The sequence below is a fragment of the Mirounga leonina genome, unplaced genomic scaffold (genome assembly GCF_011800145.1).
Source record: "Mirounga leonina isolate KUSES-001 unplaced genomic scaffold, KU_Mleo_1.0 Mir_115, whole genome shotgun sequence".
Classification (NCBI taxonomy): domain Eukaryota; kingdom Metazoa; phylum Chordata; class Mammalia; order Carnivora; family Phocidae; genus Mirounga; species Mirounga leonina.
Genome location: NW_023270268.1, coordinates 44730074 through 44854863, shown reverse-complemented (window position 1 = coordinate 44854863; position 124790 = coordinate 44730074). Strand labels below are relative to the sequence as shown.

Genomic DNA, 124790 nt, shown 5'->3' with positions numbered 1-124790 from the left:
CATTTTCACGACCTTTTAAAAGGCAATAAAGCTTAACAGGTTCAAGAGGACAATGCACCCAAATCAACAGAAGTGAAGAAAATACGGACAGCCACGACCAAGTTCATTAATGCCCAAGCAATGACAATTATGGGAAAACAGTGAACTCAGGATGCCATCAGTTTGTATGACTCATTCTGATTTCTCTGCATAATAAAATAGGAAAAAAGAAGAATATATGAAAGTATAATGATAGTATACTAAAAGAACAAGAACAATAGGAGGGCAAGGAAAGATATTGGGAATGAAACTATATAGCATAGCTTGCACTTATCTATTTGTTCATGATATATTTATTATTTATTACAGGTAAGGCACGCTTTGAGAAATTTCAGTGAACAGGCGGATCCACAGTTCCTGGCCTCCTGTAGCTTACAATTCAGCAGGGAGGCTGACGTTAGAAAAAATACGGTCAATCCTCAGAAATCTAGTCAGTCCTCAGAAAAAGTCAGTCCTAGTGGATTCTGTATTTGCAAATTTGCCTATGTATGGTCTGCTAGGGCCGGAACAAAGTACGACAGATGGGCGGTTTAAGTAGAAATTTATTTTCTCAGAGTTCTGGAGGCTACAAGTCCAAAATCAAAGTGCTGGAAAATTCCATTTCTGGCAAAGCCTCTCTTCCTTGCTTGCCGATGACCAATTTCTCATTATGTCTTCACATGACCTTTTCTCTATGCACCTGCAAATGTAGAGAGAGGGTGTCTCTTCCTCTTCTTATAAGGACACCAGTCCTATTGGGTTAAGGCCCCACCCTTATGATCTCATTTAATCTGAATTACCTCCTTAAAGGCCCTATCTGTAAATACAGTCACATTGGGAGTTTGGGCTTCAATAGATCAATTTTGGGAAGTCTCAATTTAGTCCATAACAGCCTACTTCCTAAAATCTATTTGTAACCCCTAAATCAATACTTGCCATGCTTTCGCGGTCATTGATAGACATATGCAGAGCATCACAAAATTTGTGTTGCGTGACACATACGTTCCCAGTTGCAGTCGAACAAGGTGACTGCTGCCTTCTTGGTTCAGTTCTCACACTCTAAATATCTTCTTCATGGTCTATAGGACTTTCAATGCTGTGTGTTCTTCAGTTACAAATTTTGAATCTCCATTAAAAACTCTCAATGCATCCAGGGACACTTTTAGATGAACATAGGTGGTTTGGGAAAATATCAGACTCTGGTAGAAAGTCATCCCAGAAGTTGGAAAATTAAGAAGCCTTCTCCATTCTTGGTTCCTATAAAGAAGCAAATTAAAGAAAGAAAGTTATAGAACAGTCTTTCTTAATTTTCATAATAATTACTTTTTTTTTTCCAGTTTGAAAACATTTTCTTATTAGAGAATTTGATCTCAATACTTAAAAGAGGAATTGAAACGACTTTTTTCCAGTTCCATTAATGGCTTGTGTTCTGATTTCCAACCACCAGGTGGAGACCAAACAAAACTAATTAAAGTATTCCCAGCGTCTTCTGGTTTATCCGGAATGAGAGTGATTCCGTAATGTAAATTAGGGGCACAGAGAATTTTTTCCTCTTGTGAGTGAGCCACTGATCTCTTAGGGAATAAAACCTCACAGATCAAAGACCACATGCAAATTCAAAATAAACAAAGCTTTTCGAGGAGAACCATCAGGTGTTCAGTCAATGACTTTCAAAATTAAAATTGGGAAACATGTAGAGTTTAAATCAGTTTAACAAAAGTAAACATATTTACATTTCTGGGCTACATTATGGCCAGTTGGAGGATGGGTGAGATGAAGTAGGAAAAAAAAAAAACCAGCAGAAGAAAAAGAGAAAGAGGAAGAAAGAGAGGAAGACACAGACAGGCTACACAGAGTAAAACACGGAGCAGTTGAAGGCTGAGTTGAAACACGGAATGGGAGCCCGACTGTGTCCGACTGTCTGTCTTGGGGCCAGCACCCTTTCAATCCTTCTCCTTGTCCCAGTGCACGGAGGTTCTCCGGGTCAGCAATCCCACAGAGCTCTTTCAAAGGCTGATGCACCTTTAAGCATCCCCTTTCTGAACTGGGAATCAGGTCTGCTTTTATTTGCAAACTTCAAAGTTTAATTTTAAAGTGAAGATTTTTTTTTTTCCCCACTGAACTTGTAAGATCTTCTCACCTCATGTAAAGAAATCGCTTCAGTTTTTAACTTCCCTCTTTGTAACTTTAGAAGTGTCTTTAGGGGCAAGATATTTACTATCCATAAGCAGTCAGGGAGCTTTTGGTCTTTTTTTTTTTTTTAAGTTACGGGTGTCTCATTCTATCCTATTTGAAAGTCATAATTCATTCTAGTGGCTACATAATTATTCTGAACCTTATTGCCAGTCACATCGATGGTCTGCGCATGTGTGTGAGAGCAGGAGTGGGTCACGTGCATGCTACCTAATTAGAGCCTTGTGAAGATGTTCTATGACAGGAACAAAGATAAAATTTCTCTTCTGGGAACATAGGGTAACAGCAGATCCTGCTTCCTGCCTTTTGAGGGATCCAAAAGTTTCAGTTGCTACAGCTCACCACAAAGAGGGGGAAATGGCCCAGTGTCTACAGCTTACTTCTCCTTGTTTACCAGGAACTGGACACAATAAAATTAGGAGCCAGAGCCCAGCTATGGGCAGAACTTCTTCGTGAGGGTCTCATTGTTCAGATGAAATGTAGCAAACTGTCTGGCACAGTTGTCATTGTAACACTAGAAAGTAGTGGGGATATTGGACCCAGTCTCATTGTTTCAGAAAAGCCCATCTCCTAGGTACAGTGAATCACCACCATTTATCATATTTGATGCTTCTGTGAAGTTACATCATATGGAAGTTGGTAGCCTTTTCAAAAAAAATGTGATGGTATTCATATTTCTTCCTATACCCCTTGGAGATTTTTAAAAATGGAGCAAAAAAAAAAAGCCAACACTGTCTTCTTATTTAACCAGCCTCTACTTACTTTTTAAGAACTTTAAACAAAAACAAATTTTTAAAAAAGATTTTATTTATTTATTTGACAGAGAGAGACACAGCGAGAGAGGGAACACAAGCAGGGGGAGTGGCAGCGGGAGAAGCAGGCTTCCCGCGGAGCAGGGAGCCTGATGTGGGGCTCCATCCCAGGACCCTGGGATCATGACCTGAGCCGAAGGCAGACACTTAACTGACCTAGCCACCCAGTGTCCCTAAACAAAAGCAAAATTGCCTCACTGGAAGCCAGCTGTGTGGCCTTGGAAGTTTCTGGGTGTCTGAGTCTCCAAGGTGGAGCAGTGTGCAAAGATGATATACTCAGGAGCCCGAAAAAGTGTTAGAACCTTTATTTACATTTTTTCCCATCTGAAATGTAAATAAATATATTAAGCTCTACTAATATTTTATATACGGATCACAAGAGTACAAGTATATAATTTATAAATGTACAAATTTGGGAAGTGCATGCTCAAAAATGTTTTACTTTTAATGCACATGATCAAAAAAGTGTGATTACTGATTTAGACATTTCGAAGATTGGGTTAGATTTAGTTTGTTTTTTTTTTTTTAAATTGCTGGTTGCAACCTGTTGCTGGGATGTGCAATTAATTCAGTGGATTTCTAAAGAATGAAATAAAATAGAAAATACCAGAGTGTATTGCTCATAGCAAGAATAGCAAGCACTGAGTATTGTTCTGTGAAACTTTTCAGATGAACCCATGTGAGAATGGGATCCAATGTAAAATCTTTTTTCTGTTGTGGCTTGTGGTTAAAAAGGTAGGAAGCAACTGGACTTGAGTGGTTCTTAAAGCGTCATCCCCTGGACCAGCAGCAGCATCATATGGGAACCTATTAGAAAGGCAAATTCTTCGGGGCGCCTGGGTGGCTCAGTCGTTAAGCGTCTGCCTTCGGCTCAGGTCATGATCCCAGGGTCCTGGGATCGAGCCCCGCATCGGGCTCCCTGCTCCGCGGGAAGCCTGCTTCTCCCTCTCCCACTCCCCCTGCTTGTGTTCCCTCTCTCACTGTGTCTCTCTCTCTGTCAGATAAATAAATAAAATCTTTAAAAAAAAAAAAAGAAAGGCAAATTCTTCAATCCCACCTCAGATTGTATCAGAAAGTGGGAATGGAACCCAGCAATTGTGGTTTAATGAATGCTCCGGGTGATTCTGAGGTTCTAAGGTTCAGAGCCACCGGCCTGGAGCATCTCTAGGACATGTCTGGTTACAAAAGTTTAAGACTCAGATATTCATTTAACCAAGGCAATGTTTGTCACATGCCAAGCAGGTCTGGGATGGGGCCTTGGAATCTTATTTTTAACAAATGTCTCTGGGATGCTTGTGATCAGATGAGTTTGGGTGACCCTTTACCAAGAAATGTGGAGAAGAGAGTGTCTGCAGAACCTATTTTCCAGAGCAGAAGCAGTGTTTTAGAGAAGTCAAGTCTAAAGCGGGGAAATAAGCCATTCAAACCAGAACCCTAATAGCTAAGAATTATCTAAACATTTCTAAACTGAATGAAATGACTTTTCTTCCATGTTGAGTGAGCAGAAACGGAGATTCTCTTCTGAAAAGCTTGCTCTGGAGTTCTGTGAAATTTTGGCTCCAGCACACAGTGGATGTAACGAAGTGCTCATGCAACGAGCCTTGCTTTCCTACGATATGTATCCTCGGGGAGGCGGGCAGCTCCTGGACTCAAGAGTTTGGGGTAGATGTCGCAGGAGATGGTCTCAAATTCCTACATAGCTGAATCAGGCAAACTTTCAAATACATTGGTGGGGTAGAGACCCCACTTTTAAAAGTAACTATCACAATCGACTTAGTTTTGCCACTGCTAAAACTACATTCACTGTTGGTTGTAATTAAAAATAAAGTCTTTATAAGTTAGAAAAATAATGTCTGTACATTATGAATATATTCTATACACATGTGTATAAAAAATCTGAAAATTCTCTGACACCCCCTTTCATTCTCAGCCCCCAACCCCCAAGTAACAATTTGGAGGCTATTTTCTGACTTTTTACTGTACATACATATAGTCTTTAAAAAACAAAATTAATATTGATGTCATTCTATAGTTTTTCAGGAGACAATTGATCATGAATATTTTCCTGTGTCTTTCCATATCTAGCCAAATCTTTTGAACACCAGCATATTTTAAATGTTGAATTTAACATATACCAAACTTATTTGGCCTCAGAACACTTTTAAACTTAGAATGTATTTTGACTGAATACCCACAAGAACTCAAGGCAGATAACATGTGCTTGGATTAAAGGAGGCAGCTAAACAATGTCTCCTGAACACATTAATACTGCAAGAAATGATATAAATTTAGTTTACTGCATTAAAAAAGTTTTTAACAGGAAGAATAATAAGAGTGGAAAAAAGTGAAATCATTGCATTTTACAAAGAACAAAGCATACTGAGATTAAATAAAATGTTTTCATTTTATATGTTGTTATAAAATATGACATAAAACCAAACTTAAAAATAGCATTTTGGGGTTAATTTTTTTTTTTAAAGATTTTATTTATTTATTTGACAGAGAGACACAGCGAGAGAGGGAACACAAGCAGGGGGAGTGGGAGAGGGAGAAGCAGACTCCCCGCAGAGCAGGGAGCCCGATGCGATGCGGGGCTCGATCCCAGGACCCTGGGATCATGACCTGAGCCGAAGGCAGACGCTTAACAACTGAGCCACCCAGGCACCCCTTGGGGTTATTTTAAGACATAGCTTAATAGCAGCAATACTGTTTTGGGGTAAAAATCTTATATGTGGTAAAATATCACATATGTTGTCTCCAACACAATATTTTTAAAAATCCCATTTTTAAATAGAAGAACATTGTAACCAAGGAAAGAAATGCATAAACAGTACAAACATTTTACAGTCTCTGTATTCTTGATTTAGATGCTCTAAAAATCTTTCATTATCTCATGTTCAATAGCTCTCTGCTGAGTTTTCTAGAAACTGATGGTTTGGGCGCCTGGGTGGCTCAGTTGGTTAAGCGACTGCCTTCGGCTCAGGTCATGATCCTGGAGTCCCGGGATCGAGTCCCGCATTGGGCTCCCTGCTCAGCGGGGGGTCTGCTTCTCCCTCTGACCCTCCTCCCTCTCATGCTCTCTTTCTCTATCTCATTCTCTCTCAAATAAATAAATAAAATCTTAAAAAAAAAAAACCTGATGGTTTAAAAACTTCATTTTTATGTTGACCTATTCAAATATTTTGCTCTTTTAACTTGCGCAAAGCTTTTGAACCACAAGATTGTTTTTTCATTGGAAACTTTCTTCTTTCAGCCTTCAGTCCATGAGGAACAATTCTGTATGTTATAAGTGCTTAATATTAACATCAAATAATCACCTCAAATGAGCATGGCAACTGTGAGATAAAACACCAGGGAGGGAGCAGAGCAGTTGTCTCTCATGCGGGAGAGAACATGCAAAGAGATGGTTGGATGGACGTAAGAGCTTCACAGGCATGCACTTACCACTGTAGGCTGAAAGAAGAAAGTTTCTAATGAAAAACTCTGAGGTTCAAAGCGGTAAAGTGACTTGTGCAAGGTCCCTAAAATTCAAATTTGTATTTATGTGATGTCGAAGCCTGTGCATTATCCACCATGGCGGGATTCCTTCTGCTTCAGTCATTTACCCACCATTAACATTTTCATTGCGTGTATGACAGCTTTATTTCTTGGTTAAGATATATTTTTATTGACTCACTTTTTTGGTGTGTTTTACATAAGCATATTTTAAAAGGAGATTTTATATTAGTAATCTTCAAAGTGGTGAATGAAGACTTTACAAATGGAACCAAGCAAAGATGGTTTTAAGGCAATTAATTTTCAGATCCTCAATGTCCATAGTTGGAAGGGTTTTTTTTAAAGATTTATTTATTTATTTGAGCGGGGGAGTGGCAGGGGGAGAAAATCTTCAAGCAGACTCCCCGCTGAACATGGAGCCAGGGGCTCGATCTCATGACCCTGAGATCATGACCCATGAGATCATGACCTGAGCTGAAACCAAGAGTCAGATACTTAACCAAATGAGTCACCAGGCTCCACTTCTATAGGTATTCTTTACTAATACAAGTCTACCTGGGGACACGTTCCCCGCTTCTCTTCTCTCCCTGTCCTATTCTTACTGTGAGGCCTTGCTCTGGGGGATAAAAGTCTCTGGGGTCTAAACAGCTTAGGTATTGTTTGGGTAACAAGTCCTTTCGTAAGGTAGGAATTGCTCAATTTTTATTTCAGCAAAATTGAAGAAAGACCTAATTGAAATTTCAACATGTTGATCACTAAAAATAATATCTAAGGAGAAATCACTATGTGGATTTTGAGATAGAGCTCAGATGAATTCAAGGATCGATGCTGCCATAACAAAACTCCCATTCCCATCTACTTATGTCAACTAGGTTTTTCAGAGCTGACATCTAAAAAAATGAAAAATAAAAATGAAATTAATTCTATCTTTTTAAATTTTTTTATAAAGACTTCATTCATTTATTTGAGAGAGAGACAAAGAGAGTGAGAGAAAGTGAGAGAGAGAGAGAATACGAGCAGGGTGAAGGGCAGAGGGAGAAGCAGACTCCCCGCTGAACAGGGAGCCCGATGTGGGACTCGATCCCAGGACCCCGGAATCATGACCTGAGCTGAAGGCAGACAATTAACTGACTGAGCCACCCAGGTGCCCCCCAAATGAAATTAATTCTAATATCTGTCTCATTCAACAAGTAAATAATATTCATCCATGGATATATTAATTAACTTAAAATTATCAGCAAGTTCTCTTATTAAGATATGTGTTTCCAGTAGAGCTTTTAAGTTTAAAATTTATCATGATTTTTAATATTTTCTGTGTTTTTTTGATTAATTGTATACTGACATAATGATATACTAATAACTTAATTGAAAAAAATTTTAACACATAGAACTTTATGGTCATGGGTAATAAAAATTGTTTTAGTCTGTTCAGGCTGCTATAACAAAAATACCTTAGACTAGATGGCTTACAAACAACAGAAATTTATTTCTCACAGTTCTAGAGGCTAGGAAGTCCAAGATCAAGGTGCAGGCAGATTCAGAGCCTGGTGAAGACCCACTTCCTGGTTCATAGATGGCCATCTTCTTACTGTGTCCTTACATGGTGGAAGGGATGAGAGATCTCTCTGAAATCTTTCTTATAAGACTATGAATCGCATTCATGAAGGTTCCAGTCTTATGACCTAATCACTTCCCAAACACTGAATACCATCACCCTGTAGTTAGGATTACAACATATGAATTTGAGGAGGGGGGGTCCACATTCAGTCTATAGCAGAAATGTATTTTGATTCTTTTTTTTTTTTTAAAGATTTTATTTATTTATTTGAAAGAAAGAGAATAAGAGACAGCAAGTGAGGGAAGAGGGTCAGGGGGAGAAGCAGACGCCCCGCTGAGCAGGGAGCCCGATGTGGGACTCGATCCCGGGACTCCAGGATCATGACCTGAGCCGAAGGCAGTCGCCCAACCAACTGAGCCACCCAGGCGCCCCTATTTTGATTCTTATAAGCATATTTTCATTGCAGTAAGTAGGGTTATAAAGACTTTCAGGCTTAATAATATATGACATGGAGTCAGGGTCTCTTAACCGCAATACATTATGGGGCAGTTAATTCTCTGTTGGCTGTTTTGGGGCTTGCTTTCCTGTGTTCTTAAGAATAATTAGCAGCATTCCTGTCCTCTACCAACTAGACACCAGTAGCATATCCCCCAACTCCCCAAGTTATGACAACCAAAAATGTGTCTAGATATTGCCAAAAGTTCTTTGTGGCACAGAATCACCAGCGGTTAAAAACCACTGCATTAGGTTATAATTTTGTGGGGGGAGTGAAATGGAAAATAGAAATTAAAGAGGAAAGGAATCATGTGCAATTTCTGCCTCTTAAAGGAGAGCTTGTTCATCTTTAGTTAATAATGGATATCTAGTCACAATGAGATTTAGATTCTACTGCTCTATACACCATATCAATGGAAAACCAATTTTCCTTGCTGTTACGGATTAAACTGTGATCCCCCAAAAAAGATATATTGAAGTTCTAACCCCTGTTTCCTCAGAATATGATATTATTTAGAAATAGAGTCATTACAGGGATAATCAAGTTAAAATGGTTATTAGGATGGGTCCTAATCTAGTCTCATGGCATCCTTATAGAAAGGGAAAATTTGGACACAGACACAGATGTTCAAAAAGGAAGACAATATGAAGATGGCCATGTGGTGTGGGAAGCAGAGACTGGGCTGATGGTAAACCAGGGAATGTCAAGGATTGCTGGTCACCACAGGAAGCTAAAAGAGGCAAGGAAGAATTCTACACGGAGTCCCAGGTGGAGCATGGCCCTGCCAACACCTTGATTTTGGATTGCTAGCCTCCCAAACTGTAAGGCGGTAATTTCTTCTGATCGCCCAGTTTGTGGTTCCTTGTTATGGCAGCCCTTATAAACTAATAGAGTTGCCATAAGAATAAAACCATAAAAACAAATACATTAAAAACAAGACTGCTCTTAAATGTTATTAAATTCCAGCTAGATGCTTAGGAGTCTACTAAAGACAGGCCTGGGCCTGTCTTTATCTCTTTATGAAAAGGGAAGAATAGCCAGTGTTACCACCATGTTCATAGCAGGATTATTTGCAATAGACAAAAGGTGGAAGTAACCAGAGTAACCGGATGATGGATGTATCCCCATTGGATCCACTGATGGATGAATGGATCAACGAAATATGGTATACACATACAATGGAATACTATTCATACTTAAGAAGAAGTTCTGACACATGCTATCACATGAATGAACTTTGAGGGCATTATGCTAAGTGAAATAAGCCAGCCACAAAAGGACAAATACTGTATGATTCCACTTACATGAGGTACTTAGGGTAGTCAGATTCATGGAGACAGAAAGTGGAGTGGTGGTTGCCAGGGGTAGGAGGAGGGAAGAATGGGGAGTTACTGTTCAATGGCTACAGAGTTTTAGTTTTTCAAGATGAAAGGAGTTCTGTGGATGGATGGTGGTAAAGGTAGCAAGCAATGTGAATGTAAATTATGCCGTACACTTAAAAATGGTTAACATGGTGTGTGGGGGGGCGCCTGGGTTGCCTTTGGATTTCCTCCAGAGGCTCAGCTGATTAAGCATCAGACTCTTGATCTCAGCTCAGTTCTCTCTCTCTCTCTCTTTTTTTTTTAAGATTTTATTTATTTATTTGACAGAGAGAGACACAGCGAAAGAGGGAACACAAGCAGGGGGAGTGGGAGAGGGAGAAGCAGGCTTCCCGCTGAGCAGGGAGCCTAATGTGGGGCTCGATCCCAGGACCCAGGGATCATGACCTGAGCCGAAGGCAGACAGACACTTAACTGACTGAGCCACCCAGGTACCCCCTCAGCTCAGTTCTTAATCTCAGGGTCATGAGTTCAAGCCCTGTGTTGGGCTCCATGCTGAGTGTGGAGCCTACTTAAAAAAAAAAAAAAAGTTAACATGGCAAATTTTATATTGTGTATTTTACCACAATTAAAAAGAGAGAAAAAAAGAATAGCCAATGTTAAAAGAGATGTATGTTGAAGGCCTAGTAACACAAAATTGAGGTGACCTAATCATGCAGATTAGAAGTTAACTGAAATTTGGATAACTTTCTATGTGAGTCAGTATTATCTTTTTGCTGGATAAATGTCTACACAGTACCTAGTTTCCCACAGGGTAGGAAACGCTACCCTACTTCATGTGGTAACTACCCCCGAAAAGGGTTTAAGCCACAGAGAGCCAACGGCCTGGGCTTGGACCTAGGTCCTTTGACTCTTAGTATAGTACATTTCCTTTTTTTTTTTTTTTTTCTTTTTTAAAATTTGAGTATAGTTGACATGCATGTTACATTAATTTCAAGTGTACAACATAGTGATTCAACAAGTCTATATATTACGCTGTGCTCACCGCAAGTGTAGCTCCCATCTGTCCCCACACAACACTATTACAGACCATTGGCTATATTCCCTATGCTGGACCTTTCATCCCCGTGAGTTTTTATCCAGTACACCTTCCCTGTAACACAAAAGAACTTCTATTTGGGAATAATCACACCTGGACCTCAGGTATTGGATCAGAGAACAAACTGTGAGCCCAGTAGCCCTCTGTGAGGTTGGTGGTTGGCAGTGAAGCATCCTAGAGGGAAGGTTAGAGGAAGGAACTCTTGGATATTCAGTGTCCAGGGAGAAGTCAGGGAGCTTTGAAGCAAAACTAAAGTGCCGAGGAGAGAGACAGCGACCAGAAAAAGTAAATACAGCTTCTATGGTTTCATTGTGATATAATTGAGGAGAACAGTGAAGATCCATGCTGGAAAATTGCAGCAGGCCTCTTGGAAAAATGAAGTTATTTGGTAGTTATCTATATTATTCCTGTTTTGTTGGATCATTCTGGGGTGCCTTGCAGCTTGGGTAGTTATTAAATGATAGCTGGAGACAGATGCTTAGAGGCATTTAATCTAGAATTAGAAGCAAGGAAGACTGGGGATGATTTTGTTAAGTGTGAACAGGAGTAGCAGAATATGTTCAGACCAAATATTATTTGAAACACTAATTTTATGCCTGAATTTGGAAGACACATTTTAAATGTGGGTTTGAAATTAGTTTGGGCATTGTCTTTAAGCAGGGATTGCATAAATTATTTGAAAGCTGGGCCTCACTAAAAATGCATCAAGTAACAATCAGATCCTGCGTGTCTGCTAATGTGATAAAGCAGGAGGCGTAGGACACCATCTAGGAAGCTTCTTGCCAATGATGTAGAGCTTGAATCTAAGCTAGCCCCTAGAGGTAACTTCACTTTACAGGAGACATGGCAGAGAGGAGAGAAGGAAAGATTAAATAATAACACTTGAGCTAAGATCTGCTTTAAAATACTTCAGCAAGGAGGGGCGCCTGGGTGGCTCAGTCGGTTAAGCGACTGCCTTCGGCTCAGGTCATGATCCTGGAGTCCCGGGATCGAGTCCCTGGATCGAGTCCCGCATCGAGTCCCGCATCGGGCTCCCTGCTCGGCAGGGAGTCTGCTTCTCCCTCTGACCCTCCTCCCTCTCGTGCTCTCTGTCTCTCATTCTCTCTGTCTCAAATAAATAAATAAAATCTTTAAAAATAAATAAATAAATAAATAAAATAAAATAAAATAAAATAAAATACTTCAGCAAGGAAACAAAAGTAAAAGGAATGTGCATTCATTTCCTGGGGCTACCGTAACAAATCGCCACAAAATGGGTGGCTTCAGACAACAGAAATGGATCGTCTTTCAGTTTTGGAGGCCGAGAATCCAAGCAAGATATTGGTAGGGCTGGATTTCCTCCCAAGACTCCAGGGCAGTCTTGTCTCCTCCAGCTTCCACCGACTCCAGGTATTCCTGGACTTGTGGCTCTATCACCCCAAGCGCTGCCTCAGTGGTTATATTGGCTCCTCCCCTCCTGTGTTGAGATTTCCTCTGTCTCTTTCTTACAAGGCTACATGTGATTGCATTTAGAGTCCACCTGGGTAATTCAGGATACGCCCCTCCTCTCAATATCCTTAACTTTTTAGAAGGTGACATAGCGTCACCAGGGAAGAATTCCTCAGAAGCCAAGAAACGCAGAGTAGCACAAGTGCATACTTCCGTAGTTGTAAAACGAAAACAAAAAGTCCCCGGAGACAACATTCTGGTTTTACCTTTTGTGAGGCTTAGTTCTCCACTTTTTTACAGTAAAATGACTTCAGAGCCACAACTCAGCCATCCTCTTTTCCTAATCACATGGTGTGAAGGCAAAGGACTCAAGAAATGTTGGCTAATGACATTCTTATTCTGAAGAAATTCTCATGCAGAGGAAATTCTCATGCAGTCGGACAAAGATATATGGATAAACAGTCTTGGTTATAGGAAAAAAACCAAGTGCCAGTTGTCCATTAATAGGGAAATGTTATGGTATGGCTTATTATACGATACTATGCAACCATTTAAATGAATAAAGATGATCTCTGTGGTGTTATAAAAGGATGTCCATTGATTATTGTAGATTTGTAGAAAGCAAGTTGAAGAAGAATATGTTTAGTATGATCCCACTTACGTTAAACCCCCCCCCACACACATAATGTGTGATGTGCGTATATCTGAATTATATGCAGCTCAGCTGCAGAGTTAGTAGAGGTTAACTCTACAGAGCAGAGTTGAGAATGAATAGGTAGGGGAGGTTTTGCCTCTTAAAAAAAAATAAACTTCTTTATTAGAACTTTTCAATGATCATGTGGTCTTAAGGGAATATACATTTCTTTTTTTTTAATTTTTAAATTATTATTTTTATTATAAACTATTATTATTACTGTTATTATTATTTTAAAGTAGGCTCCATGCCCACCGTGGAGTCCAAAGAGGGACTTGAACTCACAATCCTGAGATCAAGACCTGAGCTGAGATCAAGAGTCAGTCGTTTAACCAACTGAGCCACCCAGGTGCCCTGGGAATACACATTTCTAACAAATAAACAAATAGCACCTCTGCCCTGCACTGAGGCTGCAGAAATCAGAGACATCAGTGAGCTGATTGCAGTGTGATTGGTATTCTCTGGATGGTGACTTACCTTTCTTCATTCCAAGGAGGATATATTGTCACATATTGTTCTCATTTTGCTCATTCCGTATGGCCATCTTTTGAATCACAGAGCTGCCTCAATGAAATAAAATAGATGAATCAATGAATAGGAATGATTTGTGTACAGCTTCAACATAATTTGTTCCAGAAAAGGAATTATTTTTTTCTTGTGATCTCTAACCCATTTGAGTACAACAGGGAGAAAAACATGGGATATGGCATCCCACAGTCTGGAATCTCGTTCTACCACTAACCAGATCTGAGATCTTTGGAAGGTTACAAGCTCTCAGGATTCTCCAAACCCGTTTCCCTATCTGTGAAATGAGCAAAATACTTGCTTTTCCAAACCTTACGATGAGATAGCTGTGAGGAAGAGATTAAAGGGGAAAAAAGATTTTGGAGGTAACCTGAATTATCATAGGTGCTATTTCCAGGACTTAAAAATCACCCAGTTTTTTCCTAGACCTTTTGGTCAAAAAGTGATGCTTAGAAGAGAAAGAGAGCATGGCCTCAATCAGATGGCCAGAAAGAGATAAAAAGGAAAGCGAGAACAAACGTTTATTGCATGCATATGTTGGGCCAGTTCCCAGTTAAGTGATGTACATATTTAATCTTGTTTAATCCTCACAACAAACCTATGATCTGGTTATCTCAACCTGCATTTGCAGATCAGAAAACTCAAAAACAAAGAATATGTCACATAAATGTGAACCCTCATTCATTCATCCACCCAGCCCTCCATCCATTTAATAATAGTACTAGGTACCAGGAATACAACTGAATAAAAAAGGAGGAGTCTCTGCTCTCACCGAACTACCTTTGAGGGAGACCCGGTTTGAAGGTTCCCAGCTATCAAAGGGCAAAAGGGGGATTCTCACTTAGTTTTACATCGCTCAGCTTCTGGCTCTAAGCATTGGCAACCTTCTGTGCCATGTTCTTAGTTCATTTTAAGTCCCATGTGTTGGTCCCAGAACCCTGATGCCCTTTCTTCTTCTCCGACAGTCTCGATGTTGTGCCAACATTTTTTAATATTCAGGGGCAGAAGCTTGTGTTAACCAGTTTTTTTTTTTCCTCCCCAAGTGTGATTATCTGAGCAGAGGAAACTTCCAGGAAAGCTGCAAGCCCGAATGAGTCAGCTGTCATCACGGCCATTACCTAATGCGGAGAGGGGATGGGCTCGGGAAGCTGACGTCGGTGAAAGAGCAGAGACGCACAGGTTTGGAACTCGAGGTCCGGGAAGCAAGGGGCTGGCTCCGTTTCAGCAGCCAGTGCTAAGTCTTCCCTTGTTCATTCTTTCTGGAGCACGGGACCAGGTAGCCTTCAAGAGTCCCACTTCTTTTTATTTTCCTTTTTAAAGATGTATTTATTTATTTGAGAGAGAGAGAGAGAGAAAGCGAGAGAGCGGGAGGGGGCAAAGGGGCAGATCGAGAGACTAGCCAAGCCGACTCCCTCTGAGCTGGAAGCCAGATGCTAGGCCGGAGCAGGGGGGCGTGGGGGCATGAGATCAGGACCTGAGCCAAATCCAAGCGTAGGATGCTCAACTGACTGAGCCACCCAGGCGCCCCAAGAGTCCCATTTAAAAAGAGGCTGATATTCCTGAGAAGGAGCTTCTTTTTGATCTTAGTGAGTGCTTCACAAGGACAGTCAACTGGGGACAGGATAGGATGGAGCAGGAAAGGGGAGAAGCGAGGGAGAGAACTAGGGCCTGTGAAAGGTGGATGAGAGGAGTGGTTTCTAGGAGGGCCCTACAGACCTAGGTTCTTGAGTCAACCACCGAGGTTCTTAAGCTGATGCCCCAACACTGAAACCGCTTCTTGTGTCCAGGGCAGCCATAAAAATGAAACTGATTCTCATGGAGAGTCAAGATAAGGTTAACAAAGGCAATATGACAAAGGGTACTAGTGTTGCTGATCTTTATTGCATTGCTTAGAAGTAATGCTGCATAAGCTAAATATCCTTCATCCCATGCTGTGTTTCTTAGGAAACCTCCTGACTTGTAAGGTATCCATGTGGTAGAAAGCAAGCACACAAAAGTCCACTGCTCATTTGTGTACTTCTTCGTTCTGTGGATTCTCAGGGCACTCTGCCCTAATTTTCCTGTCTGCTGATGGTGCCTCCAAGCCAGCCTCCACTCTGCCCAGATGTGGACTTCCTACCTGCATTCTCTCAAGGTACTCTTGACTCAGAAGTTACACCCAGACTCAGCCGTAAACAGACGAGTCTTTTTTTTTTTTTAAGATTTTATTTATTTATTTGACAGAGAGAGAGAGACACAGCGACAGAGGAAACACAAGCAGGGGGAGTGGGAGAGAGAGAAGCAGGCTTCCCGCTGAGCAGGGGGCCCGATGCGGGGTTCAATCCCAGGACCCTGGGATCATGACCCGAGCCAAAGGCAGACGCTTAATGACTGAGCCACCCAGTTACCCTCAGATGAGTCTTTAGGTTGCCATTTCCCATCTCCCAACTTGTTGGGGTTATCATTTCCTGGCTTCTCCCTACCAACACCTGAAATATAGCATCCTAAATCAACTCCCTTCATCCTCTCTTCCCTCTTCTCAGAATAAATATCAGAGTGAGTCTTCCTTAGTCACTCCTTATTTATTTATTTATTTATTTATTTATTTATTTATTTATTTATTTATTATTATCTTTTAAAGATTTACTTATTTATTTGAGAGAGCGAGAATGAGAGTACATGAGAGGGGGGAGGGTCAGAGGGAGAAGCAGGCTCCCTGCCGAGCAGGGAGCCCGATGCGGGACTCGATCCCGGGACTCCAGGATCATGACCTGAGCTGAAGGCAGTTGCTTAACCAACTGAGCCACCCAGCCGCCCTCCTTATTTATTTTTATTCCTTTGTAGGTATGCAACTCATTATTTTGAAAACTGAGAAATAAAAGGAAAGAATTAAGTCCCTATCTTCCTTATATGAACCGTACCTCAGGGTAACTGAATAGCTGATTAGGGCGAGTTTCTCTTTAGAGAAGTAATTTCACTTTATGAGTGAGAAGGAATGATAGAATTAACAGCCTACTGTTCTAGGCAGTGATTATTAATTGCTGCCCAAATCACAAAATAGGGACAAACAGACATTATAGGATGGAAGTATACATCATCACTTATTAATGAATCTGGATAAAATATGAACCTGAATCTGATTAAGCTTGTAGATCTAATTAGCTATTCTAACTCTAGGGGACAGATGATTCTACCAGAATGCAATCAGGAAAAATCAAACTTTGGAAAAGCTACAGGACAAACAACACTAATTTTTAAAGAATTTCAAGGGAAACAGAGGGGAGTAGGGAATCTATAGATTAAAAGAGACTTCAGAGGCATGCCAGCCAGTTGCACTGTAGGGACCTTATTTTGATCTGAATTCCAACAAATTCACTATAAAAAAATTTAAGACAACCAGGGAAATGTAGACATAAACTAGATTTTTAATAATATTGAGGAATTATTGTTAATTTTAAGTGGGATAATAGTAATATGTTTTTTTTTTTAAAAAGAATTCTTATCTTTTAGAATTATGTGCTGAAATATAATAGGAATGGAGGAAATGTTAGGAGATCTATTTTGAATTTCTTTCAAAATAATTCAGAGGATAGTGAGGAAAATTGGTGCAAGTGTAAATAATACAAGATTGCTCATGAGTGGATAATTGTTTAAGCTGGGTGGTAGGTACAAAGGAGTTCATTATACTGTTTACTTTTGTATATGACTAAAAATTTCCACAGCAAAATGATAAAAAATTTAGAAGACAAACCACTGGAAGAATGGACATGGAATGTATAACTTCCCAAAGATCAGAGGGGTAAAATACGAATAAGAAAACAATCAATTGAACAAAAGCCAGGAAAAGGGAGAAAAGGGGGGGTGGGAACTAGATAGCATTCTAAGGAGAAAACACAAAATAAGATGGTAGAAATACAGCCAAATATGCTTGTAATGATACATGAAAATGGTTTAATCTATTAAAGACAAATTGGAAATTCAGCTCTCTCTCTCATATATACATGTATATTTTTTAACAAGAGAAACCCCTAAAAAAATGAAAAGAAGGGAAATGAACAGGTAGAAAACTATCTGCTAGACTAAACAAATGATAATAAACCGAAATTAGGTAAAACTGTTCAATATGATAAGGACTGAAACTTCCTGGATGGAATTAGCAACACAGTGCTCATTGGTGACCCTGTGAAAATGGTTCTGGGGCCCAGTGGGAGTTCCTCCCATGTCAGACTGCGTGCAACAAGCAGTGAGTGCAAGAGGAGGAAGTGGAAAGGCGGAATAGGTAACAGAAAAAGCAAGTGGAGAGAGCACACTCCCAGTTAGGCGGAGAGGGTTACTTATTTATCATGTGTTTACATATTAAGCCTGTATAAACACTGATGCGATGAAGTCCCAGGAGACGGGGAAGGAGAAGAAATGAAAGAGAGGGAGAGGGGAGGGGAGGAGGCTGAAAACAATGAGACCCAGAGCACCAGGGAGGACATTAGCAGAAGACAAGAAGAAAACACCTTCTATTTTATTTTATTTCTAATTTATTAATTTGTCATTACACAAACAATACATGAATGCATACTCAAAAACATCGAATATTACAGTTAAAGCTAATGCACTCCACCAAACTACTGTTAACAGTTTGGTTAGTATCCTTCCAGACCTTCTCTGTACATTTTTATAATATACAAGTAGGTACTTAAGAAGTACACTATACAGTATTTATTTGTGTGTGTGTATATATGCGTCTTAAAATCAATGGTATCATATGTATTGCATGTATTAGCCTTTATTTTCCTCCAAACTTTCAAAAAACTTATTGTATCTTCGAGATCTTTCCATGTCAGTATGTGTATGAATCTTATTCTTTTTCATTGATGCCCAGTGTTGTATATTGTTCCATCCTCTTGATGGGTATTTTGTTTTTTCCAATTTTATTCTATTACAAAGGTACAGTTGTACAAGCCACCCTGTGAACACAAGTATGAAAAGTGTGTTTCATTAAAAACTGGAAATGTTGGGTGACAGGGCATGTGAATTTTAAATTTTAATGGATATCATTCGACTGCCTTTAAAGGTAGCTATGCCAATTTATACATTTACTAGCAATGTAGGATTCCTGTTTTTCCAGACCCTTGCAGCCTTGTGATTTACATATATTTTAAGTATTTGCCAATTGGATTTGAGATAGTTTCTTATTTTTTAACGTGCATTTCCTTTATTTTGCTGAGGTTGGGCATCTCTTCATAATCTTGTAAAACTTTTTGCTTACCTGCATTTTCACAGGGAGGTTTCTAAGGGATATGTAACCAAAAAGCATAAGACTTACTGCTCGTCTAGCTGGAATTAATTTTTGTGAGCTAGAGATCTAAATTCTTTTTCCCAAATGGTTATGTCATCCCAATACTATTTATTAATAATCCATTCTTCCCTTACTGATTTGAAATGTTACTTTTATCCTTTACTGAATAATAGTTTCTGGATTCTCAGCTCTATCAGATTTATTTTTGGCATCAGGCACCTGAGTTATTCTTAACTTGGTTCATTGAATGGTAGCTGATTTTGTCAGCCAAGATAATGAGTGTGTTGCTTATGAGACAATAGATAATAATATAACTCATGACACACAAATTCTATTCTAGTTAAGTTTGATTTAAATCAGTTCCATTATCTACAAACTTAGAGTATTAAAAAAATGTGTAAACTTCTTTTAGGGGACAACTCACAGGCTCAATGTAGAGATAGGAAGCTTTTCACCAAGTCCCCTCTTTCTAAAAGTGTTGTTTGATGTAAAAGCTTTTTGGTGATTTAAAGTTGTTTCCTGGCAATGTCAAAGGGTTTCATGTGGCATGGCAGTATTACTGTTGATTTACACGAACCTTCCATTCAACAGATTATATGAGGTCCACAAACTAAGACATATACTTCGAATAAACAATGGCACTTCAGTTTTCTTTTACATTGGATGATAGCTCCTGGAGTGCACAAATCGTGTTCCACTTATCTTTCTATCCCCAAACATCTAGTACAGGGTGCAGCACCTGAATTGAAATAGAATTGAAGTGCATTTCAACAATGTTTCATAAAACCCAAACTTCTCAAAAACAAAACCTTGAGGGGATTTACAAAGTTACACGTATTTATTTTTTTCTGTCCATCAGACACCTGATTAAATTATATATTATATATTTTAGTAGAAACACTAGAGTAAGACACTGACCTGATATTATTTCATGCCAAGTGTGGGAAAAAATATTCCCTTGCTGTCCATGACGTCCTCAGGTATGATCTATCTATAGATGCGTTGCTTGCCTGTGAAATGATGATAAGAACTGTGATCTGGAAAACAGTTGGATTGCAGTGGGCAAGAATACTTTACAGTTGTTATATAGAAAGATGAAAAGGTAAAAACTTTTTTTTTGGCGGGGGGAGTAGAAGTGTGGCATTTGCCTTGTTTTAAAATTCAGTTATTTTTATGATCTAAGCACACCTTTTCCTTCCCTCTTTCAAAGGGATAACTTTGGCTTCTGTGGGCAGTGTTAGTCCATAAATTTAGATGCTCTGTTTTATAGCTCAATCCATGACATCAGATCATGGGAAAATTCTCAAAATTGCCTAATCTATCAGTTTCCCTGGTTAGGAAAAGAAAAAATAAAGCTAACTCACTAAGTATGTTGAACAAATTTTATGACCAAGTAGACTGTGTCAGTGCAAAATACCGACTTCATACTTTCCTGTTACCAATCCTGAAAGACTGTCTCACTTTTATTTATGATGATTGTTTTTTTATTTTAAAAAAAGAGGTCTATGACCTTAACTTGCTTTGTATAGTGCCCCACTTAGCAATTTTCACCTGTGAACATAGCATGTTATACCAATTGTAGCCCACTAAGGAAATCATTAAATAGCACTTGGACAGTAATATTCTCCACTGACAAAGGAATACATACATTCAAAGGACAGATCTTGCTATAGAAATTCTGCGACTTGGTATAGAAATACATGTAACAGGGATGCATCCTAGAATGCTGAAAGGGGGTAAATAGGGAGCAAATATCCGTCACTACACAATAAATCATTAGTATTGCTAGAAAATAGAAACATGAGTTACTAGGTTTGAGGCAGGAGGAGGTGGGAGAAAAGGTTGTTTTGCTTAGGCAGCGGACTTACGGGGAAGAAAGAAGCCTTCCTGAATTGAACTGTGTCAAAGAATGAAGAAAAGTTGAAGCCAGCAAAACCTATTTTGACTTGGGTTTCAGTATCTGCAATGGGGCCAGAACCCGTATTGTTCTTTTTGGGGAGGGATAGCCCTGAAAGACAGGCTTTGGACTCATGCTTCTGGGCCACTCTAATCCTAGTCACCATAAAAGAACTAAATTTGGTTGACCTATAGGGCTGAATTTATAGAGGCATAAATGTGATAGCCAGGGCTCCTCCATTCCCCTTACCCTTTTTTTAAATTCGTGAAATTCCTCTAAACAAAGACTTCCATTTCGTAGAGGTATATGCCTATTGGAAGGAAAAGTTTTGACTAAAACATTTTAAGACTTGGGGTTCTCAGATCTTTCTTTGGAAGCGGAAAAAATAGGCACCTGATGTTGGGAATGGTGTAGAAAGATCCAAGAAAAACTTCCTAATGAGCATTACAAATCTGCCTATTTATCATTTTGTAATTTTGCTTATTCATTTCTGGATTATTCTCTCCTAAATTATTTCTCCACTTCCAGTTTCAGCTCACCAATCTACTGCCCATCATTGATAACTAGAATGATTTATTTTTCTAAAATGCTTATCTGATTACAATCCCACTGCCTAAAATCATTCAATAAATTATTTTTGCTCTAGATGCCAACCTACTAAGGTGGATGAGTCAGCCTGCATGTCCGTCTCCTGGGAAACAATTCTGTGACTATCCAAAGAGCTTTGTTTATGCTGTCCTCTAAGCTTTTGAGCACTTTTTTCTTATCAGGTGTCACCTCTTTGAGGGAACCTTCCTTGACTGTTTTTATTATTGCATTGTACATGTTGGTTTGTGTTTGACCTCAAACTGTGAATCTTTAGAGCTGGGCTTTGTCCTCTTAACAAAATTATTGAAGAGAATTGAGTCATGTCACAAAGTGCCTGCCACTGAGCCTTTTTTTAAAATAAAAAAAAACTCGTGACTTAAAAATTTATTCCCCCCAAATCAACTGATACTTTATTTCTGGTTCTACAGAGATAAATTCCCATGAAGAACAGGTATTTTTGTTACTCTAATTCTAAGGACTTCCCCTCGCTCTTTTTAAAAAGGTCTAGGAGTGACTAGAGTTTGGAACTTGGAGAAACATCCCAATCTCCGACCTGTGACAATTCTTTGTGAATAAAAGCAGTTATGATTACCCATCTCTGGGGACTTGATGGTAAAGCATTGTCTTAATATTTCTACTTAACTCAGAATGTAACAGAATTGGAAATACCCAGTTATTTTCAACATACAGCTAAAGTAACTGCATACTTAGTATCTCATAATCCTTTTTTGGGAGGGGGCATAGCAAGCTGTAAAATCACATCATTAACTACCAAAAATAAATTTTCTTTGGGGAAAGTTAGGTTTGTATTGCAGACACATTGCCATTATCAGAAACAAAATCTTCACTTGTGAAATTTTCACTTGTGATTTTCTGGTTGGCTAAAGTAAACCAACAGAAAACTTATGTGGCACCTTGGTCTATGGGCATTACACTGAGAAAATTATAGATGGCATTCCTGTAAGACTGTGCCCCCAAATTGGCATCTCAATAAATATTTCAATTATGTGGAGAAAGAGACCTTAAATCTCCTGAGGTCAAACTGATATTTACTTACGTTCCTAAACAAACTAATCACTTGGGAGAATGTCTGATATTGTTCCCAAAACAGTGAATCTGATTCTGAAAAACAATAAGCTTTCCCACCTTTAAGTCTGTCCCTGACTTTGGAGTGGGGGCATGCCTCAGGAGAGTAGGTTTGGATGTAAAGGCTTCCTTTCACAGCTGTTTTCAGGAGTAGATACTGGGGAGGGGGATCCACCGGGAAGAGGGAGGGGAGATGGGAGAGCAAAGGACAAGCACTACTGTAATTTTGTATTTTTTGAACACTGCACCATGAGTTATCGTCTTGTATTATTAAACTGAAAAGTTTATTAATATTTAAGGCTCTTGATACATATTGCCAAATTACTTTCTAGAAGTACATAAGAAAGCTTGCCTTTTCTACATTAGGTCCTGCTATTTAAAAGACAAATGACAATTTGTTAAATATTAATTTGCATTTCTTAGGTTACTAGAAGCTGAAACTTGAGAAACTGCCATTTCTTCTGTGAACTACCCATATTTTCTGTCCTGGTGGTTTTTTAAAAATGTAGAAGTAGTAATAATTGCTTTTAATTACCATTTAAAATTAATGTATCAATCATTTCCTTTCTGATTACTTTGTATTTATAAAGTGTTTTTCTATCCCAAGACCCAAAATTTGTATTTTCACAAAAATCTCAACCTTTCCTAATACTAGTTTTTCTTTGCCTGTATAGTATAAAATATCACACTGTTTGCATTTGAGGGGCATACCCGGTGAGCCTTCTGGTTAGCATTCCAACATGGAAGTTTCATTTTCTAACTCATCTGTGGGTGACTCTACTTAAAATCTCACTCCACACCTATAGGACTGCTTCTTCAAGCACATGTCATTAGTTCCTTAGTTACTTCTAATGTTATTCGTTAACATTAAAATTGTTTATATTCAATATACCGGCACAACTGGAATATAAAATATTTGGTGATCCCACATACACTCCCAATTTTATGCATTTAGTTTGTGGCTAAATCTAATGAAGTTTCAATTTTAAATAGATAAAGAACACTTATTTATCCTCTTTTAACAACATGGAGAGCTAACTATTGGTTCTCATTAACTCCTGATCAGCTAGCTGGCTATAGACACAAAGCATGTTAATTTTCTACAGGCACCTTTCTGAATTCAAGTAAAGTTTTGGTAGACAAGGATTTTACTTAAATGTCACTGACATAATATGAATCTTGAGTACAAATATTGCTCACCATTCTTGCATTCTTCAAATTATTTTACTTTGAAAATTTAAGAACTATCATTAAGTCATTAATAACACAGGTTTTCATTTAAGGAATATCTGAACTGTGAAAATACATATCTAATCAAATTAAATTTTGAACACATATAGAGCCAAATATTTCAACAAAACTGCAGTTTAATTTCAGAAAATGTGTTAAAATATATATTTATACATCAATTTCTGACATACACTTAATGTGTTAGTATACACAAAATGATGCTTTCTCTTGAAACTGTATTTATGAAATGTACATTTTAATTTAAATACTCAGTATACACTGCACTTAATCTGCATGTTGCATTTATTAAATACATTAAAATCTGCAATGTAACAAAACGTTTTCTGCATACGAAATTCAAAACACCATTTTAAATGAACAAAAGATGGCTCACTTCATTTTTTTTTTTTTTTTTTTTTACAACTAGTGTATATAGTACACTAGCTCAGCTCCACCATACTACCTGTTCGTTCTTTTTTATTTGACATTGTTCACAGACTAGTACATATTACAATAAGAGTGCTGGATAAAAACATGAGGTACGAAAGTGGTTCAAAGATTATAGGTCATGCAGATCATGCTAGACAGCAAAGAAAATTGTGACCGAGAAAACACTAAATAAAAATACATAAAGAATGTGCATTATAAAAAAACCTCCATTACACAGCTTTGCTTCTTTGGTTACAAAGTAGGTTGAACAATTTCACAGCTTTTTATTCCCACCCGAAAAAAGAAAGTCATACGAAATGTCAAAAAGCAGAGGAATCGTGGCAATTTCTCTATTAGAAAGTAGAAACAAATGAACAAAGTTTTCTTCATCAAAATAGCCCAATTATTTATTATATCACAATAACTGGTGACTACCTGTACAGCTGCACTATGTTCTTCATACTTACACTATACAAAATTTACATTCAAGCTGGGTCTTTACTACTGAAAATAAATACCGAAGGTAAATTGCCATTAGTGTTAGAAATATGCCAGGATTCTTTTGTTCAATTATTGCCTAAACGTTTCTATTAAATGCAATCCTGTCTTTCAAATCCTTTACTGATACTTATAATTATTCAAAAAAATTAAGAAAGTTCTGTGACATTGTTCATGTACATTATGAAAATAGCAGCCCTGTAATAAATAAAACACAAATAAATGAAAACTTACGTAGGCCAATGTTACTGATATTGAAAGAAAAGTGGCTCTTTAGATGAACGGTTATTTATAATGTGATAGGAAGGCTCAGGGTAAATCCACGGATCATAGGAAAAACGGGAGAGCCACCAAAGCTCTTAAAAGACCCCACTCATGCGCACCAGGTAAAATGCAGACTTTGCTTGCTTTAATAAACCCCATCTATTATTCTCCTTGTGTACTGATGACATGAAACTGGACATCAACAATGCTGCATGACATCTCAAAGGGAGGAAAAGCTCCTGCAGAATGATTGTCTAATACTGAAAAGGCCAAACACACAACCGAAGCATGGCTACTTGCTTTCGTATAAAGTGGAAAGAATACCAGTGGCACACAAGGATAGATTGCTTTCAGTTTTTTTTCTTAATGAGGCAAGAAAGCTTTATGCTGAGGAGACATTCGGCTGCTGTGGAGGTTGCGTTGGCTGCGGAGGCTGTGCTACCACTGCTTGCTGTTGAGAAGTGCTACCAGGATTGGCCTGTTGGGCTGGGAGTTGGGATAACTGATCATTGTTTGAAAGAGATTTTAACAGTGCATTTTCTCGTTCAAGTAAAGAGTTTCTTTCAACTAATTCTTTTATTTGTTCCTTTAGAACTTCCACTTCTTCTCTTACTGCATACATCAAATGGCTTTTCACCAGATCCTGTGAAAAACAAAATTAGCAATGTCAAAAAGACTGAAAGAGAAAGGTGTTGCTATTTGGTTCTGGCCTACCTGGTGCCTTATTAAATACGAGGCATTTTAATGTTAGTTTTCCTGCTCTTGCTTTTACGGTTTCTACTGTATCTTGACTGGCCCTAAGGGAGGTTAAGGGTGAAAAAAAACCCAGTTTCCACCTAGGCAGCAAGCCCAGGATTTCTTTTCAAAGTTTGGAGTGATTTCCAAAAATATTAGGTTCCTTATATTGTCAATTACAAGCTCAGAATTTAAAAAAAAGTTTAAAATCACACGCTTAGAGGTTAGACCAAGAGAACAAAGGATATTAAACTGATATTAAACTAGTTATAGCATTTCTTGAAGAGAGAAAGTGACCTACAATTTCCAACTCTAAAACCCTAAAGAAAAATAGTTTGTGACTAATGGTCCTTATATAGTTTTAATAAGCCTTAATCAAAATATTTTATATAATACGAACAGAATATCTCTAAGGGAACAAAAAACTGACAGTAATAGCAGAAATCAGAAAAAGATTCAACAAGTTCTATTTATTAGAGTGACTAAAACAGCATTTATAAAAACGAAGGCTTCCAGCTAAAGTTCTCATTTTAATACTCTTTGCCTATAAACTATTTTTGATGCTGAAATACTTGAAGGCACATAATGCATTCTGATTATGTATGCCCCTCAAAATGGCCCTGATTTATCAATGATAATGCATGAAATGTGAGATGTCCAAATGGGGGGAAATATTAACTCCACTGATATTTCCAGACTAAAAATTCTCTATATTCTAGCATCTTCAACTAAATCTGATTATCAAAAAATATACGTTGGTTATCTTGTTTTAAATTAGGTGTTTGTTTTTTTAGAATTGATAAAAACCAAATGCTTCCTACAACCAACAACCTATGAAATGAGAGAACTATAAACTTTTACTTACCATTGCTTGTTCTATTTTGTTGTCAATGGCTACACCACCTCCCCCAGATGCACTGGAAAAAATTAGAGTATTTCATTAAATTATTCTAAAAACGGAACCTTCTTTCTAACTCTTAAAATAAAAACATTTGTTTTACCAAAACCAAAAATAGTAACTTAAAATAGCTTATTAAGTCTATTCTCATAATTTCAGTATACTCAAAGCTCTTATTTTGAAAATGAGGGATCTCAGTAAATAGAAGACTTCCAAAAATCCTTTGTAGTGCCAACATTTCTAATTTCCCTATGACACACATATGCTACTTTAAAAGCAACTCCCAATTCTATTCAGGAGCTCTTAACTCCGTGAACTTTTAAAAAGATACCTTTTGAATGAGCAGTACACTCTCTCCATCTTTTAAACTTCTTCATTTACCAATTACATATTCTAATTGACGTTCATGTGGAAATTCTAGTGGTCACTTATTGCATTAAAATTCAGATGATGACTTTCCTCTATAGGTTTTACTTCTGGTTTAAAAATTTCTAGAACCAGCTTCTAAAGGGCCTTTGGGCAAATGATACTAGTAGGGTTGGTTAACGCCAATCTCAACATTCTGGCAAATCTTCATACTTTCATTGTAGGTTACTAGCTGGCAAAAATCACCTACAAAGGTATGTTGTTTAGACCAGTTTTTCCTGGAAATATTTGGAAGTAGTCTAGCTAGTAAGGATATCCCAAGTTCAACAATCACCTTAGCATTTGTATGATAATAACAGAAGGTTCAATAATTGTCCTCTTAAAAACAGTAAGAATAGTGAATATCTATATCCTTTTCTTGGCATTTTTGTAAATTTTGAAGAACAGTTATTAGATTTTCTTGTAAAGACAAACCTGATAATTTTAATCTATTTTATCAATACAAAAAGAGGTCTTTAAATAATTGATATCAAACTTTGCAAAATACTCTTCATAAAGTATATTCTATCTAAGAAAATTTAGGTGCTAAAAAAAAAAAGAAAAAAGAAAATTTAGGTGCTAATATATTTGAAGGCTATTCTGTTTTAGATGATGTGGGCCCTCAGACTGCTATATATTGAGGAGCAGGAATATCCTGTCTTAGGTGGTGGTGCCTTTTACACTGTAATCTAAGTAGATCTGGTTATAATCCTGGTTCTGCTACTCACTACCTGTGTGACCATCAGCACATCAAGTATTTAATTTCCCTAGACCGGTTTCCTCATGTGTAAAATGAAGGGGTCGGGTCAATGCCTCAGTGGACTTCCTACTTCTAAATCCTTGCATCAATACACAGAAGACGCAAACTTGTTTATCTGAGCATTAGTCACATTAATTACAGCATACACCTTTACTTCTTGCTGCTGCTATTGCTAAGATGAAAACAGATTTTATATACCTAATAACTAGAAAGGATATATAGATCATTAATAAATACTTATATATGTTAGGCTTTAAATGCTTGTAGAGCTGTGCAAAACAAAGTATGGCTATATGTAACTATAAACTATAGAACAACTATATAAACCGTAAGGCTTTGGTGTAAAGTTCAGTTCAGACACCACGTGGATATGTTCACCAAATACCGGCTGCAATTTGCAAAAAAGACAGTGCCAGGCATTGAGATTAGTTTGACCATCCTAGATTATACTCTCAATATTTTTTATTTCTATGCCAATAAGGAAAAAGTGAATTAGTTTTAGTCATTTCTTGATGTAAATACATTCAATTCTTTTAAAATATTTTAAATAGAACACCTTAAATGCTAACACCAGTTTTATATATTAACAAGCAACCAAAACAAAAAATAAACCCCTAACCCTTAACAAGGAAATTACTTTTTTTTATGATTAAAATAATATTGGTAAGTTTCCAAACCATTCCCCTTAGGCTAAGGACCAGTAATTAGCATCCTATTCTTTGTTGATATAATAAACTCTAATCCTGACTCAGACCTCTTTTACAGCAATGAAGGAATAGGTTTGCAAAGTATAAATGGATCATACTGAAGATCTGTGTCTCTTAAAAAGTATTAATAACCCAATTTTGTTAAGCATTTTACTTAAACAATTAAATCAGATTCAATTACTATCACTACAGCGATTTCTGGCTATTTTGAAGGCTGTTTTTTATATAACCTATGGCAGTGGTTCTCAAACTTTAGCATGCACCAGTCATCTAGAGGTCTAAAAACAGATGGCTGGGTTTCGCCTCAGTTTCTGATTTAGAAGGTCTGGGGTGGGGCCCAGGAATTTGCATTTCTAACACGTTTCCTGGTGATGCTGATTCTGCCACCTGACAGACCATACTTTGAGAACCAATGGCTTACAAAGATGAAAGCTCTAAGAGAAAGAATAAAAAAACTTAATCCTATTTTAAAAACTTCTTAACCCCGAATACAAAACTTTTTACCCTTCATGACTTTGACCCCTGGCTTCTATGGTCTCCTTTCTTCTCACACTCCATCTGGCCTATTGTGTTATTACATTATTGTGTGTCTTACACATTGACTATTTACAGTCTGTGAAACCTAGATTCTCTCAGGTTTCCATGGCTTTGCAGAACTGCTCCCTCAGCTGCAAATGCTCATGGTTCCAATTCATCTGGCTATCTTTTACTTGTTCCTTAAGATGCTCCAATGCCACGTCTCCTGTAATGCTTTCTGATTTCCTAAGGTAGAACCAGTTATTCCATCTCTCCTGTGGTTCACAAACTTTTCATACTGCATAACCAGAAAAGCAGAATAGCAAATTCCAGCTCCTCCATATACTCACTGTGTGAATTCTGGAAAACTATTCAGCCTTTCTAGACCTCAGGTTTCTCATCTAAAATAAGGGTTATATACCTCAATTCATAAAACTCCTGTGAGGATTAAAGGAGTTTAAATACTACTACATCTGTAACTCTATCAGACTGAGTTCCTTGAGAGAGGTTCCTCATCTCCACCCACTGTGAAGAAGTGAACACAGTGCTTGGTGCATAAGAGCTCAAAAGCGAATTGAAAGAGTCTGAAAGAGTCAATATGACAGCCATTAGATTTGAAACAATTACTGGTTTATATTAGAAGGCCATTAAAATATTTTGAGTTTGAATAAATTCATAGTTCTCAAAGTATGGTTACTGGACCAGCAGTAGCAGCATCACCTGGGAACTTGTTAGAAATGGAAATATTTGGGTCCACCCCAGACCTACTAAATTACATATTCTTGAGGTGGGATCCTGGAAATCTATTTTAATAACTCCTCCAGGTGACTGATAGAAACTGAAGATTGAGAAACTGATTTATAATAAGGATATCAATATGGTAGTCTTAAATAAGCAAATAAGAGGGTATTCTATTTCAGGATCCTTGAACATGGTTTAAGAATATTATTTCAAAGAGGGTAAGAAGTTGTCTTCTATTGTGTTCAAAGTCAACACAGTGGTTTGGGCTTCACACTCTTAAAAATGAGAACGATCAACCGAAGCAGAATGAAAAATTTTCCTTTATTTGCTTCCTTGACCTAATGTTAAAGTTTTATGCCTTGTTTTCTTTTTTATTATTGTATTCACCACCCTATAACTTGATGGTTAACTTAAGTTCCTAAGACTTTGTAACTATTCTGGTAAACTGTAAGTGCTATATAAAGGCAAGGGATAATTTGTAAAAAGAAACATTGTTTGATATAGGTCAATCTTTTAGCATAAAAACATACCATGATTAGTATTTACTAGATTAATTAAGAATTGTGGTTATGGAGGAAATGGACAGAAATATAGAACTGTAGGGGAAAAAGACAACAAGCATATAGCTACAGTATTTTTATAAGAATTTTTATATGAATTTTTTTTTTACTAGAATTACAGCCTCCCAAAGAAGGAAATGAGCTTGAATTTAGTGTTTTTTCTTTTTTAAAGATTTTATTTATTTATTTGACAGAGAGAGCAACAGAGCAGAAGCAGGAGGGAAGTAGGAGAGGGAGAAGTAGGCTCCGCGCCGAGCAGGGAGCCCGATACAGGGCTTGGTCCCAGCACCCTGAGATCATGACCTGAGCTGAAGGCAGACGCTTAACCATCTGAGCCACGGAGGTGCCCCTAGTGTTTTTTCTTATTATTTTATTTATTTTTAAGTAATCTCTACACCCATTGTAGGGCTCGAACTCACAACCCTGAAATCAAGAGTCACACACCCACTGACTGAGCCAGCCAGGCATCCCTGAATTTAGTGTCTAAATAAAGTCAGATCGCATAAATCTTTTGCCTTTTACAATCACATTCACAGGAAAAATAAAACCCAATGTATCAACAAGGTACAGTAAAATAGCTTGGCTTTCAATGCTGTTCATTTTAAAATTCATACCAGGTGGCTCCCCACACCATAGTTTTTCTTCCCAGACCTCCTTCCTCTTATCTCAATAGATCACTTGGCAACCTCACTGAGAAGAGGCCAGACATGAACCTCTGGCTTCACAAATTCCCTACATTTTCATCTTTCTTAAAAGGCTGTTTCATTCATGCTCTCAGCTCAACGACTTTGTACAAAACATCTCCAGTCTCTCCTCTCTAAAAATTAAAATCCATGAAGGTGAGGTTAGGCTAACTTGATCTCACTTAAAAAAAAAAAAAACAAAAAAAAACACCTCTTTATGAGAAATCAACTTAAAATTTTATCTTCATTAATGTGGACAGAGACACCATGGCTACTTGTTTAAAATAAAAATAGAGCAAATTTCTTCTCTTACATTTTTACTACTTTGTCTTTCTTCTGTTCTCCCCTCAACACAAATGCTAATTAACAAAGCAACGAGGTAGAGGAAAAGAACACTTAAATGATTGCCCACTTTTGCAGGTACACATTACTTAGCAAGTCCTTACTGCAAGCTTGAGAAACAATCTCATCTTACAGTTGAGGAAACTGAAGCCAAGTAACTGACTCAACGCACAATGCTAGAGACAGAACTGAAACCTAGACTTAATGTCAAAACACATGCTTTTTCTACCTTAACAGTAAAACTGTGTGGAAGCAATAAGCAACTATCTATAACAACCTAAGAGAAATGCAGACTTATGTATGTTATGAAGAGTGCTTTAACTATGTACCAAATGTCATTTGTGAAACCATAAGCATGGATCCAAAATTAAATTATGTGCACAATATGTCATTTATCTTATCTAGCACATTCTTAGAAGAGGTTCAACTCTGAGAACAAGGGAGGTAACTTCTTGGAAAAGGCTCTGTGATCTTCAGACAGCCAGTATAGTATAGTTTACCTATTTGCTAAGAACTAAAATGTTCTTTTTTTTTTAAAGATTTTATTTATTTATTTGAGAGAGAGAATGAGATGGAGCATGAGAGGGGGGAGGGTCAGAGGGAGAGGCAGACTCCCCGCTGAGCAGGGAGCCCGATGCGGGACTCGATCCCGGGACTCCAGGATCATGACCTGAGCCGAAGGCAGTCGCTTAACCAACTGAGCCACCCAGGCGCCCCAAGAACTAAAATGTTCTTTTGGTCTGTTAATAAGCTGAAGATATTTTAAAATTATATGTATCTATATGCAGAGTATTTAAAAAATTACCTTCTTTTTGCTAAAAGACCCTTGTAACTTTCTGTGTTGAGTCACAATCACAATTAAAAATCCACTACAGGAATTCCCCAAATTATAAAATCAAATCTTTTATAATAACTTTGATTGAGCTGGCAAATATGATATACTTATGTTCAAGCCCCCTTACCCAAACAAGGTAAAAATGATTCTTCATAAACTCACAAGTGGAAGCTACAATCTTTCCAAAAGAAGAAGCTACAATCTTTCTTAGAGGCCAGTCTTCAGGAATCACATACTGTTTCTAGTAAATAATGTACAACCTTCATTCCCCCCCTCCCCTGCCAATAAACTCTAAAATAACATAATTATTACTAAAATGGATTAATCCTAACTTAGGTAACATTTGGCCTCTTTTCTTTTTTATTTTTTTTAAAGATTTACTTACTCACTTTAAATAGAGCTGGGCGGGGGAGAGATATCAAGCAGACTCCATGCCTGGGGCAGAGCCCAACATGGGGCTTGATCCCACAACCCTGGAATCATGACCTGAGCCAAAATCAAGAGCTGGATACTCAACCAACTGAGCCACCCAGACGCCCCTACATTTGGCCTTTTTTCTAAGAAATACATATTTTGTTTTTTAGAAAGAAATTATTAAGTTGCTAATAGCAAAAAAAATAAATCTAATGAATGTACAGCTCAGCAAGCCTATAAAAGTTAAACAGAAAAAAATACATCACTCTTCTGTAAGAGGAATTTAAAAAATATTTACAGCTTAACATTTAAGTGCAAATAACAGCCCTCCTTCTAAAAAAGAGCCAAAATAGATACAATTCAGGTAAACTTACTTCTATGGCCAAATGCAGACTTCTGTGTTTAGCAATAAAACTATCAAAGTTAACAGTAAATTAAGCTAAGAACTAAAAATTTTATGTATTCTAATTACTGACCATAAGTTCTCTAGGTAAAAACAAAAAGTCTGTTTAATTTCATGATTAAATTCATAAAAAGGCCCATGAAGATTTTTATTAATAACACAAAATAAGTGATTTTTGTGAATGATAAAAGCTATTATTCATGATAAATAAGCAGGTAAAATTGGCTACTCACATAACTAAATGTTATTATTTTCTCAAATAACCAGTCTCACAATGGTGCAAAAAACAAAACAAAACAAAACAAACTTTTAACCAAGGAACAATTAAAAACCCAGTTAAATATTTACACAAAGATTGATATTTGCTTTTAGCATCTACAGAAACCAATTATATCCTTAGCATATTTTACATTCATCTAATTAATTTAAGGTAAAAATCCTGGCCAGAAATGAATATTTAAAGAGTAAAAAAGGATACATGCTATGGATTATACCAATGTCAATTTCCTGGCTTTAGACCTTTCGCTACAGCCATGTAAGATGTTACCATTGCAGGAAGGGGGCAGGGGACAGGACACACACAACTGGGTGAAGGGGTACATGAGGCCTCCCTATACTTTTTTCTTTACAACTTCTTATGAATCAATAATTATTTCAAAATAAAAGTTAAACAAGATACATGCACGTGGTAAAAAATAAATACAAAGAGTATACATAAAAAGGTATACAATTAATACAAAGTCCCTCTCCTACCTCAGACCCCTTTTGTCCAGATCAACCATATCATCTGTATTAATGGCCTTTTAAAAAGTCCACTTAGGAAGAATGTCTGTAATACTTTGGAGAAACTTAACTAGATGCCTCAAAATATAGAAAAATAAAGAACTCCTTCAATAATTTCACTAAAATACAAAGTACTTCTAGAAATCTATTAAGACTAGAACTCCAATTAGAAAAATGGGTAGATTTCACATGGATAATCCACAAGACATGAAAAAAACCCAGGCTCTCATTCATAATAAAAATACAGATTAAAACTATAACATAATACCATTTCCCTAAACAGACTGTCAAACATACTAAAATTTAATACGCTGTTAGTGAGGCTGTGGGAAATGGGCTTTCTCATACGGTGCGGATTTAAGTTGTACACTGGTATAACCGTTACACAGAGCAATTTGGTTATATCACAGTTTTACACATACATACATTCTCACTCACTCTTATTTATTTACTATTTGAGTCGGCAATCCTACATGTGGGAATTTATCCTATATTTTCTACATACATGGGATAGAATATATTTACAATGCTACTCATTATAGCACTGTTTAAAACAGCAAGATTTCTAATAATCAACATGGAACTGATTAAATAAATCATGGTATAGCCATTTATTCAATTGAATACTACCCATCTATAAAAGACGACCCTACAAAGATGCTTTTCTGTGTACTGAGATGGGAACAATGTACCCTGGAGATCTTTAAAAGTGAAGGTGCAGATGTCTGTACATTACCACTGTATGAGGGTGATATAGATACAGTATTTGCTTGCATATGCACAAAGAAACTGGAAGAATACACACATACAAACTAAGAAAGTGGTTATCTGTCTGGGAAGGCAGGCAGATGGGGGACAGAGATGGAATACTTTCATTGCACTTTGGAGAATACTGAGAAACAAAACAAAAAACAAAAAAACCAACCACATTCCAAAATGAAAATGACTCACGGAAGAGTTATTACCCTGTACAGTGTGAACTTAAGACATGAACAAATAGCAGACAGGAAACAGAGAAGAAAAAAAGGAGGGAAGAGGAGCCAACAACTTCATTTTCCTCAGGAACTACTTCATTCTAGAAGATCAGTACTTTGTTTAACATTCAAAACAACAATATAAGTGATATTTGTGATTTGTAAAATTTATTTCTTCGGCTTAGGGTGAATGATAATCACTTAAAAAGTATCATATAAATAATGTTTATAACTCTTAATATAGCTATTTCTGTTCAAAATGATTCTGGTAAGAAAAAATAAAAGTCTGTGATAAACATCTTTGATATACTAATATTAACTTTACCTTCTTTTTCTAGATCACTTTACATTTAGATATCTTTACATTTCCAAGTGAGGGTATCTTGAGGGAGTTATTTTAGTATTAGGCAGTAAAATTCTGATCGTTTTTTCCTCATAGAGTCACTGTAAGGAAACAATTTAAAAACTAGCCAAACTAAAATTCTTTCTATCAAAACACTCAAGATGGAAGATGTAAAAATTCAGTCTTGAAAAACTGGAGAATAATACAAAAGTGAAATATGCACAGCAATTTTACCATTACAATCCAAATATTCCAAATAAACTAAAAAAGTTTAGTATTCTTATTTCAAGTTAAATACTTAAATGTAAAAAAAATCGTATCTACTTAAAGGCAGATGAGCTTATGCACTAGCTAGTTATTTTTTATTAGACTAACATTAGGCAAGGTTTGACAGGATGAAAAAGTTATTTTCTTCCTTTGAGTCAGGACTGAAATAAGAAAGGGTATGAGAAAGGGGTAGGAGGAGAGCGGCATTTTCCTGAATGTTGGAGTGCTTACATTTAGAGCAGGCTCTCTTGAAAGAGCCTGCATTGTACTACTTACCCAGCAGCAATAGGTAATTTGATGATAGGATAATTCATTACTGATTGAAATGAAGATGTATATCAAGGGGCTTAAGCCCAAATTACAATTTGACACTACAGTCCTTATTACTTTAATTTACTTCCTGGAGACTGGGAAAACAGTATATGATTGACAATTATCTAGACTGAGATGTATACTAGCACCTAAGAGTAAAAAGGGGGAGACAGCTTAGAAAGGATTTCAAATGTTGCCAACTGATGTCTAGCTCAGAATACCTTACAAAATTAATGTAACTATACTGAAAGGGAATAAAGTGGATGTAATCCTATATATTCATTCTAGATATTCTAAAACCATTCTTTTGGTCTGCTGGAATCGAAGCTGATGGTTAACCAACTGCTGAAAACATTAGAATTAACAAATTAAGTATACCTTAATCTAGCAAAAGGTTTATGTTTTCAACCATCTTTCATAGAAAGGTGAAAAATTTAAATAGAAAAAGAGAGAAGAACTCAATAAAAATTCTTAATATGAACGAAGACATTAAAAACACAGAAGAGTTCAAATTACCTCAGCTATGTTAAGAAAAGGATAAAGATTAACAAAGGCCTTCCAGGGAAGGGACTATGTTTAACAGTCATTTTGTAGTAAAGATCAATTCTCCTTTAAAAGGTTAATAACAGCATTCCTTCCTTTTGATTATGAAGAAATAATAGCACTTTCATCACCTAAGGAAATTTTCATGGTGTAAGTGTATGAAAATGAACAAAACTAGAGAAAGAACATGATAGAAAAGAATGTCAAGGGAAATCAAAACAAAAACTTAACACTCTTAAGATATGCATTTCATTTCAGAGACCAACAACAAGCATTGAATTAACTTCACTCAGCGGTGGGCCTATTATAAAAACAACCTTTTTACATAGCTAAATCCACCTAACATGTCTCTCTCTCTCTCTTTTTTTTAATCCACCTAACATTTCTAAAAGTAATTCAGAATTCTTTAGCAATGACATAAAAATGGGTCAAAGGAAAAAAAAAATCAGAACTAGCTTACTAATTTATTTCTAATGCCAACATTACATTATTCCCTCCCATTCCAAATGCCTGCTCAACTTTTAAACTGGATATCCTAAACTCCTTGAGACTGTGTAGTTTATTCTCACTCTCTTTGCTCATACTGTTTCTCATTCTCTAAATATTTCTGTGGAAATTCTACCATTCTTTCATAGGTTTCAACTCAATTATTTTCTGTAAAGGCTAGTTTTCCGACCCTTCCAGAAGTAGTATAGTAAGTCATGCCCCACACTACCCTTATAGCTCTAACCACGTTATCTATCATAGGCTGTGTTTTAATAGCTGCATCCTACCAGACAAAACTCTATGTGCTATACAAAATCTATCAAGGGGCCAGCAGCCACCTACTAAAGGATGCTGTAAAAGCCTGGATTCACAAATTGTATAGTTGGAATTTGAGTCCTAAATATATCACTTAATATATTTGCCTCTGGGGCTTCTTTCTCCAGCTATAACGTAAGCTAGCCATACTACATCACCTCCAAAGCCATTTCCCAAGCCTAATGGCAAAACTGACTTTTCCCAAAGCAGTCCTTGGTATCTTATGGACATGGGTAATGCTAGCATTTTAACTAAACTCAAAACAAATTAATTGGAGAAATAGTTCTTAATCTCATTCCTCATTTTCAGTCAAACTAAACTTGCCCTATCTTCTTCCTGCCTAATATCTAATTGATACATCTAGGTAATCCAAATTTGCCTCTAATTTCCTACATAGCCAAATCTCAGTAACATTTATCTTTCTATGACACTAATTAAAAAAATGGTAATTTCTCATCTGTCTCCTCTGCACAATGCCCAACACTCAATGAACACTGGCTGGAAGAGTACGAAGTTAGATGATGTCCATCAGTGGGAAGATCACTAGATACGGAAATAGCAGATACATGTTGCAGCTTGGCCTCACCTCAGATTTGCTGTTTCCTGAGGCAAATTACTGTCACTGGGCTTTTTCCTTCATCATTTAGTTTCAAAGGCTTTTATGGAACTTAGTGTAAGCCTTGAATGTGGGCTTTTTTGGGGCATGTACGTGTGGTGGGGATGGGGATTGGTGAGAAGGAAAGAGAACACTCGATACGGGTCTTAAAAAAAAAACAAAAAGAATTACCTAAGCAACCAAGGAGTGGGGAGATTATCAGGACATTGCAAAATGCTTGGTCACAGGCATTAAAGCAAGGAAAAATGAAATTGTTTTTACAATTGAAGCGGAGAATCTATGAGAGATGGGGGTGGGGGGTGACAAAAGAAAAGGGACTCACCTATAACAAAGAAAATATCAAGGATGGCTGGAGTTTTTTTTAGCTTGGAGTAATTAGGAGTGGGGAGATGGTTATGTGTCACAGGAAGGCCGCTAGATTTTAGGGGGCAGGGAACGAGTGGAAGAGGAACCTAAGTAAAGGTGAGAAAATGAGAAATTTAAGTTTCACTTGGGACTGTTGAATTCTGAGACATCTGGGATATAGATTCTAGTGGAGAAATATAGAAAGAAGGTTGCTGGAAATAGGTATTTAGAACTCGAGTAATCTCTGGCCTAGAAGTCTAGATTTGAGAGCTGCTGGAATGTGGTCGGTAAAACAAAACTGTGAGAGATGAGCTTGCTTAAGTAGGAAGAAGACAAATGAACACTAACTACTGAAGAGTTAACAAAAGATGGGGGCTCAGGAAGAAACTACCCTTCTTGGGAAAGCTAATTATTTCTTTCATGGAATGGCCTCACATTTGCTTCTTCTATCTCCAGCATTATGTATACTATTTTTTTCAACTTAACAGTTCTTGAAAAAATCCTTTCAATCCCATTTCCACAATGAGGCCTAACCAAATGAATGAATATGACACAATCCCCTTGAATACCAAATGCCAAATACCAGTGCAGAGCAGAGACAATTTTATTCATCTGAAGGTTATCTTTTCACTTATGCCCAATTCCTAAAGGTACAGAGATGTTATTCATAATAGCTTTATTTAAAAAAACATACGTAGTTGCATGGACAAAGTAAAATTGTATCAGGCTAGCCCTTAGGATTATCTGACCAAGACCCAGCTTCTGTTTCTAGGTGATTAACTAGTCTTTGTTACCTTATGTCTCCTCCAATCTGTCCCCAAAATCCAGGGGTAGTAAGGAAGTAAATATAAAGAAGGTTACCAAGGAACTGTTTCAAAAGAGGGATAAACCCAGAAGAATAAAAGTATCACAAGGTTTTTAAAGAGACAGTTGCTTCATTCTGGCTTAGACTAAAGGAACAGTCAAAATGAAGAGAATATCTTATCAGGGAAAAACTCTGTTCTATTTTACTTTTAATAAGTCAGTACATGTTTTGCAATTGGGGTTCTTCGAAAATTTGGATTGGCTTGGGTTTGAGCAAAAAATTGCTCATCTTCAACAAATATAAAGTATTGTTCTATTTTGGCATATAAAATATATACCCAGATGAGTTAAAGTTGTCTAGGTTATCAAGTTTACTACCACTTGCTTAAATCTCTTTTGCTCTCTACTTCATTCTGGGGCAAGACATCTTACCTCTTAAGAGTTGCTTAAGCAAAAGACTAAATTCTAAAAGAATAATAAAGTGGTTTCCCAGGCTTCAGGGGCGCCTCGGTGACTTAGTCGGTTAAGTGTCTGACTCTTGATTTTGGCTCAGGGCATGATCTCAGGGTCCTGAGATTGAGCCTGGAGCCCATGCTGGGCGTGGAACCTGCTTTTCTCTCTCTCCCTCCTCCCCTTCCTTCTAGCTCAAGCTATCTGGAAAATAAAGAAATAAATACATAAAAAGAGCACAGGCTTCAGAATTAGACAAGCTTGTTTTAAATCCCAACTCCACTACTTACTAGTGGGATGATCATAGCAAGCTAACATACTAAAACCAGAGTCCTTGTCTGTAAAATGGGACCACAGTTGTACCTACCCTAAAGGACTGCTGTGATGATTATGAGATTTTTTACAATCGTAAACACTAAAAATAATAATCAGTTCTTTTTATTGTTTGGATCAATTTGGACTGACACTGTGTAAGGCTTGCTATCCCAGTGTTTCTTAGATTGCAAATGAAGCAGTGAGGTACAAATAAAAATCAATTATGATTAGTATTAAGAAACAGTCTTTGTATTTACATCTTACTCAAAGAATGAAATAATCCTAGTTATGCCTTAAATTTACTTGATTACTTTGTACTCAATTAGTCAAATGTTAAGGCAGTCACAAAATATATGCTAATAAAAATTGTTTGACTTGAGATTTAAACTTACATCAATATTTATTAAGCACAGTATTCCTGTGGATTGAACATTAATGACTGTAAAAAGTCTTAATGTACTGAGGGAAATTTTTCCAAAGGCCACTGACATGTTACTGAATTTATTTCAACATAAAAATTTCAAAAAAAGTGTTTAACATCTCCCATGCCTTCCTTTAGTGTTATATGAAATTTCAACAATTAAATATTACTAAAAACAAATCAAGAGTGGGACAAGTACTGCTTTGCTTCTACACTATGTATTATTCTAGTTGAGAATCACTGCTTTAGAATTACTTAAAAGGAGATTCTGGTATAGATAATGCAAAAAATTATAAAGTAGAACTACTATAAAATCTAAAGGGTTATAAAAGATTTTTTCACTCAAGCAGAACTATACTCAAATAGGTATATTTTCAGTTGTAAAGTTTTTAACAGCTAACAACTTTTTCTCATATCATTGTAGATCCAAGTCCTTGAATTCTTCTAGGTAATAACAATACTGTAACATAGATTGGGTAAATGACAGAACTTTACAATCATTTGTAGAGCTCAATTTGTATAAAATTATCTATGATGAATTCCAGACTTACAACATGACCTGAAATTTGTTAATCACCTTAGATTCCGGAGCTAAGACTGTCATCTGAAATGGAATGCTTCACCTACACTCTTTGCTCTCTTCCTTTCTTGATTCTTCCATAAATAATTGTTTTTGTTGTGTCTATTTAATGTTCTTCACCCTTGAGTTGAACCGCAAAGGGAGGAACTGTGTCCATCCAGAGGGTCTACTAATCATAACACTTTGCACAGAACTGATATTAAACATTTAATTGAAGAAAAAGATAGAATAAAATATTATTTAATGTTATCTAATTATATTTTGTAAATTAGCATAAGCTTATGTTATGTTATGTGGGGCTGGCTAATCATGCCAGGAGAAAGAAATTAAGAAATTAACCAGCTTTTTAAATATTAGAAACTAATGAAAAGAGTATCCCTTGAACATAGTAAAAATGGGCAGGCCTCCTGAGAAATTTTTTTTCTCCTTGACAAAGATAGCTTAAACAAAAAGCCAATAAATCTTTTCTTGTGATACTCTTGCATCTGGTTTCTACTCACTGAAGAAGAAAGTGTAGTAGTTTCTATATAACTGGCAACTGAAGTAAGTCAGTAGAAAAACAAAGTTTGAGGAACAGAATAGCTAGAGTTCCATGGACTTTCAGGTTACTTCTGACAAAATTATGCCAGTGAAACTTAGCAGTTTCATATACAGATCATGGGAATGATGAAACTCATAGAAGACCTTGTAGAAAATGAAATGGACTTTAAAAACTCTTATCTTTTGGATAGAAACCTTGACAAAGATCTTTTTACATTAGAATCTTGGATTTAGGGAAAATAATTTTGTGAACCTAGTAGAAAGGCTTAATTGTATAATCATACATCATAAATACCTATCTGTGGGTTCTCTCAATTGCCCAGTATCATTCTCTGTAGACAATTAGAATCGAATCTAAAGAGAAGAAGTGAAAAAAAACCAAAAGCTATCCTGAAGGTGGAAAGAAGAGGCCAAAGGCTTAGTAGTTTAGTCAGGTACACTTCTATCGCCATGCCTTTAAGCATGTCTCATAGACAAGTGAAGTTCTAAGTGAACTAGATCTAGGAATCTGAAGAAATTCAGATGTATAGTACTTTACTCTTTTTACACATTGCTGGATCAGAGCAGTATACAGGAGTCCTGTGAAATCCTTGCATCATCACTAGAATCAATAATTATGAAGTGGAAAAACATCCTTGTGATCTCTAAGATACTAAGCAATATCTCCTTATCCATTTTTGAAAAAGAACTTTAGAACTACATTTATATTAACACTAATGACTTTTGGCCACAAACTGGAACCCATATTCTTGATTATGGCAGCTATGAAAACACCGAACTAGAGAATGTTCTTAGTTCAATGTTGACAGAATATTTTTACATGAACCTAATCTCTTTACTAAATGCTTTCAGTGATGGTAATCATCTGATTTTCTGCTCCACATTTTAGATTCTCTGTGTACATCAAGAATTTATAAAAGGTTTAACAGGAAATGTAAAAAGAAAGAAGACCAGGATGCTAAGATAAACATCACTGGAGGTGTTCATAGGATAGACAACTGAGAAGGTATGTCATCGATGTAGACAAAATGAGACAAATGGTTGGAATAACGACCACTAAATTCCCTTCCAACTCAGATGTATAATTCTAGACTCAGAAGATAAACTCACAGGTGGTATCAAATAAAAAGGCTTTGGCTCTGGAGTCATACCCAGGTTTGAATCCCAATTCTATCACTTTTATAATATAACTTCACACAAATTACTTATCCTCTCCAAAGGATAATAATAGGACCAGACAAGAGTATTCAGTGAGATAATGCATTAGTGTCTGGCACATATTAAACATTTAATATATAAACTATATAATCTGTATTAGGAAGGTATAGTGGTCAAAATCTAAATATCATGAAATACACAGGGAACATTAACTTAGGAGTGACATGATGTGGTTTCTATATTTGATTCTTGCCTCTAACTGTATATGTTAATTTCCAACATTCTTTCCAGTTACTAAATCTTATGATGCCACATTCTGGGGGATTTTACTGTATTTAAACATTTATCAGATGCTGATTATGTGGACACATCACTGAATAAACCATACACTAGAATTTATGAATATACAGTTGAGTTAGAGGTGTGATAAATGCTAAGACAAGGAAAGATTTTAGAGGGTGTTTTGGGGAAATATCATCAAGATCAAGGGTCAGGAAAGAATGTTTAGTAAAGGAAGAGCCACAGGTGGGTGGAGAATCTAAAAGGACAGAAGCCTACACACAAATGTTCTAAGTAAAAGGAACAGCACCTACAGTTAGCCATGTTAGACAACTCAAATAATGAAGACCAGTTAGAAGGTTTTTGCATTTCCACGTAAGAAAGGACTGTGCCCTGAATGGGGATGAAAGAGATGGATAGGCTTAAGAAAAAAACTCACGGAAGTAGACATGGCAGTACCTCGCAATTAACCTGCTATGAGAGATCACAGAAGTTTGAGTGTTAAGGAGAGATGACTAGGTAACAAGTTTGAGCACCTAGAGCATACAGATGGCTTCCTACAGCATACAGATGACACTCAGAACCATCTACATATTCTTAGCATGACGAAGAATGTGAGAAGAGGGTCTCAACAGCATCCTGAGGACACCAGTAATACTTAAAAGAACAAACAGAAAGGAAAGGCCTGCCAGGGGACTGAGAAGAAATGAGAGGTAGAAGGAAAAACTGGAAGGGATGGTATCCTAGGTATCAAAATTATCAGTCCAAAATTTGAAACCTATGACATGTCAGTATCAGCTTTGTACAAATCAGAAAAATATTTGGAACACTAGAAACTATTTAAAAGCTACTTAACTGTGATTGTAATTGTTAATATCCATGCATATGTACTCAAAATCTGGAAGGGAACATAAAAACACTGAGATCGTCACTGGGTTAAAAACTTGGTTTAGGTGTAATTGTTTATTCTATTTCCCAAACATACCAAAGTTTTAATTTTGAAAAGGCAAATATGTTACTATTAAGGAAGCTGGGGTACAAATGTCTTATCTAAAAAAAGATTTTTAAGATAGTATTTTCATGTTCTGATGACCTATCAAGTTGTTGTACACTTGTACACCATGGTCTTAAAGAAATTAAGTTTATGCTTGATAGGCAGACTATTTCAACTAAACTGAAGAGTAAATAAATTCTTACAGTTTTACTTGTTTTTGTTTTAAGCAGTACTACTATTGTGGATTTAACTTTAAGTCCTATTGAGACACAGGAACTTTATTATAAACACATAAAAATAAGAAAAGGTTTTACACAAAGTAGGTACTCAGTTAAAAAAATCCATATATCTAAAATATAAATTCTGTGGCATACACGTTTTAAAAGTAAACATAGAAAAGGTATCTTTATAGAATTATTCACAATTAAGGACAAATGGGAAACTGACACAGCACTCAGTAGGAGGTTTTACATGTGATTCATTCCCCTACCCCAAGAAACATCGGCAGCTCAAAGCAGATTTTTAAACTGCTTCCCCCGAATGTCTGCTATTTATAAATCCTAAATATTAAAGGGTGAGTTCCTTAACGGTTACACTTGGCACAATAGTATTCTAGTAAGTACTATAACTTTTCTAACACATATATATTTGCTTATAATCACAAACATTAAATTTGAATAGAAGGTATTTCCTAATGCAATAAATACTTAATTTTAAATTATAAGCAATTTACCAAATTTATTTTTTTGACAGATGCTTTAAAAGATGGTTTTATAATAAAGAATGGCCCATTGCTACTTAAGTTCAAAGGTAATCAAATTTATGTATTCACATCTTCACGCAATATAAAATTCTCCCTTATCCTTTAAGTTCCCCAGGGGTACTCTAGGCATACCAGCATACAACTGAGAGCCATGGTTGCAGTTAGAAAGCTAGATCTGAATCCTAGCTCCATCACTAAATGGCTATGTGACCTGAGCAAGTTATCTAATCTCTCTAAGCTTTCAATTTCCTTCCCTGTAAACTGAAGGTACTAATATCTATATAATACAGCCGTTGTGAAAATTATAAATAACATGCCCCAAATACATAGCATAGTGCGTGGCACACTAGGTAGCCACTGGGTAGCAGAAATAAAACTACTCTGTGCAGAAATCCAATCAACATTTGAGCACAGAGACTGACAGTATGAAATCCCTAAGCTAAAAGTGGGTAAGCTCTGATTTGTTCCATCAGTTTAACGATCAATTATAATAAATTAGCCTTGGATAAAATTCAGTAAGAGTTACATAATCAGTGTACTCATTAAAAATTTCTTTCCTACGTCATGTAGTTGGGTATATAACAAGGCTTGTCTCTTAGATACATTCATTAGCAATGTTATTCAACTCCTTTTGAAAATCTGACAAATGCTCTGAACCTTTCACCAAAAACTGAACATACATTAAGTTCCATCCAGTATTTCACAGGGTTCATGATCCCCTGAGGTCCACCCATCCACTGACTACTAAAGATGGGTATCTTACACTAAAGAAATTAGAAATTATTTTCCTAATTACCCAAATTATGTGGAATTATTGTGGTAAATGAAAAAATTAAGTTTATAGGATCCAAGACAACTGTTACTAGTTTGTTGTATTTCCTTCCAAACTACTAATGATTGCAATTACTGTTTTATGAAACTTAAGTTTATAGAATATGATCAAAGTCATGGAATACCATATGAGAAACAATTCAGAGTATCATTCAAAAGACAGGATGTATGTGTGTAAGGGAGAGACTGACTACCCCAGAGAGTTAAGGATAAAGTTAGAAATAGATATGGTAGCCTATTTGATAATTTCAAATAATTTTTGATCCACTTACAGGATAGGTACACCGTACTTTAATGAAAATATTAATTCTACAACTGTATGACCTTGGACATATAACTTAACCCAAGTTCCTTTTTCTTCATCTGCAAAATATGATGATTTTCAGATTGAAGATTAAGATCTCATCCCAGTCTAAACTGTATTATTCTGAGTCCTCTACAAAATACAGCTGTGTAAAACAAAGCAAAATAAGAAGCTATATAAAACAAGTTTTAAAATTTTTGTTTTCCATGCAGAATACAATGCTAAAAGGAAATCTTTTATTTTCCAAAAAAAGTATACTATTGACTTCTAGTATATGATTTTCATTTGATACTGGTTCTCAAGATAAGAATTGAGAAAATTTTCCTGGCTTTATTTTTACAGACATCTAGAAGAAAAATAAAATCCCAAAAGCGAATAAGGTAATTTAAACTATATTTTATGAAGAAAATGGATGTAAAGTTTTTTTTTTTTTAAATAAAAGCTTAATGTATTAGTTCTCAAATATCGCCTGTGATAATAACTAGAAAGTATTTGGGGCTCTTAACTACAGTGTAAGCATCTATATTAGATGCCATAGCAATATTTAAATAATGTTTACATAATACAGGATGTCACTTGATTTTTTAAACTGATTATTAAACACCACTGCAAAGATACGGCCTTCAGCCTCATGAAATTTTGAAAGGATTACATACTCCCAAGTATTTAAAATTCCAAGTTTGAACTTATATTTAATACTATACTCTTAGTTATACAATGTGCTCATTCTGTTCATAAATATTCATCTCAATACAATAACATCAGGTATAATACATAAAATCTAATCCATTAAGTCTTACCAATTTATGACCTGATGAGACACTCTTGTGGACAACATTCAGTCCTTAGAAGCTAGAATAACCCTCCAACCATGTGAGGGCATCACAACTTTTAAACTTTCGGCTTTCGATCATTATTATGTCACATTCCTCCTCCGATGCTGAATTCTAAAAAAAATTCTAGCAAAGAGTTTAAGTAAATAAGTGTTTTAATCAAATAGCCTTTAAAAATCTTTTATAGCAAAGTTTTATGTTTTACCATGATTACACAACTGATATTTTGTACTTAAGTATTTTTTTAATGTAAAATAATTTCATATTTAATCTGGATACTTCAAACTGTAAATTTCAACATGGACTTCCAGGCCATCAGGAATACTTGTTAGTAGAGAGTCAAGGAGAAATGGAACCAATTAAAGGTTTAAGATCATGATCCAGAAATTATGATTTAACACCGTAACTTGCTACAGACAGTTTTGTAGTCCTATAGAATGGCACTTGAGTCTATTATCTGGTTCACATCCATATGAATTTCTAGACTTCTAACACAGGTGGATGGATCAGTAATAATCCATACCGATCATTTAAATGCTCAAGACAGCATTCAATTTTTATGCCTAAATCCTAGTCTGTCTCTACCATCCCCCAATTTTAAATTAAACAACATGATGGAAAAAATAAAATTTTATTATGCATTTTATATAACAGACATAACAATGTATCCTGTTCAGAAGTGGTCCTACAGCTCATCTGTGTACAGGCAAAGAACAAAATTAGGGGTAGGAATATATTAAAGAATAATCTTACATTTATTAAATTTTTACAAGAAAGCTTTCAATTGGGCATCTATTTTAATTGTTGAAGGGTAATATTAGTAACATTTTCTGTGCAGTATGAATACTCATTTCTATTTTTAATTGTCAGTAATCCACAGAAAAGGCAACCCACATATTTATGTGCATATTTTTGCCTAAATTAACCCCCTAAATAAAACGGCATAATGGGGCAAGGTTAGGGGGTGGGGGAAGGAAGCCATCACTGAGGAAGATCAATATATGCAAAGCTATAGAAAACTCAAAGACAGCATTGTAAGGAAACTCTGCAGCCATCTCCAGAAATATCTGACCCAAATATAGGGGTTGGAGTTCTGCTGTTACAGATTTTAAATTTTAATGGAATTTTTCTATTACACATGGTCTTTAAAGTCTCCCACACAATCTGAAGATCAGGATTTTTTCCAATTTACAAATATAATCTTTCCAAATGTAATCTCACAACACATTTGACTTCAATAAAATCATACAACTTTACTATCTTTTGTTAAAGCATCGCCTTATAATGTAATCACCTGGTGAAGGCAAAAACCCATATTGAAGAGGAAAAATATAGTAGTTTAAAGTTGTGGTCATTTCATCAACATATTACCAAAACATTTTTATAGCAAGTTCTTATGTAACTCTTGTCTCCTATCAACCAAAATACTACCATAATTAAAAAAAAAATTATTTGGATTATTTACTCTCTCATGGGACAAGTCCCGTGAGAAGATATAATACCCAGCCAAAAGTAGCAAAGTATATACTTCCTGAAATACATGTATCTGAAATGCTGGTAATTTGGCTTGTCTGTGAAGGCTTTGATGGACTGGCCATTTGAAGGGCAGACTACCTGACCCTCCGTTAAAGGGCCTGTCAACAATAAGCAATGTTATGACAAATGCCTGGAAAGCCTCTGGAATACAGAATTAAAACCAGTCATATAAAGCAAATTTAGTTATTTTTCTATGACGTTTATAGAGAAAAATTTTAAAGGTTGTGTGCATTATACAACTACATGGTAAATTAAAGACTTAAGAGCTGTATTACATTTAAAAATACAAAACTTCCATTATCAGATTTTTCTCCATCATGCATTTTCAAAATTAGTTGCTACCAAGTACAGGGGTTACCTTTGAAGGGTTTCAATGACTAAATTCCAACATGTAGGAAATCCTTATTAAAAATTTGAAATAAAATTGGGTAACTGAAGTGTTTGTAGATGAACACAGTTAGGATTAATTAAATATTCTTAAAAATTTAATTTAAAATTAGAATTATCCTCAAAATGAGTATTTAGAAACTTATTCTAATAGCAATCATGAATCTCCAATCTCTGGCAAGACTGCTATCAAAAACAAATCCTGAACATTTCCCATATTTATCATTTCATTCTTTTTTAATTTGTGAGGAAGAAAAATCCCACTTAACTGAGAGTGAGCTACGTATGGTATAGTCTAGCAAAAACTAGGCTTAAGTTTACCATTATTTAGCTAATTTTATGGCAAATTTATACTGATAGAACAAAGAGAGCACAGGGGCAAGAAGGTGGATGATCTGCAATTTCCAAGTCATCTGAAAACTGATACGGGAAATCAAACAAACCTACAAGAGTTCCAAGGAACTTGCTATTTGAATAAATGTGCTTAGCTTTGTTTGATAAAAAATTTCACTTTCAAGTGTAAACCACCTTCTTCAAAAAGTTCACTAATTTTGAGAAATCCTAGACATGATAAATCAACACTTGCTTCCCTAAACATCAGAAATGCTTATTTTTTAAATGGAGAAAAAGGGGAAATGGGGCCACCCTGTATGCTCCCAATAAATTATGTATAGTCTTTCCATAGATTACGTATTGGGGAAATGAGGCTAGGAATATATCAAAGATAAACTTATGAAAAAAAATTAGTCCAAACATATCTAATAGAGTAAGAACACTGCAAAGACAGTGTGTTCTAAGAAATTCATATATAAAAAGACATACACAATTATAGGAAACCTCATGTATCTGTGGATGAGCCAAGATATAATTTGATTAGCTATGTTAAAAACTAAGTATGAGAAATATAAGAAAAGGTGTTTAGCATGCTATGCATCACATCAAATGTAACTATTAGTGGAAGAAATCCAAAATATATGGCTTAAAATATTTCATTCATACAGCTTTGGAAATTACCCCTAACAAGGTAGGTTATTGGTGTTTTAATAGGTCATGTTCGTTCACAAATGACTTATAATCCTCATTCTTTCAAAAGGAGTAGAAACAGCATATAGAGGATTAAGAGGATTAAAAGAAATAGAAATGGGGGTTGGAACAGAAGATAAAAATGGAAAAAACAGAGTAGGTGGAAGCCAGTTATATATTATTCAACTACATATGTGATAAGGAATGACAGGCTTTGTTAATAGAAAGCTGGATATCTGACTGGGAGCTTTTACTAATAACAGCTAACATTAGGAAATATTACCTACTCTTAAAATTTAAGATAGCATCACATATTATGCTTTTAAGAGCTATTATCACCTTTCTTGAAACAAAGTATGTATGACCATTCCAGACCTACATTTAGCAACATTTTCTGAACTAAGTTAGCAGTATCTAAAATAGAAACAGATGCCGCAAATAAACTTTCTGAGGATCAATAGTTAACAGTCACCGTGAACAGAAGGAGTGGGGATTAGTCACACAATACAACTCTTTTCTCTCCTTATTACCCTTCAAACAGTGTGTAGACCTAGGGAAAGAATAGCTTCTTTATCTTGACATGATTTTTGGCTTCCAAGACACAAGTTACATATCCCACTATTTCTGGGCCAAATACCACAATTAAAAACTGGAAAAAAAAAATACAATGAGCACCTTCTGAACCTTTTAGTATTTACAGCCAACATCTTCAAACTTCGAAAACAACCAGGAAACAAAATGGAACAAAAATGCTATTTCTTAAAGATACATATCAATGAATATATATTCTAAATTACTAACACCTGTTTAAATTTATTTCTGTCAAATATGAAAAATGTTTTAGAAGTAGTCAACTGAAACCTAAACAAAGAAGCTAATTTTGGGTAAGCTAATGCATTTGAATACTTTATATCATGATCACAAAAATCTAATATATATCTTGATTTGGTGATTTAGAATATTAGTACAAGTGCGCACATGTACAAATAGAGAATGCCAAATAGAATATAGTCAGTCATTTCTCTCATCTATGTACCAACCCAAATTAATTAAACAAAAATATAAAATAATTCCACTTAATATTTTTCTTCCCATAAGACTGCCAAACTATCTGCAGGTTTAAATACACTGAAAGAAGTGTGAGTTTAAATTTTTTAATTGTTGAAGACTAGAAGGAAAATAAAACAGATGTTATGTTTGTTCTGGTTCAACAACTTCAGGCTATATATTTAAATATCCTTCTCATCTGAACAAGTTCAGTAGAGTTTTCTTTTTAAAAAGCTTTTCTACAGGGCGCCTGGGTGGCTCAGTTGGTTAAGCGACTGCCTTCGGCTCAGGTCATGATCCTGGAGTCCCGGGATCGAGTCCTGCATCGGTCTCCCTGCTCGGCAGGGAGTCTGCTTCTCCCTCTGACCCTCCTCCTTCTCATGCTCTCTGTCTCTCTCTCTGTCTCAAATAAATAAATAAATAAAATCTTTAAAAAAAAAAAAAAAAAAGCTTTTCTACAGAGTTATAGATTCTGCAGAAAAAAATAAATTGGATTTAGCAAATTAGTTTACACACTAATTCACACATACAAGTTTCTGTTCTAGTCAAAGGTTTGGTTTACTTAAAACTATTCTGGTGAAAAGTAAAAATAAATTAACAACAACAACAAGACCTTACCAATTATTTTCACCTATTTCAACTGTTCCTTTCAAATTTCACCCTGAAAATAATTACCATGACTTTTCAGAGTAGGGCTGTGATGACTTATGTTAAATGACTAACCAAAGAAGGTGGTAAACACATGAGCAGAAGCATATAATAATGGATCAGTTCTGAAGTCTGGTTATATGATGAAAATAATGTCAGCATGTCAGGTGTTCCATTTCAGCTAGCCATAGCAAAGCTAAGAGAAGAGAAGAAATGCTCAGGATCCACTGAAACACCACATCAAACAATGAGATGCAGATCTACGGTTAAAACTCTGGCAGTAGACAATCAACCTTAGAGAACTATCAGAATAAAACTAGGAGGATACAACAGAATATAAAGGATAACAATTACATAATTTGTAAACCCAAGAGGTGACTAAAAAGGTCTTCAAATTACACTACTTTTTCCAATTCCAGATAATTAGAATCCCAACTTAATACATATATATAAAAATCACGATACAGACAAAAATTGGTACATGAATACACTTCAATTTCTGTTCTGAGACACACGCACATTAATATCCACCTGGTCTCCCTCTCTTGCCATCACCACCCCCCCCCCAAAACTCTGAGAAATAAAAGACATCCTCTTGTAACATTTTTCCAGTCTCAGTAGTTGTTTCAGCTGAATTTTAGGCATCTGGCCTATCTCCCCTCCCCACCCCTTATAATAAAGCCTTTAAGTCTACTCTAATTTAAACTTTCAACAGTCCTACAGAAGACTAATACGAGAAAAGTATTTATTTATGTAAGACAGAAGGGAAAAAGACAGGTGTTTGATAATTAAATGTAATCTGTGATCTTGTATTGGCTCTTGGATCAGGTAAAAAATGGTCATGAAAGACATTATTGGGACAACTGCAAAATCTGAATATGAACTGTATATTACATATAAACAGTGTATCAAACCTGAATTTGCTAATTAAACTGCTGTTACATAACAGAATCTGCTTAGGCAACATATGCTAGAAGTATTTTTGGGTCAAATGGACAGAATATCTGCAACTTTCTCTTAAATGGTTCCTAAATAGTATGTTAGGATAATAAAGCAAGTATGACAAAATGTTAATGTTCAATCTCAGTAAGATTCTTGGTGCTTTTTATTATTCTTGTAATTTTTCTGTAAATTTTAAATTGTTTCAAAGTAGAGATTCAAACATTTTCCCTTCTTTTTGGTTAGTAAATAATATTCTCAGAATCTTCTAGTCTCTAAGATCACTTATCCTCTTCAGAGCTTCTCCTGTTCTCTAGAAGTGGGTAGTGTTTCCCAAGGGCCTGGCTTGACCCTCTTACCCTATTCTGCTGACTCTTGGCAACCTCAGCCTTTCCTAAAGCTCAAACCCTAAAATAATAATAATGAAACAAATAAATGGTCTTCAATCTCTTCTAGCCTTAGCTTCTCTAACAAGCTGTGTGTCTGCAGCTCCAGTTGTACCTTGAGTATTTCTACCTTGACTTTCCACCAGCTCACTCATCCAAAAGTAGCTAAAACCAGAATCTCATTATTGTTTTCACTTTCCCAAACCAATTCTTTCACTAATACTTCCTAATGGTACCACCATTCCCTCAATTAGGTTTGAGACTTTGGAGTCAAATTTGACTGCTTCCCTATCATACCCCTTGAGTTATAACATCGTGTAATTCCTGCCTTCTGATAACTATTCTTTCCTTATCTCCATTGCCTCATTCAGGCCTTCATTACCTTTCTATTATCTCTGGTCTCTGTCCAATCCAATATCTCTTCTCTGTTGTCTTCAAATGATTTGTGCACCAAATTTAACCATCCTTTACCACAGATGCTCTGTACTTCCATAGTGGCTCACTGTATTCCTCAAACTGGAATTCTCCCTTTCCCTCAGGTCTTTAACTCTGACCAAATTCTACCCACCTTTCAGGTTCCCACTCAAAAAGTCACTTTCTAAAGAAGCTTTGACCAATACCTCCAGCTGTACTTGAGAGACATAAAATGTTTGAATTTTAAATGACAGTTATCACTTTCAGTCATGTGATGATGTTCTTACCTTTTTCCATATCAAGACCCAGTTCACTGGTTTCCCTACTGTGACCACCACTTAATTGCCTCTGATATGGCATTCTTTCCTAAGAGTTTGCTGGTCTTCCATTCCTTAAGCAAATATATAGCTCTTTGAGGTTTTCTTTTAAGTAGACTCCATGCCCAACATTAACTCACAACCCTGAGATCAAGAACTGAGCTGAGACTGAGTCAGACACTTAACCTACTAAGCCACCCAAGCACCCCTCTTGCAGGTTTTCTGATAATCATGGCCAATAATCACAAAACAGAAGGAACTCAATTCCAATGCTTTCCTTACCTCTTCTTTCCCATTTAGAACCGGAGGGAATAAAACTCTACAGAATAGGGATTTTAAAAGCAATTAGCTTTACACCTCATTCAAGGTCAACATTCTTGACAGAGTCAGGAAGAGAGTTATTAATTGTATTAATATGTAGTGATGGAAAGACAATTTTGCAGGGATGCATCTACTTGCAGAAAGTAAGCTCAAACCTCTCTTCAAACACCCCCCTGGCTATCTAGGTAGAGTATAAAGAAAGTAGTTTCTAGTTACCTTTGTATTTAGAGTAACTATCCTATAGAAATGGACTACAATAGGTCTGTAACCATTTTTTCCTGTTTTTTTCCAGTTATAAAAAGATTGCCTAAAATTACATTAGCTTTTGTGACAGGCCTGTCACCTGCTAATCAATATCAGAAAACGCAGGCAACTAATACATCTAGGTATTTTTTACTCTACCTTTTTAACCGAGAAATTTCAACTTTCCTGAATTAACATACAAATTCTGTCAATTTCTCAATTTCTTCACATGCTTCAGACTGTTAAATTTATAAATGCTATCATCCAATAATAGCTAAAACTTCCTGTTTTAATGTCTGAACATTTTATAAGCATGTCCTTAAGGTTTTTATATAAATCTGAGATCCAGTCCTAAAAGGTGACAGGTCACTAAAACTTTGTCCTCTAATTTCATGTCTTTGATTATCTTCTATTGGGTATCTGTAACTGAAGTCAGTCAAAATGTAATCACATAATAAATTATGTAAGTACTAAGTACAAATTATTAGAGAATATATTTGGGGTGCTTACAAAATAGTTCAGGTTCATATCCTCAAGGTACTCCTAATAAGTAGAGAACATCTCCTAATAAGGAGAGAATATTTGACTAGTAACAGTCTCCAACAAGTAACTCACTATGGTGATTCTACAAAATTATGTACTGTTGACCCTTCAACAACATGGGTTTGAACTGCATGGGTACAGATAAAGATTTTATTTATCTATGTTTATTGATGTACAGTTGACAAGTTATTTAGTTTCATGTGTACAACAAAGTCAACATAGTGATTAACATACATGAATTTTTTACAGTACTATAAATGTATTTTCTGTGATTTTCATAACATTTTATTTTCTCTAGCTTAATTTGTAAGAAAACAATATATAATACATATAACATATAAACTATGTGTTAACTGATATCAGTAAAGCTTCCAGTCAACAGTAGGCTATAGGCAGTTAAGTTTTTGGGGAGTCAAAAGTTGTACTTGGATTTTCAACTTCGCGCAGGGGCGGGGGCCAGTGCCCTCAACCCCCGCATTGTTCGAGTCAACTGTAGTTCAGATCTACAACTGTGCGGAGTCATATAGATGAATCTCAAACATTGGGTGAAAGAAGACAGACACAAAATAAGGAGCTTAAAATATTTTGTGTCTTGATCTGGGTCCTGGTTACACAGGTGTGTTCAGTTTAAGCTGTACATTTACAAATGGTGTACCTTTCTGATACAAATTATACTTAAAAAAATGTCTTATCACTGAGCATTCAAAAACTAGATTAGCCAAGTTCTGCAACCTGAGTTTTACCATCTGGGTTAGCAAGTACTGGTGGGTGTTAATGATGTACCCAAGCTTCTTGGAGGATGAATAAAACAAAACAAATTATCTCATATAAGCAGCTTATTTCTGATTTACTCCTAACTTCAAAAATGAAATCTCATAGGATCAATGATAGGAAATACTGAATACCTGTCTTCTAACACAAAATACTTGATTTAAACAAGAACTTTTTAAAATCCAATAATTTTTAAACTAGATATAAATAAATATAAGTGAATAATCACTATAAAAGACAAAACAAGGGGCGCCTGGGTGGCTCAGTCATTAAGCATCTGCCTTCGGCTCAGGTCATGATCCCAGCGTCCTGGGATCGAGCCCCACATCAGGCTCCCTGCTTTGCGGGAAGCCTGCTTCTCCCTCTCCCCAGCTTGTGTTCCCTCTCTCGCTATGTCTCTGTCAAGTAAATAAAATGTTTAAAAAAAAAAAAAAAGACAAAACAATTTAAGTGAAATCAGGTATCTAATAAAAAGACCATCAACTTGGACATTCATTTTAATAACCCAGGTGCACTACTACTTTCCTTATTCATTTCTCTTTAAATACTGGTGCTATCATAAGGAAGGACAAGCCAACTCATGCGGATAGTGTACCTAGCCAACTGTACTCTCATTTGTTAACTACATTTATGCATTTTCTTCATTAAGGCAGAAATAGTGCATGTATAGTTCATCAATGAAGTTTACATCCTGACAAGCTACCTGATTTCTTCCTTTAGTCTACCTGAGCAAAAGTTTCTTCCTCCCTAGTGCTCCTTTACCTTACTGACCTAATATATACTAGAAGGTAAATTTGTTTGCTATAAATTCTTACCCTCAGCTTTTTTGCAGACAAAGGACTCCCAACAAGAGCCTGTTCCCCAGTTATCAGTAAAATAAGTTTCTAAACTAATTTTGTCAATGTAACAAAGCAATGCCAAAAATTAAGTTCAGAACTGTTCTTTAAAAAAGTAGAAAGTCAAAGTTTAAAGTTACTATTCGGAAATGCCAATAGGCTAGAATATCACTAAGTATCACTATCACTATAGTAAGATAATCTCCAGAAAGCTAATTACTGAAACTACATTATTCATTTTAATAAAGAGTGAATGCAAATATTCTGCACTTCCTAAGAAAGGGCTGTATTATTTTTGAGCTGTCAGTATCAATTGTCCTTGTATTTGGCAATGGTTTCAGCTTGATTCCCTTAGTACTCTGCAAATGACAAATGGGGAAGAAGTCTGTAGATATTTGCCAACTGAGGTCATACAGTTAGAACTAATAAAGCTAGCCTACTGCTCTTATCAATTGAAACAATTTTTTTTTTTTAAGTTTTATTTAAGTAATCTCTACACCCAACATGGGGCTTAAACTCATGACCCCGAGATCAAGAGCCACATGCTCCACCAACTGAGCTAGCCAGGCACCCCTCAATTAAAAATTTAATAAGCTAATTGCAAAGTTAAAAGGAAGCCACTAGCACTGGGTTGGACCTGTCACTTTGGTACCAAAGGGCCAAAGGCTTGACAATAGCTTAAACTTTAATGCAATAACTGAATAAAGCATTGGCTATCAATGGAAAGAGAGAATTTCTAAATACAGGCAGAGGCAAATAGGTGAAAAGCTTCTCAATTTGCTAATTCTAATTTAAATAGAGAAGGAAACAAAGGGGCCATTAGGGAACTCTGAGTCAATGTAGGAAAGGTATATTAATTACTTATATTTTGATTAAAAGATACTCCGCTAAAAGAATCCTGGGGAAAAAAAAAAAAAAAGATTCCAGTCTTTCAAGTAAGGCAAAATCAAGGATCTTCAGCTATTTAGGGCAGGTTTAATGAAAACTGGACAGGGCTTAAAAGCTGTCTCTACTGAAAATGAATTCCAAGATTTCAAAACAAGAGCATGAACTATGGTATCTGTCAATACTAAAAAGCAATTTTATACCTCAAACTAAGTAGATAATGTAAGGGATTTACATCTCCTTAAACTCCTGAATGGTTCTGCTTAATAGAACCATCCCTGCAAAATACTTATTTGCCAAATTAGTAAAATTGTTTTAAAAATCTGTAATTTATAACAAAAAAATGAACAAGGCAATTTGGTGAAATCTAACATAAACATGGTCAGGAGAAGTTATATTTAATATCTTTTAAAGCTTAACACACATAAATCTTCAACCCTGTCTGCAATGAAAAAGAATGTATAATCCCATAATACTTTATTTGCTAATACACCTACTAAAAAGTCTGTAGATATTTGCCAACTGAGGTCATACAGTTAGAACTAATAAAGCTAGCCTACTGCTCTTATCAACTGAAACAATTTTTTTTAAGTTTTATTTAAGTAATCTCTACACCCAACATGGGGCTTAAACTCATGACCCCGAGATCAAGAGCCACATTGCTCCACCAACTGAGCTAGGCAGGCACCCCTCAATTAAAAATTTAATAAGCTAATTGCAAAGTTAAAAGGAAGCCACTAGCACTGGGTTGGACCTGTCACTTTGGTACCAAAGGGCCAACTTACAGTGAAGAATGGCTGACCTAGAATATAAATTCTGATTATAGATTGGCATTCACATACTATTAACACGCTATTAACTTCTTTGACTCTGGACGACAGGCTTCAAGGAGAAGAGCAAATACTTTCAACCCATGAGAAACTACAGATACAGCAACTTGCCTCATTTCTGATACCTTAAATATTTCTGTATCTAAAAAGGAAAACAGATAAATATTTAGCTGTAACAACAAATAATGAGTAGGCAACTTCTACGGTTGTTTTATAATGAAACAAAAGAAAACTTTTAATATTAAGTCAAAATTATAAAAAATAAAGCTCACACCTTTTCTACATTGTTCTGATGAAAATAATAGCTCTCGTTTATATTGATATCATGGTAGCTTACAATATTTAGCTATTTGAAATAAATTACCATACAACTAAAACTATTCTTGTTACATTTCTAAACAGAATGTTATTTTTCCTTTTTCTAATGGAAGTATAAAGTACAACCGAAAGTACTCACCACTCACCCTGGCTACATCGGATAAGCCATATGAATGACTGAGCATTCATGCTTGTTTCATGTCACAATTTACATTTATGTCTTAATTTACATTGATACAGCCGTACAATTTCAAAATTGAAATTATAATCACTGTCCTATAAATTTTAGAACTTCTTGTTCTACAAGAAACTATTTTAAAACATTTTCAGTTAAGGAACATATCACTGAAAAGATACTTTGTTAGAAAATCTCTTTAAGTGACACACAAACAAATCAACCCTAAGAATTAAAAGACTGTTACCATTTGTAGGTAATGTAAACCATGTCTTAACATGACATGTACATGCACTTAGCAATACTCTTTTCTAATGAAAGAGATGGAGTAAAGTCCATGAGTAGTATCCAAACTATGCCAGAGGACACAAATACGTTGCCAGGCAGAGTTAAAAGAATCTAACAAAGCTTTGTGTGAATTTTTAAACAGCATTTGAGCTTGTTCTAGTCATTAAACACAGAATGATGGAGCGCTAATAAATATTCACCAAAATAACTGAACAGAGCATATACTACTTAAAATGTGTGTTAAGCAGAAAGATAAACCAAATTATCTTTTGCTATAAATGAACTCTTAAGACTTCGTTCTATATTTTAAAAAGTTAAAAACAAAATTTATGTAACATTTCTATGAGAAAAACTGTTTTAGGAGTTTACAAAACAATAATGCAGGCAGGTCTAGGGAATCTAACAAACAAGCTTGATGTTAAAGTTTCTCAACAATATAAAACAATGACTACTACACTTTGATACCTTGGTCTTGTCCCTTTTCCAATTTCTTAGTATGAAGTAACATTTTGCTTTGAGTTACTAAGGCGTTCACAGAGAAATCGTATAAAATAGGACAAAAGTAAACTAACTGTTTTTTATTTTACAGAATAATTTTTACATTAAAATATACAAGGGTAAGTGGATATTTCATATAATAAAATTCAAGAGAAATATATAAGTCCTTCAAAAAAGTAAATATACTTAAAAGTGAAGTAAAAAATAAAGTATGTTTATATTCTATTTAAAATACAGATTGCTCTTTTGGTTTATTTTGCTGCTTTGTCCCATGCTAGATACCACATGATTTCCCCCCCCTAAAATGACATAAAAAGTTTAGGTTTAATGATAAGAAACCAGTACAGTGCAAAGCAATTCATGCATACACTTTCGCATGTATGCATTCCATATGTAAGTATTCATACCTATCCCAGAGGTTCTTTGATTCCTGAAACGTGTTCAAATGGAACGCTTGGTAGAAAGCAGTTGAAGGATTCCTGTGAGATCCAAGAATCAAATGGAAATGAGGTTGAGGAAGTACAGTAAAATCACTACTTTTCAAAAAAAGATGGAAGATTTTAGATTTTTAATATAGTGTAATGGCTTTAGTAAAAAGGAAAACAACACTACATAAGCTTGCTTAAAAACATTTTGAAAGAAATTAAAAAACTGGATGAAATCCAGCAGACTTGACAACAATTCAGGATCACAGTTCTAAAAGAAAGGGATAATACAGATAAAATAGCATCCAATTATGTGTGTGCGCATAAGTTTAGACATATATGTGACCAGTTCATAGCCTAATCAACACTACTCTATATCAGATGCCTTTGTAAGTCTCTAAACATTTAGCAGTTTAGCAAAGCTGTTCCCAGGTACAGTACTCATGTAAAATAAATTAAGCTACACCTTCATAATATAAAAATTCTTCACAGGATCTATTTGACAGAGTTTGATGATGAACAATTGAGTCCTTTTCTGGGTTGGACTTGACATGGTTTCTACTTTCATAATCCATTTATTTATGTGTGGTTTCTCTGGATTAGGGCAAAACATGGTGCAGCAATTATATGGCAGCTTTCTGATTTCTTGCATTAGTATAGTGCCCCTTTAAGGGGTAAGAGCTCCCACACCTTAATTACCATCTATTTCTACCATTCCCTGGACACACATTCCCTAGGGCTATAACCACAGAATCTTAACTGATGGGCTCATCCTGGCGAGCTCCCAGCATGCACTATTCACCTCACATCTCTGGAGTGGTTTCTTAGGGGACTACTTAAACTTATGACAACTCTGCTAATAGCTCCCCCGAATATTCCTGTAGTTTCCCCAACCCCAACCTGTACATTAGGGAGTTAACAAAAACTTGTCGTATCACCTCTAAAATTCTTGACCCACGCTGTAGCAGAGTAACAGCAAGCTATATACATATTACATACCAGGCACTATTCTGAGTGTTTTACATTTATTAACGCAATTCTACAACAACCCTAAGAGGTAGGTGTTATTATTATTATTCCTATCTCACCAATAAGGAAATGGGTCAGAGAGAAGTAATTTGCCTGATGTCACAGAGCTAGTAGGTAACAATCTGGTCCTAGAGTTTATGCTTTTAAACTACTATGCTAAACATATAGTGGAGTTCAATTTTAACCTCTCTAGGTCTCTGTATCAGTTAAATGGTGATATTATGATCTAGCCTTGCAGAGTGGTTAAGGAACTGAGACTATATATAAAGCTCTTTATATATATATAGTCTATGGTCAATAAATAATAGCTATTATTTTATCACCAAAATGAAGTTCAAATACAACATGGCAATTCTGAGACCCTCACAAGCACCTTAAGAGTCCCTACCATATTATTAGTACAATAAGAAAACTATTTCCAAATTCTACTGGAATAGCAATCAAATATCAATGATCAACAAGCAAAACAAATACTCAACAGAATTCCATGATCTCAAAATTCAGATTAAGACTCATTGTCTTAACCTACTGAATTTTTTAAAAATACAAAAGGCATTTTCTATTTTAACCACTAGGGTACCTCTTACATGATCCAAAATTAGGAAAGGCAGACAGACACTAGATGCCAGAGTGTCACCAAAGCAACTATTTGATTAATTGGCATCTTCAGTATACGTACTTCTCTTTGCTCTACCTACTTTAACTCCTTTCTATGCTTTTAACCCTTTCTCTATTTTTCTCTAGACTAGGTCCAAGGTAATCAAATATATTGATTAGACCTGCTAATATCAAGGATTAAGAGGCTGCTAACTACTGTTTATTTAACAGCTTGTATCCTCTCAAGATATATTTGGCAGGCCCTTTTTTTCACTGTACTTGGAAATCAGTCTATCAATTTAAATGAAAGTCAACTGAACCAACTGAAGAAAATCAATTGGCTTTTTTTTTTTTTTAAAACCAGGCTTACCCAGGACCATATGGGGACAAGTTTGCTATTCACACAGGTTTGGAGACCTTGGATTTAAAACAGTGACTCAAAAAGGAAAGTAGTAAATATGAGAGAACAACAAAGAGTAAACCTGGAGGTTATTCTGCAAGTCTGGAATTTAAAATTCATTAAAGAGTTACAATATATTTATAAGGATGACATTCTTTAAAAAAACTTCAGATCCTCTGACTTTGGAAAAATACATACATACATATTTAATTTGAATCAAATTCATATGCCAAATAAATTGGGTTTTAAATGAAATCATATGACTTTAAGTTATGAGATCCTAGCATTTTCATAGCACAGACTCTAAAAATGAAATGTTTCTCATAAGTCAAATGTAGAAGTGAAAAAAGAACATATCTGCAGTTAGTTGTGTATCTTGGGGCAAAAAAGGAACCTATGAAATAAAATACTATAAATGGACCTAAAGTCTTCAGAATATGTCAGAACAAATACACTTAGGTTGCAAAAGCTGGCAGTGAATCACTTTCTACACACATTCAAAATGAAGAAGCCATATGGAGTAATACAATCTATGTACTCTGGAAAAATTTAAATAGTCTAGATTCCACGGATAAACATTTAGACAGGCTTATAAAATATGACATTTTTGGTTTCTCGAATACTTCAGCAGGGATGTCTTCCATAAACTTGAGGGATTTTTAGCAAATAGCAACAATTAGCCTCAAAACATTGATTAACAGGTATAGATTAAAGAAGTCTGTAAAACCTAGCTGATCAAGAACTTCAAAAGAGCCATTTGTAAATACTGAAGGGCTTGATCATCAAAGACTTCTGTTTTGGAATGGCATAAAATTGAGGAAATTAATAGCCCAAGGAAAACACCGTTAATTGAGATCATTTCAAGGTTATATAGTGTATGTAATCTGAAGGCACCAAGTCGCAACTGACATCATTAAAAATTTATTAGAAAGAAGTACTGAATTTTATGCAACTTTGGTCACAAATTCTCTTCTGCCCAAGAAATAAAATTTTGAAACCAGTTTTCTAATAACGTATTTGATGTCAATGTTAACTACTAATCTAAATATAAAGCCAACAAAGCACTTCTTAGGGAGACTGAAGTGTGGTTTATTCTGAATTTTATGAAAATGCTGTTTTCCCATTTGTGGACATTTTTCTTTTTATTAAGGAGGGCACATGTTGTGGACATTTTTCAAAACCAATGAACAAAACATATCCTCTTCCTCCTGACTTTATATACTAAATAACCCGTCCTATTAATTTCTAAGTACATGAAAGTAGTACATCACAGAGTGACTCAAATGTGACATACACTGACCTGCTTTGGTAAGATACTATCTTTGTAGGGTAACTGTAACAGAGAGGAAAAACATACATATACTACACCTCAAAACTAAGCTATGAAAATCGTTGAAGCTTAAAGGATGAGGTACATGAGCCTTGAACTCAGCAAATACTTTCTTCCCTTATGTCAAAACTCAATTTTAGCAATCTCTAAATAGAAACCAGGGAAACACAATAAGCAGAGGCACAAGGGCCATCTCCAACATTATTATCTAAGGATTTAAAATGATTAAAAATATCCTTTAGGTAAAGGGTTACAACACAACAGATCAGTAGCTACAGTAGCTTTTCCTTCCTCCTGTCTTATAGTCAGCAAATTAATAAAACAAAACTAACTCTGGAAATATCCAAGAGCACTGGCTTTGGAGTCAGAAGGCCTAAGTCTGAATATATATTATGTTACTCAGTAACTATGTGATTCAAATCCTCAAAGCCTCAGTTTCCTTAATCCATAAAAAGGGGAGGAACACTTCCTTACAGTTGCCAAAAAGCTCAAATTATGCATACATAAAGCCTCACAAAATTAAGCTTGGTTTGTTGTTTAATATAGGATTACAGTTTCCAAATCATGCTATATAAAAATCAACTTTTAGTAGAGTATCTTAACATACACCAAATATTTCATCATTATTAAGATAATATTGAGGCAAACAGAATATTTAACTTAGAGCGAGGTATATACCAAGCTATTTAGTACATTCCATTGGATAAGAATTCTGACTTCTGGGACTCAGAGCTCCCCCAGGATTTCCTTATTATACAACTTTATCGCAAGATTTTAATTAAAAATACAATAATCACTGAAAAGGGTACTGAAATGGTTCCAAGATACACACTACTTTAACAATAAAAGCTTCAAGAAACACCTTTAACAGCAATCAGAAACTTCTGATAAAAAAAAAAAATCTCAATTTCTCACCATGACATTTAAGCCCTTCACTCTGGTTCCTGTCAAATTAATCACATCATTTCCCAAATCTGACATCTCATTCTTCCACAGTTACACAAACTGCCATTCTCCTCTACTCAGAAAATCATCCCTTTCTCTTAACGGTGACCCCTTTTAAGATTCAGACCAAGAGTTAGCTTCAAAAGAATGCACAAGTAATAATGGGTTGATGCTGAGGACAGAAATTGGGTGGCTGGAGGATAGAGGTACAGAGAGGCTTTCAGCTTATACTCATATATTTAGAACTGTATAAACGTATTACCTATGCAGTTAATAAATTAATTTTAAACAGAAATCAGTCCATTTCCTCCCCATACCAAAACTGACCTTATGTCCTAAGCTGTTCCAATTAGTACCTTATTATTTTACTCCATCACAGTCTATAATGTATATGAAAGTATATATTTGATAATTATTTTCATATAATCTGAGATCTTGGGAGGGTAGGATAGTCTTTTTTCTGTATTCCAGAACTTACTATTCAGAGAACACAAAGAAAGTTGAATGACTGACATACTGTCACTTTAAATGTTTTTCTTGGGTATTCAACCTACTTGATGAGTATCTGGCAAGCTTCGTTTTTGTTTTGTTTTGTTTTTTTGTCACATGATAGTCTGGTGGCAGGAAGGTTTAAGTTGGCAGCTCTCTTATGAAACATGTCTAAATGTATCGAGTCATACACAGGGAACCTTAAAAATCTGACCAAGTCTCAAATTCTAACATTAAAATGAGGAAAACTGAGATAAGTTAAAAGACTTAACTAAAGAAATTAAGTGGTAGAAAAGCCAGGATTAGAACCCAACTGCTATATGTTTTACAACATCATGACTTTTCTGGCCTATAACAATGTCTCCCTTTCTCTTATTACATCCATATACCATGTAATTACACTTTCAGATCAAAACTGAAGACTCTTGGTATGATTTATAGCATGATAAGGTGTGATCTGGGAGAAGAGTTTGTGGACAATGAAATACTAACATTTCTGTAATGTATGCTTGCCATACATACTATATTATATATGGACTGTTTACAAATTATTTGCATACCTCATTTAATCCTCTCAAACTTTCCAACACAGGTATTATCCCCATTTTTCATATGGGGAAACAAGGGGCTTATAAGGCTAAATAACCACCTGAAGGTCAAATGCCTCAAGTATGCAGCACAGTTGGGATTTCAGCCCAGGCATATCCAACTCCACTGTCTGTAATGGTCATTCATATAATATGCTAATACATAATTAAGCACTCTACTGATTTTATTTGACCAAGAGCCTCCCTCTCCTTTTTTGTTTTTGTTTTGTTTTCAAAAGCTAGGTAGACCAAATAGGAAGCAGGGACAGGTTTCAGATTAACTTACAAAACTAGTTAGTAAAACTTAATTCTAATTCTCCTTTAGAAACTAGTTGGTTTTAAACTTTGCTTTGGGTATCTTTCATTCACAGATTAAACAATTTTCTTGTTTAATAATGAAGAGGGATTGCCTAACACATTAAAAATAACATTTAAAATACACCAGCATTATTTACAATAATTGACACATTAATTACAGTTTCTCTTCTATATATTAATATTCTTCATCAAATTTTAGTGAAAGCTTATGAGGAAAGGAGGCTTTAAGTAATTTAACATTCGGACTTCACTTATTTGTCTTGCTTACTCCAATTAGCAAGGCACTAATAGTCCATGTCCTAGGTAAACACTATTAAAATTATTACTCAGTGATCTGCAGAATTTTCACATAACCATCACATATAAATGTATAACTTAATGAGAGTTCATTCTTTTTAACAAATGTTAGTTCAGTACAAAGAAATAAAACTAAATACTGAAATCTAATTTTGGGCTTTAAATGTGAGAGGTAAGCAATCCAGAGAAGCATGCATGAAATTTAATTCACCTGATTTAAAAGCAGAAATTATGAATATACTTTTTAGAGATAAAAGCAGATTAATATATTCTTAACATTATCAGCCAAATTTGAAATGTATACATTAAAATATATTATGAAAGTCACGTAATGATGTACAGGAATGATATGAATTGGTTACTGTTCTTAAATCTTTACGGAGGGGTTTTTGCCCTATGCCATGCCAGATTAAGAATGTCACAAATATTGAGTCATTTGGTATGTTCAAGAATTGCTGTGGGACAGGCCCAAATTATACCAATGATTCAGGTATGCACATTCTTTGTGGATAATTTTATTATACCATATAAAAGAGCAGCCTCAAATCACAAGTCCACTTGGTTTAGTATAAAGAACTAAGTTAAGAGATTTATTCCAATTCAGGAATTTTGCTACACATATCCCTTAAATACTGTTAACTATTAAGGTTTTTTAAATCAGAAATCTGTTCTTCCCATTAGTAAGAAATTACTTAGGGAACATCATCATTCAGGCTACATTTAACCAGACAAATCTGTTTTTATAAACCCTCTCTTCCTCATACTTAAAGAATATTTAAAGAGTAATGCAATTAAGAAATAAACAGTATCTGTTCAAAAAGGAAATACATACTGGTCTAAAACAATTATTTAAAAAAGGAATTAGATGCCTTTTCTTCACTACTAACAAGTATTCCTATTCCTTCTGAAACCATATTTCATGTCATTTCACTGTATGTTTTCTGTCTTGGTTACCTGCCATCACCCTCTACCTCCTCCCGCCCCAACTTCTGCTATTTTAGGTAAGAAAAGTCAAGATCTTTTTATACTCCCCTAACAATCATTCCTCAATAAAGAGACTAATTTTGGTTTCTTTACCATCTGATTGTTGGGGGTGCTCTTTGTTACTAGAACACTAAAGCCCATGACTACTTCCAATCTCTTCTGGTGCACAGAAGGACTAAACTCTATTCCAAATTAGCAAGTACCAGATCCATGAATCCACTATCACATTTTACTATTTCCAAATTAGTGCTATCAGAATTCTCAAAGAACAGATTAACATTACACTTATTCTCAGGAAGTAGAAAACATATACACCACAGTATCAGTACTATAAAAAAATGACTTCTCATAAAAGCAATTTAGTTCAAGATACCCTACTTCCCCTACAAGGAAAAGATAGTGTTACTAACATAGTATGTGTCTTACCCACACACATATAAGCTCTTATGTTTACTAAAGGTTACCAATGTTCAGCCTATAGAATTTAGTTCATACAAAATTTTGAACAATATATATGGCACTGCTAAAAAAAAGAAAAAAAAGGCGCCATACTCCCTACTGATACACTTTTGGACCATCCATCTTTTGGAAATCTATGATAATTTCCTTTACTTAGAGCCATGTTCATGACTAAAGTATATTTTAGTAATCAGCCTGGCACTCTGATGAATCCATCAATTATCAGTTTTTATACTAAATAATAATGTCATTCATACACAGGATTTCACACTTTGATTATAAAATCCTTGGTAAGAGTACATAGGATAATATGTAGTGTGTGATTTAAACGTCAACTGTAAAGCTGGAAGGGCAAAATTACCTCCACAATTCAGTATCGATAAAGAAACATAAGCTCCCAAGAAATACAGATTCAACTAAGGAGCTTTCATTTGTAAAGACTAAATGCAGTGAGACTTTTAGAGCTCTAATAAGTATCTATAGATTTTACAATAAAGGTAAGAGTGACAGTTCTATCTCTTAATATACATTTACATAATCTTCTCACTTAACCATCAAGTTAAAAAAACCTGCCCAAGTATGTGTGTGTATATTTGAGAGAGAGATATATATATACACATATATACATATTTGTACAAACAAAATTTGTGTATTTATAGCACATACCAGGATACACCACTTTAACATTCACAATTTGTAATACTTAACCAGTAGTCATTAGCAAACTACACAAATAAAACCATTAACAAGATACAAAGATATTTGCCACTAAGGGATCCTTACAATCAGGTTTTCAACAATCTTTTGGTTGTAGCTGACAGTTCACAATTGCAGCCATTCATAAGAGTTCCTGGAATGTGGCCTACAGAGTTCACACTGGTCAGCTATCTGTGGAAAACGATCTGTACTGTGTTCCCTTTCCAAAAGGGCCAGTAATATTTTGCACCTCTCCCCATTTACCAGAAAGGAGTCTGTTAAGTGTGTCGTAATTTAAACACATTTTTAAACTTTCAGTATAAAAGTGGCTTTTTATGAACTATATTTTCAACCATTATTATATCTCCAGTTTACACAAAATCCGTTTGAAGAATCATCGACTAATAAGCCTTTCCACTGAGAAAGGCTAGAATATATAAACTTTATGGCAATTAATAATATAGAGTCAACAGGCAGTGTTAACTGAACTTTAAAACATTTTCTTGCTTTCTATATATAACCGTCAGCCCTTTTAAAGGTATATTATTAAAATGTATTTATAGGTCTTCTTTCAAAATAAGTAAGTCTCAGAATGAAGCTTTGTAAAAGGTAATGGAGCCAAACCACAGATAGGGTTTTTAATATATCAAACTAAAGAACCTCAATCATTTTTGTTAATCTTCCATTTTCCTTCCTTTTCTCAAAGAACTAGACTATGTTTACTAACATATTAACTTTAAAAAAAGCAAACTGTTTACAAATTTTTAGGATCTGAAATTTTCAGGATCTGAAATTTTCAACCTATTCACAAAGTTAAAGTCATAATTACTCAAAACCTCTCACTCCAGTGTTTTATTTTGCATTTGAATGACTGCAACTAAAATTGTATGCAGATTTTAATTTAAGAAGGCAACCCCAAATCACCATATAAAAAGTATGATTTTTGTTGGTACAGTTTCCTCAAAAATAGTCATCTTAGTAATTTAAACATATGCCTAGAAAAACTGTGTTATTTAATTTCAAGCATACAATTTAAAATGCCCTCTTTCACAAAGGCTTTCCATTAAAAACAAAAACAAAACAAAACACTATTTCTACTTAATGGATTTATTCCTTCACCAGGTATGTTGGTCCAGTGACAAAATAGTCAAATGTGTAAGATTACATCTTGAAAACTAGCATGTTAAATTAAAAACCAATGAAAGACTATAACAAAAATTAGAAATGCACACTGGTAAGTAATGCAGATTTTAGAAGACTGGGTGGGGGAGGGAAGGACCATATTTAATATAGGACTGCACACACATCAAAACCCCTGTACTGGATTAACTATTGCCAACTGATAAGAACAGATGCGGTAGTATCTGTAGCTCATTAACCTTCCGAAATAAATTCTTAAAATTATTAACCTTTTAATAAAGAGGATAAATAATTTTATCTTTGAGGTCGTACCCTAAAGAATACATCCCAGAGTTTCCATTTGTCAATGGATCTGTCTGCTCCATGCCACATCATTATATTTAAGTTCTGGGGAATGTAACTGCCTATTTTGTAAACTGAAAGAGCTGTGAAGAGGAGAGAAAAATACATTCTTCATTCATAGATGTGCATGTGTTTTACAAGGAGGTGGGTGTGGTTTGGGGAACCACTCATCATTTCTTGAAATATGGAGGCAATATACAACAGGAACAGAGAGGCAAGCAAATGGTTATTTACCAACCCATCAGAAAAAATTGGCTTCTGGCAGCTAGAAAAGGGAAGATACCTGTTGCCTCTTACAAAAGATGAATAAACAAACAATCTGCATTTCAGGTGTGCCCCATGTGTGAAAAGTGAAATATGGGAGATGTAAAGAGGGATTTTTCTGAATGGCTTGTGGAATCAGTTTCTTTACTTGGTAGTCCCATCCATATAAAATTTCTCAATGACTAGCTAGCTGAGCTCACTTATGGACACGTGGTATTCTCTAAGAGTTCTCAAATGGAAGAAAGACTCCCAACAAGCAAGTCACCTACAAAAAAATATGAACTTTGAATTACAAAAAGCAGAGGAGATGATTTCAGTGAGCATTTTTCAAACCAACATAAGTATATAACAAAAATACAAGGCTAATTAGAAATGAAAAGTTAAGAAAAGAATGTGAAGGAACTCAGAAGAAACAGAAAAAACCTTCAACAGATCTCATGGTTCTACATACCAATTATTCCAGAAATCCATAAAATTATCTTTTAACACATCTAAAATTAACCTCGCTCAAAACAAAAAACCCAGCAAATAAATGCCTAACTGTAAAGTACCTGAAACTTTCTAATTTTTAAATGTAATTTTAAAGCTTTGTAACAAGTTGGTTTTTAAAAATTTGCAACATGTCAAATTTTCCTGTGACATTTCCTGAAAACCACTTAAAAATCCTCACTGAACCATAACCAAACATCAACTTTTGTAGAATTGGTAATGGCAATACACCAATTTTCACTTAAACCATTAAAAAAGCATCCCTTAAATAGAGGGAGCCAATTGTTGACAACTGTTAACATTTTTACTATAAAATTACTCTAATTTCAAGAACTGTAGCTTTTACTACTGTCAAAGAGTCTTACTTCATACCTCCCTTTCCATAGTTAAAAAATTACTGATGGAAGATAACATCTTTCCAATACACTTTTTTACTTCAAAAAAAAAAAAAAAAAAAAAAGGATCTTAACGAAGTCACTGGGAAGCCTCCTGACCTTCCATGTTCTTTTATTTAAAAGGCTGGAGGACGATATGATCTTCAAAGCCAGACTTGACATTTCACCATTCTCTCTCCAGCCTTTGCAGATACACTGGAGGAGATTCCTTACATGGATCTTTCCCTACTGTAGAGGACCTCTGGTTTTCCAGAATGGGAAACTTCTGATTTTACGTCTTAGTCTCCAAACTCACACTGACAAAACTCTCTGCCCTAAGGGTTCAAGTGCGATTGTTACCTAAGAAAAGGACAATCTTCTGGGGCCTAATCTACTAGTTACCACCTGTAAATCGAGAGAATTAAGCTTAAATCCACCTTTTTTGAATGAACAAATGTTGTGTCCTTATCCAATTCAGTGCTTTTAAATGACTGTGACAAGACCAATTCTCTCATTACACCTTTATATTAGCAATCTAAACGAATGCATTTTTAAGAACTGACAAATCAATCTTACTAAACACAAACTAAACTTACTAAACACAAGCTAAGTCTAAAAACGGTAAGGGCCTCAAAGTGAAAAAAGAACTCTTAGGTTGCATTCTAAACTACAATGTTTGGTCAAGCACTCCTATCAAATATTTTAAGTAAGATTTCCATACCTGTCTTCATCACCATCAACAGGAATAGCTATGCTGAATACAGAGGTGGCGAGACTGTTCATAGGTGTTAACTGAAGGGGGTTTGCCAGGGCATCTGCAACAGGAGGCTTCACAACAGGCTTATTTTCAGCAATGAGAGAAAGTGGTGGTTGAGGTAGGGGTTCTGATTTTCTTCTAGTATCGTCAACATGCCCGACTAAAGGTTGGGTCTGAGTCTGAAACTGGCTTAGGTCAGACTGTGGTAGACTTGTTGGTGCACTGGGTGTGCCTTGCGCTAAGGGCAGCCCAACATGCTGGATTATGCTGCTGCTCCTGCTGACTGGCGTATGGCTGCTCAGCTGCTGCGACTGGACCAGAGGCGCGGGTACATTTGGCATCGTAACAGAGGTGGTAGACACACTAGGCACGCTTGGAGCGGGCACGGCTGCAGGCACGTTTGGAACTCCGGGCAGCACGGCGTGGGGGCCGCCAGGCACGGCTGACGGCGCACCACTGCCACCCATCTGCGGCGGAGGCACGGACTGGGGCTGCCCGGTCCCAGGGGGGACCAGGCCCGGCGGCACGGCGCATCCCACAGCAGCCAAGGGCACTCCGGCCGGCTGACCAGGCGCGGCCTGTCCGCCTGGCGCGGGTCCCGGCCCCGGGGCCACGGCTTCACTGGGCAAGGAAGACACGCCCATTATCTGCGCACCCACCGAGGCGGCATTCGGGCCGGTGCCCACTGGAAGGCTGGCAGCCGTGGCGAGGCTCGCTCCGGCGCCGGTGGACGAGGGCTGCGCGGGGCTTGGCGGCTGCAGGCCGGCCACGTGCTGCTGTAGGTACTCACTCTGACCCGCGGGCTGGACTGGCAGCAAATGCCCAGGCGGTAGCTGAGGGTACGCGAACGGCTGGGGCGGCTGCGTCGTAGGAGCGCCGACGGCGGGGCCCGGCTGCTGCGGCAGGGGCACGCCGGGCTGCGTCAGGGTTACATTCGTCAGCGGCAGCCCCTGTCCATTGGGCCCCTGCGGGAGGACGCCGGGGCCGGTTCCCTGGGGCTGGCTTGGCTGCGGGGCTGCCATCATTTGCTGAGGCCCGGCCGCGGCTCCCGGGAACGGCGGCACTGGAGCCGCGCTTTGAACCACAGCCCCACCTACGGGCGGCGGTGGCTGTGGCTGCCCAACGCCAAAACTCTGCGGCTGGGCCGGGGCGGGCTGGCTCATTTTCTCCGACGGGGGTAGCTGTGACACAGCAGTCAAGGAACTGTCAGTTCCCGAGTCGGGCCCGTGCGCCCCCTGCATGGAGGCCACCACCACCACCACCGACCCTCCGGTGGCGCCCAGGCCGCTGTCCCGCTCCGCAGTCTGGTCAAAAGTATTGCTGTGCCTAATGCAATCCCCAGACCTGGTCAGGACGCTGCTGTCTGAATCCCGCTCATAGTATTCCATACACGTCCATCGGCCGCGGCGGTAGGGCTCCCCGCTCCCGTGGTCCAGCTTGATCACGCGAAAACGGGAACTACAAGTGGTGGGGGGCTGTGATGGGGCTGCGGTCCCTGGCCCGGCAGACGAGCCCGTGACCGGGGGGGCGCCGGGTGCCCCCGAAGAGGGGGCCGAGGTGGCGGCCGCCGCCAGGGTACTGGCCAGCGCCCCAGCCACGCTCCGGGCCGAAAGGGCTCCTCCTCCGTTGGCGGGAGCAGCCGCCGCGGCCGCCAGCTGCCCGTCCAGGACGAGGTTTGGAGAGACGGTCCCGGGAGTCTCTGCATCCCCAACATTGTTGAGTGTCTCTTCGGAGGAGCTGCGCTCGCAGACCTCCTCAGGGCCATAATCCGTGGCCCGAGAAACGTCGAATATTTCGGAGGAGACGTCCTCTGTACGTGACTCGTCCGGGTCGTCCAGGCTCTCAGTGTCCTCGGTGATGCTAGTGGCCACCTGAGCCGTGGTGACACTAGTGATCTGGAAGCAGCTCTTCTTCTTGGCCGGCATCTTGGACATGGTGAGGAAGGCTGGAGGGCAGAGAGGCACGCCGGCTCCTCTGCGATCTTGCCGGAAACCAGGAAAGGCAGAGCAGGGGCCCCCAAAGACAAAGTCCGAGTCCGCGCTGGGGTCTGAGGCCCGCCGCTGTTAAGAGTCACTGGCTGATCCGGACGCTGGCCGCTCTGTGAGACATCCTCCTCCCCGTTTCCTTCTGGGTCGATCTCTACGGCTCTGCCCCCGTCGCACTCGCGCGGCGGCTCCTCCTTCCTTTTCGCCTCCCGCAGCCGCGGCGCCTCAATTCAATCCCCTCAGCGGCGGCGCGAGCGCGAGCGCGATCCCAGGGGCGGGCCGCCTGCTTCCTCCTCCCGTCTCCGGGGCCGCCGTGGTCAGTCTAGCTCGGCGCTCGGCGCGGTCAGCAGGCCTTGGCTGGGGGTGGGAGTGGGAGGGCGAAGGGGAGGAGGAGGAGGTGGCGGCGGCGGCGGCGGCGGCGGCGTGAGGGGCGGTGCTGCCCCGCTCGGGCTCCTCAGGCCAGTGCCGGCGTCAGCTCTGGGCTCTCGGACGCTGAGGGAAGAAGGGGAAGGAGTGGCGAGTCTGGCGCCGGGGATTCCTGATTCAGCCAGGAGCCGCGGGCTGGGGCTGGCTGAAGGTCCCGCGGGCGGGCGGCGGAGCTTCGGCGCGGGCGGGCGGCCCCCTCCCCGGCTTTAGCCGGAGCTCAGCCCCAGGGACATGTCGACTGTCTCTGGCGGAAACCCGCTCCGGGGGAGGGGAAAGCCGGCTCGGTCCTCCCCTTACAGGGGGAGCCTCCCCGCGGGCGGCGGCGGCGGTCTCGGCCTCCCCTCGCGGCTCCTGAGAAGAGTGAGGGGCGGCGGCGGCGGCGGCGGCGGTGGCGGCAGCCGCCTGGCTGGCCGGCGAGCGGAAGCGCTCCGGCTGTGTGAGGTAGCGGTGGTAGCTTTTTCGGCTCCTCCTCGGTGCGCCCGGTTCGCAGACCCTGGAGAAACTGAAATTCAAACTGCTGAAGCGGCGGCTGCAGCTCCCTCCCCTCGGCCAAGATGGGGCTGAAATGGCCGCGCCAGGGATGCTGGGAGGAGCAGCGGCCCCGCTGCCGCCGCCGCTGTCGACTAAAATGCCGCCGCTGCCGCAGCCACCGCCAGCGCCGCAGCCGCCGCCGTTCCGTGACGCACCGGCGTCGTGACGTCACCGCCCCGCCCCCTCCGGTTTCCTGCAGTTTCGCGTGGAGGCTGCGGGGTGGGGGGGAGACGGTGGGCGGGACTAAAGGTTAAAAAAGGGGGGCGGTTTTTTTATTTAAAATTTTTTAAATTTAAAATTTACGCTGTAGGTCTTTAAGAGTTGGAGAGCTGAAGACTCTTAAATTCCAACCCTAGAGAAGCTTACAACCGCGCCAACCGGTTTTGTTCCGAGACGCTGGAAGACTGGATGGAGGTCATGTGCTGTGTCTAATGTTTAGCAAAATCTTAGAGAAACAAGGGCGATAGAAATGGGGGTTAGGGAGAGTTAGGATAAAGAGGGAGACCAATGGAGGAAGCGAATCACTTAAAAAAAGTCTTCTGAAAATAAATGTTGACCACTGTAGTCAGAGGAGTGAAATATTGAGAGAAATGCGGATGATTAACCAAGAATAGCAAGCCAGATTGAGTCAGAAAACTGATCTTTCAGCCAGAAATTCTGTCTCCAACAATGGCATCAGGAGATGGTTACTTGCCCAGGGTGAGGTCAGTTTAAAAAAAGATTAGAGGTTACCAACATATCCCTCATTTTCCTGAATTTGCTGTGATTTCAGCATCGAAGAGTTCATTTAACCTCTTGAGACTGTTTTTACTTTCAGCACGAAATCAGCTTATGGGCTCCATAAATGTAGAACCTACTGCGTTAGTTATAGTTCTTTCTTTTGTTTATTCTAAAACTCCTAGTTGGAGCCAGAGTGTTACGTGGTTTGAATTGGGCCATGAACAACCAGAACAAGTCAGAAAGCACCCTTTCCTCTCCCAGTACAGAGAGCAGCTATAAAGTACTGGAGATTTTATCATCTTTTTGCTACTTTCTGGCAAAAGAAAGTGGTAAGGCCATTCTCTTAAACAGTTAAAAAAAAAGTGGGGAAGGTGGCTCTTGAACTTTGACACACTAATACATCATGTATGTAAAATCCAAGAAATCTTGAGGGGAAATCAAGATTTCATATCACAGCTTTAGCAGTCATATCATTATGACTTACATAAATCAGTTAATCATTATACTCAGTTCTCTAATCTTTGAAGAGTAGAAATACTTTTTATGACAAAGGATGTTTTGATAATGACAGTTTACTGAAAATTTTTAGGTCCTTAGTTGTAAATAACATACAGACACATGTCTTTTAACCTTAGTAGAAACCATGTTCTCCAAACCCAAGTAAACGAGGTCAGGATGTGAAATAAGACCACATAATAACATCCCTGTTTCTTAAGAAGATGGGAGAGAGTAAAGGAACAAAGTGTAACATTATGCTGCTATTGTGGCAGAGATAGCTAAAGGAATGTTTCATTTCTAAATCTGTGATTTTGGTAATTGTTAGAGATATTTTCCATTAATAAGTTAGATCAACTGGTTAAATCCAATATCAACTTACGAAAGCTTAATTTAACTTTGATTTACCATATTGTTAAAAATGGTGATCAATTTTGGAAAAATAGGTATAAGATGCCTGCTTGCCTCATTACATTATCTTATTACATAAACTTCTTGATTACTTGTTATGATGATCTTAAATCACACAAAGGAAAAATCTAAAGTAATCTGTAAGATGATTTCTCCTTAAAGAACACATTAAGGATTTATTATGAAATGAAAGTAATGATAAAGATAATTTAGAAGAGATCAGTAAGTGGGCTATATTTTTGGTAAGAATGGGGTTAAAGATGTTAAAAGACATCTTAGCCTAAAATAAGATGTATAAAGTTAAAATGTTTTGTTTATATTTATAAGGATTTCTGTGTGAATAAAATAGTTCTCTTGAAAGTAAGTTTTCCAGAAGTCTTAAAGGCCCTAGCTTCTCTTATACATTTGCTCCTTAGAAATGTAAAGAATTTATTGCATAAAACTGCTATGAAGAAATGATAAAAATTCTGGTTGTTACAAATAGGTTTGAAACCATTTTACAGAGGAAAAAAATCATAGAACTGTCATCAGACTACACAACTATGTAATTCATGGTTGGCCCACAAAGGATTAAAAGCCTCCACATAACTAATTAAAATGATAGGAAATAAGATGTACCAGTCAGTATATACGCTCTGAGTGTGTGTGGAAAGTTGACAATAAGTAACATGGTAGCCTAACTCACTGGAACTGGAGAGATCTCTGGAGTCCCAAACCTCAAGACCAAGGGTCTTAATGCAAGTATCCTGGCTCCATGCTTACACCCAAAATCCACATGTGGAAACTGTGGGAATCCTTGATTACTGCTCCAGAGCACCCAACTTGACTGTCCTACATCTGGTACTTCCCTCAAAGACTTATTTTAAAGCCATGTATGGGAGGTATGTTTAGGAAGAACAATGCAGGGGGAAAGAAAAAACAATTGCAGCAACTTAGAAACTAAGGACGGTTTCCACTGATGACCAAGAAAACCAAAACCAAACCAAACCAAACACACAACTACTATAGCAGGATTTCATCTTTTCAGAGTATCATACTCCAAATTCTACTAGGTTATTATCTAACCATATCAGTACCAGATGGTAAATTGTTTCATAGTCACAAGATCCTGGAATGTGAACTGTAGATACTCAAGAAAACCTTTTTTATTTTCTCAGCAAGTATATAATACATTTAAGATAGTAATAGCATATTATCTAAATACTCTGGGGTAGAGAAAAGAAAACCATATTTTCAGGAGAACTTAAGCAACTACCTACCTAAGAGAAGTAGTCCTTTAGCATTAATACTATCAGTTAGTGACATTTATTGAGCCCTCCCTGTGTGCATTAAGAATTGAACAGCCTGTATCCTAGCCAACAACTTTTTCTGGGATTTAGAAATAGCTTATGTTTACTTTCTATATTTTTATCACCGAATTGTTAGAAAAATACAAAATGGAGGACTAGTTTTCAGATTCCAAAAAGCATTTGCTAGAAATAAATATCAGCTGTCTAAACAAGTAGCACTTGATTTTCCTGGGGTTCCATTTCTGGAACCATATCTTACTAATAACCTCTTGCAGTTGAGGCCATTGTGTAATATTATCTGAAAAGTAAAAAACAAACAAAACAACAACAACAACAAAAAAACTGTAATGAAAGAAGACTAAGCCTAGTGAAATTCCATAAATACTTTTATGAAAGAAAACATCTGATTGAGATGCATAATCTTTTCATCACTTGAGAGCGAATGAAGTGTGTAAAATTTTCACATTTAAGAAAAGTTCTATTAGTCTTCTAAAGTTTGATATACTATGAAACAACAGTGTCTTTTTTAATAGTGAAGATTCCCTTGAGTCCCAAAGATCTTTGAAGTTCAGGCAAAATATAGCAACCTGATGGAAGATAATGGTGCATTTTGAACTAATAATAAATATAATGTCCTATTAAAGCCTGTTTTCTTCTATTATGACACTTAATTTAGAATCTAAAATATTATGTGGTTCTGAAATCTAGCTTAATACTGCAATGTAGGGCAACTTCAATAGAAAATCTATTAGTAATTATATTACATATATATATATATATATATATATATACACACACACACACACACACACACACATACACGTTATTTGTGACCAGTTGGGATAAAATTAAATAAACCTGCATTGCCTAATTGGAGAAAACTTGAGATCAAGAGTAAGCTTCAGTTTTGTTGTAAATTTGTTTTGTGACTGTTGACAAGTCTATTAATCCCTCAGTTTCCCATCACTGAAAAGAAGCAACATTGTGGTGACAAGATGTTAAACTACCAATCCCACTGAGAGAGTAGAAAGAAAAAGATAACACATATGGCAGTGTTTTGGTGTCTTTGTAAGAAGAGATGGCAACTAATGTGATACTATTGGTAGTACTATTTTCAATGTCATTTGTTAATTAAAAAGAAAGTTACTTGGGGCGCCTGGCTGGCTTAGTGCTACTCTTGATCTCAAGGTAGTAAGTTTGAGCCCCACGATGGATGTAGAGATTACTTCAAAAATAAAATAAAATAGGGGTGCCTGGTGACTCACTTGGTTAAGTGTCTGACTCTTGGTTTTGGCTCAGTTCATGATCTCATGGGTCATGAGATGGAGCCCCTGGAGTCCTGCTCTGCCCTCAGCAGGGATCTGCTTGAGGAGTCTCTTCCTCTGCCCCTCCCCCAACTTGCATGTACCTTTTTTCTCTCTCTCTCTGTCTCTGTCTCTCTTGCTCTCTCAAATAAATAAATTAATTAAATAAAAATCTTTTAAAAAGTACTAGGTATACATGATTTTATGAAGAAGCCATATTCTGTCATAGATGAGCTATTTAAAGACATTTAATGGGATATCCTTTGGTAAGGTGAATAATCACCATCTATTCTGCCTTTCTTGTATATGTGAATTTGGTGTAAGCACAGTGTAATTATGTATCGCTTCAAGTGGTAGTATACCTGTAATTTTAAGTTGTAACTTTAACACTCACAAAAGAGCATGGAAAGACATTGCCAATTTCTAGACTTCTAGGTTATAGTTTGTTCTGTATGTTACTATTATTGGCTTATGAAGTTCCAAAAAAAAGTGTTTGAGTGTAGAAACTTGTATAAACTGGATTTAGACATGAAGGATGGTCTAAGTGTTGACTGATAATCTGATGGTCATTCTGACCTGGCTGATTGGACTAATTTTAATTCATAGGAACCAATGGTGGAAAGGCACATATATAATCTTGACTACTTTGTATTAGCAGTTATATTTTAATTCCAAAATAACTAGCACTTCAGTTATTGGAAACAAAGCACTTTTAGCATTTAACTTTAGAATACTTGAAATCCTACTTTGCAGCATTCATACTCATTAAAAGCTCAATCCATGATCCATGTTTGCCCAAGAATTTGGGTGTTACTTAAAATGGTCATGTAATGAGCTGCTTCTCTGCAAATTAATTTTCACTCCTCTCCCCCATCTGTAACCTGGGATCTTTGGAGAAGAAGGAGGCTAGTAAGAAATAAGGAAATAGGGGGAAAATTCAAAATCAAGGTGAAATGCTAACCATATGGCCTTTGCAGTTTGGCCATCAAATATCTGATGAATAATCGTAACAGTATTACCATGATACCCATTTTGTGACATTTACCTCTTTTTTAACTAAATTGGCTAGATACAAATAATATTTTCATCTTCAAATATTTAGAATATTTTTTCCATCTTCACCCCATATCTTCCAGATTTTGATACTAATCTTTTTTTTTGCATATTGCATGTGTTTATTCAATAGCTGATTTATTTCTAGATTTTTAGTTTATAAATATTTCATTCATATTTGCTTTATAGGTTCTCCATCAATACAGTGGTTCTACCCTTTAAGGAAAAAAGATCAACCCTTTCACAAAAATGCATATTTTAAAGAAAGATAAATTATGTGATAATGATTCATTCATATTTTCCACGTATTCTCCACTGAATTTCTTTAAGCTTAACTATGGTGTTTAAAATAATTTTGCTTAGGGCGCCTGGGTGGCTCAGTCATTAGGGGTCTGCCTTCGGCTCAGGTCATGATCCCAGGGTCCTGGGATCGAGTCCCACATCGGGCTCCCTCCTCGAGGGGAAGCCTGCTTCTTCCTCTTCCACTCCCGCTGCTTGTGTTCCTGCTCTCGCTATCTCTGTCTCTGTCAAATAAATAAAATCTTAAAAAAAAAATAATTTTGCTTATTAATATTTCATTTGCAGTATTTTATTTTGATAAAAGAAAAAAATTCTCCTAGTAAAATCAAGCTTATATTTTGAACAAACAGCTCCAAATATCTCCTTGTTCATTCATCTAACATATATTTAGAAGACTACTATTTGCTGGCCTCTTTGCTATACTTGAGGAACAGTTATAAGCTAGACAAGAAAAGTAAAGTCTTTGTTCAACTGGGTCTTATATTTTAGTACAAGGAACAGACGCCAAAGAAATAAATGAATAATGTGGTAATTTCAAAGATACATGTATTAAGAAGTAACAAAACCACAATGGAAGGTGAGCGCAAGGGCACCTTAGGTGTCTGGCAGGTGGGCTCGTTTTCAATAGCCAGCATTTAAGAGAGGTGGTACAGGACACTGGCCCTGTGGTGGAAACCAGTGTGTTGTGGGGAGGGCACTGCGGGCATCTGAGAAGTAGGCAGGCACCAGATCTTATGGACCTTGTTGACCAAGTGATGGGAAGCCACAGGAGGGTTACAAGCAGGTGATTAACATGATCTGATTTGCATTTAAAAAGAAACCGCTCTGTTTTCTTAACCTCACATAGTTTAGAATATGTTGTGTATTATGTTCAGAAAGATCTATTAAAAATAGTCAAAGTTTCTTTTTATATGGCCATAATTATTTGTGTTATACCAAAATGGTAGAAATATTTAACAATCTCTATGACATTTTTTATAGAGAGATTTAACAACTTCGTAGCACAACTCATTAAATAGCTATAAGAGGAAGTCTTTTTCTCAGTAAAACCTTAACTAACTTAAAGTCAGTGATTTTGATTACTCAAGAACTTGAAATGCCCCACTTAAAAAAAAGAAAAGAAAACCCAACTCTGAACAACAGCAAAAAAGAAAACATTTTGTTTAAAGGTAATTATTAGGTAAGTGTGATAGAACCACCTGACAAGGAGAACTTCTAACAAGTAGAGCTAATTTTAGGGAGGCTCAGGGCTGAGCCTCATTTTTTCAATGAGATAAAAATATACATAGATAAATCTAGGAATGATGTGAAACATTCAGTTAGTCATAAAAGAGCTACAAAGAAGGGACCTTTATGGAAAATGTAGGAGGCACGGCCACGCATTTCCGTATTGGTGGATTGCCTTTTCTTTCTTTCTTGTCAGGTACAGTTGAACAGTGGATGATTTTCACTGTTCCATGGGCTATTTCTTTATTAGTAAGAGAATGCTAGAGTAGCATTTTTTAATGAGGTTACACTCTGGTGCATTAGTGGTGACAGCTGGCCTGGCCACTTTCCTTACTCCTTGCTTGATCTTCTCCCAATTCCCGTATGTGTATGAATGTTAAGTTTATTCTTACCATGGTGAATTCCAAAGCAGGCCAACATGTCTGAGAGCTTCAGCAGAGATAGATGTATAGGCCATTATTTTCTCTGAAGCACACAAAGTTATTTTCCTGGTGAAACGTGGGAGAAGAAACACCTAGATGTTTTGTGCTACCGGCCCCAACGTAAATATGAATGGGCTGGTATAAATTCCAAACAAAAAGGAAAAGAAAGCTTGCTTATCTTATCTAATACTTTTGAAATATATTGTTTATTATTTGATGGAATTTGATGTTTGTATAATTATAAAGCATCAAGACTAAAAAGAGAAAATGGTAGTATGCCAAGGTTGTTCAAATTCTTTAAAAGGGGTACACGTGTTCCTGTGTTGCATTTTTGTTAAATATCATTCCAAAATTCTTAAATGATGTTATAGTCATGAAGCTTACAACTATTGATCGTATTACTTTATGATAGTACCTTGTTATGGGTAGGAAAATATTACTTTATACAAACTTTAGAGCCCACCCAATTAATGAACTTTACCGGTAGTTGACTTCTATTTTCAAAAGATCAAAGCATTTTAAAGAGGAACATTTGTTACCATTTGATGACTTTTTAAAAAATGATAAATATGGTAAAATATTGAGTTAAAAAACATTAAACAAAATTGTATCTCATCTTTGAAAGAAAATTACATGTATGCACAGGAAAAGAATTTGGGGGAAAGTACATCAAAATTTAAATAGTGGCTATCTCTGGCTGATGAGGTTATTGACCTTTTTTGCTTGATTTTTAAAAAGATTTTCCAAATTTTCTACAGTAATCACATACAATCTTTATCTGAATGTATTACTTTTATACTAAAAATGTACCCCCACACACCACCTAAACCAAATGTAACTTTATAAAAGTGTAGTGACAGACGAGACAACAATTTTAGTCACGTGATAAATAACACTTCATAATTGCTATCTAAAAATAAACTGCCCCTCAGGAATAGTATATATTTGAATCCCATCAAAAGATAACATTAGGAACCATTAGAACAGGTCATGACCTCTCCGGGTCTCATATTCTTTATCTGTAAAATAAGGAGGTTGACTGAAAGGATGACCATTTTTGGTTCTAATATTTTATGAATCTAGACTCCCCAAGGACAAGTTTGGAGTCTTGGTGTTGCATGCAACAGCCAACAAAATGTTTTTGCTTCAGTGTTGGTAACACTCGAATATGCTAATCATTGCCTGATTCCCCAAGGTCACTGTCTGCCTCAGGACCTTTGCATTTCCTGTACCTTCTGCTTATTCCCTGGGAGATTTGCATGTTTACTTCCCTCACCTCCTTCAAGTCTTTCCTCAAATGTTCCCTTCTCGGTGAGGCCTACCCTGACTACACTATTTAAAACTGTAAGCCTCTCCCATTCCCATCCTCTTTCCTCTTTTATTTTTCACTGTAGCACTTATTACCTTTTAATACATTGTCATTTCCTTATTTTGTTTGTTGTCTATCTTCCCACACTAAAATGGCTTGCTCCTAGGAGGGCAAGGGCTTCATCTGTCTTGTTCATTCTTTTTTTTTTTTTTTAAGATTTATTTATTTTGGTAGGGGGAGGGGCAGAGGGAGAGAATCTTAAGCAGACTTCCCACCTGAAGTGGGGCTCAATCCCATGACCCTGAGATCATGACCCCAGTGGAAACCAGAGTCAGACGCCTAACCGACTAAGCCAACCAGGCACCTCTCTTGTTCATTCTTGCGTTTTTAAGGTCTGTAATAGAGCCTGGCACATATTCGATTCTTAATAAATATTGTATAAATGAATTTTCCATTTTTACAACATCCTACATTTTCATTCAGCATTATGAAAGTAAGGCAATAAATATGTTGAAAATCATGGAAGATTGGCACAGTGGGAAATTCCCTGCAAAAAAATAGGTACTTCTATAATCATCTATCTTTAAGAGGAAATAAAAAAAACACCTCATTTTAATTATTAGACAAACTTTTACATCTTTATTGAATCAATTTTGATATTTGTAGAAAGTTGAGAAAATATGCAAACTGTACATCAGATCATATGCAGAAGTCCTTGAGGATACAGCATCTTTAATATTTCATAGAAAGCACAGATTGAAATTTTGATCACGAATACACATTCCTTTGACACTAGCCATTCTTTTTTTTTTTAATATTTATTTATTTATTTATTTATTTATTTGAGAGAGAGGATGAGAGGAGAGAGAGAGCACATGAGAGGGGGGAGGGTCAGAGGGAGAAGCAGACACTCCGCCGAGCAGGGAGCCCGATGCGGAACTCGATCCAGGGACTCCAGGATCATGACCTGAGCTGAAGGCAGTCGCTTAACCAACTGAGCCACCCAGGCGCCCTGACACTAGCCATTCTTAATCATATTAATTTAAGGCCCATTGAAATGTTTTCAGTATTTGGTATAATAGTCTAGTTTAAATAACATTTCCTTTTATAGGAAAATTTAATAAATAGATCTACTCTATGGGTAAAAAGTTCTTCCCATATAGTTTTTTATTTTTATTTTTTTTAAAGATTTTATTGATTTATTTGTGAGAGAGAGAGTGAGCACACAAGCAGGGGGAGCAGGAGGAAGAGGGAGAAACAGGCTCCTCACTGAGCAAGTAGCCTCATGCAGGACTCAATCCCAGGACCCGGGGATCATGACCTGAGCCAAAGGCAGATGCTTAACCAACTGAGCCACCCAGGCATCCCTCATAGTTTTTTAAATGTAGGTCTATAGATAGGTCACGATGGTGACAAACTATTGGAAAGAAGGCTCTATTTTTAATTTAGAGAGTCTAAATGCTATGTGTTAATGAATACCTAGGCTAAAAAAAATGTCTTTTATAGACTCCTTAGGCTTTGTTTTCTTCATCTGTTTAGTTTGGCTGCTCTCATTTACATACTTGTTCTCATTAGGGTTTGAATTTCAGAGCTGGCCTCACTCTGCAATGGGAACAAATGTCTTGCCATGTGATACTAACTTTCCATTACATCCTGAATTATTTGCAGTCCCAGAGGCAAAGAATTTATGGTTGGTACATGAGAGATGGAACCATCACATAAAAGAAGCCAAATTTGAAAACATATTTTTTTCTTAGTACCAATATAGTTTCAAGATAATGAGAACTTAGAATAATCAGCAAATGACCAAAAATGAATCATTGTTAAAACACTGTTTTTGGGGCATAAAAAAGCTAATGTTTCTAGTTGGTTGATAATTTTCATAGCAACCATGGTATTTGGCACGTCCTAAACACCTTTCATTAGAAGCCTTCAGACCCCTTTGAAGCAGCTCATTATACTCTGAAACAGTTCTGAGAATAAGGAAAACTAATACACAAGTTTTGCTGGTATTCTGTAGCTGTGTAGAGGGCATCATGTAGCAAGTACTTAGAATGCATTACGAGATTTCTCAATAATTCTCCAGCCAAGCAGGAAATTGAGTAGATGCAGCAAGAGAGATTTGAAGTATTGAAAGTCAATCCAAGTTAGAGTTTGGTCAGAATTCCAGACTTAATTGTTTTATTCTTTAAAGAATAAATAAATGAATCTTGGAGGCTATTTCAATAGCAGGGTTACTATTAATATCCATAAAAATAACATGGCATCATATTTTCAAGGAGTTCTGTATACTTCCCAGCTTCTTCTTACTCTTCACTATGCTCTATGAGATTTTTTTGGTGGCAAGTTTTATTTTAGTTTTGGCCAGAAAGTCAAGAAAAGAGAGTATTAAGAATAGTAGTCAATAAATGTAAGAACTCGGGCGCCTGGGTGGCTCAGTTGGTTGAGCGACTGCCTTCGGCTCAGGTCGTGATCCTGGAGTCCCGGGATCGAGTCCCGCATCGGGCTCCCTGCTCTGCAGGGAGTCTGCTTCTCCCTCTGACCCTCCTCCCTCTCATGCTCTCTGTCTCTCATTCTCTCTGTCTCAAATAAATAAATAAAATCTTTTAAAAATAAATAAATAAATAAATAAATAAATAAATAAATGTAAGAACTCACCACAGATCTATTCGTATTTCTGATCATACCTTGAATTTGCATCGTACTTTATGGTTGTCAAACTTTTACCATGTGTCATATCATTTGATTGTTATAACCCTATGTCTGTGTGACCTTGGGCAGTCATTCAGCCATGGCTGTGGTTCCCATTAGGTCAGCTGAGTTTAACAGATGCCTTCTACTAAGCCTAAGAAATGCTTCAGAATTAATAACAAAATAGTTCAACACATTATGAACCCTTTAAAAGAAAGGTATTATTATAAATATATTATATCCATCTAACTTGGGAAACTGATATTTAGAGAGACCAAGTGAGTTGGCCCTAAGTATTTAACCATGTTAGTCCCAGGAAACACATGGATTAAAATGTTTATAGCTTAGAATAAAAATGGCATGAGATTTTATCACAGAGAGCAAAATATTGTCTCGAGTAGAGAATAGTACTTTCTAAAAAATATAAAGAAATATTCATTCTGAACCATGAACTCACTAATTTTACTTAAATGCATTAAGCTGAATATGATTTCATCAGTTGTTGATCAGCATTCAGGCTACATAAGACAGCTGATGATAAAACACAATTTTTTGAAAAGACACCCAATTTGGCAGTTATTAATCCCATAATTATTATGAATTATATGAACTGAAAGGAGAAATAGGTAATATTTTTGGTAAAAATGTTTTCCAAATACATACAAATATATACATATCAGAATAGTATTTCATAAGCAATAGTTAAGGTGGTCAGCTGCTATAGCTTTGTCATATAGCTTACATATTAGAATAAAACCTCCTTAGGAACGTTGGCTATTCTATGAGATGTCTCAATATGCATCAAATGATATTCTTTAGCTTCTAAAGTATTGTTTGTTAAAAATATATTATCGCCCAAATCTGCATGATTGAAAGATTATTTGTATTTATTAAACATTGCTAACATTAGGAAATGATCATTTTTAATTATTTTATTTTGAAATTTTTTATAATGGAAAATTCCAAATATATAGAAAAGTAGAACGATATAACAAATGACAATACATGCATATCCAACAGGGTTCCTAGAAAATGGAGAAAAAGTGAGCAGCAGAGAGAGAACAGAAAAGAATTAGTTCTTAGTGTGTGCCAGGCAGTGTGGTAGCTATTTAAATGTGTCTTCATTTAATCTCTATAGCAACTCTATGGGATAAACATTAGCATCTCCATTTAAGAGATGAAGAAATTAAGCCTCAGAGAGATTGAGGACTTCCTCAAGAGTTTAGAATCAGAACTGTATATGAACTGGGTCTGCATGCTCTTCAGTTCCATGTTCTCTCAATTTATGAGCCAGCAGATTAGATGTTTCCAAACTTGTGAAGACAAACTACTTTCTGGGTTTTTGTCTTGTTTTGTGATCTCGTGATGGTGGAAGGAGAGGCCAAGAGAAAGGCTGAACCTGTTGTGGATGAATTTGAGGAGAAGAGCTGCCAGTGAGGTTCTTGAGTGGGAAGGAAGTGGGCAGGAGGTGGTTGCTTGTGATGTGAAAGAAGTGATGGAGCAGTGTAGTTAATTAGACTGGTGGGTTGGGAACACTGCTGTGGTTAGGGAAGGCTCTCTGTGGGACTTTCTATTTACTTATATTAAGGAGTAGAGTTTTTATAAGACGAGATAAAGAATTTTATTTTTCTATTCTTAAAAAACAGCAACAACAACAACTGGAGGTGTTGGTCTGCCATTCTATTGGAGTGAAAATGCATCTTTAGCTGGAATGTGCGTGTAACTGTCTTGGAATTAGACTCTCCAAGGTCAGACTATCTCCACACAGCAGACAAGCAAATGCCCGGGATACCAGGCAATGTTTTCAGCAGGCTGCTGCTGCTTCCTGTCCCAGAGAAGAGGAGACGTTGGTTCTCCTCCCAGCTCTGGAACTGGCAAATCATCTCACCTCTCTGGGCCTCTGTTTTCCCTCCCCTGAAAAATAAGGAAGCTGAAGTGGACAATTCCTAGACCCCCTTCCAGCCCTTCTGCTCTGTGGTTTCATGAGAACAGAAATCACAGCTATTCCTTAGGCCCTCTGGGGGGGAGTAAAACCAAAACATGGTAAAACCTTCTGTCTGCTATACAAATTTTAGTGTCCAAAGATTTAAAGTCCATTTATCCCAGAGATTTGCCAGGAAGCAGGTCAGTTGATATTTTCATACACTTATATGAATGTATTTTAGCATTGTTAGAAAATTTTTCTGTAGGCTGAAACTTTGTGGGGAGTTAATTCCATTTTTTTTTTTTTTGACATCTCATTTTGAAATTCAAAGTAATTGACTTGTTTTGGGTGTCCTGTTTAGGTGCTTTCCAAATCTCAAATAATTTTGTCAAACACTCCAAAAATTATACTCTGCCCTCAGAAATTATTTTAAGGACAATTGTTTATTATATGAAATGGGATAGATGAAAACCTAAATGTTATAATATTTCAGTTATTCAAACATCCACACCTTAGCAAGGAATGCATGCTAAGTGGAGCCATCTTACTATAATATGACTTTGTGCTTTTCTACTGCATAAGGTTCATTTGTTCATGAATGGGTAGATGATCTTGGTGAGAAAATGAAAAAACTTTTACATGTGTGAAAATATAGACTCATCTTCTTTTGGAGTTGTTGCTTGCTCAGCACACATATGTTGACTTCCTGCTTACTAGACAAGCACTACTTGTTGAGGTTACACAGATGAGTAAGATATGCTGCCTTCCCCTGGAAAATCAAGGCTAGTAGAAGATGCTTGTAGTTTGCACAGAAAAAAAGAACTTATAAAGTTTTTCTACTATATTACCTCGTTGGAACTCATGAGGGGGTATTATTATTTTCTTTATTTTACTCACAGGGAAACCGAGTCTCATAAAGGTTAAGTTACTGTAATGGTCAACTTGTTATTACTTGCTCAGTATCTGTTGTCCTATTTCACAAGGCCTGGGACCGTGTCTATCCTTTTCACTCTGTTGCCCCAGTGCCCAGCACAGTACCTGGAACCTAATAGGTGCTCAATACATATTTGGCGTATTAGTAAATATTAGATTATTGGTACATCCAGCAAATATTAGATCACAGAATGGCATTAGTAGTGTTAGTCTTCTCCCTCTTCAAGCAAGCGTTTTTTCACTGTGCCTTGCTGACTCTTTAATTATATCTGTTTAGTATTAACAGAATGAATGCTTGAGGTCTGGAAAAAGAATTATGTACTACCTAATTTTATAAATGAGGAAAGAGATTGCCTTTGGAAAGCAGAAGCTAAACACCCTTGCAAAGCACCACGATAAATACCCCAGAACTCAGACTTTGAAACTCAACCATCAAAGAACTCTTTCCTTCATAAAGAAACAATTATGTCACATGGACCAAGATTTCCAATTGTGTAATAGCTTGAAATAATTTTGAATTAGTCATTAAAAGAGACGGCAGCAAGTTTGAGAGTCTAGAAGAACTTGTGTGCTGTATTAGTAATGTGGCTGATATTTGTGAAGCTCAGCTTATGGCGGATACTAAGATACAGGGCTATTAGCACTTTAGAATATAAGAATGGAATTCAAAATGACCTTGGCAAAACTGAGGGTTGTTAATCCTAAATAGGAACACATGTAGGCAGGAAAGACAAATGTACAGTAACTGTAATATGCAACTGTGGCAGAAAGGAATTTAGAGTTCCAAATTCGGTAATCACAAAGTAATTCCTGTATTGCATTCTTCAGTCTGTTACTAGAATACTCTGGCCAGTTGTGGGTCTACCTGTTTAAGAGATTTGTAACAAATCATATGAGATTCAGAGGATATAGAAAAGAGTTGAAGGTTGGGGATTTGGGAATGGGAAAACATAGAAAATAAGTCGAATTTCAGTCACGTAAGACCTCAAAAATTTTTACCTCTCATACACCCATGCTCAAAAACTACTTTGGGACGTGTTGCACCAAAATGAGGGAATGAAGCACGACAGAGGAAGGCAATGGAGACACGATACAGGCCAATGAGGCCCCAGCAGACAGGGAAGCGGAAGCCTGGTGGCAAATGTGTCCCTGGTGTCCAGGGCCATCCATCTGGTCAATGCACATTACAAGGCTCAAGGAGAGACTTCTTTAAGAAGATGAAGTTAAAATAATCTTGATGTGTTTGAACATTTTAAGAAAAAGGTTAAATAATTGTTGGAGAGTTTGGAGTTAAATTAGTGATAATACATAGAATACTTGACCAAACAAACAGAAAGGAACCTCAGGGAGACAAAAGTCTGAGCCAAAAAGAATAGGAGAAATATAGTTTATATGGTAGAGCTTAGCTATAAAGAACATTTATATACTTACTATAATATGAACACTAAGTATTAATTGAACCAAAATTGTGATCTAATGATAATGAGCGCATGAAGAGGTGAGAAGGGGATCTGGGCCTGATGGGGAGGGAGAGGGAGCTGAAAGGACGCTGTGTCCTTATCATCCACAGCGAGGAGTCCTGTTAATCCAATTAACAATATAAACTAATATAGTATACTTAGAATTGTGGGAGTTAGCATGAAAAACATCAATCAACCAATTAATCAAACAAAACACATAGCTAAAAATGTTGTAAATGGTTCTTTTGGAGTGGGGAGAAAGGTGCTGGGGGAGGTATGAAGGAGTGCTATTTTTCACAATAGACCATTTAATTGCATTCTTTTTTTTAAAGATTTATTTTATTTATTTGAGAGAGAGAGAGAAGGAAAACACGAGCCGGGGAAGGGGCAAAAGGGGGAGGGAGTGGGAGAGAGTCCTCAAGCAGAGTCCCCACTGAGCAAGGAGCCCGAGGTAGGGCTGGATCCCAGGACCCAGGGCCATGAGATCATGACCTGAGCCAAAATCAAAGAGCTGGACGCTCGACTGACTGAGCCACCCAGCCATCCCTAATTTGCGTTCTTTAAACTGTGTGCAAATTATTTAACTACCTAAAAATGTATTTAAGAGGTGACCTAATAATATCCAAACATGGAGAAATTTGTCTTTTCAGGATAACTGCTTGTTGTATTTGTGAAGTCAAGATTTTGCTTAATGCTGTGTTCTGGTAAGGGCTGTTCTATAGGAGTTTCTAAACAGATGAGGCATTTCCTTTCCTGGAGCTGTGTGGTACTAATAGTCCACACTCGCCAGCCTGGCCTGGCTTGGCTTATATACAGTTATGGATTAAGGCCCCAGTCCATTGCCCTGGCTCATCTCCTGGGTTCTTTATAATTCTGTGGGCCTCTGGCAGAGGTGTGGTGTAAAGGACAGAGCACTGGCTTTGTAGACACACAGACCTGAGGTCAAACTCCAGCTCAATCATATGCTATTCATGTGACCTCAGAAAAGTTACCTAATCTCTCTGAACCACGATTTCATCATCTGTAAAATGGGGCAGTGCAAAACTTACCTCATAGTGGTGCTGAGGGATTAAATGCAATTATAAAGCACTTGGAAGATTCTCGAAAAATATCCATTCCCTCTCCTCTGACATAGTAATCTCACAAGTTCAGAGAAGTAATGATTTGAATCATATTGTGACGGTGTCTGTTTAACTTGAATACAATCGGGTGGAAAATTTAAAGTATGTATTTAAATATATGCTTGTTTTTATCTTTTACATGAGACAAAACAACCAGTTCTTCCATCCCAGATGGATATGCTTTAAAAATAATCGATTTATTCAAATTAGATAGCTATTTTGATGTCTTGTAGACATAATTTGAGTGTTTATGTGTTACATGTGGTCTAGTAGCATGAAAAGACTCCAGAAATGCTCAAGGCCTGTATTTGATGGAAGAGTCAAAACATGCCCCATCCAACCAGTCTCCCAAATTGCTACATAACCCCTTGAGACCCTGTGAATCATAGTTTATAAACAACTATTCATGGATCCAGGTATTCCCCCTACGGTATTATTTATGTGAGGCTGCTAAAGAGCAATTTTTTTTTTTTTTTTTTTTGGCCTTGCTAAGTATTAACTCTAGTGCCTGGCTCACAAAGACAAAGGGATGTGAGGGTGGAGAAGAATCCACTTAAGAAGAGCTTAAGAGACCCCTTGCAGAGAAAAGATGGCAAAAAAGAAAAAAAAAAGTGTCAGCCTTTGAGTAAAAATCTTCCTAAGGAATAAGAACATGTGGTTCTAGGGTCCTCCATAATCCAGATGCCAAGAATAAATGATCCTGGTTGATGAAGAGCAACCTGCCCCTCACTCAACTTTGTAATTCTGCCCCAAATGGATTTCCAGATGAAAAGATTAAAAAACAAAACAAAACCAAACCAAACCTCCCTATGTTGCTGCCTCTCAAATCTGCACAGATATTGACAGTTCAGTGCCTATTTTCCACATTGAATTTCTGTCATTTGATAAAAATATTTTCATCTTATATATTTTTTTAAAAATGCAACCAGTAACCATTCTTATTTTTCCAGAATTGGCTCAGGTTAAAATAGATTTCTCCCCTTTGATCTAGGTGAAAGAACATTGAGTTCCTCCTTTGTGTTATTCCATTTTCTCTACCTCAAACAGGAACAAAAATCCTTTCCATCATTCATCAATTGAATTAGTCAGTTCCTTGAATTGAGCACCTGATAACTGGCTGGGAGGCGCTCATTTTCTATTTAGGGATGATGGTGGAGGGAGAAGAACCTAGATTTGGAAATAGACAGTGATGATAAGATGACAATAACAATATGTACAAAGGTTAAGATAGCATTAAAGCTAGTAAGGCCAACCATGGGGTTTTCTGGAAAGGCTTCCACAGATGAGGTGAAGTTTTGGCTTGGTCTCGAAGGCCTTGTGAGAACTTGCCAGTCAGGCAAAGGGAAATTGAGGACATTTGTGAAGGATAGCAAAGGAATGGTGAATGGTCAAGGAATAGAGTTTAGAACCAAATGGTATTTTGGGGAATGGCATGAAGCTCCATGTGGCTAGGGTAAATATGGGAAGGTGGTAGGAGGTGAGAAGCAGGAAGTAGGTAACAAAAGTGACAGGCTCCAAGATGCATTGTCAAGAGAACACTTGGAGAACACGGGGAGGATGGGCTGGAGTAGGCGAAACACTGGCTAAGAGTCATTCTGGTGAGGGATATGGAGTTCCTGAGCTATGGCAATAAGTACATCAAGCAGGAGATAATAAGTCATCAGAAGTCACTGAAAAATGTAAGGTACTATGTAAAATCATAAAAAGATACTAATTCCTGGTATTATGATCTGTCCTAACTTGGAGTGTGTTGTGACAGTCCATCCCCAGTGGCCAATCTAATGTACAATGTCATCTAGAGTAGGTATGTGCTACCATCACCGTCCCCTCGTGACTTCCCAGAATTCATTATGAAGGCTATTTGCAGAGCAAGCTCCTTTTAGTCTCTTTAAAACATCATAAAATAAACGTAGATTGCCCGTTTCATTTTCTTCAAGTACCCTGCAGAAGACAATTAACTTCGCTTCTAGCACAAAAGATAGCGTCAGTATAACTTTTGTGGAATTGGTAGAATAGTGAAATCTAAGGATGTGACCAAAGATGCCTGCGATTTTATAGGCTTTTTCATTCTGATGAATGAATTGATGGCTTTGCCACAGCATTTTTAGCATTCTAGGCTTGTGATAAAATGGAATCCAGTTCAAGTTTCTTTCAACCTTCATTTTAAGGAGCTGTGTGGCATTTGTGATTAGATATGTAAACATTTGTCAATATACATGTTTGGATTGGACAATGATTTAACATTCTGACCAAATACCTATGCTAAATCCATCAATAAGACAGCTGAGGAAAGAATTTCTGGAAGAATTTTTACTGTTCTTCAGTGTTCCTCGGCCAGGAAGTCACAGGAAATAATGTATTGTGGTGCATATTTCCCTGCAGGATTTGGTGTGTTGTTCATTGTGCAGCATTGTGCTTTCCAGATGCCTTGTACTTTTTTCACGTTTTTGTGCTTGCTTTTCCCTTCAGGATAATTTGATGAAGTCAGTTCCTCAGAGAGAGAAAATGTCTTTTTTATTTTTTTAAGGTCAGGCACTTTCCACTCCCCACCCCCCACAACAATTGAGAGATAAACTTGATTAAACAAAAGACTGAAGTAGCCAAAATTAATTATTTTGACATACAAAGTAAACATGATTGCAATATGAAATAGTCATTAGATAATTTGAATAATCTAATCAGATAAGTGTTTCTGATTAAACGAAAATAAAGTCTGTCAAAATTGGAGCAGTTGAAGAGGTAGTAAATTAGAACCTGGAATATGAAAATGAAAACCACCCTCTTCTGAGAGAACCTCACTATTATTTCATTACATATGGTTTTTACTTTCAAGTTTGTGCTTTTCTTCGCACTTACCTTTACCCTGTCTTTATTGGAGAGTGAAACATTTTCCCTACTCTTATGTGGGAAAGTAGTATAATGCTTTTAAGTCAGAACTGATATTCTTAAGTTAAGCAACTGTTTTTGTTTTTTAAAGATTTTATTTATTTATTTATGTGAGAGAGAATGAGAGAGAGCACATGAGAGGGGGGAGGGTCAGAGGGAGAAGCAGACTCCCCGCCGAGCAGGGAGCCCGATGCGGGTCTCGATCCCGGGACTCCAGGATCATGACCTGAGCTGAAGGCAGTCATTTAACCAATTGAGCCACCCAGGCGCCCTTGTTTGTTTTTTTTAAACACCTATACCACTGGTTTTTCAACCCTGTCTGCATATTAGAATCACCTGGGAAATTAAAAAAAAAAAAACCAACTCACAGACTCCACCCCCAGAATTACTGATTCAGTTGGTATGGGGTAGGGCCTGGGTGTTCACATTTCTCAAAACCTCCTAAGCTGACTCTAAAGTACAGTCGAGATGAGACCAATGACCTCCACTGTTCTTTGTCCAAGTGTCCCCAGGCTCATTTTCAACCTGCCAAACTTGACTCCCTATCCCCACTTAAAGACTGCTCTTGGGATAACTGAGGCAATTAAGAGCAGTAGTTTCCAAGGGAGGGGACCACGATGATTTATTAGGGTGCAGGGGAAAAATGACAAGTTCTATCTCTATTTTTAAATCTCATCCTCTAATGATAGCTGTTTTTAAAATACTTTATGCTGCACATACTGTATTAGCACAATAGACTTTTTTTTCTTTCAGGTGGGGATGCACTATCAAAAAAGTTCACAACCGTTGAGGTAGGCTGAACAGAAAACGTCCTTTTCCCCATCACTTAGGTTCCATAATTCTTTGCTGTCATCAAGAGTAGCTCAAATGTTTTTGTGGTCAACTGATTGATGTAATCATTTGTTTGTTTGTTTATTTATTTATGATTTTTTTCCAGTAATCTCTGTACCCAACATGGGGCTCAAACCCACAACCCTGAGATTAAGAGTTGTGTACTCCACTGACTGAGCGAGCCAGGCCACCCCACTGCAGTCTTTTAGAGCTGTGTATGGAGTCTGACAAGGTGTTCTCCACCTCACAGCTGGCCCCTTCTCTTAGTAAAGTTTTCCCTAGCCCTTAGCTGTTCTAAAATGCACAAGCCCTTTTGGGTACAGCAATAGAAGGAGAGGCTTTAGCATAGAAATGACTGCAAAATAGCCCCTGATATTAAGAAATTGTTTTCAAGGTATAATAATGATATTGTGATTATTTAAAAAGAATAAAAAACATTTATCTTTTAGAGATACATGCTATATTTATGGATGAAATGAAACAGTACCTGGAATGTGCTTTAAACTAATATGAGAGTATTTTTAACCACAAAAATAAAAAAAAAAAACGAATATGAGAATGAGGGAAATAGATGGAGTTTGGCACAGTTGGCTGTGATTTGACCATTACTGATTTGGAGTAATTGGGTATATGAAGGCCCTTATTATAGTCTGCTTACTTTTTTGTATGTTTAACTTTCTGTGATAGAAAGTTTTAAAAACCTGTTTGGATCATTTATGGTTCATTTATTTAAAGAGAAAATCCTCAGCCCAATTATAAGAGCATCCCAAACTACCACTATTGGGCCTGCACAATTTCAGATGGGGGTTTCCAATTGTGTTCTACAGTGAATCCCACTCCTTCTGGGCTGTCTTCCTCCTCCCTCTCTATCCTTACGCTCTTTCCTCCCACCACCCCCAGCCATGCCTGTCTCTCAACCTGCTATCCCTTTCGACAGTGAGTAGCTCCTCTTCTGTCTTTTCTCCTTCATCTGCCTTCATGGTTTTCTATCAAATCATTTTAGTTTCTGCTTCACCCCAAAACCCCCTCAGACAGCAAATAGTCAAACCTAGTCGGTGCTCTCGGTCCATTTCACCTGGTTTTGCCAAGCAGGCTGAGCCAAGCACAATCCTCCTTCGCTGTGCTTCTGTTCTTGGGGGACTGGTGTTCTAGCAGGGTGAGAAAAGCAGCTTCCCCTGCTTCTTTGGGGGCTGATTCTTGATCTCGTAGCTCTGGCCTGGGGTCTTATCCTGTGTGTTCTGCGTCCTTGGGCATCATATCACAATCCTGCCTGTGGGGATTTCAGATATTTGCTGATTGGGAGGAGGTGACCTTTCTGCTCCCTTCTGCTGGGCCCAGTGGAAACCACCCCCCCTTCCTTGTCCTCATGAAACAGAAAGTCTTGATGCAGGTTTCAGAGTTTCTGTCGGGGGAATTTCTAGGATGCCTATTAATCTTCCTGAGTTTTTGTACTCTTTTTAAATATGAATTGCTCTGAAAGTCCCTAAAGCATTTATCTTCATAATTGTAACTCATCCCTGATATTTTGAGAATTTCAGGGTTTTCAAATAACTTGGATGTATGCAATCTCACTTGAACAATCATTTCTTTTTCTTTTATAATGCACACAGCACCTGCTTTGCACATTCCATGATGATAGGTGAGGAGGACCACTCTCAGCCACTTGGATGCAAGCTCCATTCCCCTGCTGGATCTTGCTTCCCCCACCCCCAACCACACACAACTTCCTGGTCCCCCACCCCTCGCCTGGCTATTAGATATTGCATCACCACCTCCCTTTCCCCTACTGTTCTGTGACCTACCACGTGAAAAGTAGTGCTCAGTGTGAACAAGCTGGCATCACAGTGTTGGCAGCTGCATTCAACTTGACCTATAGCTGGGCCTGTGTTGGGAAACTGAGGGGGAGGGGCGGGAGCCAGGAGAAGGGAGAAGAAACGGAGAATTGTTCACTTTCTCTTCTCTCTCTGCACTTCCAATTTTAGAGTGGGGCCTCCACTTCAGCTTGCAGTTCAAGGACACTAGGAGAGTTAAGCTTAGGACCTTCCAGCCTTACTTGCAGCCCCAGGACTGAGACCAAATAGGGGAAGGGGGGAGAAAGAGAAGACGCCAATGCAAGGCGGTCCTCCCATTGGCAGTTCTCGGGAGAAGGGGGGAAGGTGGGAGAGAGGTGAGAGAAGACCCGGCCAAGAGGGAGAGGAGGAGAAAATATTTACGGGTTCATTTGTTTCTTATGTTAGAAGAAAGCTGGATTATCATGTGCCCTGTTTAACTAAAATGCATTTCACTAGACTTCTGAAGAAGTATTTAAAATGTCCAAATGGTAGGTGAGTTATTGACATGCTAGGATTTGGGGGGCAAAATGAGGCAATTTTTCAGATACTTCGTAAAGCAAGAAGTTCAGAACATTGAAGAGACATTCATTTGTTGATGCATTTTCTAAGTTTCCTTCACAGCTCCTCAATAATATTCCATATAATATGTATTTCATACCAGGTTGATGTTTTCACTCAATTTTCCAGGCCATTGGAGGTAATTGCTTAAAACTCTTTCTTTTCCCTCTACAGACAAAGCCTATGTGTTGATAAGATTGGTTTATTCTTTTTGTGTAAATCCTGGCAGGAGCATATAGATAACATTTATCCTTTTTATGTAATTTGGCCACATAAGGAAATCCAAGAAATCCAGAAAAAGTACAAAAAAACCCCAAAACATAAAGGGTTGAAAGCTCAGAGAGAATTGCTCTTACTATTTGGTGTGTATCCAGTCAGCCTGCTGTACATACATCCATTTCTCCCTCTCTTTCTCCCCCAACAGGGACCACGTGTTCATTCTAGTCTGCATCCTTCTCTTTATTTCACACTGTACTATAGACATATGCCTATGTATGCAACAGAATTTTTTAAGTATGGATTTGATTGCAGTATAATACAAAAATGAAAATACACAAATTGTGAGTAGCTTGATGAATGTTGTCACAGTGAATGCACACACGTAACCAACACATGCACGCATGTAACTGACTCTGGGGTGCACAGCAGCACTCACCAGCTCCCCAAAAGCCTCCCTCATGCCCCCTTCTAGGCACTGTGCTCCATCTCAGGTGTTCCCACTATCCTGACTTCCGAAGCAGAGAGGCTTCCCCGCCCCTGGTTTTGAAGTTTATGTAAATGTTGTATTTATAAAATAGATGGTCTGTTATAAAATATTTATTAAAACTATTGTGTGTATTTTTCATTTTTGTTTTTGTCTGGCTTCTCTCGTCCTTATGTGCAGAGCAGCATTATTCATTATACCTCAGGAGGGGCCAACAACACACATGCCATGCAAAATAGAATGGTTAAATACGCTGTGGTAGAAGACTACACAAAGAAATCTTCTGGAGGACATGCACACCCCTTTCTATCCTAGAAAATGGATTGTTAGGTTGTATGGTAGGCATATGTTTAGCATTACTAGATGATTGCCAAACAGTTCCAAAATGGTGATACCAATTTTAGGCTGTCACCAGTAACGTATGTTTAAGGGTTCCACCTGTTTCTCATTCTTGCCAATGCTTGGTATTCTCAGCTTAAAAAGGCCAGGCCATTGAAGGTAATCGGTTGAAGCTCTTCTTTTACCTATATCGATAAGGCCTATATATATGTTTATCCTTTTTGTATAAACCCTACAGAAGCATATAGATAATACTTGTCTTTTTTATTACCCTGATGATACGTTCACTTAAAGAAATCCAGGGCAATTTCGGTCATTTGGATGGGTGGGTAGTGGTATCTCATTGTGGTTTTAATTTTCATTTCACTTATTTACCAGTCATTTGGAGACCCTGTCTTGTGAAATGCTTGTTCAACTCTTCTGCTTATTTTTCTCTTGAGTTGTCTGCTTTTTTGTATTGACCTGTAGGAGTTCTTTACATCTTTGAATGAGTCCTTTGTCAGATTTGTAGTACAAATATCTTCTCCCACTCTATGGCTTGCCTCTTAATGATAACTTCTCATGGGATGGAAGTTCTTAGTTTTAATGTAGTCCAACTTATCAATATTTTTTTATGGTTCGTGCTTTCTGTGTCCTGTTTCAGAAATCTTGGCCTATTTTGAGGTCATGAAGACGTTCTTTTGTGTTTTTTCTAAAAGTTATATATCTTACCTTCCACATTTAGGTTTATGATATATCTAAAGTTGATTTTTACATATAGTTTGTGGCAGATGATCAAGATTTTTTTCACATATGTGTCTGATTGACCCAGTATCATTTATTTAAAAGACTTCTCCCCACACAACATGACTTTTACACGAGTCTATGATAGTCCACCATATGGATACAGATGTACCATTTAACTAGTTGAGAAAGCATTTTAATGGAGTGTTTTCTTGTATATGTTCTTCCTTAACATTAGGCCCGAGTGACTTCCCAAAAAAGAAAAATTACTGCAATGAGTGCTGAAGCAATTTTTTCTATAAAGAATAAATACTGAGATACTAAAAACAGCCACATGTATTAAAATATGATAAAAATTCTTAGTTATAATTTTGAATTGACTGTTATAAGACAAACAAAAGGTAGACTTTAAAAAGTGAATTTTGACTGAAGGCTTGTAAAAAGTGATAATTCGGAGAGGTTTAGGTTAATTCTAGCTAACAATGATATTGTTCTTATTGTATTAGCTATACATTAATCAGCTGAATAATTAAGCTACTGTTTTATATTTTGACAACCAGTTTGGAAATGTAACAAATTATTTGTTATTTACCAGAGGAAGCTTGGTTTTAGAATACATTATATTATGAACATTTTTGGTTATTACACTATTAGCATTCATTTCCTCAGTAACTTCTTTTGAGGTCTCCACTTTTTTTGACATGACTCATAACTGTAAAGGTTTTAGAAAAATGGAAACTTGTGAAGAGTTATATGACAAAGATGGCTATAATTAAAACTTAGGAAGTGGGTTTTATATATGCTGATGATATATATGTGAAATTTATGATTGAAATTTAACATTTCCATATGGTCAGAACAACCATTTTGCATAGTTTATTAGAATAAACTTAATGAGGAAACATAATGCCAATTTTCCAATGGACTTTAAATATATTATAATATAAAATGGTATTGGAGGAACTTGTTATTAATCTTACTTTTAGTTACTGAGAGAATGTCAGTGGTATTAAATTTTTTTTTAAAGATTTTATTTATTGAGAGAGAGAATGAGATAGAGAGAGCATGAGGGGGGGAGGGTCAGAGGGAGAAGCAGACTCCCTGCCGAGCAGGGAGCCCGATGTGGGACTCGATCCCGGGACTCCAGGATCATGACCTGAGCTGAAGGCAGCTGCCCAACCAACTGAGCCACCCAGGCGCCCGTCAGTGGTATTAATTAGTCTTTGACATGGGTTTTTTCCCTCTGTTAAGTATATTATTAAGTCTTATGTATTTGATTTTTAAAAATTAATCTTAAAGTGTGCTTAATAGTTCAGCCATTTAAAATGGTTGCAATCAAAATAAGCAAGTTGGATTTGTAACAGGTAAACTTAATTTTTTGCACTTGCTTGAGCAAAAACTATTAATTTTAATTTAGAAAATCTGACTAATCTGCAGTGCATAAAAATGCATTTGAATTGGATTTTAACCTTTAGTAATAGACTTCTTGTTTTCATAGAACTTACACTAGTTTATATTCACATATATTTATCATTACATGCATTAACCATTTTTAATTCTGTTGAAATTATTTTAAGGTGAATAAATTGGTGAAATTAGATTTATTGACTCTTGCACTCTTTACTTTTATACCTGCAAACCAAACTATTGTCTCTTTTCAAAAATCCTACCTTATATTTATTAAATGCTCTACTGAACAAAATGGAATTGGAAGCTAGAAATTACAACAGCAAGGTTTGTGGGTTATGGAGAGTGATATAGACCAGAGCTTCCTGAAGTACTCATTCTCAGGACTTAGGCATTGCTGTGTTCAAACAGAGCAAAACAAAATAAAACACATACAATGGTCAAATTAATTTGGGAAGTCAAAATTAACCAGGTTTTCAAAATGCTGAATTATTCAAAGCTTTTAATATGCTATGGTACATTATGAGTGCCCAAGTGGTTGGGGGGTAAGGGATGGGAGAGCAGTGTGAGAGGAGCAGTATTTCCCAGACTTGAGGGTGACTCTGGGGTCTAGTCTAGAATTTCTGGGACATTCTTCAGGAAATGTTGGTTTATAGAAACCTCCTTCACTCACCAGTTCATCCCAGCTCCTGACTGCTCCCTCTGACCCCCAAAGTTCCCAAGTCTAAAGTGGACCTGATTATTTTGGTGCTTTTCTCTGCCTTACATTCCTGAACTGAAAAATTAGTATAATCCTGGTTCCTATACAGGAGGTGCTTGAATGTCCTTTACAGCCTTGGACTAGATCCCAACCAATCCCTTCCTTCTTTCCAAAAGCATTTTGAGCTCTTACTTTTCCCTCAGCTTGGAACAATCTCGCCCTTGATATTCCCAGGCATGACTGGCCTCTCATCAGTTTATTACTCAAATGCCATGATTAGGCCACTTTGTTGTCCTTCCCCTCCCTTAGCACTTTTTAGCATATTATGCCATTTTATTATCTTCACAGCTCTTGTCCCTATCTAAAAATATTTATTTTTGTACTTAATTTTGTTAATTGTCTGATTTACCCCCACTGGACCATGAGCTCTGAGACATCAGGGACTTAATCTCTCTTGTTCTTTGTATTCCCAATTCCTACAACTGTGCCTGACACATAATGGGCCCTTGGAAGGTTCTGGGCTCTGTGATCAAGGAATGCACATTCCTTGTGCAGGAGAGAGATACAAACACAGAATCCCATATGTTAGCAGCTGTGCTTGAGGTTCATGTAGGCTGCTATGGGACCTCCAAGGAGGAACGCTGCTCTTGGGCAGAAGTGGTGGGATGGGCAAAGGGTGTCATAGAAGACCCCTCATAGGCAACCTCTGAACTGAGTCTTGAAGGCCAAGTAGGACATATAATGTTTGGGGCCAAGGATACAGCCCATGCAAAGGGCTGAGGGTGTTAGATGACTCGGATATGTACAAGTGGTTCAGGCAGGGTCGTTGGCAGAGCAGTGGACTTGAGGATGACAAGGCTGGTGGCAAGAGATGGGGACAGGACCCAAAGGCTGTGCTAAGGAGCTAGGACTTTATTCTGAATCTGATGGGGAGTAGTAAAATTGGAAGGATTATAATCATGTCGAAATTAATATTTCATTTCTGGCAGCTGCAGGGATGATAGATAGGAGAGCATGAGACTATAGGTGGGAAAGCCAATTTGAAGCCTTTGAAACAGAATTCATGTTTGAGAGACCCGCAGCATTCTTTGCCCTTTCTTTCCTTTGTTCACAGTTGTTGCTTTGGTGGAAAACATTTTTTCTTCCATCTCCACATGCTCTAGTGCTACCTGTTGTTTGAGGCCCAGCTTGAATGAATGAATATGGTCACTGTGGGCCAAAGAGAACCAAATATATAACCCTGGATCTGTTTCTGAGGGTATGTGGCAGAAGATTATCCTGACCATTCGTGAATTCATTCTGGGCGTTTGGGACTATATAGAACATTGCGATGTCTTGTTGTTTCCTACATGCTAGACACTATGTAGAATGCTATATTTACAAGGATTATCTATTTAATCCTCACAACCAGCTGTACACTGGATATTATGATTAGCTTTACATTATGGATTAATCAACTGAAGTACAGTTTTGTGAATAAATTGCTCAAAGTCACACCATCATTAGTAAAGATTAAAGATAGAATCTTGGAGGATTGGCACCAGAACCATAATAACAGCATTATCTTGTAAAGAGCATTAGACTAAAAGTCAACAGAGCTGGATTCTAGTTAATAATTAATAATGACCATATATCCAGCTTCATAATCCACTAAGATAGGTGTCATTATCCCCATTTTCATAATAAGAATACTACGGATTAGAGGGTTTTAATTAATTGTACAAGGCCACATAGCTTTGGATTTGAATCCACGTATACATGATTACAAATTTAATGATTTCAATCGTTGGAAATACTCTTCCTGGTAGCTCTGGTCCTGATTCATTTGAATGGTCTATGATATTAGACTCTGAGCTCCCGGCACTGTCATCTGTAAAATGGCAGAGTTAGATTCGATGGCATCAAGCATCCCTCTGCTCTATGATCTATGATCTAAAAGTATCCCGGAGCCCCCACTGATTTCTTCCCCTATTACTCTTCTTCACTGCTTTGGGTTGGGTTTACTCTTTTGAACAATGAGAGAAGTATGAAGAAAAGGATGACCTGGATAGGTAGCTTGCAAGGTGAGCATGGGGTCAAGGGCAGAGGGCTGGCTCCCAGCCAACTGGAAATTAAAAAAGGAATTGAGGTGGCAACAAACCCGAAGCCAAGTTCCACACAGCCAAAATATTGGAGGAGAACACTGGCGAGATGATGAGGGAGTTTCAAGGTCACTCAGAGGCCCTGTGAGAATCCTGAGGGAATAAAGGGTATGCTAGCAATGAATGTTTGTGGCAGGTGTGGTGTATGGCTAGGGCTGAGAATGGAATTCAGTGAAGAAAAACCAGGACTTAGTGGATAGTTTGTTGAGACAACATTGTGTTGAGAATAAAGGAGGAGAAAAGCAGGTTAGTTGGGTGACACCTGATCAAGGCAGCTTGTCGAAAACGGAAAGATCACATGCCATCTGGGGACATTTCCTAGGAAATGTGTTCGTAGAAAACTCAAGCTTTAGTAGATAAATCATTAGGAAAGCTTTCAGGCGAAGAGATGTGGGTCATGTTTACGGGGCTAATTAGATCATATAGAGTCGGGGCTTTGAGGTACACAATTAACAATTTCCCTTCTTAGAGTTTTTATGTCACAGAAACAAAAGCATAAGAGACGATAAAGGGTGAGGTTATAAGAGAGTGAAGAAAAAAAGGCATAATAGACAAATGATAAAGAAAAAACGTAGGAAAATAGAGACCTTTGTTGTGCAATCAGTGTGTAACAACTGCAATAGATCATTAGGAAGGAAGGCCCTGTTCCCAAGTCTCTCAGGCTCCCCCTACAATTGCTTAACTCTCTGTGTCTGAAATATGGAGGCAAAGTTATAACGAGAACAAGTTGTCAGAGACCCAGAAACATTCTTGTACTGGAATGCTTTTTTGCAATATACATGTGATGAGAGTCAGTTCTTTCTAGAAGGATAAACCTAGTCACATTTTCCCAACTGGGACCTGATAATTAGAGATACCCATTTCGTTATCCTTCTGTCTCGTTTTCTCCACGTCGAGTAAGGTTCGTTTAAATAAAGTGTGCTTCACATAGGTTAGAGAGACTGATTACAAAGCCATTGGTGTAAGAAATAAAGATCGGAGATATTGTGACATGTAGACGAAGTGATGGAAACGTATCATTTTCATTTCTAGGGTCCCAAACGATATGACGTGAAGTCCTGAAAATGTGACCTGTGACAGTGACATAAGCCAATGCCTTGTGTGTCACAACCAGGAGTCCGTGATGATGAAGACAGGGAGAAATTGTGTTAGGGTGAATGATGATGTGATGTAAGATAGTTCTCCAGAGGTGAGTGCGTCGATAAGAAGGTAGAGACTTGAGACTCCACAGGTGTTTAAGTGTTTGGGAAAATACGGAGCCTTCCTTAAGCAAAGTAACACACATACCATGGTGCCTGATACTCAGTAGGTCTTCCTGTTTCTCTCTTTTGCTACTCCTAACTGGTGAACATGGGAAGAGAGAACGTGGGCTTATTTTTCCAATACTTTGACTGGACTGAAACCAGGTTTAGGTGAAGATACCACAGGGAAGTGAACTGCTGTCCATAGAAACAGGACATACCCTTTCAGGAATGGAGCAAGTGAATTAGTGTGTCCTAGTTCTTGAACACCTATTTTGTTCCAGGAGTTTTATTATGCATCGGCGACTTCATTTTATGCTCACGGCAATCCAGTCTTGACCTTGAAAATGAGGAACGAGAGAATCAAAAGTGTAAAAATATGCCCAAAGTCACATAGCTGCTAATGAAGGAAAAGTTGAGGATTGTCTCTAACCCCAATTGCATGCTTTCTCAAACTAGCCGACCTTTGCAATCATCATGAAGGTCATTAAAGGGCAACTGGGATACAAGAGGTAGATGGTGCAGGAAGATTATCTGGCTGATGTGCTTTAGGGATGATGTAGAGATATCTCTTGTTCTCACCCCTATGTGCAGTTAAATAGAACAATAATAATATTCTCTTTCTTCTTGCAAAGATAATACAAGTTATTCAAACCAATGGACAAGTAAAAGAAGGAAAAAAAAGTCACCCAAATTCTGTTACCCAGAGGTAAGCAGGGTTAACATTTTTATTATATCTCTCTAATTTTTTTCTGTGCTTATATATTTATAAATACTATGTTTATCCAAATGCATATTCTAAAAAATGATAAAAATGTACATACTTGATTTGCAAACTAATTTTCACTCATTCAAACAGATGGCATGTGAAAGAAGTTTTTCTACCTTAAAATTATTAAGACTGGGTATTAGAACAATATTTTGACAAACAAATCCATTTGCATTAATGGAAGTGTTACAATATTTATTAAAGTTATTGAGAGTGCCAGAGAAGTAAAACTGAGTGTTAATGCTATTGATGTCTACTAAAATAACATTTATTATGTGATGCATAATAACTTGCTCTCACACAAATTTGATGTCTATTTAATTAATAATTAATTAATATTAATATCAAAAGTACTGAAAGTGCTAGGTACAAAGTCTAACTGTATTTCCTTTGAAACTGGAGTTTTTATAACCCCCCAGTCAGCAACAAAATCACCAGAGTAACTTCTTTTGTGACATTATGAGACCTCAAATTATGTTATCACCTTAGTTTGGCTGAAAGAAAAAATATTTGGAGAACACTAAGTGACTAGTCATCTTCTCCTCTAGGGTATTTTAAGGTCTATCCTTGGATCAAATAAGGTGTTTAGGCTAGCATGTATTTTTACTTCTTGAAACCCTTTACTGACATTAATGAGGATCCCTAGAAGAAACACATATGTGAAATATGCTCCCACATTTGCTATAGAAATGCTATTGAGGACGGTGTCTATCATACCACTTGATTACCCCTACTATTAAACTCCTTCAGAGAATTTGTTTTAGATTTCAGTGCCAGGAAATCATGTCTTACTGGTAGGGTTGATATATAATTCTTCCTTTATCATAGTAACAGCAATTTGAATAATTGTGACTCCGAAACTTTCCATCACCAGCCAGGAAGCTTAGCGCCAAATTTGATGCCAAATCATATAAATTATGTTAACGATGTTACCATGTTGGCATTTTCCTTTTTCATAGTATTGTTTTCTATCTCCACTTTATTACCCTCATTATTATATTTGTATGTAAATGACAATTCTTCCTTATTTTCTCTCTTAACTTGGAAAGCTAAAGTAGATGTCTTTATGTTAAAGGAATGTAATATTATAAATACTGTGTTTTACCACCTTACTAATTTATTTTGTTCACTTTATTTTGCCGTGTATGTGTAATCTCAGAGGATTTTTCTCTTGATCCTTGGAATTTAGAAAGTGCATCAGGAGGTAGCTAGGTGTGACTCTCTTTTCAATAGTCCTACCTCGCCATTAGTGAACTCTTGACCTGAAGACTAAAATCTCTCTTCAGCTCAGAGAAATTTTCTTCTTTTATTTCTTTGATGATTGTTTCCCCTTCATCTGATCTATCCTCTCACGAAGCTAACTTTGTCTTGCAATTAAAACACTTGTAAGATGGCCAACTCATCCTGGTTTGCCCGGGACTTTGCCAGGTTTAGTGCAAACCAGGATGGCCGGTTACCTTACACTTAGCTAAGTTATTGTGTCCCCGAAGATAATGGTTTTTATAGTGACAAGGGAGATTTTAATTTTCAATTTTGAATCCACTGTGGACTGATCTTTTGAAAATACTATACAAATAAATACGACAAAAGTCAAATTAAAAAAATACAAGTCCAATTTAAAAAGTTATTTTTAGATTCAAAAGACATACACTCACTTTGTCAAAATGTTCCAAAGGTTTTAAATGCTTTCTCTCTGTTTCTGTAGGTAGCTTGTAAGATCTGGTGTCACCTTGTGGACCACATTTTGAGTAGCCCTGCTCTAGGATTTCTCTAATCTGCTCTGATAATCCCTTCCATCTCTTCCACTCCACATTCTGTTCTCTCCAGCCTGTGCTAAATGCCTCTTTTGTGTTAAAATACCCCATTACGTTAAGCTGTGCGCTTCTTAAGGGAGACAGTTGGAATCTTATTTATCTTTCTACGCCCAGCACCCACCACACTGCCCGACAGGAAGTTTGTTCGGCTGCTGTATTCATTCTTTATTGAGATTGGAAGAAAGTTACAAAGTTCTAGTTATGATTTTTGGGGGGAGGATGAGATTGGGGGGCTTTCCTCGTACTTTTCAGTATTTCCTAAATTGTCTCGAACACACATGTATTACTTTTGAAACGGGAAAATTAAAGCATTATTTTAACAACTGATTTTATGGAATAAGTGATATCCACCCCGTGGTTTGCGGTCAGTAAAAAGTCCCCTTTCATAGTGTAGCTGAACTGTAGGACACAGGCCAACTTGTGGAAGAGAGAAAAAAACAATGCTAAATAATCCCTGTCTTCACTGAGAAACAGGATCCTATTCTCATGCTATTTGGATTTGGAGAATCATCAAGAGAATGGAATGACTAACTGGAGGCTACAGTCCAGAAAACATGGTACAAATTTTCCCTTAAAAATAGAAGATAGAAAGTGTTTCCTTTTCACACTGTGTCCCTTTTCAAGTGGCCTGTGATGTTATGAAGTTCAATAACCACTTCATTGGCATGATTCAGACGCTGGAATAACTGGATGTGATCATTTAAACTGTGAGTGATGGGGCCCTGACTTCCCTAATTAGACAATAGTGCTATTGGAACTGGCAGTTAATCAGTTTAAAAGTGACTTATCGGTAACGTACAATATGACTAATTTAGCAGCTAAGCAGTTTCATTGTGATCTTGGTGTCAGTGGAATTCCTGTCACCTATCCAACAGTTAAGTCATATTGCATAATTGTTGAGTGACATCACTGGGCTGCAAGATTATTGGCTGAAGAAATGAAAAAAAAAAAAAAGAAAAAAGGTTTCCTGGAGTGTCAGCCTTTCCGGCATCTGAACGAACGACTTGCGCTGGGACTGCAGTGCAGCTGGCGAGCGAAGTAAAAATGCGAGTTGAAGTGGCTGGCTTTTGGTGTGTCATTGAAAACCCCAGGCTGTAGCACCCGGGAAGATTCTCCAACACGCCTAATTATGAGGTCTCTTCCCTTTGTGGGGGACTTCACAGTGCCAGTCATTAAGGTAGGGGCTGAGGGCGCCGAGACAATGGCACTCTCTTGTAATGAGGGCATTTAATTTTTCTCAGAACTTTACAGTCTTCTCTGTGGAGAGAACAGTTTTAAAAATGCAGCTCACCATCTGCTATACACATAGACACCGAAAAGACGGTCAGCTGGGACCCGGTTGAAAACCTTTTATGGTTAAAAGCCTGGCTTATTTCCAAGGGAACTGGTAGTTCAGGTTAATCACCACAGAACACATAAATTTTAAGTTTATTTAATTGTACAAAATATCAAGCTTTAAAATGACCCACAGAAATTCATAAAAACCGGAGCTATGGCTGATGGGAATTTATACCACTAATGGCTAGCGTTTATTGTTTACTGTGCATCAGCTTTATGCATACGAATTTATCTCATCTTATGAAGTAGCTACTATTATTATCCCCAATTTACAGATGAGGGGATGGAGACCCTGGGATCATACAACTGGTAAAGAGTAGAACAAGCTCGTACCCAGGTAGTTCAGCACTAGAACACATAGTCTTTCTTTTTTTTCTTTCTTTCTTTCCTTCCTTCCTTCCTTCCTCCCTCCCTCCCTCCCTCCCTCCCTCCCTCCCTCCCTTCCTTCCTTCCTTCTTTCCTTCCATTCTTTCACAGAGAGGGAGAGAGAGAAAGAGAACAAGCAGGGGGAGGGGCAGTGGGAGAGGGAGAAGCAGGCTTCCCACTGAGCAGGGAGCCTGATGCGGGACTCAAACCCAGGACTCTGGGATCATGACCTGAGCTGAAGGCTGAAGCTTAACTGACTGAGCCACCCAGGCACCACTAGAACACACAGTCTTAACCTTTGCCCTCCACTGCATCTTTTTAAATCATAACAACAACAACAACAACAACAACTACTACTACTACTATTTCCACCTACTGAATGCCTTTCATGTGACAGGCACTGTCCTATAACCATCGTATCCTCTCATCAACTCTGTGAGATACAGGCTGCCCTGTTATTACCCCCACTGATAGATTAGGAAAGTGAATCACAGAAAATAACTTACACAGACAGTAGGTAATGAAAAAAGGATTCAAACCCAGACGGTCCAGATCCAGACTCCATGATTTTAACCACATGCAAGACTGCTTTTCATAGTTAATATTTATTGATTATCTATTAATGTGTAATCCTTACAACAATCCTGTGATACCCGTGATCTACAATAATACCTGCACTGTAGGAATTATTAACCCCAATTTATAGATGGGAAAACTGAGGCAATAAACCATTGGGTAACCTGCCAGCTTCTAAGTAGCAAGCAGAGCCAGAATTCTTCCAAGTCCATCGGACTCCACCATCCCACACCACCATGTGCAATTCTGATGCAGGGAGGCGAACATGTGTCAGGTAAAGGGCTGGGATCTCAGGAGTCACTGAGTGTGAGGAGTAATATCTTGGTCTGGGCATCCGCAAAGGATGGGGCCTGCTTAAAGAGATGTCAGAAAGGTCCTGAGAGTCAGCAGGGCTCTGATGAAGGGGCATCCTGCCTTGAAAGCACATTCTCCACTTGTGGATTCTGGGTGATCTCCTGAATGTGGTCAGCCTCCCCTCTCTCCCTTAAATTCCTTTTCTCTTTTCCTTCTCCTCGATATTTCCACAACTGCACTTCCCTGCCCTCCTTTGGTCAGTACAGAACCTCGCACATGCTCAGTTCTCTTGCCTTGTAAGGGTTCCTTCCCCACCCCCAAGCCTCCTCTCCTTTTGTAGCACGTATTCAGTTCTGTGGAATGTGGCCACCCATAAGCATGATACACATTTTCAAAAGGCTTTAGAAGTGAATGTGATTAGCGAACTTAATTTTGTTAAAGGGGAAATGCATAAACAGGGCACATGTGGAACCTATTACTTTTACAGTATCGGTGTCCTGCTTTCAAGGGTGTAATAATTTAAAAAAGCTGAAATCACAACAAAAAGCAAGCACAAACCAAAAAACAAACAGAAGATTGAAAAATAGCTTGAATATTACAGAAGTATTTACCTTCAAGTTTTCAAGAGTAAAGAGTTATTTTTAAACGTTATTCTAGTAAAGGAAATCAAATGTATCTGTTTGTTCATTTAAGAACATTTAGTGTGTAAAAATGAACGAATATTTATTTTGGGGAAGTAGAGATTAAAATATGTATGACACATCCTAATATACCTAAGTCCTTCAAGAACAAACTCAAATGCTGCAAGAGTGAAACAAATTGTAAAATAGTGTCAGTCCAATAAGGAAGTGAACTCTCCGGAGGGAATGATCAGAGGAACTTCTTGAAGGAGCAGATACTTGGCTAGAACTAGAAGAACTGATAGAATTAGGATAGGCTGATCTTAAACATTAAGGAAAGGATGGTCCATACAGGGAACTAGTGTGAGACAGAAAGACAAGATGAAGGTATAAGGCTGTGAATCCTTCTCAAAAGTACACAGCTATTAAGTAATATGAGAATCTTCAGTAAAAATCTGCAGGGATGGCCAGTTATTTGTTCTGCTTTTATACCAAAGATTAAGACGTAATGGAAAAGTGTGTCTCAGCCCAAAATTAGGAAAGGGAAAATCTTAACATTTTGATGTGCTATGAGCTGGCCATCCCCTGCATGCATGAATCTCCCTTTAGTGAAGATAGTAGAAGACTTGGCATTCTAAACAGCTCAACAGCATCCAGCATCCAGCTCATCTAAACCTCTCAGTGGACAGGGAGTCTACTGCTGGGTCATCTGATCTTCTCAGCGACCTCAGGTCATTCACCCTGATCTGAGATCATATTTCTGAAAAATGATAAGGTCCTTCAATTCAGAGAGTGAGTGAATAATGAATGCATTGGGAACCTCTCTCAAGTGATTTTTATGGTCTTAGTCAGTGTCTGGGGGTGACTTTATTATAGCTGAGACTGCCTTAAGGTAAATAAGTTTGTTTTGGTTCTTTAATCACTAAGTGCTTTGGGATATGGTCCAGAGGTGGTTCATTCATTCATTCATTCATCCATCCATTTAGACATTGAATAAGTACCTACTGTGTTTGTCAGCCTCTAAGATGGCGCCCAGGGATTCCTCCCTCCTGGTATGCATGCTCTATCTAGTGCCCTTCCACATTTACCAGGGTAACTATGTGTGACCATCAGCAAAAGTGATGGTATGTCACTTGTGAGGTAGATTACTGAAAAAAAATTGTGACTTCTGCCTTACTTTTTCTCTTAGATCACTTGGTCTGGAGGAAGCCATCTGCTATGTCATGAGGACAGTTTAGTGACCTATGAAGAGGCCCATGTGGTGAAACTGAGGCCCTCTGCCAACAGCTGGACCAGAACTGAGGCCTTTTGTCAAGAGTTATGTGAGTAAGCCATCCTGGAAGCAGATTCAACAGCCCTAGTCAAGCCTTTGGATGATACAGCCCTGCCTGACACCTTGATTTGAGCCTTAGGAGACCCTGAGACAGAACCTATTCTTCTAGGCTGCTTCTTGGACTTCTGACCCTCAGAAATTGTACTAGATGATACATGTTTATTGCTTTAAGTTACTTTAATTTTAAGTCACTTTAATTTTTTTTTTCACATTGCAATAAACAACTAATATGTCTACCGTTTATTTGTTACTGTGACTGATGCTGGCAATGAATAGAGCTTGATCTGACCCTCTAGAAGCTAACAGTACCCAGAAAAGCAACAACTGATATATAAGCACCTACATACAACAGAGTACAACAGATGCTATAAGGGAGATCCCTTACAAAATGCCATAGGAGGCAGGAGATAACAATTAACTCCATTTGGAGAGAAAAGGGTCCCCAAAAAGAAAAATAGACATCTGGAAATTAATCTCCAAGAAAAATCAGGACTTTTCCAGCGAAGAAGAGGGAATAGCAAATGCAAAGATCCAGAAATGAGAAACCATTGCATGTCTTAGGGAATGTGTTCTATATAGTTACAGCCAAGGATTCACATAAGGATTCCTTGCTAGGGAAGATGGATTTCTTCTAAGATATGAGAAGCCCTTGATTGACAGGGTTTAAGCAGAAGATTGACATGATCAGATATATGTTTTAGACAGACAACTATTCTAAGTTTCACCAGAAAGGCCTAATAGGACTAGAAGCGGGAAGAAATGGAGGTCATAGAGAAAACTCTTGCTGTTCTTCTCAGCAGCTACTCCTGTTAGAGACTAGTGAGCTTCTGATGTGACTGTATCACTCATATTTTTTTATTAATCCTTTAATTAAGATATATATTTTTATAAGGGCACCTGGGTGGCTCAGTTGGTTAAGCATCTGTCTTAGGCTCAGGTCATGGTCCCAGAGTCCTGGGATCGAGCCCCACATCGGGCTCTCTGCTCAGCAGGGAGCCTGCTTCTCCCTCTACCTCTGCCCCTCTCCCTGCTTGTACTCTCTCTCTGTCAAATAAGTAAATAAAATCTTTAAAAAAAAAAAGTGTTCCCAAAACTCATTTTTAAAAAAGATATATATTTTTATAATAATTTTTATTTTTTGTTTGCATTTTGAAATTTGGTTTACCAAAAGTTTACAAAACTAGTACAAGGGGGCACCTGGGTGGCTCAGATGGTTAAGCGTCTGCCTTCGGCTCAGGTCATGATCCCGGAGTCCTGGGATCGAGTCCCACATTGAGCTCCCTGCTCCTTGGGAGCCTGCTTCTCCCTCTGCCTCTCTCTCTCTATCTGTCTCTCATGAATAAATAAATAAAATCTTTAAAAAAAAAAAAAAAAAACTAGTACAAGGAATTCCTATATACTGTTCACCCAGCTTCCCCAAATGTTAACATCTTACATAACCACAGTACAATTATTAATATCAGGACATTAACATAGCACTTTAAACTAGTCTACTAAACTTATTCAAATTTCACCAGTTGTCTGGTTAATATGCTTTATTCTGGTCCAAGATCACATTTTGTTCTTTTTGTCTCCTTAATCTCCTTTAATCTGGAACAATTTCTCAACCCGTCTTTGTCTTTCATGACCTTGATACTACTGAAGAGTACTACCCAGTTATTTTGTAGAATGTTCATCAACTTGGGTTTAGTTTATCTGATATTTCCCCGTGATTAAATTTAAGTTATGCATTTTTGGCAAGAATACTACAGAAATGATCTTATGTGTCCTCAGTTCATCATATTGGAAGTCACATGATATGTCTCATTATTGTGATGTTAATTTTGATAACTTGGTCAAGGTCATGTTTGCTAAGTTATTTGATTCCCTTTGTAATTAGTAAGTATCCTATAAGAAGATACTTTGAGACTATGCACACTTTCTGTTTTGTTTTTTTAATCTAACTTTTGCCCAGGAATTTTAATATCCATTAATGCCTGAAATAATGATTACTTTGGTGCTTGCCAGATGGTGACAGTCAAGAGATTTTGAATTGTGTTGTGTGGTCATTTTAAAACATGTACACAAGTTCTTTGACACTCCATTGTTCAAGACAGGAAGCCTAATTCTCCTCTCCTTTATTTTAGGCTACATTCAGTGCCTCTCTTCTAATGAATAGAATGTCAGAAGTGACTTCAAAGACCAGGTCAGAAAGGGCATTGTGATTTCCTCTCTGCCCCTCTATTAGATCCCTCACTTTGGGAGAAGTCGGCTGCCATGCATGAAGACACTGGAGCAGCCCTATGGAGGCTAGCATTAACTTGCAGGGCGTTTAAGTGAGCTACCTTAGAAGTGAATCCTCTGGGCCTGGGGAAGCCTTCAGACTGCAGCTCTGGTAAGCACCTTGACTGCAACCTTGTAAGAACCCCTGAGCCAGAACCACCCAACTAAGGCACTCCAGGATTCCTGAGCTACACAAATGAGTGTGAAAGATAAATAAATATTTATGGTTTTAAGCCACTAGTTTTTGGTATAATTTGCTCCACAGCAATAGATAATGAATTCATGCTGGTAAGTAGAAATGAAATCATGAGAAAAATGTTAAGGAAGAGCAAATGGTAGGAAAGAAAGTGTACCCAAAAGAGGGGGAGTAGGAATGCATGTTAAAATGATAATGAGATCCTGCTTCTCACCTGATAAGCTAAAATTAAGAAGTCTGATAGTACCAGGTATAAGGAATTCTCAGGGGCGCCTGGGTGGCTCAGTCGGTTAAGCGTCTGCCTTTGGCTCAGGCCATGATCCCAAGGTCCTGGGATCGAGCCCCACATCGGGCTCCCTGCTCAGCGGGGAGCCTGCTTCTCCTTCTCCCACTCCCCCTGCTTGTGTTCCTACTCTCGCTGTCTCTCTCTCTCAGTCAAATAAATAAATAAAATATTTAAAAAATAAACCTGTAAAAAAAAAAAGAATTCTCAAACGCTGCTGGTCAGATTGTAAATTGGTGGTCATTTCAGAAATCAGTTTGACATTATCTAATAAAGGTGAAGATACACATACCACCAGATAAGTTATCAGAATCCTACTCCTAGACACACATGCAACAGAAATAGGTACACATGGACGTCAAGAGACACGTACATGAAATGATCACGGCAGTATTACTCATAATATCCTGAAACTGGAAACAAACCAAGTATCCATCAACGGTAGAATGTGTAAGCAAACTGTGGAACATTCATTCACTAGAGTGCTGTATATAAATAAAAACTAACCAACTGCAGCTACAAGCAATAATGTGGATGAATCTTTTTTTTTTAAGATTTTATTTATTTATTTGACAGAAAGAAAGATAGCGAGAGCAGGAACACAAGCAGGGGGTAGTGGGAGAGGGAGAAGCAGGCTTCCCGCCGAGCAGGGAGCCCTATGTGGGGCTCCATTCCAGGACTCTGGGATCATGACCTGAGCCAAAGGCAAATGCTTAACGACTGAGCCATCCAGGCACCCCAGTGTAGATGAATTTTAAGAATAATGTTGAGTGGAAGAGATCCAGCCAAAGAAATATATATTGTAGGATTCCATTTGTGGAAAGTTCAAAAGCAGACAAAATTAAACAATTTTTTTTGAGATGCATACTTAGGTGATAAATCCATTAAGAAAAGCAAGAAAAAGGGCACCTGGATGATGTAGTCGGTTGAACACTGGACTCTTGGGTTCGGCTCAGGTCGTGATCTCAGGGTAGTGAGGTGGAGCCCCATGTAAAGCTCTGTGTTCAATGCTGTCTGCTTAAGACTCTCTCTCCTTCTTCCTCTGGAACCTCCCCCCCCACCTCTCTCAAATAAATAAATAAATCTTCAAAAACAAAAAAGAAAAGCAAGAAAAGTGAATGTCATAAAAGAATAATGGTTCCTTTAGGGAAGAATGTAGGAATTGTGGCTGGACAGAGGCCAAGGGTAGGGTCTTTTGGAAGTGTTTACAATACATCACTTCTTTCTGTTTTTCCTTTAGAAATCATTACTATTGTGGTGTAACTCAAGTGCAATAAAATTATTGTAATATTGTATGTATGTATAATACATACATATGCAATGTATAATGTAAACTGTGTATTAGTCACATAAATGTTGACTTTATAATAGTTCATTAAACTATTCATTTGTATTCTATGCACTGTATGTGTTTTGTTTTACAGTTTAAAAAGTTACAAATGGAGTTTGCATACAGGTGAGGATCTTGGGAATCAGACTGGATCAAAGGTGAACATGAACTGGCAATTAAGGTTCTGTTAAAAAGAAATTAACACACGCTGGGAAAGAAGAACAAAGGAAGCACACAGTAGACAAGAAGCTATCCTCCCAGCTCATATGTGGAAACATCACTGAGCGGACCAGGGGCCTATCCTGACAGCCAAGGCAGGTCTTAAACCCGGGCAGTACGCCTTATGAGCTTTTTACCTTGAGAGCAGAAAGCAGCTGGGCCCAAGAGAAGGTAGGCTTGATGGTATCAAAACTATGATGAAGACGAAGCCTTCAACATCTTATCCCATCTGTGTCTCTGCTTCTGTTTCACTTCTCCACACCTTCTTCGGATACTCAACAGCCTGTGTATTTATCTCCCTTCCTTCTAGTCATACCCATATCGGAAGTCAAGGCAAGTCTAAAGGCCAGCTCTGTTGACTCTTGGTCTAGTCAGTGGTATCACACTGGTGGAAGGTATTTGCAACTTAATCTAAATCTCTGACTATGAATGAAAGGTTTTGTGGCCTTTGGTGAAATTTCTGTCACCAGTGACTGGTTGTATGAGGTATATTTTGGGTGAAGTAGGCCTTCCTGCCCCAGACGTGGCACCCTGTAAAATCTGGTATGGTACGCCCTGGGGAGAAGGTGTCAGGTAACTTTAAAAAAAATCACCCCAGGTGATTCAGATATGACAACCTGTATCCTGTATGACAATATGCCTTCTTTCCACGCCCCATCCCTCACTGAGAACCACCCGTTTACAGGAAGGCCATTCACTGAGCAGACATAATATCTGTCCATCCATCCATTCATTAAACAACTATTTCTTCTTTCTTTTTTTTTTTTTTTATGGCTGAGCCACCCAGGCGCCCCTAAACAATTATTTCTTGAGTTCTAAGTATGTGTCTGGCCCTGGGCCGGCACTGGTGATTCAGGGTTGAACAAAAACAGGCATGGGCCCTGCCTTCTTAGAATGGTTTGGTGTACAAATTAATGAAACCAAGGAGATAAGTGTAAAATCACCAGTCAGGTAAGTGTTATAAATCTGGGTTTACTCACCAAGAAGAGAGCTAAATGAACAGTAGCTTAATAATCAGGATTTTTTGGGGTGCCTGGGTGTCTCAGTCGTTAAGCGTCTGCCTTCGGCTCAGGTCATGATCCCGGGGTCCTGGGATCGAGCCCCACATCGGGCTCCCTGCTCGGCGGGAGGCCTGCTTCTCCCTCTCCCACTCCCACTCCCCCTGCTTGTAGTCCCTCTCTTGCTGTGTCTCTCTCTGTCAAATAAATAAAATCTTTAAAAAAATAATAATAATCAGGATTTTTCAAATATAAGATGAGGAAATTATATGGAGGAAAATGACTAGTTATTTTATGTTAAGAAAAGACCTAAAAAAAGACATCAAAAAGGAGGTTTGCTCTGTAACAACTAAAACTGATGAAGATCATTATTATTCTTTTAAAAGATTATTTATTTATTTATTTGACAGAGAGAGAGAGAGAGAGCACAAGCTGCGGGAGCTACAGGCAGAGGGAGAGGGAGAAGCAGGCTCCCCGAGGAGCAGGGAGCCCGATGCGGGACTCGATCCCAGGACCCTGGGATCATGACCTGAGCCGAAGGCAGTTGCTTAACCAACTGAGCCACCCAGGTGCCCCGAGATCATTATTATTGATATTTAAGAATCCTGTTCATCTGCTCCAGTTGTTCTCTCAAACTGTTTTGAAAAATATTAGGCTATAAAATATATGTAAAATTAATGTCCCAAGAAAACCACAGGAGATTTGCTGTAGCATAAAGAATTTAACATAATATTTATCATTATCAGAAAGTTTGTCCTGTGCCAGGAGTGTTGTTATATATATGTATAAGTATAGACAAATGTCTAAATATATTATAAAGATATAAATACACATTTATTATATATTATATATTGGTGATTATGTATATGTATGTACATATATATCAGTGATTATGTATATAATAGTGATTATATATCATTATTGAATATATGTATTAATAGAACCTCACAGTACCCTATAGAAAAAAGAAATTAAGACTCAGAGAGATTAAATAACTCATCTAAGGTTGCACAGCTAATATATATATTTTAATAACACTTTATTGATACATAATTCACATAGTATAAAATTCACCCTTTTAAAGTGCACAATCCAATGGTTTCTAGTATGGTTCAGAGAGTTGTAAATTGCTGCTACCTTCTAGATCATTTCCATCACCCTGAAAAGAAACCCTCTGGACCTAAATTTTCCCTCATTCCTCCTCCTCCTCCCAGCCCTGGCAATCACTGACTACTTTCTTTCTGTATGACCTTGCCTATTCTGGATGTTTCATATAAATGTAATCACAAAATGAAGCCTTTTGTGTCTGGCTTCTTGGGGTGATTTTTTTTTCTTTTTAAATATTTTATTTTTCAGTAATCTCTACATCCAACATGGGACTCAAACCCACAACCCTGAGATCCAGAGTCGTGCACTCTTCTGACTGAGTGCCCCTAGGGTGATTTTGAAATAGCTATTTATGTTGTAGCATACATCAGTACTTCATCTCTTCTTATTGCCAGATAATATTCTATTACATGGGCATACCACATTTTACTCATCCATTTATCAGCTGATGGACATTTGGGTTGTTCCCACCTTTTGGCTATCATGAATAATGGTGCTATGAACATTTGTGTACAAGTTTTGTCCACACAAATGTTTTCATTTCTCCTGGGTATAACTTAGACATGGAATTTCTGGGTCACATGGCAACTGTATTTCAACCTTTTGAGGAACTGCCAGGCTACCACTTTCCATTCCCACTGGTAGTGTATAAGGGTCCTAACTTCTCTGCATCCTCACTAGTACCCATTGTTGATTATCTGTCTTTCTGACAATAGCCATTCTAGTTGGGTGTGAAATGACATTTCGCTGTGATTTTGTTTGCATTTCCCTGAGGGCTAATGATGTCTTTTTCTGTGTTTATTGGCAGAATACTATGTATGATATGATAAATCTTTTTAAATGCAAGTTACCAACACTTATTAAAAGCATAAGAAGACTATGTACCAAACTGTTAGCAGTGGGTATCGCTGTAGAATAGAATCATGGGACATGTTGGCTCCTTAAATTTTACCTTCTGCCTTATTAATTTTTATAGCAACAGGCGTACATTCCTTTTATAATTAGAAAAACAAAGCACAGATAATTAAATAAACAAAACAACACACAGAGACTGACCATCTCTAATCCTGGAGGGTCAGAGCATTCCCCCCAGACACTGTGTTGCCTTCTTCTTGGGTCCAAAAGTGCGGGAAAGCATGCAGGGAGGGTGGTTAAATGATTTCTGAGCCATGTTTTGGAATGCCTGCCCTCAGGGTGACAATGTTATAAACCGTGGTGAATTTCCAAGGCTAGCCCATTCTGCTATAGATTAGGTATAGGCTTCTGAGGCTATCTGGTAAACCCAGCTACCAAATTAATATTGATCCCAAGGATATATGTGTTCTATTGTCAAAATGCTCAGCTTTTGGAATGCAGCCTTACAATCAGTAGAGAACTGCCTAGACAAGTAAACATAATGAATAAATACAAGAAGTTTGAGTGTGAATGTGGCATGTTATGGCACTGTGTTCAATATTTTTAATTCTCTTTCACATGGAATGTTTCCTTGATTTCTCACTTGCTATTTGTGTAGCTTATGAAGGCAATTATATTTCTATTTTAGTATTGTGAGAAACGAAGTTGGTAACGGAATGCGTAAACTTTCAGAATGTATAAGACTTTCTTGTTTTCAAACAGATCAATTTTTCAGAATATGGCGAAAATAAGCAGTTCTTTTGGGAATGGACTTTTTTTTTCACCCCCAGACAGTTATCCTGGAGTGAGTACTTATGGTCTAGATAAAATCCCCTGAAAACAGAAGTGTTCTCATATTCTTGTTTGTATGTAACACTTATTTATTACAAACGGCAGGAAATGCTAATTTAAAACTAACTCTCAAAAATGAGTTCAGAGAAGCTTAGTTCAGAATTAATTTATAGCTTGAACACTGAGGGAATATTTGGGTCAATTTATTATTCACTGAGATTGTTGGAAATTTATATGATGATTATTCTGATTCCATCTCTAGGCAGAAGGTTACTCTCAGTGGGAAAAAACCAACAACTTCCAAGGTTATTGAAATGCCACGCATATAAGCATCCAAGCTCCAATGGCAATTTGCATATGTATGTGGGGTATGGTGTGTTTTCCCACCCCCACACCCCGCCCCCACACACAATCCTTAAAATTACCTGGAATATTAACAAATAATATCCTTCCGTTCCATGTTAGTAATATCGTCAGAGAGATGGTCATTTGTGAGACTCTGTGAGCATCTTGCTAATGACTAGATTTATATCCTGACTCCGCCGTTCTGGGCCCACCGTGGTTTGCCCACATTCAGACAGTGAGCTAGTGACAGGCTCTGTGGAGAACAGAGCACTTCTCTGTCCACAGAATTCCAGGCACCAGGATGAACACATATGCACTGTATACTTTGAGTATTTTTATATGACTCAGTGTAAATGTATACATTCATAGCTTCATGAGCGCATGTCTGTAAATATGGGGGTCTCAGTAGCTTCATGCATTTTCCTCACTAGCCAGTGAGTTTTCTGTTATATTTTATAAATCCTCTACTATTCCTGGATAGGAAGTACTAAATTTCTGAGGTTTTAACAGATATCATGTTTCACTTAAACGGTGTAGAACTTATCCCAGTATGAGTACTTTTAAAAATGTTTTTGATTTAAATTTTATTTTAAAATAACATAAGTAAATCATGTTCATAGTGGAAACATATAAAATACAGGAAAGTAAAAAAAAGTCACACCTGATCCTACCACCTGGAGATAATATCATAATAAATTTGATGTATAATTTTGTATATTTTTTCCATGTACCTTTATGCATGTATATAATTTTTCATAAAAACAGATTATCATACAGATGTCTCAAACTTCCAAACCCTGCTTTTAAAATTTAATATACCATGCATACTTTTCCATTTCCAACATAATATTTCACGGCTGTAAGGCCATGGGATTCTAGTTATATGGTACCGGGAAATTCCTTGTCCCCGCAAAGAACTCAGCCCCCTCCAGGGCCTTGCCTCCTAAGGGAGTGGACTGCATCATTATGGAATGAAAGGGTAGCTATCTCAGGTGGCTGGATATCCATGTGAATGTGAGTGAGTGAGTGTGTGTGTGTGGGGGGGCACTTCACAGTGTAGAATTGGGGTGATCTGGGGTAGAAAGAGGCGTAGACTATAGGCCAGGGGCCAGGGACCAAGGGCCAGGGTCTGAGAATTCTAAATTGAGTCCCCGTTTCCAGATAATTATAAAGCTGTCTTTTTCAAGGTAAAAAGATAGAATATACTTAATTGAATAGTTTGTTAGACTGCCTTTTTAACTTCAAAATATTGTGTGTATGGTAGGTATGCGATTCTCCATTTGTATTCTAGGTGGGCCCCCAAAATGTTAGGAGCAGCCTGAACATATATATTCTATGACTTCTACTTTCTAGATTATATATTTTGTTTTGTTTAATTTAATTTACATTTCCCTTGGGGATGAAAGGGAGTAGTATGTAAATGAGTATGCTCATTTATTGACCAGTTAAGATTCAGCTTAATATTTCTATTGAAGCTTTACCATACTTCAGCACTCCACTGGGTATAGGGACAAGAAGTAAAAATACACAGCCAGGCTGTTGTGGAGCTCACAGTATCCTAGGGATCTCAGACACGTGGAATTATTACTACGTGGGGTGATAAGTACATCAGTCAGGTGTGGACATGGGTACAGAAGCCACAGAGAGAAAGGAAGGAAAATCTGTAGGTCAGGATCCTGGGATCAGTTAGTTAACCTGGTCAACTATACCCTCACAGAAATCTTGAAAGGGCTGTAGAAACCATTCCATCCAAGATGAATTGTTGTAAACTTTCTAAAGGGCTTGAAGTTTTTGATAAATTTGGTAAATTGGTCACTTGACAAAGTAACCATTCAAGAATTCACTTTCAGCAAATGACTTTTAGCTAATTGGCTTGCTTCCTTGAGGGGAAGTGTCATTCAAGCTGGGATATAATGAATTCCCAGAAGTTTGAATGGGAAAGAATGCAGTGCTTTACTGAAGAAAAATATTCTGTGAAGAGGGAACAGCACATGTGTCATCTTGGAAGCATGGAATGGAATGACATGTCCTGAGAACAGTATTTAGACGTGCTAGAGTAAAAAGAGTGAGGTGGGGAAGCAAAAGGACTCAAAACTAGAGAGAAAGGCAGAGCCGTAGTCTAGAGGGTTTTGTGGTCCTGGGTCCCAGGGAGTTTTATCCTATAGGAAATAGACGCTGAAGTTGAAGAATTCGAAGCCAGGAAATGAGAACATCTGATTGCATTTTAGACAGATCATTATGGCAACAGTATGGAGGAAAAATTGGAAGTGAGTAGTCCAGAAGGGGGGAGTCCACTGCCGAGAAGGCAGAATACTCCAGGATCGCGATGAAGGCAAGTTCTGGATTCAGACTGCTGGGAGTCAGCACCTGTTTCTACCACTTAGCACCTGTGTCTTTGGGCAAGTTCCTTAGCCTCTCTGTTGACCTGGTTTCCTCATCTATAATATGCAAATTATAATAGCTGTGAAGATGAAAGGAAACAATACCTATAAGGTGCTCAGGGCAGACACTGCCATATAGAAAGCTCTCAATACCTGCTTACGACAAGTACTACTCGTAGCAGTAGTAAAAAATAATAATTATCCTTCAGTAGTTCAAAAGAAAGATAACGATGGTCTGAACTGGGGTACAGGCAGTGGAAAATGTGAGGAGGGGAAGGGGATGAGAAAGACAAGGAGTGGGTTTGACAGGACTTTTAGTTGATTAAATTCAGGGATGAGGTAGGAGATCTCTTGATTTCTAGCTTGAATGACCGAGTGGAAGGTGTTGGTACCAAAAACGTTTGGGAAGGCAGGAGCAGGGACAAACTGGGCGGTGGAAGATAATGAATTCTGTTTCAGAGATGTTGAGTTTTAGATACTTGTGGATCATAAAGGTGGAGATGTCCCAAAGGCAGAGAGATATGCAGGCTGGAGTTCAGGAAGGTGAGGTAAAGGCCACATGAGCCGAGTGCCAGGGTAACAGACTTATTGACTGGAAATAGCTGCCCTGACATACAAATGTTTTTTCCTCTATTTGGCCCCCGATGCATGACTTCTGTTAGTATCCAGAAGAGAGGGCACCTTAATGGCTACCTCAGGTGCAACCTCCAGCATAAAATCTTTGCTGATCAACCCAACCAGATAGGGTCTTTTTACTCTGAGACCCTTTGTTAAGGACTGAATGTTTATGTCCCCCCCCAAATTCCCATATTGAAGTCCTAACCCCCAGTGTGATGGTATTTAGAGATAGGGCCTTACCGGGGTAATTAAGATTAGATGAGATCATGAGGATGGGGCACTGGTCTGATGGGATTAGCGCCCTTGTAAGAAGAGATACCAGAGAGCTTGCTCTCTTATTCCACACACACCAAGGAAAGGCCATGTGAGCACACGGCAAGAAGGCAGCTGTCTACAAGCCAAGAAGAGAGCTCTCATTAGAAACCAGTTCTGCTGGATCTTGATCTGGGACTTCTAGATTCCAGAACTGAGAAATAAAATTTTGTTGTTTAAGCTACACTGTCTATTTTGTTATGGCAGCCTGCTCTACCTAAAACACCCTTGTATGAGGCTTCACTGTATTTCTCCTGTAGGTTGGCCCTCCTTTCACTCCAGTAATGCACATTTCCTCCTACTGCTTCTAGATAGAGGCATTAGGAGGGCGGATCCTTCATCATACTTACAGTACATTTCCCTGCAAAGCCCTGTTTTGCCCATAGTAAATGTTTAATAAACAACTGATGACCTGAGGTCAGCTTGGAAAGACTGAAGATCATGCAACACTTTGTGTGAAGAGGGTCACAGAGAATGTGTTTAGTGTGTGGTACAAGGCAGAATCCTGGGGTAAATCAAGACTGGAGTTTAGGTGGAAACAGGATGGTCTCAATATGAAACTGGGAGATTACCAAGAAAAGACAGTTTCTCAAAGATCAGTGGGAAGAGTGAAATGGCCAATGCGTTCCACATGAGGCATATTTTTCATGAGCATTTTGTACTATGCAGACCATTATGTAAGATTACACGGTGGCTTATCTATTTCAAATTGATTTAAAAAATCATTATAGTCTTTGAGTTAGGATTTTTCTAAAGCAAATGAATTTAAGGGTTAAAATCAACAATGGTTCAGGCCCCTAATAGTTTGATCCTATTCTCTTTCAAGAACAGTCAACCAACCAACCAACCAAACAATCCAACAATGACAGTTTTCCTCCAAAGACATGAAACAAAAAAACCAAAACAGATTTTGTTTATTGCATTTCAAACTCTCGTCAACTTTACTGGGAATCATTTAAAGTTGACTGAGTGTTCTTTTTTTTTTTTTTTTTAAAGATTTTACTTATTTGACACAGAGAGACATAGCAAGAGAGGGAACACAAGCAGGGGGAGTGGGAGAGGGAGAAGCGGGCTTCCCGCCGAGCAGGGAGCCCGAAGTGGGGCTCGATCCCAGGACCCTGGGATCATGACCTGAGCCGAAGGCAGACGCCTAACGACTGAGCCACCCAGGCGCCCCTGACTGAGTGTTCTTAAGTGAAGTCTCAGGGGTGATGCTGTGAGTTTGTGTATTCTCTGTGGGATGCAAGTGTGTGCTGGCAACCGTAAGAAATACAGGGAACTTGCCCCCAATGTGTCAAGACACTCCTCTGTGAGGATGGGGGAGGGGGGAAGATTTATTTTTGTCTCTGGAGCATCTTCCATTACCATCTTGCTAATCTCTTGAGTGCTATGGAAGCAGGGACTTTCTAGTAGCATCCTCTCTGAAGCCCAACAGTACAGAGGATAAGAGTGGAATACATTTGTGCTGACCTATCCACCTAAGAGAAACCAGAAGCACATGGATCACTGGATGACACTTAGAGCCTGGAGCTGTGGAAACTCCTAGACTTGAACTCTGATATGGGTGCCCCTAGCCACAAGTGGCTAAGGAGCCCTGGACACTCGGCTAGTCCAAATTGGGATATTCTGTGAGTGTAAAACACACCCCCGATTTCAATGCCTTAGTTTAAAAAAAAAAGAACATAAAATAACTCATTAATACTTGCTTATGTTTATTACCGGTTGAAATAATATTTGTGGTATATTGAGCTAAATCAAATATATTATTAAAATCATTTTTACCTATTTCGTTTTATTTTCTAATTTGGCAACCAGAAAACGTAAAATTACATATGTGGGTGATGTTATATTTCTGTTGGACAGAGTCTAAGGCTTACACCATCAAGGGGCAGATATACATTCTGGCCTTGACAGGATGTAGAGCTTACAAAAATTTGTCTCTTCTCACATGACTCATGCCCAGCTGTGCATAAAAGCAGTTTTATTGTTTGTATAATAGCCCTATACACATTCAGAGAGCCTTTCATCTGAGGATCTCAAACGTTAATTAATTCTCACTGAATAGCTGAGGAAGACTGGTGTTCTTAGTTCTATTTTACAGATGAGAAAACTGAGGCATGGGGAAATTTAAACAATTTGCCAAGGGCTACCCAAGGTAGAATGGCAGAGCTTGGACTAGAAACTGTGAATCATTATAATTAATCATGCATCTAGCCGGCAGACAATATTTTGTCTTCCTGATCAGGCAAACTCCTTTAAGGTAGGGACCATACTTTTAAAATGCTATTTCCAACTAATAAAATACTGAATGCTCAGTGAACATTACACAACCGAAGGAGTCATTGCTTCCAGATGAACACGTTTGGACATTAACAGTTAGGTAATGTACAAGAGGTAAATAAATGGTCTTTTTCCTTCTGGGGAAGGAATCGTTATTACGCCTTACTTTGGAAGCGGATAAACAAATCCTACCTTTGATTAGTTCACTTGTTTTTAAAACT

At 37.6% G+C, this 124790-nt stretch overlaps 1 protein-coding gene and 2 long non-coding RNA genes across 6 annotated transcripts; 2 read left to right on the top strand and 1 right to left on the bottom strand.

Moving 5' to 3' along the window:
* Positions 1 to 13526: 13526 nt before the first annotated feature.
* TSC22D2 (TSC22 domain family member 2) lies at positions 13527 to 73527 on the bottom strand. Of its 4 annotated transcripts, XM_034996968.1 has the most exons (5): positions 70445 to 73526; positions 58966 to 59037; positions 26499 to 26550; positions 19825 to 25541; positions 18995 to 19645 (listed from the first exon to the last, which is right to left on the bottom strand). In XM_034996968.1, the coding sequence occupies exons 1-4, from the start codon at positions 72412 to 72414 to the stop codon at positions 25281 to 25283; spliced, it is 2355 nt and encodes a 784-aa protein (XP_034852859.1). In that variant the 5' UTR covers positions 72415 to 73526; the 3' UTR covers positions 18995 to 19645; positions 19825 to 25280. The 4 variants fall into 4 exon arrangements, with proteins under 4 accessions (XP_034852842.1, XP_034852859.1, XP_034852835.1 ...); XM_034996944.1 differs by lacking the exon at positions 58966 to 59037 and having other exon boundaries at positions 70445 to 73525; XM_034996959.1 differs by lacking the exons at positions 18995 to 19645; positions 58966 to 59037 and adding an exon at positions 46121 to 46279 and having other exon boundaries at positions 23947 to 25541; positions 70445 to 73527.
* On the top strand, positions 14537 to 21498 carry LOC118005188. The gene is made up of 3 exons (XR_004677782.1): positions 14537 to 14816; positions 15582 to 15771; positions 21450 to 21498. It is a non-coding gene; the product is annotated as an uncharacterized LOC118005188 (long non-coding RNA).
* Positions 73528 to 103089: 29562 nt separating the features above from the next.
* LOC118000052 lies at positions 103090 to 104127 on the top strand. Its single transcript, XR_004676368.1, has 3 exons — positions 103090 to 103102; positions 103234 to 103390; positions 104078 to 104127. It is a non-coding gene; the product is annotated as an uncharacterized LOC118000052 (long non-coding RNA).
* Positions 104128 to 124790: the final 20663 nt, after the last annotated feature.

Coding starts and splice junctions, on each gene's coding strand:
- TSC22D2 (XM_034996968.1), bottom strand. CDS start 72,414: ATGTCCAAGATGCCGGCCAAGAAGAAGAGCTGCTTCCAGATCACTAGT. Junction 59,038..70,444: donor GTTGATGGTGATGAAGACAG/GTATGGAAATCT, acceptor TGGATCTCACAG/GAATCCTTCAACTGCTTTCT. Junction 26,551..58,965: donor TCAAAGAACCTCTGGGATAG/GTATGAATACTT, acceptor AATTTTTTCCAG/TGCATCTGGGGGAGGTGGTG.